Genomic DNA, 144,179 nt, shown 5'->3' with positions numbered 1-144,179 from the left:
CACCAAACCTTGGATCGGTCTGGCAGAAGCTCTGGGGACTCTGATGCGAGCCTGGGCAGGGTCTCCCAAAGGGACCATTCAGGTGGTAGCGCAGGGCTTATCCCTGAAGAATGCCAGGAACTGCCTGAGCCTCGCAGTCATTGCTGGCCTCCTCAAAGATGTTTCTAATCATGTGAACTTGGTGAACACCAAGCTGCTGGTGAAGGAGGCTGGCCTCAATGTAACCACCTCCCATAACCCCACTGTTCCAGGAGAGCAAGGATGCGGGGAAGGCCTCCTGAGCATGGCCCTGACAGGTGCCCTCTACCAGGCTGTGGGCTTTGTCCAGGGCACCATACCTGTGCTGCAGGCACTCAACAGAGCTGCCTTCAGACCAGAAGTGCCTCCCCACAGGGTTCTGCCCCTGCTCCTGTTCCAGGCTCAGCCCTCAAACCCTGTCATGCTGCCTACAATGACTGGGCTCCTGACAGAGGCATGCATGCAGCTGCTGTCCTACCAGACCTCGGCGGTGTCCAATAGGGAGACCTGGAACACCAAGGGCATCTCCTCCCTGCTTCCCAGCCTGGACGCCTGGAAGCAGCATGTGATGGAGGCCTTTCAGTTTCATTTCTGACCTTGGGGTTCACCAGGACCAGCCTTGGGGGCTTTGTGATCAACATTGAGAGGTCACATTCCCGGGGCTGACACCACTTATGTGGTCTGACCTCTGTAATAACCACTTAATAAACAGCCTAACCCCCGACCCTCAAAAAAAAATAACCAAATCTGGGTCAACTGTGAGAAGCCAATGGCTGCCTGGGAGGAGGAGCTTTTCATGCTGACTGGCATAGAAACTGACCAATCAGAACCAAATATGGGTCAATTTTGAGGAGCCAATGGTTGCCTAGGAGGCAGAGCTTTTGACGCTGACTGGCATAGAAACTGACCAATCAGAACCAAATCTGGGTCAACTGTGAAGAGCCAATGGCTGCCTAGGAGGCAGAGCTTTTGATGCTGACTGGCATAGAAACTGACCAATCAGAACCAAATTGGCTGGCAGAGAAACTGACCAATCAGAACCAAATTGGCTGGGCAGTTGGGGGTGAGATCAGGCCTGCAGGAGAGGACCATTGGGGGCAAGATTAGGTCAGCAGGGGAGGGCCATTGGGGTGAGATCAGGCCAGCAGGCAAGGGCCCTTGAAGGTGAGATCAGGTTGGCAGGGGAGGGAAGTTAGGGGCAACCAGGCTGGCTGGGGAGGGAAGTTAGGGGTGATCAGACTAGCAGGGGAGGGCAGTTGGGGGTGAGATCAGGCCGGCAGGGGAGGGCAGTTAGGGGTGATCAGGCAGGCAGGCAGAGGGGTTAGGGGCAATCAGGCAGGCAGGCAGAGGAAGTTAGGGGTGGTCAGGCAGGCAGGCAGATGAGCAGTTAGTAGCCAGGGGTCCCAGATTGCAAGAGGGATGTCCGACTACTGGTTTAGGCTCAATTCTATAGGAATCAGGCCTAAACTAGCAGTTGGACATCCCCCAAGGGGTCCCTGATTGGAGAAGGTGCAGGCTGGGCTGAGGGAACCCCCTCTGTGCACAAATTTTGTGCACTAGGCCACTAGTTTATAATAAAAGCTCTCAGCAAAGTGAGAATAGAGTTATCACACCTCAATGTAATAAAATCCATATATGATAAACCCACCACTAACATCATCCTCAATATGCAAAACTACAAGTATTCCCCTTAATACCAGGAAGAAGGCAGGAATATCCACTTTCTCCACTCTTATTTAACACTAGAGGCCCAATGCATGAAGATTCGTGCAAGAATGGGCCTTCTTTCCCCTGGCTGCCGGCACCACCTTTGCTCCAGCCCAGAGCCACGTTTCTGCCTTCCCACGCTGCCCAGAGGCCCTGAGCAGCTAGGACGGTGTGGAACGCCTGTGTCATCACCATAACAATGATGCAAGCATTCCACCCCCAGCCGTTCAGTGCCTGCATATGCAAATTAACCCTCCATCTTTGTTGGGTTAATTTGCATGCTCACTCTTGATTGGCTGGTGGGAGTTGCGAAGGTATGGTCAATTTGCATCTTTCTCTTTTATTAGTGTAGTCTAGAGGCACGGTGCATGAAAATTCAAGCACTGGAGGGGGAGTCCCTCAGCCCAGCCTGCCCCTCTCACAGTCTGGGAGCCCTCAGGGTCGGGAGGTGACCCAGCGACCAGGGGAAGGCAATGTCCCACCACACCTCTGCTACTGCTGTGCAGCCACCCTCCGAGGCTTGCCTGTGCCTTGGGCTGTCCCTGGGCAGCTGGGGGGCTGAGGGGACTGGAGGCCTTCAGAAGTAGGCTCGCGGAGCAGCTGGATCCACCTGGGGGTGGGCCCAGCCGTGCCGCATGCCTGCCACCCCAGCAGGACTGAGGGTATTGGGTGCTGCCATCTTGTGGCTGTGGGCACCGCCATATTTGAGGGTGTGGCAGTCAATTAGCATATTCCCTCCTTATTGGCTGTGGGTGCTGCCATCTTTGAGGGTGGGGCAGTCAATTAGCATATTCCCTCCTTATTGGCTGTGAGCACTGCCAATATTTGTGATGGCTTGAGGGTCAATTAGCATATTTTCTCTTTATTAGATAAGATAGTACTAGAAATACTAGCCACAGAAATCACACAAGTAAAAGAAATATAAAATGTTTCCAAATTTGAAAGTAAGAAGTAAAACTGTCACTATTTGCAGATGACATGATACTGTATATAGAGAACACAAAAGATAACAGCAAGAAATTATTAGAAGTGATAAATGAATTCAGTAAAGTAGCAGGATATTAAATAAATATCCTGAAATCTCTTGCATTTTTATACACCATAATGAAGTACCAGAAAAGGAAACTGAAAAAGAAAATCCCATTCACAATTGCTGCGAAAAGAATAAATTACATAGGAATAAATTTAACTGAGGATGTAAAAGACCTGTACTTGGACCAGGGGTCCTCAAACGTTTTAAACAGGGGGCCAGTTCACTGTCCCTCAGACCATTGGAGGGCTGGACTATAGTTTAAAAAAAACTATGGGAGCTCCAGTGGGGCAATCGGTTAGTGCGCGGTACTTATAAAAAAAACTATGAACAAATTCTTATGCACACTGCACATATCTTATTTTGAACTAAAAAAAAAATGGCAAAAACATCTGCATGTGGCCCGCAGGCAGTAGTTTGAGGAGGCCTGACTTGGACAATTATAAGACAGCGAAGAAAGACATTGAGGAAGATACAAATAAGTTGAAGCATATACCAGTTCATGGATAGGAAGAATTAACACTTTTGAAATGTCCATACTACCCCAAGAAATCTATAAATTCAACACAATTTCTGTCATGATACCAATGGATTATTTCACAGAACTAGAAAAAATGTTTCATAAATAGATGGGGGTCGAATAGGCAGATGTGTCATGCACATTGTCTCGGGGCCAGACTGGAAAGACAACTAAATCAGAGATCATCCACCCAGAATTAACAAATTAGACACAGCTCATGAGATAATTTGCAAGAATAAAGGGTAGAGGAGGCCTAGAGATAGGTAGGAAAGGGAATGAGGGCTTCAGTTAGACAGTTGGTCAGCGGTCCAAGAGGGTAAGAAGGAAGGTGCTTAGCACCGATGCTGTGGCCCTTGGCGAAAGGAGTAACACCCAACTATGAAAAGGAAAGGCCACAGGGCTGCTGGTGGCCGTAGAATCTGGGCCTAAGACCACAGCCTGGAAAGGCTATGCCACAAAAGGCAACCAGAAAGATGATCCAAGCAGCACAGTGGTGGGAGGAGAGAAACCCACAAGTTTCATTGTTGTTTTGGTTTTGGTTTATCTTTGCCTTTAATCTCTAAACCCAGAACACAGGACTTTTCAATTGCAAACCCTCACCCTTCTGCACAGGGAGAAAGGCACAGACTTGAGGTGCCTAAGGAGAGGCTATGGAGGGAAGCAGGGCAGGGAGACATCTGCAGGACTCCAGCATTGGGACATTCATAACCTTCGAAACCTACGTAGCCATTTCTCCCCAGAAGAGCCAGCCCCTCTGAGTAGCCTCAAGACAGGTAATACAGCCTGCCATACCCTGCCTGCAGTTTGATCATTACAAAGGAAACAAAGGTTCTGAATAGCCTCAAAGAACCCTCAGTAACCTGATTGGAAGAGGGTCAGCCAGACCTGTGATTCTTGGAACCAGATTGATAAAAACTTTAGGTTGCCAGCCAAACCCATTGGCCTCCATACAAGGATCTCTGACCAACCAAGGCCAGAATAATATTTTGGACCACTCATGGAGGAGTAGCTCTGAGTCAGGAAAAGAAGCACCCACCTTATTCCCTGAAAGTAAAACAACACTAACCCCACCTAATTCCTGTCAGAAACAGATGCTTAAGTGATTAAGACTGACAGCTGGCAGACAACCAAAGAGGGTAGATAGGCCCCACCTGCTTCCAGCCAAGGCCTGTGGAGACTGACATAAGTAGAGGTCCTGTGGATCACCTGCAGCATCAAGCAAGGTGCTAAAACCCAAAAGACAGTGCCTGACAGTGGTTATCAGCTAAGTACCTAACATGAAGCCCAGAATTATCAGACAGAACAGAAGAGTGGGTTCCTAAACTAGGGGACATGAAAACTTGGGCGTAAGTGGACGACACTTCATTTTTTTATTTTTTAAAAATTTTATTTTATCTTATTATATTTTATTTTTCCTTTTTTACACCTTTATCTTCCTCACTTTTCTTCTTTTTCCTCCTGTTTTTCTGCTCCTTTACCCATTTTAGTTTTTCTCTTCCCCACTTTTTAAAATGGATCTTCTTTATCTACTTTATTTATATGGTATTATTCCAGTCTCTGTTGGTTTATTCATCTGTCTAATTTCCTATTCCTACTCAATTTCCTCCTCTATTTTCTTTTAATATTTCCTTTTCTCTCTTCTCTTGCTATTTTCCTCTCCTATTTTTAACATTAATTTTACTTCCTTAATTTAGACCTATTTTTTCTCTCATATATTCTCCTCTAAAATATTTTTAAATTTTTCTTCTTGTCTTCTCATTTCTTTTCTCCCTTCTTTATTCTAAACTGTGGTCCTTCCCCTATTCATCCAATTCCTTAACCTTCTTTTCTCTATTTAAGCTATGCTTCCACAGAGTCTGCCTTCTCCCCATTATTTTCTGTTTGTTTTTTGTCTGTTTTTTTTGTTTTTTGTTTGTTTGTTTGTTTTGTTTGGTTTGGTTGGTTGTGTTTTCCCCCCCATAATCTTTGGTTTTTCCTTTCTTCTTTTTTTTTTCTCTTCTCGCCTTCATTCTTGTTCTCTTTTCTCTTGCCTGATCCTCTTTTCCCTGCTGGTCACATTTATTGGGATTATAGGTGTTGTCTGTCCATTCATGTTCTGTTCTTTCTGTGTCTTGTCTTGTCGTGGTCTATTGTGTGCTGTTCAGTCAACACCTCCACAATGGTTGGCATGATGTGGTAGGGAGTTAGCCACATAATCAGACATACTAAGAGGAAAATCCATCCATGAATGGGACAACAAAATTTAAGATGCAACTACATCAGCAGAACTCAAATGTCTTAAGTAGGAGGACTACCTAGAACACCCATCCCAGGAGACCTGAGAGACTGCATCACTGGATACCACAAAACTTCTACAACATAAGACCAATTTAAAAAATCTGGGTGGCATAGCAGTTTGATCTATTACATAGAAATAATTACAAAGTAAAAGCAAAAATGAGGAGACAAAGAAACAACCCCAAATGAAAGAAAAGGACAAATCACCAGATAAGGAACTAAATGAAATGGAGGCAAGCAATTTGTCAGAGAAAGAATTCAGCATAATGGTTATATGATTTTCAAACATCTGGATGAGAAATTCACCAACATGTGTAAGAATCAAGAGGAAATTAAGAATGACATAGCTGCAATAAAGAATACAATGGAAGATTTCAACAATAGACTAGAAGACACTGAGTACCAAATCAAGCAAGTTAGAAGACAAGGTAAAAACAAAACAAACAAACAAAAATAAAACACACAAACAAACAAAAAGAACACCCAAGCAGAGTAGCAACTGGAAAAAAAATTAAAAATCAGGAGGAGAGGGTAAGGGAGCTCTGGGACAACAAAAAAAGAAATAACATCCACATAATTGGCTGCCAGAAGGAGAGGAGGCTGAGCAAGGAATAGAAAATCTGTTTGAAGAAATAACGACATAAAACTTCCATGACTTTGGAAAGAAAAGAGTCACACAAGTCCAAGAAGCACACAGAGTCTCAAATAAAATTAACCCAAAAAGACTGACACCAAGACACATCATAATTGAATTGGCAAATGTCAATAACAAAGTAAGAACCTTAAAGGCTGCCAAGAAGAGACAGGAAGTTACTTACAAAGGATCTCCCATTAGAATATCAAATGATTTCTCAACAGAAACACACCAGGCCAGAAAGGAATGGAATGAAGTATACAAAGTGATACAAAGCAAGGAACAGATTCCAAGAATACTTTATCCAGCATGGTTATCACTCAAACTTGCAGATGAAATTAGGAGCTTCACAAACCAATAAAGGCTAAGGGAGTTTATTACCACCAAGCCAGCAAAACAAAGAAATGCTAAATGGACTGTTGTAAAAGCAAGAAATAGAAAGGGAAGAAGGAACAAAGGCATAAAGAATAAAAATGGCAACAAACAAGTCTCTATCAATAATAACCTTAAATATAAATGGAATACATACTTCAATCAAAATACATAAGGTAACTGAATTGATAAGAAAACATGACCCATATATCTGCTGTATAAAAGAGACCCACCTTAGAACAAAGGACTCACACAGAAAGTGAAGGGATGGAAAAATATTTTCAGGAAAATGGAAAAAATAGACTTATATCCAACAAAATAGACCTCAAAGTGAAGGCCATAACAAGAGATAAGGAGGGCCACTTCATAATACTAAAGGTTTTGATACAACAAGAGAATATAACTCTGCTAAACATATATGTACCCAATACAGAATCACCAAATACATTTAAAAAAATGTCAGGAAGATATCAAGGGAGAGATCAACAGCAATACAATTATAGTAGGGGACTTTACTTCCCAATTGACATAATTGGATAAATCTTTTAGAAAAAAATCAGCAAAGAAACAGTTAATTCTAAATCACTATTATATCAGAGGGAACTAATTCTCACCTTCAGAACATTTCATCTCAAGGCCACAGAATATACATTCTCCTCACTTGCATATGGGACATTTACAAAGATACACAATATATTAGGACACAAACTAAGACTAAAAATGCAAGAATATTGAAATCATACCAAGCAACTTCTGATATCACAATGGCATAAACGTAGACATAAATTACAATAAAAACAATAAAAAAGCAAACACATGGAGGCTAAATACAATGCTATTAAACAATGAATGCGTTATCAATGAGATTAAAGAATAAATTAAAAACACCCTGGAAAAATATGACAATGAAAACACAACAATTCAAAATTTATGGAACAGAGTCAAAGCAGTCCTCAGAGGGAAGTTCATGGCACTACAGGCCTACATCAAAAAACAACAAAAATTGTTAATAAGTTACCTAACCCTACAACTTAAAAAAGTGGAAAGAGGGCAACAAGAATAGCACAGAGTAAGTAGAAGGAAGCAAATAATAAAGATCAGAGTGAAAATAAATGATAGAGAGACCAAAAAAACAAACAAACAAAAAAGATAAATGATCAATAGATCCAAGAGCTGGTTCTTTGAAATCATAAAAAATTGATGAACCTCTAGCAAGGCTCACCAAGAAACAAAGAGAGAGGACCCAAATAAACAAAACCAGAAGTGAAAGAGGTGAAGTAACAACTGACCCCACATAAATACAAAGGATTGTAAGAAAATACTACAAAAAACTTTAGTCCAACAAACCAGACAACCTAGACCAAATGGACATATACCTAGAAAAATATAGTTTTCCAAAACTCAATCAGAAAGAATAAAAAAAACCTGAATAGGCCAATAACTAGCAATGAAATTGAAGCAGTAATAAAAAACGTCCAGCAAACAAAAGCCCTGGTCTTGACAACTTTGTGGGGGAGTTTTACCAAACATTCAAAGAAGAATTAACACCTACCCTCCTCAGACTATTCCAAAAATGTAAGAGAAAGGAACACTTTCAAGCTCTTTCTATGAAGCCAGCATTACCCTAATTCAAAACCAGATAAAGACACTACAAAGAAAGAGAATTGCAAGCCAATATCCCTGATGAACATAGATGCTAAAATTCTCAACAAAATAATAGCAAATTCCATCCAGCAATACATTATAAAGATCATCCACCATAACCAAGTTGGATGTATTTCCAGGATGAAGGCTGGTACAATATACACAAATCAATAAACATGATACATCACATAAACAAATGGAAAGATTAAAAAATACATTATCACATAAATTGATGCAGAAAAAGATTTTGACAAAACCCAACACTTTTTTTTCTTTATAAAAACTCTCAGCAAAGTGGTACTAGAGGGGCCATACCTCAATATAATAAAAGTCTTATATGACAAACCTATAGCCAACATTATACTCAATGGGCAAATACTAAAACTTTTTTCTTTAAGAATAGGAACAAAATAAAGATGCCCACTTTCACCACTACAGTTCGACATAGTATTGGAAGGGCTATCCATAATGATCAGACAAGAAGAAGAAATAAAAGACATCCAAATTGGAAAAGAAGTAGTAAAAATGTCATTATTTGCAGATTACATGATATTGTACATCGACAATCCTAAAGATTTCACCTAAAACCTACTAGATTTATTTATTTGAAAAAATCTACTAAAGTTAATGAATGAATTCAGCAATGTATCAGGATACAAAATGAATACACAGAAATCCATGGAATTTTTATACATGGATAATGAAGTCACAGAAAGAGAAACTAAAAAAAAAAAAAAACACCAAAAAACAAACAAACAAAAAAAACAATCCCACTTACAATTGCAACAAAAAATTAAGATACCTAGGAATAATCTTAACGAAGGAAGTAAAAGACCTGTACTCAGAAAACTACAGGACGTTGAAAAAAGAGATAGTGGAAGATATAAATAAGTGGAAGAATATACCATGTTCATGAATTGGTAGAATTAACATCATTTAAATGTTCATATTGCCCAAGGAAATCTATAGATTCAATACAATCCCCATTAAAATAACAATAGCATGTTTCATAGATGTAGAACATACTCTCTAAAAATTTATATGGAATAAAAAGACCCCACATAGTCACAGCAATCCTGAGAAAGAAGAACAAAGTTGGTGGGATCACAATACCAGATATCAGATACCACTGTTTTCAAAACTGCCTGGTACTGGCACCAGAATCGACATATAGATGAATGTAATAGAAGAGAGAACCCAGAAATCACCCCAAGCCATTATGCTCAATTATTATTTGACAAAGGAGGCAAGAGCATACAATGGAGTCAAGACAGTCTCTTCAATAAATGGTGTTGAAAGTATTGAACAGATATATGTGTAAAAATGAAACTAGACCACCAACTTACAGCATACACAAAAATAAACTCAAAATGGATAAAAGACTTAAACCTAAGATTGGAAACCATAAAAATCTTAGAAGAATCCATAGGCAGCAAAATATCAGGCATATGTCATAGCAATATATTTACAGATATATCTCCTAGGACTACGGAAACTAAGGAGGAAATAAACAAATGGAACTACATAAAAATAAAAAGCTTTTGCATAGCAAAAGAAAACATCAACAAAACAAGAGACCCCACTGCATGGTAGAACATATTTGCCAATGCTACATCGGATAAGGGTTTAAGCTCCAAGATTTATAGAGAACTCAGACAACTTAACAAAAGGAAGTTAAACATTCCAATCAGAAAATGGGCAAAGGACCTAAATAGAAACTTTTTGAAATTGGATATACAGAAGGCCAATAGGCATATGAAAATGCTCAAAGTCACTAACCATCCAAGAGATGCAAATAAAAATGACAATGAGGTACCACCTCACACCTGTCAGAATAGCTATCATCAACAAATCAACAAACAACAAATGCTGGTGAGGATGTGGAGAAAAGGGAACCCTCATACATTGCTTGTGGTACTGCAAACTGGTGCAGCCAATGTGGAAAACAGTATGGAGTTTCCTCAAAAAACTAAAAATGGAACTCTCATTTGACCCAGTAATTCCACTCATAGGAATATATCACAAGAAATCAAAAATACCAATCAGAATGAATATATGCACCCCTATCTTCATAGCAGCACAATTTACAATACCTAAGATTTGGAAATGGCCTAAGTGCCCATCAGCAAATGAGTGGATAAAAAATATGTGGCATAATTACACAATGGCATCCTACAAAAGAAAGAACTCTTATTATTTGCAACAGCATGGATGGACCTGAAGAGCATTATGCTAAGTGAACTAAGCCAGTCAGAGAAAGATCAGTATCACACGACCTCACTCATTTGTGGAATATAATGAACAACATAAACTGATGAACTAAAATAGATCCAGAGACATAGAAGCATGGAACAGACCTTCAAACTTCAGAGGTTAAGCAAGAGAGGGTATGGAGATGGTGCCGGGGTTGGGGGTTGGGGTTTGGGGGTAAGAGATAAACCAAAAGACTTGCATGCATGCATATAAGCATAACCAATAGACACAGACAATAAGGGGGGGTGAATCCCTGTGCTGGGGGGTAGGGCCAGGTTGTGAGAGGTCAATGTGAGGAGTAGGAGACACATGTAATACTTTTAACAATAAAGATTTTTAAAAAAAATTATTTTCTTAGAATCACAAAGTATTTAGGCAGTGGATTATTTTTTGTCTTCCATAGAACTGCAAGTTGCAACTTTACTAATATACATATATGTACATACTTGTTTCCTCTATAAATAAACTCAGTCTTTACATTGAAAAAAGTTTCATAATATGTATGGATTTACAAATGACCCTGAATAATAACAGCGATCTTGAGAAAGAATAACATAGTTGGTGGAATCACCCTACCTGATATCAAATTATACTACAATGCCATAGTAATAAAAACAGCATGGTACTTACATAAAAACAGACATATAGATCAATTCAACAGAATAGAGAGCCAAGAAATAAATCCACACATTTATAGCCTATTAGTATTTGACAATGGTGACAAAAACATGCAAGAGACTATTGATAGTCTATTTAATAAATGGTGTTGGAAAAATTGCACAGATACATACAAAAATGAAACTAGACTGCCTTCTTAAACCTCACACAAGAATAAACTCACCATGGCATTCCATTGTGTACCTGCCGAATCCAAAATTTCCACTGTAGCTATCATACATATGAGCCCCATCAAAGCAGTGCCCCACTCCTGAATACCTAGTTGAGCCCTTCCAAAGTTGTAATCCTCCCCCAGTACCAGGGAGGTGGCTTCAGGCAGCACCAGAATCCCATCTAAATAGCACCCAACCCACCAGTACATGACAGGTGATTTTAGGAGGACCGAAGATACTAAAAAACAGCATCTTACCTCCCAACACCTGGAAGGTGCCACCAGAGATCTTGCAAAGTTGTGCCCAACTTCATAGAAATAGACCACACACACCAATTTGCCCACAACAGTAGAGGAAAAGCCTTGCAGCTGCCTATGGTAGGCTCAGTCACTGAAAAAGCCTCTGGTAGTGAGTGACTTGCATGCAATAGTTTCTCAATGAGTTACCAGGTATGTGTGAGTGGTGTTCACCAGATTAAAACAGATTCAAATTAATGCCAGAGCTGAGTATGAGGCCACTCAGCTAAAGTCTTGGAGTACACCAAGGCCAGCCACCAATGTCTTTGGACCTGTATACTTTTATTGGTGGGGTGGGAGTCTCAGGAAGTCATCAGGTTGAGGCAATCAGTGTTTATCAGTTTAAAACAGACCAAGATTTGACCTTGTGAAGAGAGTGCTCTGTATAGGAATGTAGGCACCACTCAGTTGCATGAGAAAAAATGGCCTCTCCCTCTATAGCTTCACAAATCAGTGTTTTTCTGTGTGATTCTGGGACTGTTCAAGCCTTCTAAAATCTCCTTGGGAGCTCCTCAATAAGGTCTGCACATTGGACCTGGGCAGAAGCCCTCCTAAGACCTCTCCACCAGGAGTGATCTATGACAAGCAGAACTTCCAGAAATCAGCAGGAAGGGAATCAGTGTTTCTCATCAGGTTGATGCCACAGGGAGGTGGAGACAGGTCCAATCCCAGAGTGGTGGTGCTGCTCCAGCACATGGAGAAAAATGGTCCTCCCCTTCTGCCTCACAACTCAATCTCTTCTCCTGTGATTCTGTCTCTTTTCAAACCTGCCTGAACCTCCTCAGGAGCTCCTCTGCACTGTGGGTCCAGGCTTGAGCCCACCAAAGCCAGGAGCAATCCCAGCAGGTCAGGAACTCTAGGAGTTGGCAGGGAGGAGCTATTGCCACTTGCTAGGCTGATGTTTTGTGAAGGGGGATGTTAATTTCAGGAAAGATGGCATCCATGGGTGGCATGGGAGAAGAAACAGGCACTGGGATGCTTGCTGCTGTCACTACAGTACTCTCCCCACAGCCACACTATTCAATTTCTCGCTTTAAGATTCTGGTGCACTCCAACACCTCTCCCTTTGCTAGAGCCCAGGGTGAGTTCCTGTGAATGAGATTCTGTGCACTGGTCCTACAAGAGAGGTGTTTACCTTCTCACCAGGAAAGGGAGAATTTCTACTGATTTTCACAGCCTGATATTATGTGTGCTCCTCTTCCCATATCTAGTGCTTTAGGCTATAGAGTCTGTCATGGGCTAAGACCCCTAACTTCTTTCAGGAGAACCTCTTCAACCATGATATCCTTCTGAATTTTCACACAACACACATGGGTGCGGGGCTAAACTCTTTCACATCTCTGCCTTTCCTACTCTTCTCCATGAAGGTTCCTCTGCAAATCTTTAGTTATATAACTTCTGTTCAACTAGTCTTCAGGTAGTCATTCAGATTGATTGCTTCATATGTTAGCTGTACTCGGATATAATACTGGGAGAAAGTGATTGCAATTTCCACCTACTCTGCTGCCATCTTGCTATTTTTCCCTGTCAATAATTTTTTTTTTTTTTTTTTTGGCCAGAGATCCCTAGTGTTTTATTTATTTATTTATTTCCCCTTTTTTCATTTTTTTAATTGAGGTATCATATGTGTACATATCTTACCATTGCTCCCCCAACCCCACTCCTACACATGCCCTAACACCCCAGTGTTTTACGTCCATTGATTATGCTTATATGCATGCATACAAGTCCTTCGGTTGATCTCTTATCTCACCTACTTCTCCCTAATCTTCCCGCTGTAATTTGACAGTCTGTTTGGTGCTTTACTGCCTCTGTATCTATCTTTTTGTTCATCAGTTTATAATGTTCTTTATTATCCATAAATGAGTGAGATCATGTGGTATTTTTCTTTCATTGACTGGCTTATTTCACTTAGCATAATGTTATCCAGTTCCATCCAGGTTGCTGCAAATGGTAAGAATTACTTCTTTTTAATGACATCATAGTATTCCATTGTGTAGATGTACCATAGTTTTCTGATCCAATCATCTGCTGATGGGCACCTAGGCTGTTTCCAAATCTTACCTATTGTAAATTGTTCTGCTATGAACATAGGGGTGCATATATCCTTTCTGATTGGTATTTCCAGTTTCTTAGGATATATTCTTAGGAGTGGGATTACTGGGTCAAATAGGAGTTCCATTTTTAGTTTTTTGAGGAAATTCCATACTTTTCAACACAGTGGCTGCAGCAGTCTGCATTCCCACCAGCAGTGCATGAGGGTTTCTTTTTCTCCGCATCCTCGCCAACACTTGTCGTTTGTTGATTTGTTCATGATAGCCATTCTGACAGGTGTGAGATGGTACCCCATTGTCATTTTGATTTGCATCTCTCGGATAATTAGTGATTTTGAGCATGTTTTCATATGTCTCTTGGCCTTCCTTCTGTCTTCTTTTAAAAATACTCTATTTAGGTCCGTAGCCGTTTTTTTATTGGATCATTTCTCTTCCTTTTATTAAGTTGTATAAGCTGCCTGTAGATGTTGGAGATTAAACCTTTATCAGTGATAACATTTGCAAATATGATCTCCCATACAGTGGGCTTTCTTGTTGTTTTGTTGATGGTTTCTTTTGCTGTGAAAATTTTTTTTATTTTGATGTACTCCCATTTGTTTATTTTCTCTTTAGCTTCCATTGCCCTAGGAGCAGTATCAGTGAAGAAGTTCTTTCGGCATATGTCTGAGATTATGCTGCCTGTGGATTCCTCTAGTATTTTTATGGTTTCCTGTCTTATGTTTAAGTCCTTTATCCATTTTGAGTTCATTTTTGTGTATGGTGTAAGTTGGTGATGTAGTTTCATTTTTTTGCATGTATCTGTCTAATTTTCCCAATACCATTTATTGAAGAGACTGTCTTGACTCCATTGTATGTTCATGCGTACTTTGTCAAATATTAATTGATCATAGTGGTTTGGGTCAATATCTGGATTCTCTATTCTATTCCATTGGTTTATATGTCTGTTCTTGTGCCAGTACCAGGCTGTTTTGAGAACAGTGGCTTTGTAATACACCTTGAAATCTGGTATTGCGATCCCTCCTACTTTATTCTTCTTTCTCAGGATTGCTGTGGCTATTCAGGGTCTTTTTTTATTCCAGACGAATTTTTGGAGAGTTCTTTCTAGGTCTGTGAAATATACAGTTGGTATTTTAACAAGGAGGGCATTGAATCTATAGATTGCTTTGGGTAGTATGGACATTTTAATGCTGTTGATTCTACCAATCCATGAACCTGGTATTTTCTTCCATTTGTTTATGCCTTCCTCTATCTCTTTTTTCAGTGTCCTGTAGTTTTCCAGGTATAGGTCTTTTACCTCCTTGGTTAAGTTTATTCCTAGGTATCTTAATTTTTTTGGTGTGATGGTAAATGGGATTGCTTTTTTAGTCTCTCTTTCTGTAAGTTGACTATTGGTGTATAGAAATGCCATAGATTTCATGGCGTTAGTTTTGTATCCTGATACCTTGCCAAGTTCATTTATTAAGTTTGTTAGTTTTTTTTTATGGAATCTTTTGGGTTTTTTATGTACAATATCATGTCATCTGCAAATAAGGACAGCTTTACTTCTTCTTTTCTAATTTGGATGTCTTTTATTTCTTCTTCTTGTCTAATTGCAATGGCTAATACTCCCAGTACTATGTCAAACAGGAGTGGTGAGAGTGGGCATCCCTGTCTTGTTCCTGTTCTTAGGGGAAATGGTTTTAGTTTTTGCCCATTGAGTATGATGTTAGCTGTAGTTTTATCATATATAGATTTTATTATTTTGAGGTATGATCCTTCTATTCCCACCTTATTGAGAGTTTTTATCAAGAAAGGGTGTTGGATTTTGTCAAATGCTCTTTGTGCATCAATTGCTATGACTATGTGATTTTTATCTCTCAATTTGTTTATGTGATGTATAATGTTTATTGATTTGTGGATATTGTACCATCCTTGCATTCCTGGGATAAATCCTACTTGGTCGTGCTGTATGATCTTTCTGATGTACTGCTGGATCTGATTTGCTAGAATTTTGTTGAGGATTTTGGCATCTATGTTCATGAGGGATATTGGCCGGTAATTCTCTTTCATTGTGTTGTCTTTATCTGGTTTTGGTATTAGGGTGATGCTGGTTTCATAGAATAGGCTTGGAAGTGTTCCTTCCTCTTGATTATTTTTTTAATAGTCTGAGTAGGATAGGTTTTAGTTCTTCCTTGAGTGTTTGGTAAAACTCACGTTTGAAGCTGTTTGGCCCTGAGCTTTGGTTTGCTGGAAGCTTTTTGATGACTGCTTCAATTTCTTCCATAGTTATTGGCCTATTGACCTGTTTAGATTCTTCCTGAATGAGTTTTGCAAGGTTATATTTTTCTAGGAATATGTCTATTTCCTCCAGGTTGTCCAGTTTGTTGGAATAAAGTTTTTCGTAGTATTTTTTAACAATCTTTTGTATTTCTGTGAGGTCTGTTGTGATTTCTACTCTTTCCTTTCTCATTTTGTTTATTTGGGTCCTCTCTTTGCTTCTTGGTGAGCCTGGCTAGAGGTTCATCAATCTTGTTTATCCTTTCAAAGAACCAGCTCTTGGTTTTGTTGTTCTCTTGTATTGTTTCTTTGGTCTCTATGTCATTTATCTCTGCTCTGATCTTTATTATTTCCTTCCTTCTGCTTACACTGGGCTTTTCTTGTTGCTCTCTTTCAAACTCTTTGAGTTGTAGGGTTAGGTAATTTATTACCATTACTTCTTGTTTTTTGCAGTAGGCTTGTAGAGCTATGAACTTCCCTCTCAAGACTGCTTTTGCTGTGTCCCATAGATTTTGGATTGTTGTGTTTTCATTGTCATTTGTTGCCATGATGTTTTTTATTTCTTCCTTGATCTCTCTGGGAACCCAGTCATTGTTTAATAGCATGCTGTTTAGTCTGCATGTGTTATATTTTTTTGGATTGTTTTTATTGTAGTTGATTTCCAGTTTTATATCCCTGTGATCTGAGAAGATACTTGGTATGATTTCTATCTTCCTGAATTTGAAGAGACTTTGCCTATGTCCCAGCATACAGTCTGTCTTTGAAAATGACCCATGTGCACTTGAGAAGAATGTATATTCTGTGGCTTTGGGGTGAAATGTTCTGAAGATGTCAATTAATTCCATCTGGTCTAATGAGTCATTTAAGATTGATGTTTCTTTGCTGATTTTTTGTTTAGAGGATTTTTCCAATGGTGATAGTGGGGTATTAAATGCTCCTACTATGAGTGTATTGCTATCAATCTCTTCCTTGATATCCTCCAGGAGTTTTTTTATGTATTTGTGTGCTCCTGTATTGGGTGTGTATGTGTTTGCCAGAGTTATTTCTTCATGATGAGTTGCTCCCTTTAGTAGTATGGAATGGCCTTCCATATCTCTTGTTATGTCCGTCACTTTGAGTTCTAATTTGTCAGATATAAGTATTGCTACCCCAGCTTTTTTTCATTTCTATTCACCTGGAAAATCTTTTTCCATCCCTTCACCCTCAGTCTGTGTGCATCTTTTTTTCTGAGGTCGGTTTCTTGTAGACAGCAGATATATGGGTCTTGTTTTTTTTATCCAATCTGTTACCCTGTGTCTTTTGATTGGGGCATTTAATTCATTTACATTTATAGTTATTATTGATAGGTATTTATTTGTTGCCATTCTTATTCTTTACCCCTGTGTTCCTTCTTTGCTTCCTGTATTTTTTATTACAACAGACCCTTTAGCATGTTTTGCATTGCTGGTTTGGTGGTGATAAATTCCCTTAGTCCTTTTTTGTCTGTGAAGCTCCTGATTTCACCTTTAATTTTGATTGATAGCCTTGTTGGGTACAGTATTCTTGGATTCAGACCCCTCCTTTGCATGACTTTTTATATTTCATCCATTCCCTTCTGGCCTGATTAGTTTCTGATGAGAAATCAGTTGCTAGTCTGATGGGGGTTCCTTTGTAGGAAACTTTCTATCTCTCTCTGGCTGCTTTTAAGATTCTTACTTTGTCATTGGTGTTTGCCAATTTAATTATAATGTGCCTTGGTGTTGGTCTTTTGGGCTTCATTTTGCTTGCAACTCTGTGAGCTTCTTAGATTTGTGGTTTTTTTCTTCCCTATATCAGGGAAATTTTCTGTCGTTATTTCTTCAAACAGGTTTTCTATTCCTTGTTCAGTTTCCTCTCCTTCTGGATCCCCTATTATGCGGATGTTGTTTTGTTTTGTGTTGTCCCAAAGTTCCCTTAAGCTCCTCCTGCTTTTTAATTTTTTTTTCTAGAAACTGTTCTAATTGGGTATTTTTTCCCACCTTGTTTTCTAGTTCACTGATGCAGTCCTCTGCTTCCTCTAGTCTACTCTTGCTGCTTTCTATTGAGTTCTTTACATCAGCGATGTCATTTTTCATTTCTTCTTGGTTCTTCTTCATTTCCTCTTGGTTCTTACTCATATTGTCGAATTTGTCTTCCATTATTTTCATCCACCTTATGACCATTTCTCTGAATTCTTTCTCTGACATGTTGCTAGCCTCTATTTCGTTTACGTCCTTTTCTGGTGATGCCTGATTTTCTTTCATATGTGGGCTGTTTCTTTGTCTCCCCATGGTCTCTCTTCTCCAGATGTCTGGTTATGTAGTTCTCTCTCTCCTTATCCCAGGTAAAATCTGACTTTTCCGTGGTGGAGTGTAGACCTCCTCTGAAACTGCGTGTTTGCGCCAATTGGAGACCAGTGTTATGGGGCTTTTAGCTGTTTGGTGGTTCCTGCAGTTGTAGCTTTTCAAGCTTTCGATAAGATCCACTTTCCCCTTCAAGATGGTGTGGTCTCTGCATCCAAGCCGGTCGCTCTGAGAGAGAACCCAGCTGCAGTGAGGGCTGCCTGGTCAGGGGAACCCCGTGCAACAGTCCCCCACCTTTTCCTGGAGTTTAGCTGTCCCTTAACTTGCCAACAAATACTCCCCATGCGACCCTCAGCTGTTCTTTCTTACTCCTCTGGGACAAGGCTTAGGACCTGTCTATTCCGCTGCCATTTTTTCAAAGGTTTCCCCTAGTCGTCAATAATTATTTTAAATGTAAATGGACTAAATGTGTCAATTAAAAGGCATAGGGTTGTCTCTATAATGTTTTTTTTTTTTTGCTTAATCCCTTCACCTTTTTCACCCAGCCTTGCAACCTCACTCTCTGCTGACAGCTGTTAGTCTGTTCTCTATCTAGAGTCTGTTCCTAATTTTTGTTAGTTTATTTTGTTCATTAGATTCCACATATGGTGATTATCAAAGGGAAAGGTGGTTGGGGGAGGTAAAAGAGGGTATAGGAGGGATATATGGTGATGGAAGGAGACTTGACTTGGGTTGGGGATCACATAATACAATAAACAGATCATGTGTATTATAAAAATTTATTAACCAATGTTATCCACTAAATTCAATAAAAACACATAAGGTGCCCAAATGGATTAAAAGTAGAAGACCCATACATATACTCCCTACAAGAGAATCACTTCAGATCTAAAGACACACACAGACTGAAAGTGAAATGATGGAAAAACATATTCAATGCAAAAAGAAAAAAAATGATACTTGGGGTAACAATACTTTTGTCAAAAAATAGACTTTAAACAAGACTGTGACAAGAGAAAAAAGAGAACATTATATAATAACAAAGGGCTCAGTTCATCAAGAGAATATAAGATCTCTTATAAACATCTATGCACTCAACATAGAAGCACTTAAATACATAAATCAATACTAAAAGACACAAAGGAAGAGATTGACAGTTATACAATAATTGTAGGGGACTTGAACTCCACATTTACCTCAATGAACAGAAAAACAAAAGTAAATATTGGCCTTAAGCAACATATTAGATAAGATAGACATAGATATACAGAAAACATTCCATAGAAAAGACCGCAGAAAACACATTATTTTCAAGTGTGCATGGAACATCCTGCAGGGTAAATCACATGATAGGTCACAAAACAAGTCACAATAAATATAAGAAGATTGAAATAATATTAAACAATTTTTCCAACCAAAACAAAATGAAATTAGAATCAATCAAAAAGAAGAAAATTGAAAAAAAAAAACACAAACATGTGGAGGCTAAACAACATTCTACTTAACAACCTATGAGCCAATAAAGAAATCAAATAGGACATTTAAAAAACCCTTGAGACAAGTGAAAGTAGAAACACAACATTATAAAATCTATGAAATGTTTCATAAGTAGATCTAAGAGGGAAGTTTATAGTGATAAAAGTGATCTCAAGAAACAAGAGAGAATTCAAATAAGCATTCTAAACTCATGCCTAAGGTTACTAGAAAAATAAAATTCCAAATCTAGAAGAAAGAAGGGGAGGATTAAAAATGGTGATGGAGTTAATAGAAGCCACAATGATACTCTCTCAGGAACAAACTGGAAATACAACTAAAATACAGAAATACCACCCTGAAATATCAACTGAAGACTAGCTGGAAAGAACCCTGATAACCAAGGATGGAAAGTGGAGACCACATAGATACTGGTAGGAAGGGTGGAGGACTGAAAGGGCTGGCCATGCTCCATCAGACAACAGCTTAAGGTCTTAATGGGGGGTGATTTCCACTGAGAATTCTGGGGTCTAAACCCCAAGCTGGGTTCCCAACCCTAGACATCCAGAACTGAGAAAGGTCCCAACATAACATCTGGTTATGAAAAGCAGCAGGGTTGCCGTTTGGCAGCCAGAGATAGCTAGAAATGCAGGCACTCTCTTAAAGGGCCAACACACAAAATTGCGTGTGCAGCCACTCACCCTGGGCTCTGGCAGATGTAAGGCAGAGTGGATTGGAGCTGTGTGAGGAGTGTCTAAGGTTGGGGACTCTGATAATAGAGCTTGGAGGGAAGCCACCCTGGTTTCCTGTGCAGAGTCATTTCCTCATGCTGTGGAGGACACCTGTCTCCTATGGACCTTTGCTATAAAGGTGGTTTTGGCCTGAAGGAAAGATAGTCACTACATTCTATTGAAATAACACTTGCACTACCCTGTGGTCAATAGTCTGAGGCCAATCAAGGCTAACAACAATCCAGTGGCTGATCTCTGGAGGATTTGAGTGTTTGCCTCATCTCCTTCTGGGCCTGGAACTATGAAAAGCAGATCCTGGAGCACATCTCGGTGCTTTGCAAAGGAATCTAACCCCAGCAGAGGCACTACAAGCTGTGGATTGCTGATAGCCCCAAACAGCATACTCAGGGCCCATCAGAAACAGCATCTGATATTGAGCTGCACTAGAGATTGGTAGTCAAAGCAGATCTACCTAATATATAGACACAAACCCAGACAGGCAGCCCAAGTGGGGAGACAAAAAAAAACAAAACAAAAAAACAAACAAACAAACAAAAAAGCCACCCCAAATGAAAGAGCAAGAGTATTCTCCAGAAAAAGAAATAAATGAAATGGAGATAAAAATTTATCTGATGTAGAGTTCAAAATAATGATGGTAAAAATGCTCAACAGCATAAGTAAAGATATAGTAAATGTGAAAAAAGAAGAGTCAGAAATATGGAATGACATACCACTAATAAGAAAACATTGGAAGGAATACACAGCAGATTAGGGCAAGCTAAGGATCAGGTAAGTGAATTAGAAGACTGGGTAGAAAAAATACCCAATCAAATAACCAAAAAAACAAAAAAACAAACAAACAAAAAAAAAAAACAGGAGGAAAGCTTAAGGGAGCTGTGGGACAACATGAAACATAAAATATCCACACAATAGGTGTGACAGAAGGGGAAGAAAGCCAACAAGGGATAGAGAACATGTTTGAAGAAATAATGGCAGAATACTTCCCTAACCTGGTGAAAGATAAAGTCACACAGGTTCAGGAGGCACAGAGAGTCCCAAGCAAGAACCCAAACAGGCCCATGGCTAGACACATCATAATTAAAATGACAAAAATTAAAGACAAAGAAAGAATCTTAAAGGCAGCAAGAGGAAAGCAATTTGTTACCTACAATGGAGCTCCCATAAGGCTGATTTCTCACCAGAAACTCTACAGGCCAGAAGAACTGGCATGAAGTATGCAAGATAATGAATAGCAATGAACTGATACCAATATTACCATATCCATCAAGGATATAATTCAAAATAGCTAGTGAAATTATTTCCCAGGAATAAATGCTACAGGAATTTATCACCACCAAATAAGCACTGCAAGAAATGCTAAAGTGACTGCTATAAAGGAAATAAATAAAGAGAAACATGCACATACAGAATTAAAATGGCAATAAGTAAGTACCTATCAATAATATCCTTAAATGTAAATGGATTAAAAGCTCCAATCAAAAAACATAGGGTCGCTGAATGGATAAAAAAAACATGACTTGATTATATGCTGTCTAGAAGAGACCCAGACTCACACAGGATGAAGGGATGGAAAAAAAATAGCTGGGGTAGCAATACTCATATCTGACAAAATATTCCTTAAAAGGAAGTTAATCACAAGAGACAACAAAAGTAACTACATAATACTAATGGGATAGATCCAACAAGAGTATATACCCAGGTAATCATACATGCACACAATATAGGAACACCTAAATATATAAAAAATAATTTCTACAGGACTTTAAGGGAGAGATTGATAACAATACATTCATAGTAGGGAACTTAAAAACCCTGTTAAAGTCACTAGATAGATCTTTAAGACAAAAAAATAAAATAACAAGGAAACAGTGACTCTAAATGACACACTGGATCAGATGGATTTAATTGACATTTATAGAACATGTCACCCCAAAGCTGCAGAATATACATTCTGCTCAAATGTACATGGGTCATTCTCAAAGATAGACCACATGCTAGGACACAAAACAAATCTCTACAAGTTCAAGAAGTTTGAAATCATATCGAGCATCTTCTCAGCTCACAAAGGAATGAAATTAGAAATCAACTACAGTAAAAAGACTCAAAAACATACAAACACATGAAGACTAAACAGTAAGTTTTTAAACAATGAATGGTTTGCCAATGAGATCAAGAAATAACTAAAACTTCCTGGAAATGAAGTAAAATGAATACACAACAACCCCAAATCTCTGGGTCACAGCAAAAGCAGTACAGAAAGGGAAGTTCACAACACTACATGTCTACCTCAAAAAGCAAGAAAAATTAATAATAAACTATTTAACCCAACAACTTTAAAAATTAGAATGAGAACAACAAGAAAAACCCAGAGCAAGTAGAAGGTAGGAAATAATAAAGATTAGAGCAGAACTAAATGACATAGAGTCTAAAAAAATACAAAAGATCAAGGAAACCAAGAGCTGGTTCTTAGAAAAGATAAACAAGATTGATGAATCATTAGCCAGACTCATCAAGAAACAAAGAGAGGACCCAAATAAATAAAATCAGAAATGAAAGCAGAGAACTAACCACAGAAATAAAAAGGATTGTAAGAAAATACTATGCCAACAAGCTGGACAACCTGTATGAAATGGACAAATTCTTAGAAAAATACAATCTCTCAAAAGTGGATCAAGAAGAGTCAGAAAACCTGAATAGTCCAATAATAAATCATGAAATAGAAGCAGTAATAAAAGGAACTCCCAGCAAACAAAAGCACTGGTCCACATGGCATCACAGGGGAGTTTTACCAAACATTCAAAAAAGAACTAACAGCTGTAGTCCTCAAACTATTCCAAAAAATCCAAGAGGAAGGAACACTTCCAAGCTCTTTTATGAGGTCAGCATTATCTTAATTCCAAAACCGATAAAGACACCACAAAGACAGAGAATTACAGGCCAATATCCCTGATGAACATAGATGCTAAAATCCTCAACAAAATATTAGCAAATTAGATCAAGCAATATATTATAAAGAACATACACCATGACCAAGTGGGATTTATTCCAAGTATGCAAGGCTGGTACAATATTTGCAAATCAATAAACATGATATATCAGATAAATTGAAAGACAAAAATCACATGATCCCATCAATAGATGCAGAAAAAGCATTAAACAAAATGCAACACCCATTTTTGATAAAACCTCTCAGCAAAGTAGGAACAGAGTGATCATTTCCTAGCATAATAGAGGCCATATATGACAAATGTACAGTGAACATCATGCTCCACGGACAAAAACTGAAACCATTTCTCCTAAGAACAATATTAAGACAGAGATGTCTGCATTCACCACTCTTATTCAATGTAGTACTGGAAGTCCTAGCCACAACAATCAGACAAGAAGAAGAAATGAAAGGCATCCAAAATGGAAAGGAGGAAGTAAAATTGTCATTATTTGCAGATGACATGATATTGTGCATAGAAAATCCTAAAGACTCCATAAAAACAAACCTATCTGATTTAATAAATGAATTTAGCAATGTAGCAGTATATAAAATTAATACCCAGAAATTGATGGCATTTTTAAACTCCAATGATGAATTCTCAGAAAAAGAAACTAAACACATAAATTCCACTTACCACTGCAACAAGAACAAAGATCAGATACTTATGAATAAAGTTAACCAAGGTGATAAAAGACTTGTACTCAGATAACTACAGGACATTGAAAATAGAGATTGAGGAAGCTAAAAAAAGTGGAAGAATATTCCATGTTCATGGATTGGTAGAATGAAAATCATTAAAATGACCACACTATCTGAAGCAATCTACCCATTTAATGCAATCCCTATTAAAATTCAAATGGTATTTTTCACAGATCTAGAACAAATACTCCAAAATTTATATGGAACCAAAAAGACCCTGAATAGCCATAGCAATCTTGAAGAAGAACAAAGTTTGAGGGATCATAATACCAGATATCAAGTTAGACTATAAAGCCATTGTAATCAAAATAGCCCAGTACTGCCACTAGAACAGGAATATATTTCAATGGAATAGAACAGAGACTCTAGAAATCGAACCAAACCATTATGCTCAATTAATATTTGACAAAGAAGGCAAGAGCATACAATGGAGTCAAGAAAGTTTCTTTAATAAATGGTGCTGGGAAAACTGGGCATACACATGTAAAAAATGAAACTAGATCTCCAACTTACACCATACACAAGAATAAACTCAAAATAAGTAAAAGACTTAAATGTAAGTTGTAAAACCATAAAAATCCTAGAAGAAACCATAGGCAGCAAAATCTCAGACATCTCTTCTAGCAATATATTTACAGATACATCTTCTAGGGCAAAGGAAACTAAGGAGAAAATAAATAAGTGGGACTATATAAAAACAAAAAGGTTCTGCACAGTAATAATATAATATACTAGAGGCCTGGTGCACAGATCTGTGCATGGGTGGGGTCCCTCAGCCTGGCCTGCACCCTCTCACAATGTGGGACCTCTGGGGGGATGTCAGACTGCCAGCTGAGGGATGTAGCAGTGATGAAGCAGCAGGCAGCCAGGAAAGAGCCCGAGCCAGGGCTGGGCACCAGGCCGCTGCTCATCCCAGCCCCACTGCACCTGCCATTTCCACCGCTTCTGGCTGAGCAGCACTCTCGCTGTAGGAGCGCACTGACCACCAGTGAGCAGCTCCTACATTGAGCACCTGCCCCCTTGTGATCAGAGCACGTCATAGCGACTGGTCGACTGGTCTTTCCAGTCCTAATGGTCACTTAGGCATTTATATTTATATTTATATTTATATTTATATTTATATTTATATTTATATTTATATTTATATTTATTTTATTTTATTTACTTTATTTATATTTATATTTATTTATATATTTACATTTACATTTACATTTACATTTACATTTATATTTATATTTATATTTATATTTATATTTATATTTATATTTATATTTATATTTATATTTATATTTATATTTATATTTACATTTATACTAGAGGCCCGGTGCATGAAATTCGTGCACGGGGTGTGTGTCCCTCAGCCCAGCCTGCACCCTCTCCAATCTGGGACCCCTCAAGGGATGTCTGACTGCCCGTTTAGGCCTGATCCAACCTGGATCAGGCCTAAACGGGCAGTCAGACATCCCTCTCACAATCCAGGACTGCTGGCTCCCAACTGATCGCCTGCCTGCCTTCCTGATTGCCCCTAACCACTTCTGCTTGCCAGCCTGATCACCCCCAAACCACTCCCCTGACAGCCTGATTGATGCCTAACTGCTCCCCTACCAGCCTGTTTGACCCTGACTGCCGCCCCTGCAGGCATGGTCACCCCTAACTGCCCTCCCCTGCAGGCCTGGTCACCCCTAACTGCCCTCCCCTCCAGACCTGGTCACCCCTAACTGCCCTCCCTTGCAGGCCTGGGTCCCCCCCAACTGCCCTTCCCTGCAGGCCCGGTTGCCCCCAACTTCCCTCCTCTGCCAGTCTGGTCACCCCTAACTGCCCTCCCCTGCAGGCTTGATTGCCCCCAACTGCCCTCCCCTGCTGGCCTGATCACCCACAACTGCCCTCCCTTGCAGACCTGGTCTTTCCCAACTGCCCTCCCCTGCTGACCATCTTGTGGCAGCCATCTTGTGTCCACATGAGGTCAGTCATCTTTGACCACATGGGGGCAGCCATCTTGTGTGTTGGAGTGATGGTCAATTTGCATATTATTCTTTTATTAGATAGGAAGATTATATAGGATAGAGGCCTGGTGCACAGGTGGGGGCTGGCTGTTTTGACCTGAAGGGTTTCCCAGATCAGGGTGGGGGTTACCTTGGGACATGGGGTGGCCTGGGTGAGGGGCCTGTGGTGGTTTGCAGGTCAGCTACATCCCCTGCGACCCAAGCAGAGGCCCTGGTATCTGGGATTTATTTATCTTCTATAATTGAAACTTTGTAGCCTTAAGCAGAGGTCAAGGCAGACCAGGGTGTGCGGAAAGCTTGGCTTCCTCCATTGCCAGGGAAACCCAAGCCTCCTGCTCTCTCCATGGCCACAGCTATCTTGGTTGGGTTAATTTGCATACTAGTTCTTGATTGGCTTGTGGGCGTGGCTTGTGGGTGTGGTGGATGTAAGGTCAATTTGCATATTACTCTTTTATTAGATAGGATTTATATTTATATTTATTTATATATTTATATTTACACTTATATTTATATTTATATTTATATTTATATTTATATTTATATTTATATTTATATTTATATTTATATTTATATTTATATAGATATATATGAGAAACTCATACAACCTAACAAAAGGAATACAAAAAAGCTAATTCAAAAATGGTCAAAGGGCCCAAATAGACACTTCTTCAAAGTAGACATTTAGATGGCCAAGAGACACGAAAAAATGCTCAAAGTCACTGATCATCAGAGAAATGCAAATAAAACGACAATGAGGAATCACCTCACATCTGTCAGTATGGCTAACATAAACAAATCAACAAATGACAAGTGCTGGTGAGGATGTGGAGAAAAGGGAACCCTGGGAATACAGACTGCTGCAACCATTATAGAAAACAGTATGCAGTTACCTCAAAAAATTAAATATGGAACTTCCATTTTACCCACTGATCCCACTTCTAGGACTATATCTCAAGAAACCTAAAACACCAATCAGAAAAAATGTATATACCCCTATGTTCATAACAGCACAATTTACAAAAGCTAAGATTTGGAAACAACCCACGTTCCCATCAGTAGAATAGTGGATAAAAAAGCTGTGGTACATTTACACAATGGAATAGTATACAGCAGTACAAAAGGAGGATCTCCTACCCTTTGAGACAGTATGGAGGGGCCTGCAGAGTATTATGCTAAGTGAAATAAATCAATCAGAGAAAGACAAGCTATCACATGATCTCACTCATATGTGTAATCTAATAAACAAAATAAACTGATGAATAAAATAGATCCAAGGACATGGAAGCATAGAACAGACTGGGGAATCTCAGAGGGAGGAGGGAGACAGTGGGTTGGTGGGAAGAGATCAACCAAAGAATTGAACGCATATACTAATATGCATAACGTATGGACACAGACAAAAGGGTGGTAAAAGCCTGGGGTTGGGGGTGATGGCAAGCTAGAAGAGGTTAATGGAGGAAATAAGGGTACATATGTAATACTTTCAATAATAATGATTGAGTTAATAAATACAAATATGAAGTGAATAAAAAAGAAGAAACAAGGTGATGATAAATATAAGAATGAAAATAAATAATATAAAGGCTAGAGAACGATTGTAAAGATAAATAAAACTAAGAGATAGTTTTTGAAAAGATTAAACAAAATTAAAAATCTTTAGCCTGACTCATCAGAAAATAGAGAGGGCCAAAAGAAATAAAAAGAATAGGAAGAAGTTACACTCAACACAACAAAAATACAAAGGATCATAAAAGACTACTATAAATAATTACTCACCAATTAATTGGACAAACCATAAGAAATGGATAATTTCCCATAAACATGCAATCTTCCAAGACTGAATCAGGAAGAAATAAAACAATCAGAACAGTCTAATTACAAGTAACAAAATCTAATCAGTAGTTTTTAAACTTTCAACAAATACAAGTCCAAGAGAGATGGCTTCACAGTTGAACTCAATATAAAATTTTTGAAAATTAATGCCTATACTACTAAACCTATTCAAAAAAATTGAATAGGAATAAGTGCTTCTAAACTCATTCTTACATGATCAATGGCCAGCATTACTCTGAAACAAAAATCAGACAAAGACACTACACAAAATAAAAAAAAATTACAGTCCAATATCCTGATGAACAAAAGTGAAAAAAAAATTTAACAAAATATTAGCAAACTGAATTCATCAATACATTGAAAGGATCATACACTGTATTAAAATGGGATTTATTCCAGAAATGCAATAATTGTTTAATATCACCAAATCAATCAACATGATAAACCACATAAATACATAAAAAGATAATTACCATATAATCATCTCAGTAGATGCAGAAAAACATCTGACAGAATTCAGCATTTATTTATGATAAAATATCTCATCAAAGTGGGTATAAAGGGAACAAACCTTCAAATAATTAGGGCCATATATGAGAAACTCACTATTATACTCAATGAGAAAAGCTGAAAGCTTTTCCTTAAAGATCAAGAAGAAGATAAGGATGCCCAAACTCACAATTTTATTTAACATATTATTAGAAGTTGTTTTGCATCTCTCCGATGATTAGTGACTTTGAACATGTTTTCATATGTCTCTTGGCCTTCCTTCTGTCTTCCTTCGAAAAGTATCTATTTAGGTCTGTTGCTCATTTTTTTACTGGGTTGTTTATCTTCCTTTTGTTAAGCTTTATGAGTTCCCTGTAAATGTTGGAGATAAAACCCTTATCGGTGATACCATTGGCAAATATGTTCTCCCATGCAGTGGGCTTTCTTGTTGTTTTGTTGATGATTTATTTTGCTATGCAAAAGCTTTTTATTTTGATGTAGTCCTATTTGTTTGTTTTCTGTTTAGTTTCCATTGCCCTAGGAGCAGTATCGGTGAAGAAATTGCTTCGGCATATGTATGAGATTTTGCTGCCTGTGGATTCCTCTAGTATTTTTATGGTTTCCCATCTTATGTTTCAGTCCTTTATCCATTTTAAGTTTATTTTTGTGTATGGTATAAGTTGATGGTCTAGTTTCATTTTTTTTACATGTATTTGTCCAATTTTCCCCAACAACAATTATTGAAGAGACTGTCTTGACCCCATTGTATGTTCATGCCTCTTTTGTCGAATATTAATGGAGCATAGTGGTTTGGGTCGATTTTTGGGTTTGCTATTCTATTCTATTGATCTATATGTCTGTTCTTGTGCCAATACCAGGCTGTTTTGAGAATAGTGGCTTTGTAATACAGCTTGAAATCTGGTATTGAGATCCCACCACCTACTTTTTTCTTTCTCAGGATTGCTGCAGCTATTCGGGGTCTTTTTTTTTTTAATTCCAGATGAATTTTTGAAGAGTTCTTTCTAGGTCTGTGAAATATGCCATTGGTATTTTAATGGGGAGTGCATTGAATCTATAGATTGCTTTGGGTAGTATGGACATTTTGATGATGTTGATTCTACCAATCTATGTACACGGTATGTTCTTCCATCTGTTTATGTCTTCCTCTATCTCTTTTTTCAATGTCCTGTAGTTTTCCGTGTATAGGTCTTTTACCTCCTTGGTTAAGCTTATTCCTAGGTATCTTAATTTTTTTGGTACAATGGTAAATGGTATTGCTTTTTTAGTCTCTCTTTTTGTAAGTTCATTATTGGTGTATAGAAATGCCATAGATTTGTTGGCATTAATTTTGTATCCTGCTACATTGCCGCATTCATTTATGAAGTCTAATAATTTTTTGATGGATTCTTTAGCGTTTTCTATGTACAGTATCATGGAGAGAATGCGGAGAAAAAGGAACCCTCATACACTGCTGGTGGGAATGCAGACTGGTGCAGCCTCTGTGGAGAACAGTATGGAGTTTACTCAAAAAACTAAAAATAGAACAACCATTTGACTCAGTGATCCCATTTCTAGGAATATATCTCAAGAAAACAGAAACACTAATCAGAAAGGATATATGCACCCCTGTGTTCATAACAGCACAATTTAGCATAGCTAAGATTTGGAAACAGCCTAATTATCCATCAGCAGATGAATGGATTAAAAAACTGTGGTACATCTACACAATGGAATACTATGCTGCAGTAAAAAAAGGAGTTCCAACCATTTGCAGCAGTATGGATGGAACTGGAGAGCATTATGCTAAGTGAAATAAGCCAGGTAGTGAAAGAAAAATACAACGTGACCTCACTCATTTATGGATAATAAAGAACATTATAAGCTGATGAACAAAAAGATAGATACAGAGGCAGAGAAGCATCGAACAGACTATCAAATTACAGTAGGAAGGTTGGGAGTGTTGGGGGGTGTTAAGACATCAACCAAAGGACTTGTATGCATGCATATAAGCATAAACAATATACACAAGATACTGGGTGGGTGGGTTAAGGTCATGTGCTGGGGGGTAGGAGAAGCTGAAGGAAAGTCAATGGGGAAAAAAGGAGATATATGTACTACTATTTGTAATACTTTAAACAATAAAATAAAATTTAAAGAAAAGAAGTTGTAGGCACAGTAATCAGAGAAGAAAAAAAGTAAAGGCATCCGATTTAATAGGAGGAAGTAAAAGTATCATTATTCACAGAAGGCATGATATTATATATAGAAAAACCTTAGGGTTCCATAAAAAGCTATTAGAATAAAAAATAGTAAAGGAGCAGGATATATTATTGTTATAAAGAAATTATTTGCATTTTTATATACTAATAACAAGAGGAATCAAAAAAACTGTTTATTTATAATTTATGATTCCATCAAAAAGACTAAAGTACCTAGCAATAAATTTAACCAGGGAGGTGAAATACCTGTACTCTGAAAACTATAAGATGTTCACAAAATAATTTAGAGGTGACACAAATAAATAGAAGATTATATTGTATCCTTGGATTGGAAGCATTCATATTGTTAACAATGTTCATATAATCCAAAATCAATCTACCAATTCAATGCAGTCACTATCAAAACACCAATGGGAGATTAAAGATGGCGACCGACAGGAAGGTAGGGAGAGAGAGAGTGTGAGTGAGGAACCCATAGAGAAGAGTGTAGACGTGTGTGGTGTGTGTGTGTATAAGCTAGGGTCAGTTAGATTCTGCACGTCTTCCAAGGGGCTGCCTAACCGGGCAGTCCTAGACAGCGGAGCCCCCGCACAAAGCGGACACATCTCTGCGGCTGTTGCGGACGCGGAGACCACGCCATCTTGAGAAACAGAGCTGCCTGAGACTCGGATCCTGGCTTCTGACACAAACCAGGACCCTGCAGCCACTGGGGACAGAGAACTGCTATCACAGCTTCAGACCAACAAACAACAAGAATCCAGACGTCCCGGCAGAATTCCGTGAGTCAAAGAGCCTACCCCCTCCCCGCAGGCACGCAGACAGCGCCATTTTAACTGATAGATCCGCCTCTCGCCCAAGCCGCAGAGCTTTGCGCAGGGACTCGCTCCCCCTCAGGGAATTTGGCGCGCGCGCGCGCGAGCGCACAGGAGAGAATCAGCTCCCTGTTGGGGAAATCTGTCAGTGCGCACAGAGGGCACCCCTTCGGAGAATTTGGGGGAATTTGGCTTGCGGGTCACAGCTCTCCCTTCAGGGAATCTTAGTGCTTGCACAGAGGGGCTTTCCCTTTGGGGAATTTGGCGCGCAGGACAGACTCCGCCCCCCTTCCGGGACTCCGGTAGAGTGCACAGAGCCAGCTCACCTCCAGGAAATCAAGAGTGTGCGCCCTAGCCGGTTTGGCTCAGTAGAGAGAGCACACACAGGTCGCAGCTCCACTTCAGGGAATTTGGCACGCCGGACACAGCTGCCTGGGATCCCTGACTCACAGCGCATTCACACTAAGAGCCAGCGACCCCAATTGTTGGTGCATGCACACATAGGGACCCTGAGTCTCAACGAGAAACCGCACAAGGCAACAGAGACTCTGACACTCTAGTCTTGGTGCAGACACAGGGAAACTCTGACTCCTGGCACATGCTAAGGATCTCATTTTCAGCACATACCAACAGTGTGGTGCAGACAGGGCCCCTGAATCTAAGTGTGCACACGAGACCACACGGAATACTGGGGACACTGACCCTGGGCAAGTCTGGTTCCCACCAACCAAAGGCAGCCATACGTCCTAGTGTCAGAGCACTTCAGTGAAACTCGGGTGGAGTGAAGTCCCCACAGCACACGGCCCAGGTCCACGCAAACGGAAGCTTGAGCTTTTTGGTGATAGCCAGAATGGGGAAACGAAATAACTCACAGAGGAAAGAAAATGTGGAGTCGCCAAGAAAGGAAATCAGTGAAACTGAAGCTTGCAACATGACCGAAAAGGAGTTTAGAGTAATGGTCGTGGAATTTATACATCGGATGGATGAGAAAATCAACAACTTATGCAAGAATCAGGAAGAAATGAAAAGTGATATAGCTACAATCAAAAACACCATGGAAAGTTTCAACAGTAGACTACAAGAAGCAGAGGACCGAATTAGTGAGTTAGAAGATCAGGTACAGAAACAAGCTCAATCTCAACAGCAATTGGAGAAAAAATTTAAAAAGCAGGAGGAAAGCCTAAGGGAGCTTCGGGACAACATGAAACGAAGTAACATGCGTATAATAGGGCTGCCAGAAGGACAAGAAGAGCAGCAGGGATTAGAACATCTATTTGAAGAAATAATGACAGAAAACTTCCCGGATATGGGAAAGATAAAAGTTACGCAAGTACAGAGAGTCCCAAGCAGGATCAACCCCAAAAGACCCACACCAAGACATGTCATAATTTCAATGGCAAATATAAATGATAAAGAGAGAATCTTAAAGGCGGCAAGAGAGAGACAGAGAGTTACCTACAAAGGAACACCCATCAGATTGTCAAATGATTACTCAACAGAAACACAACAAGCTAGAAGTGAATGGACAGAGGTATACAAAGTGTTGCAAAGCAAAGGACTGAATCCAAGAATACTATATCCAGCAAGACTATCAATCAAAATTGAAGGGGAAATCAGGAGCTTTGCAGATAAAAAAAGGCTTAAGGAGTTTATCACCACCAAACCAGCAATGCAAGAATTGCTAAAGGGAATACTGTAAAAAGAAGAAATAAACAGGTAAGAAGGAATATAGACACAAAAATAGATATGACCACAAACAAATACCTTTCAGTAATATCTTTAAATGTAAATGGACTAAATGCTCCAATCAAAAGATATCAAGTAGCTGAATGGATAAAAAAACACGACCCATATATATGCTGTCTACAAGAGACCCACCTCAGAACAACATATTTCCTCTTTATTAGATAAGATTAAGACAGTGATGGGCAACCTTTTGAGCTTGGTGTGTCAAACTTCGCCAAAAAACTGAGCATAACTCGGATAGTGTGTCACTTCGAGGAAAGAACAAACTCCAAGACTCTAGTCGCAAATGTTTCATCCTCGGCATGCAGCCGCGTGTCATCAGAAATGGCTACGCATGTCAGTGCTGACACGCGTGCCATAGGTTCGCCATCACTGGATTAAGAGATCCCTGTCTTCTAGATTCAATTCTCGCTGATCAGAAGAGTGCTATCAGTCTGATTGACAATGTTTTGAAGTTAATAAACCTTTTTTCATTAATTGTTTAAAAAAAAAAAAAAAAAAAAAAAAAAAACACCAATGAATATTTTCAGAGATATAGAAGAAATAATCCTAAAATTTGTATGAAACCACAAAAGACTTCAAACAGCCAAAGAAATCTTGAGAAAAAAAGGAAAAAGCTGCACATATCATATTCCCTGGTTTCAAACGTACTACAAAGCTATAGTAATCCACCAGTGGATTGGCACACATACACACAAAAAGATATATAGATCAATGGAACAGAATAGAGAGCCCATAAATAAACCCATACTTACATGATCAATTAATCTAGGAACAAGGGAGTGTGATTATACAATAGGAAAAAGTCTCTTCATTAATTGTTGTTGGGAAAACTGAACAGGTTCATGAAAAAACAAAAACTGGACCACTTTCTTACACCATAAACAAAAGTTAATTCAAAATGGATTAAAGACTTCAATTAAGACCAGAAACCATAAAACTCCTAAAAGAAAACATAGGCAGTAAACTCATTTACAGTGGTCTTTGAAAGTTTTTTACATGTCTTCACAGCCAAAAACAAAAAAAGCAAAAATAAACAAATAAAAGTATATAAAATTAAAAGCTTTTGCACAGTGAAGAACTCATCAACAAAATGAAAATAAAACTTGCTGAATAGAAGATATTTGCAAATGATACATCACATAAGGAGTTAATATCCAAAATACATAAATAATTCATACAACTCAACCTCCAAAAAAACCAACAATAATCCAATAAAAAATGGCAGATAACCTAAATAGATACTCATCAAAGAAAACAGTTGACCAACAGATTCATGAGCAGATAGTACTAAAGATTATGAATCATCAGGAAAAGATAAATCAAAACTACAATGAGATTGTACAATACTCACACCTGTAAGTATGGCTATTATTAAAAAGACAATTAACAAGTGTCAGTGAGGACATGGAGAAAAGAGAAAACTGGTGTACTGCTGGGATTTCAAATTGGTACAGGCACTATGGCAAAAATTATGGAGGTTTCTCAAAAAATTAAAAATGGTACACCATGTAACCTAGCAATTCCATGTCTGTGTATCTTTCCCCAAAAAAAATCCAAAAACCCCACTAATTTTTAAAAACAATATGTAATTCTATATTTATTGAAGCTTTATTAGCAACAGGCCAATATGTGGAAGCAACCTAAATGTCCATCCATTAAGAAAATGTAGTTAGGAGGGATCTAAGATGACAGGAGAGTAGGTAGAAGTTACACTTGTAACCCCCCACACCATTCTTTTAGCATTGTTTCTGTAAATGCTTACTCTGACTAATATGTAGATTGTAGATAAACAGCTTATTTGCATAAAAATCCTAGGAACCAACTTCAGAAAATATAGACTCTGACCTTCAGTCATTCTTGTTACAGATTTGCTGAACTTCAAACATAGAACCAGTATGAAGCAGAACCAGGATGGTGCACACCAGACCATCACTTGACTAGTTTTGAGATCCTTATCAGAATGGACTCTGCTGGCTTGCACGAAAATAATTTTTCAACCACCTTCCCTTGATTTCTTTGTTCTGCTTTTCCTCCACCTCCTTATAAAAAACCTCTGCCCTCACTGAGATGTTGATATGAGCTTTGAACAAGAGTCGCCCGTCTTCTTGAGATGCTGAGACTCAAATAAACCACTTTCCTTTTTTTCAACAGCTCCTGTCTCATGAGTTTGGCTTTTGTGGCGGCAGGCAGTCAAACTTAGTTTTAGTTATACATTCACTTCCTCCCAGAACAAAATTCTAATTACAACCAAAATATAAAACAATCAATCTGAATGACAAACTGAAGACCAGCTGAAAAGAAGTCTTATAACCAAGGATTTATAGAAGCCACTTTAAGACTGGTGGGAAAATCAGAGATGCAGAAAGGGCAGGTCCCACATGAACATGAAGCATCTGAAAATCTGGAGGAATATCTCAGCTGCAAAAGTCTTCATTGAGGGGTGTGGAATCTCAACTCCACATCTGGCTCCCCAGCTCAGAGCAGCAGAGCTGTGAAAAGGAACCCACATAAAATCCGTCTGTGAAAATCAGTAGGGATTCTGCCATCCTGGGAGATATTGGAGTCTGCTAGAAAACCAGGTGCCCACTTGAAAGGCCAGCACACAAAATCTCATTTGTAGCCACCCACTCTGGACTTTAGCAGAGAGGAGGGGTTTAGAGCTAAGTATAGTTGTTCAAGGACAGTTATGGATGTGTAGCTCTAAAGAGAAAGCTGAAAAGACCAACAGGGTCCCTATGTTGAGTCTCGCTCCCTCATCACTCACAGATGCCATTTTGTTAGGTTAAGTGTTCACCTTCATACCACATTAGCCTGGGGCAATGCAATAGCCCTATCCTCCTGTCTGTCACCCCGCTCATCCAAGCTCACACCCTATGAAGTAGTCAGGTGCCTGGGGGGGGGGGGGGATCAGAGATAGAGTTGTGTGGCTCTAGGTTGAGAGTCTTTTCCCCTCTTTCCCATGAGTCTGACTGGCCCTGGCCCTATAGGAGATTCACTAGCACCACTGAACCATGCTCAATTCCAGTGACTAATTTGAGCTATCAAGGAGGTGCTAACAGAATCCAGGACAAACTGAGTTGTTTGGGTCTAGGGCAGGGCAATTTTTCCCTAGCATGCCAAACAGGTGCAGAGCCTTTACTTCACACAGAGAAATGAGATCTATTTGAACTTGATAAACTCTGCTAGCCTCATCCTGATGACTCCTTAAGATCCCATGTCACCGCAAAAGTATGTGATCACCCACAAGGTGGCAGCTAGACTTGGTATATTCTGGGACATTTATTGAGTGACCTTATACACAACAATGGCACCAAGTTTTAACCTGTATCAATCTGATAAACACCATTCACCCCTATCTGATGACACACTGAGATTTTAAAGTAATGGTTATAAGTATGCTCAAGGAACTTAGTGAGAAATTCAACAGAATAAAAAATTAATGTGGAAACCATAAAACAAACCAGTCAGAAATGAAGCATACACTATAATAAATTAACAGTGGGTTAGATGAAGCAGAGGATCAGTGATTTGGCAGACAAGGTAGCAGAAAACACCAATCAGAACAACAAAAAGAAAAAAAGAATTTAGAAAATGAGGATTGTTTAATGGACCTTTGGGGCAACATGAAGCATATCAACAACTGCATCATAGGGGTAACAAGAGAAGAGAGAGCGAGAACAAGAAAACGAAAACCTAGTTGGCAAAACAATGATTGAAAATCTTAAAAACACTAAGAAAAAGATAGTTACCTAAAATAGAGCTCTCATAAGACTGTCAGCTTATTTATCAACAGAAATATTTCAGGCCAGAAAGGATTGCCACAAAATATTCAATGTGATTACAAGCAGTGTCCTACATACAAGATTATTGTACCCAGCAAAGCTATGCTTTAAAATTGAAGGCAAAATAAAGAGCTTCCCAGAGAAGAAAAATGCTAAAGAAATTTATTATCAACCAAACAAGTATTACAATAAAATTTAAAGGGACTTCTGTAAGAACATGGAGAGAGAGAGAGAGAGAGAGAGAGAGAGAGAGAGAGAGAGAGAGAGAGAAATTGGCATAAAAGAAAATGTCAATAAATACATATTTATCAATAATCACTTTAAATGAAAATGGCTTAAGTGCTACAATCAAAAGACATAGGGTACCTGAATGTATAAGAAAACAAGACCCATAGATAAGCTGTCTTTAAGAGAGCAACCTCAGAATGAAAGCAAACACAAACTGAAAATCAAGTGAATGAAAAAAAGATTTCATGTAAATGTAAATGAAAAAAAAAAAAAAGCTGGAGTAGCAATACTTACATCAGACAAAATAGGCTCTCAAACAAGGTTTATAATAAAAAAGTAGAACACTATATAGTGATAAAGGGATTAATTTAAGAAGAGTATACAACCCTTGTAAATATTTATTCATCTAACATAGGAGCACCTAAATATATAAAGCAAATATTGATGGACATAAAAGAAGAAATCAATAGCAATATGGTCATTGTAGGGTATTTTAACACCCCATTGATAGCTACTAAACAGAAAAGAAATAAACAGTGGACTTACATTAAACACTAGACCTGGTTAATTTAATTATTGTTTTCAAAGCATTCCAGTCAAAAGCAGCAGAATATACATTCCTTTCAAATGCAGGTGAAAATTTAATAGACCACAGGTTAGAACACAAAACAAGTCTCAATCAATTTAATAAGATTGAAATCATGTCAAGCATCTTCTCTGACTACAGCAGTATAAAACTAAAAATTCAATTATAGTTGAATTATAAACTAAAAAGCACATAAACACACAGAGGCTAAATAACATGTTACTAAACAATGAATGGATTAACAGTGAGATCACAGAAGAAATATTTTTAAAACTCCTGGGACAAATAAAATTGAAAACACAACAAAAAAATCTATGGCACACAGCAAAAGCAGTCCTACAAGGGAAATTCAATGCATTACCGGCTTACCTCAAGAAACAACAGATATCTATAATAATAAAAGCATAACATGTTAATTAGACCAGGAGTTCTTCTGGACAACCATCCAGATGAAGCCAGGGCTGCGAGGGAAGCCGTAGTCCCGGGTGCCAGAGGGAAGCTGGTGCCTGCAGTCGGGGGAAGGAAGGCCTACTCTTGCACGAATTTCGTGCATCAGACCTCTTGTCTCAAATAAACAATCTAACATTATATCTATGGTAACTAAAAATGAACAACAGACAAAGCCCAAAGTAAGTAGGTGGAAGGAAATAATAAAACTTAGAAATAAATGGCATAGAGACTAAAAAATATATACAAAAGACCAATGAAGCCAAAAGAAAAGATAAGCAACATTGTTAAACCTATAACCATTCTTATAAAAAGGGGAGAGAATGCAAATATATAAAGTCAGAAATGACAGTGATATAACAACTAACACCACAGAAATACAAAGAATTATAAGAAAACATTACGAATAACTATATCCCAGCAAACTGGACAATCTGAAAGAAATGGATAAATTCTTAGAAGCATACAGTTTTCCAAAACAGCATCAAGAAGAAACATAAAATCTCAATAGACAGATTAAAAGTAATTAAATTGAAGCATTATTCAATAAAGTTCCAACAAACAAAAGTCCTGGACCAGATGGCTTCACAGGGGAATTTTAACAAACAATCAAAGAAGAACTAAAACCTATCCTAAAATAATTCCAAGAAAAACAAGAGGAAGGAAGACTATCAAGTTCATTTTACAAAGCCAGCATTATCTTAATTTGAAAACCACATAAAGACACTACAAAGAAAAAATTATAGGCCAATATCTCTGATGAACATGTAAGCAAAAATTCTCAACAGAATATTAACAAACTGGATTTAGCAATACATTAACAAGATCATACCCCATGATCAAGCAGTATTTAATCCAGGTATGCAAGGTTGGTACAATAGTCACAAATCAATAAACATGATACAACACATAAACAAAATCAAGTATAAAAACCACATGCTAGCCCTGGCCGGTTTGGCTCAGTGGATAAAGCGTCAGCCTGCGGACTGAAGGGTCCCAGGTTCAATTTCAGTCAAGGGCACATGCCGAGGTTGCAGGCTCGATCCGCAGTGTGGGGCATGCAGGAGTTAGCTGATCAATGATTCTTTCTCATCATTGATGTTTCTATTTATCTCTCTCTCTCTCTCTCCCTTCCTCTCTGAAATCAATAAAAATGTATTTTAAAAAACCCTACATGCTCATATCAATAGATACAGAAAAAGCATTTGATAAAATCCAGCACCCATTTATGATTCTCAGCAAAGAGGGAATAGAAGGAATATATCTCAATGTAATAAAGGCCATGTATGAGAAACCCACAGACAACATCATACTCAATGGGCAAAAAAACACAAGCATTTCCCTTAAGATCAAGAACAAGAGAGATGTCTGTTTTCAGCACTCTTATTCAATACAGTAATGGAAGTCCTATCCACAGAAATCAAAAAAGAAGAAGGAATAAAAGACATCTAAATTGGAAAGGAAGTAAAGCTGTCATTATTTGCAGATATGATATTGTATATAGAGAACCCTAAAGATTACACCAAAAAACTACTAAAACTGGTCATTAAATTCATTAAAGTAGTGGGACACAAAGTTAATATTTCAGGATGAATTGTATTTTTTTTTATAAACAAATAGTTAACTATCAGAAAGAGACTCTTAGAAAACCATCCTGTTTATAATTGCATCAGAAAAATAAAGTAAGTAGGGATAAATTTAACCAAGGCAGTAAAAGACCTATACTTAGAAAATGATCAGAAACTTAAGAAATTGAAGGAGACACATAAATTGAAGAATATATTTGAAAGGTTTGCAACGCAGGAAACAAGACACAGAGTCCAGGCGATGGAAAGGGAGGGAGGTTTTAATCTTGCGATCCCGGGCGAAACTCACCTGTCAGAGAGTGGGCCAGGGAAGTTTGCACCAAAACGGGGCTTAGGTACTTCCTTTATACAGCTGTTTAGTGAGGGGAGGGTGGAGGGCATGAGAGGTGTGGAATTCCTGCCTCCTGCAAGGGTCTGGGAAGACTGGCAAGGGTCTGGAAGGCGCCAGTTATCTTTGTCACCATCTACCTTGTGTGGATGCTTGCATGGCTGTGGACTTCCCCCCTGCCTCGACCTAACAATATTATGCTCATGGATAGGAAGAATTAAAATCATTAAAATCCATACCACCCAAAGCAATCTACAGATCCAATGCATTTATTTTTTAAATTGAATTTATTGGGGTCATACTGGTTCACAAAACCATACGTATTTCAACTGTACATCTCAACAAAATATTATCTGGAAACTGCATCATGGCACCCAAGCAAAGTCTATATCCATCACCATTTTCCCCTCATTTGCACACCTCCACCTACTCCTACCCCTCCTTCTCTCTGGCTATCACCACACTGTTGTCTGTGTCTATTTGTTATGTGTATATGGTTGTTGGTTAACCCCTTCACTTTCTTTTATCTAGTTCCCCAGGAACCCTCCATCTGACAGCTATCAATCTGTTCCATGTATCCATGCCTCTGGTTCTATTTTGTCTGTCAGTTTACTTTGTTCATTAGATTCCACATATAAATGAGATCATATAGTATTTATCTTTCTCTGGCTAGCTTATTTCCCTTTGCATAATAATCTCCAGGTCCATCCATGCTGTTGCAAACAAGAAGATTTCTTTGTTTTTTAAGGCTGCATAGTATTCCATTGTGTAAATGCACCACAGATTTTTCTATCCAGTCATTTAAATGATGGGCATTTAGACTGTTTCCAGATCTTCACTATTATAAACTGCGCTGCTATGAACATAGGGTGCATATATCCTTTCTGATTGGTGTTTCAGGATTCTTAGGATATAGTCCCAGAAGTGGGATCACTGGGTCAAATGGCAGTTTCTTTTTTAAATTTTTGGGGAAACTCCATACTGTTTTCCACAGTAACTGCACCAGTCTGCATTCCCACCAACAGTGCACGAGGGTTCTCAAAGCAATTTGTATCAAATTACCAGTGACATATTTCACAGAACTAGAATAAATAATTCTTATATGGGACTACAAAAGACCACAAATAGCCACAACAATCTTGAGAAAGAAGAATAAAGTTGGAGGAATCATGCTACCTAATATCAAGGCCAGAGTAATCAAAACAGCATGATAAGCCTACTGCATGGAAGAACATATTTGCCAATGTTATATCCAATAAGGATTTAATCTCCAAAATTTATAGGGAACTCATACAACTTAACAAAAGGAAGTTTAACAATCCTATTAAAAAGTGGCCAAAGGACCTAAATAGACACTTTTTGAAAGAGGACATACAGAAGGCCAAGAGACATATGAAAATATGCTCAAAGTCACTAATCATCCAAGAGATGCAAATCAAAATGACAATGAGGTACCATCTCACATCTGTCAGAATCAACAAATGACAAATCAACAAACGACAAGTGCTGGTGAGGATGAGAAAAAGGAAACCTTGTGCACTGCTGGTGGGAATGCAGACTGGTGTAGCCACTGTGGATAAAAGTATGGAGTTACCTCAACAAAACAAAAATGGAACTTCCATTTGACCCAGTAATCCCACTTCTAGGAATATATCCCAAGAAACCAGAAACACTAATCAGAAAGGTTATATGCACCCCTGTGTTCATAGAAGCACAATTTAAAATAGCTAAGATTTGGAAATAGCCTAAGTGCCCAGCAGATGAGTGGATTAAAAAAAACTGTGGTATATCTACATAATGGAATGCTATGCTGCTCTAAAAAAGAAAGAACTCTTACCATTTGCAACAGCATGGATGGACCCAGAGACCATTATGCTAAGCAAAATAAGCCAGTTGGAGAAAGATAAATATCACATGATCTCACTTATCTGTGGAATATAATGAACAACATAAACTGATGAAGAAAAGTAGATCCAGAGACAGAGAAACATCAAACAGACAATCCAACCTCAGAGGGAAGACAGGGGAGGTGGGGGTAAGAGATCAACCAAAGAACCTGTGTGCATGCTATAAGCATAACCCATGGACACAGACAGTAAGGGGGTGAGGGCATGTGTTGGGGGATGGGAACAGCCAGGGAGAGGTCAATGGGGGAAAAACAAGACATGTGTAGTACTTTAAACGATAAAGAATTTAAATAAAAAATAAAAAGGAAATAGCATGATACTGGCATAAAAACAGACATATAGATGAATAGAACCGAATAAAGAGCCCAGAAATAAACCCATGCCTATATGACCAATTAATATTTGACAAAAAGGCAAGAATGTACAATGGGGTTAAAACGTTCTAGTCATTAAATGGTGCTGGGAATATTTGACAGATCCATGCAAAAAATGAAAGTACACCACCTTCTTACACCATATACAAGAATAAACTCAAAATGGATTAAAAACTTAAATGTAAGATTCAAAGCCATAAAACTCCTAGAAGAAAACATAGGCAGTAAAATCTTGGACATTTGTCTTCATAATATGTTTTCTGATATATATCCTCAAGCAAGAGAATCAACAGAAAAAAAAATAAACAAATGGGACTACATCAAACTAAAATGCTTTTGCACTGAAAAGAAAACCATCAACAAACCAAAAACAATCCATTGAATGGAAGAACATATTCACTAATATGTTCTGATAAGGGGTTTAGATCCAAAATTTATGAAGAACTCATACAACTCAACATGAAAAAATCCAAAATATCCAATTAAAATATGGGCAAAGAACCTAAATAGACACTTCTCCAAAGAGAATATCCAGGTGGCTAATAGAGAGATGAAAATATTGTCAACACAATAATCATACATAAGATAAATGCAGATTTCATCTCAATGAGATTTCACCTCACACCTGACAGAATGACTATCATTGATAAATTGACAAACAACAAGTGTTGGTGAGGATGTGGAGAAAAGGAAACCCTCATGCAATGTTGGTGTGAATGTTTATTGGTGCAACTACTATGGGAAACTGTTTGGAGGTTCCTCCCAAAATAAAAAAAATGTAACTGCTTTATGACCTAGTGATTCCACTTCTTGGTATATATCCAAAAAACCCAAAACACTAATTTGAAAGATTATATGCACCCTTATGTTTTTGCAGCATTATTTACAATAAATAAATATGGAAGCAACACAAGTGCTCAACAATAGATGAGCAAATATATATATATATATATATATATATATATATATATATATGTATATATATATATATATATTAACTGCTTTGGTACAGAAACATCAACCAGACTGTCAAGCTTTACTAAGGCTTAGAGGGAAGATAGGGGAGGGTGGGGGTAAGGGGGAGAGATCAATGAAAGGACTTGTATGCATGCATATAAGCCTAACCAATGGACACAGACAACAGAGGGGCATGAGTGGGGGGATGGGGGGTAATGGGGGGATAAGTACACATATGTAATGCCTTAATCAATAAAGAAATTAAAAAAAAACATATATACAATGGAATATTTCTCATCCATAAATATGAATAAAATCTTGACTATGGATGTCAGAGGGACAACAGTGATCACAGGTTAGCTGCTGGAAGAAATGGGATTCTCATTTTAGACCATTATCAAAAAAGCTTAGATTAACACTTTTTTTTTTATCTGTTTCTTGTATAGTTGATGTTCTTTAAAATTGTTAATGTATGACAGTGCTTATGCTTCCATTTGTTTTCTGTTTGTTTTGTGTTTTTTTTTTAAACAGAAAATAAAAGGAGTATAAACTCCTTTTCTTATTTTGAAGTTTCTACTGGTATATGCAGTAATTAGACAAAAAGAAAATTCAGTGTAACATTTTCTTGCCTACTTGACAACATTGCTTTAATGCTGTTGTTTCTATGCCTTTGGCACTACACAACTTTCTACTTATGTGTTAATGCTACCTGTTTCCTAGTGCCAATAATTCAATTTAATGTACATACTTGAAAATCCATGCACTTGTGTTCTTTTTGTTAATGGCGCTTGAAGTAAAACAGTCCATCTTCTGTAAGTCCATCTGTGTTTTTCCTTAGGCATTCTATCTTTGCTCGAATTGTTGAAGGATGGTGGTTTGTCTCATGGTTTTTGTATTTGAATCTAATGCACATTCTTACATGATAGAGGTAATGAATTATTGTGTAGCCACAGTTTTCTGGATAAGTTGATATTTTAGGAATTGTATTTTAGATTTAAATAAAATTTGTTTCTAAATTTCAAAGCCAAAAGAAAAATAGAATTAAATCTTACCATTTGTAACAGCATAAATTAACCTAGAGGTATTGTGCTATGTAAAGTCAGCCAGATAAAGACAAATACCATATAATTTCACTAATATGTGGAGTCTGAAGAACAATGTAAATGTACAAAAAAATAGAAACAGACTTATAGATACAGAGACTAATGGTTGTCAGAGAAGAGTTTGATGGACTGGGTGAAAAAAGGTGAAGAGACTAAAAAGTACAGATTGGTAGCTACAAAATAGTCATGGGGATGTAAAATACAACATAGGGAATGTAGTCAATAATATTGTAATAACTGTGTATGGTGCCAGGTGTGTACTGGAAATATCAGGGGAAATACTTTGTAAAGTATATGCTTCTCTAACCACTATGATATATACCTGAAACTAATACAAAATAATGTTGAATGTAAACTGTAATTGAAAAAAATAAATTTAAAATATCCTATCTAATAATAGACCAATATGCAAATTGACCACACCTTTGCTACGCCCAAGCCACGCCCACAAGCCAAGCCACGTCCACCAATCAGGACGGATATGCAAATTACCCCAACAAAGATGGCGGCTAATTTGCATATCAAGACAGCTTAGAAAGAAGCCAAGAGCTGCAGAAGGGAGCAAAGCTGTGGAGAAGCAAGCAAGCAAGGGGGAGGAGAAGGGAGGAGCAGAGGCGGGGCCGGGGGAGAAGGGAGGAGCGGAGGCGGGGCCAGGGGAGAAGGAAGGAGAGTGGGCTGGCAGAGAAGGGAGAAAAGCAGGGGGGCTGGCGGAGAAGGGAGAAAAGCAGGGGGGCTGGCGGAGAACGCGGGGCGGGGGACAAGGGAGGAGAGCAGGCAGGGCGGGGTAGAGTGCAGCAGGAAACCCTATTGCAGGACTTTTCCTTCAACGGGAAGGCTAGTATCTATATAAAAGGCTAATATGCTAAGTGTTCATCCAACCAGTCGCTATGACATGCCTTCACCACGAGGGGGCAGACACTCAATACAGGAGCTGCTGTGATGCACACTGACCATTTATAGGCCTGGCGCCCACAAACCAACACTCAGCTTCTCCCAAGTGGGACACAGGCCCCACCACCACCCCAGAGTGACAGCACACCAAATCTCAGCCAATGCTCCTGAGACCCCATGGTGCAAAATGTGGCCCAAAGCCCAGCCCAGCCCAGCCCAGAAATGGTGGCTGTGGGCACCTGGTAATGACATCACGTAGCAACACCTGGCTTCCTCTCCCTAGCAGCTAGCCTCCATGGAGTTTCTTCAGCCCAGAACATGAATTTCTTTATAGCCAGGTGGAAACGTTTTACACTAACCAAATGTCTGTGAAGCATTTTCCCATGCCTCATCTCATTTGATCCTCACAGAAGTTCTGGAGTAGGTAGATAAGAGACTTGGTGGAATCCTATTTTCTTTTCATTAGCCAGAAAACAGAGATTCAGAAAGCTTAAAAACTTGACTTGACTGAAAAGAAGTAAGAAATGGTGGACCTTGAAAATGACTTCAGTTTTTCTCACTGCACAGAATATAGTCAAACACTGCCACAGTTAAATATTTTACACTTAGTTTTCCCTGTGTGAGCTACAATAATAATCTGCTTCGTGTTGATATTTACTGCAGTGTTGCTGACAATTATCTAAAAGAGAAGTTGGGGTGCTTTACTGGGCTGGAAAAAGTTTAGCTAAATCAAAAAGCAGTTCTAATCAAGCAAGTTTATTCTATATATATAAAAGGGTAAGCTGACTCACACATGCGTGATACATATAAAGCTCTCACTGGCACCAATTGTACACGTGTGTTTCCATCTGTCATTGTCGATTGTGAATTTGGTTGACACTTCTATTATAGAGAAAGGGTGCATAGAGATATTAAAATATTTTTCTAATTAATTTCCTTTCAATATGCATGGATTCGTGCACCAGGCCACTAGTATGCTTATAATTATATATATTGGAATATTAGTCATAAAATGAATGAATTCTAGCCATTTGCAACAACATGGATGGACCTAGAGGGTATTATGCTAAGTGATGTAAGTCAGACAGAGAAGCACCAATACCATATGCTTTCACTTATATGTGTAATCTAAAAAATCAAACAAATGAACAAAAAATCAGATATGGAGTCATAGATATTGAAAACAATCTGATGGTTTCCAAAAGGAAGGAAGTGAATGATGGGTGAAAAAGATGAAAGGGAATAAAGATACAAATTTTCAGTCGTAAAATAAGTAATTCATGGGGTTGTAATATATAGCATAGAGAGTATAGTCAGTAATAGAATAAATTTATATGGAGTGAGATGTATACTAGACTTAAAATGGTCATCACTTTGTTAGGTATATAAATGTTGAATACCTCATTTTATACCTGAAACTAATATAATATTGTATGTTACCTATACTGTAATTTAAGAAATGAAGTTTTACCACTCCATAGGAACTTAAAACACTCAGAAGATGAAGGAAAATTGAAAAAATATGTTGCTTTTTGAACCCACTAACCGAGCTCTTTTGCACGCCTACCATCTACCATGTTTGAGATTTGGGGAGAGCCACCATGACTGCCAGAGGCTGGGTAAAAGAAGCAATATTTTGGTAATGCTTGTGTTTAGTAATGCTTGAGGGTATTATGATTATGTTTCTTGGGATTCCTTAGGCCCTTTATTAATGAACCTGGGTAAGCCAAGCAGCAGTGTGCAAGGTATGGAGAAGATATAGGGTCATCAGAGAAATACAGGATGTCAAAAATATATACACAATTTAACAGCTGATAGCTCACTTTTGAAAATTAAATGTATTTTAATAAACACTGTATTTATAATTATTTAAAGTGTGTGTACACATTTATGGGACACCCTATATTTGGCAACTTTGGGGATATGTGTTTCCACTGGTAAGATATGCCCTAAAAGACAAGAACTGTAGAAGAGTCACCTGAGGCCACCCTCTCTCGGGTCCTAAGAAGCTCTAGCCTTGACTTCAAAGAATTTTGCGTTCTACATTATGCTCAGCTACAACTCCCTGTGTGACCTTGGTCAGACAATGTTACTTCCCTGAGCCTCTCAGTTTCCTGAAACCTCTTCAAGCTCAAACATGTAATTCATGGAAGTGTAATAGTAGTAGTAATCCTCCTGCTCATAGTAATAATGGTTTAAGGAGAGAAATGAATAGGCTGGGTAAATTTTGACCTCCCTAGGGATATAAAATACTTTCCCGATTAAATGTATGTCTCATAAAAGAGTTTACAGTTAGCAGGACCTGTGTTAGTCAGCCTATTGATGGGTCTTCATGGACAAGAATTTAGAATACAGGGAGTAAGTGGTAATAGGTTTCTTACAAATTGCAGCAAACAGTAGTGTGGTGCTGAGATGATTGCCACATTTTAGGAGGCTGCAGAAAGAGGCTGGAGAGGTTTCTGGTTGTGACCAGGATGATGAGGGTACTCTGAATTATGACATAAAGAAAAACAAAAGGGAATAATTAGCTGGGATAAGACCCCTAAGAAGATATGGGTCCCTGAATTTAGCTGTCTGAAGGGCTCTTGTGAGGAAGAGGAGTGACTTAAAATCTAAGTCAACTGGTATAGAAGGGTTTTGTAGGTAGATTTAACAGAGCGTCAGATTGCAAGAGAAAGAACCTGCTAAGTTTTAGAGGCAGAGGATGCCTCAAGAAGTGTGAGTTTCTATTTATAGTTTTTGAGAAGAGACCCAATTAACATTTGACAGGAATAATGTAAAGAAGATGAGATATCAGGTAAGGAATTGGATCTTATTATCAGAGTACCTTTTAAATTCTGAGAGCCAATCATTCATATTAGTGGTCAAGTTAGTAGAAAGGGAATTTTATTCACGAGGTCTGAAATTCCAAGTAATGAAATGCCTATATACAAGCATATATAAGGTTGGTCTAGTCCACTGGCCACTTGACAAATATATGATTGCCATTTTGAAAACTTCAGTACTTTTGTTATTGTTTCCAAAAACAATAACAAATTTTATGTCTCTTTTAGTCTGTACACTCTTCTGTTTCTTCAAGTGTAAATTGTATATTTGAATCACAGTATCACAACGTTGTTGAGATTCAAATGTGATAACGAATAAAGTTATGTTCACATGTCTGAGTACAATTTGGTCTCTGATATAGTTTAGAGAAGGAAAGTTTCCCCAAGGTAGGAAGAGGTAGATGGTTTGCTATTTGATTCCCTCCAGGGCTTCTAACTGGTGATTGCTAACTTTACAATTACCTCAAGAATCATCTACTTTTCCCACTAGAGAGCCATGTAAAGAAAAATGGAGAGAAATAGTTGAAGGAAATGAGTAGTTGAAGGTAGGAGAGTGCAGCATAAAACAGCAGAAGCTATATAAGAAATTGGGAGAGGGTCTGGGTATAGCAGAACCAGGAATCTATACTAATAAAAGGGTAATATGCAAATTGGCCATGACACCCTCACAGTAACGACCAAACAGCAGGCTGTGTGGGGCGACCAGGCCGACAGGAGGGTTAGTGAGGAACGACCAAACGACTGAACAGCAGGATGCATGGGGTGACCAGGCCGGCAGGGGGGCAGTGAGGGGTGACCAGGCTGGTGGGGGGGCAATTGGGGGCAACCAGACTGGCATGGGGGGCAGTTTGGGGTGACCAGGCTGGCAGGGGGGGCAGTGAGGGGAGACCAGGCTAGCATAGGAGGGCAGTGAGGAGCACCCAGGCTGGCAGGACAGAAGTTGGGGGTGACCAGGCCAGCGGGGGGGGGGGGAGCACTTAGTGGTGACCAAGCTGGTAGGGGGGGCAGTGAAGGGCAACCAGGCCAGCGGGGGAGAAGTTGGGAGCAACCAAGTTGACAGGGGGGGCAGTTGGGGGTGACCAGGCTGGCAGGGGGGGGCAGTAAGGGGAGATCAGGCCGGCGGGGGGGCAGTTGGGGGCAACCAGGATGGTGGGGGGGCAGTAAGGGGAGATCAGGCCAGTGAGGGGGCAGTTTCGGGCAACTAGGACAGTGGGGGGGCCAGAGGGGCAGTTAGGGACAATCAGGCTGGTGGGCGGGGGGGAAGTTAGGGGTGATCAGGTAGGCAGGCAAGTGAGTAGTTAGGAGCCAGCGATGTGAGAGGGATTTCTCCGAGGGGTCCCAGATTGGAGAGGATGCAGGCTGGGCTGAGGGGACCCCTTCCTCCCCCTGCTGTGCATGAAGTTTGTGCATCGGGCCTCTAGTAGAACATATAAAAGCCAAGGTGAATCAAATAGTCAGTGTTTTATGCAGATGCTCCAGTATTTTCTAAATGAAAATTTTTAGAAATGTGTTATTCCTTTGTACAAGACTGATTAGGTGGAGCCACTGCAGGATAGAGATCATTGTCCAAAGCCTGGGGGCTCTGAAAGAGTACAAAAGCCTCTACTTTCTTTGGCACAGGTATGATGGGTGGGGAGCTTCATCACTGCAAATGGGTTGGCTAAATGGGTTGGAAAGGGAATTAGGTCTCTGGAATGAACTCTGGGGCTGGCAAGAACAGCTGATATTCTTCCCTATACTCCCAGCTGTTTCTAGGAAACAAGCATTGTTTACCTTTTGAAGAGGAGAAGAAAAAATGACATTTATTACACTGGGGAGGAAAAAAAAAGGTGTCTCTGTCTGATCTTCTCTGGGCTTGGGCTTGTTTGTTTATCAGCTGCTAGGAATCAACTGTTTTCTAAAGCCAAGTCCCAGGTCACAGGCCCTATGTAGTGAGATGATGTATCATTAAAGAACAATGGATATCAACATCACTGTACCTAGTAACATCGCAGTACTCTTGATTAAAGCCCTTCTCAATTGTTCCTCTTTCCTTTTTTTTTCCTTGCCTTCTGTCTGCTTCATTCTATTCTCTTTTCATTTTCACCTCCCTTTATTTTCTTTGTCTTTTACTTCTTAACTTCTATTTTTTAGTGTTCCTCATTATCCCTGTTCTACATTCTTTTTATCTTCTCCTCCCTATCTATGGGTTTCCTTTGCTTCTTATCATCATCAACTGACTCCGACTCTATGCAGATGTGCACCAGAAGACTTTTCCATCCCCAACTCAGAAAAATAAGATGGATGCAAAGCCCTTATTAGCTCATTTCTTTGTTCTCCCAGCCAGGGAAAGATTGCTCCCCAAATAGATTCTACTTTACCTTACTTCAATTCAATGTGAAATGACTCAAACTGAGGAATTTTCATACCTTCCCTTGGGAATGATCATTCCATGGTTTAATACTACATGCTTTCAACTTTTCCTTCTCCTTGGTCTAATATTTCCTTTGCTTTACTTTAGCCATTATTCCTGGTTACATTATCTGGTTCTGCATTAAATATTTATTCTCCTTTTTAAATGTTTATTGCTTTTTAGGGCTTAAATGTATCTATCACACTTCCACTGGGTAATGCTTTTGAACCCTAGAAAGTTCTATTCTATGGCAACTACTCCATGAAGTATTTATTATCATCACAATTTTAAAAATATGTATATTGTGACGTGAATGGATTAACACAATTATGTCTGCTTGATTCCAAAACCGATCATGGTCTGTTTACACTAAAACAAGGTCCAGCATACCTTATTAAAAAAGACTCACAAAATACTTCTAGTCACTTGATCAACCCTCAGGTTTAGCCCAAAATTCACCTGAAAACTTGATTTTGAAATACATGAAAGGCAACATGGTATATTAGAACTTCTAGGCTTTAGTCCTACACACACACACACACACACACACACACACACACACACACACACACAGTAAACCCATATACACTGTGTGTTCCAGGCATTAATCTAAGTACTTTGTGTATACTAACTCATTTTTGTTACCTGCATTTCACAGATTGAGAAACTGAAGCAAGTGAAGTAAAGTAATACGCAGTCACCCAGCTATTACGGTAAGTAGCAGAATTAGGTCGAAACCCAGGTAGCTTGACTCTAGACTCTAAAGTCTAGCAGGGTCCTCAAACTTTTTAAACAGGGGGCCAGTTCACTGTCCCTCAGACCATTGGAGGGCCAGACTATAGTTTAAAAAAAACTATAAACAAATTCCTATGCACACCGCACATATCTTATTTTGAAGTAAAAAAACAAAACGGCAAAAACACCCGCACGTGGCCCGCGGGCCGTAGTTTGAGGATGCCTGGTCTAGAGCCTATGGTCTCTACTACAACATTATCTCTTGCCAAACACCTTGGTTAACCTTATCCCATTGGTCCTGTTTCTTCTCAGGTGTTTATTTTCCCATATAAAAAATAAGTAGGTTAGACTGATGCAAAGATCTACAAAGTGTATTTTTCAGAATTATGGGGTTCCACAGAGGCAGAGGAAATAAAGTAGAAGGCAGAAAAGGAGAGACCAACCAACAGTGCTCTAGGCCGACCAGCATTAAAATCAGACCAGATCTGCTTTCTACTGTTTTACGTATTGGAGTTCCCCCCACCATAAAAATGTTTAAAAATACATTTAAATGATGAAGCAAATGGGTAGCAGAATATTTTAGAGAACGGCAATCCTCTTTCTTTTTATTTTAGTGTTTGCCTATATTTAGCCCTTGTATTTAGTCTCTCACTAGAGGCCATTTATTTTTATGAACTGTATGTTTGATCCAGGACACTGCAAGCTACATTATTTGCTTTGTGCTCTTTTCACTGCAATTACCTCTCTCTTATCAAGAAATCAGCTCTATTTTTCTAGATGATTTTCAGTCTCAGCACCTTTCACACACCCAGTTATCACCCAATAATTGTGAATTTCTTTGAATTCCTAAGGACATAGCACACTTATTTTTAGTGAGGTGAGCTAAAAGTTTTATTAGGTCAGGAACTTAATTTTTTTTAATACTCTGCTGTGTTGAAACCCAGGCTTGAACATAGGGTACTAATTAAAATAATATGGGGGAAGAGGTAAAAGTCCTACATGAGCTGTTTTGTCTTGAATATATCTAAAGTCCGATACTTTACTTATCCTTCTCTCTGGTTGATAAATTAAAAGATCCTCATGGGTTGAAAGACTGAATTCAGTTCCATGTGGGACATTCCTGTGACATTGAGACCATATATCTTATTAGCACTTTCATGAATTATAAACCTTTCTTGGAAGAATTTTCATTAGATCCAGTTACATTACAATGCTCATGGAAACTTTGAAGGAAAAAAGATAAATCGATTTTGAAAATTGGTGGCCATAATTTCATCTCAACAACAAAATAAGTAAACATAGTCAATTTATGATCTATTGTATTTCACTGAAAGGCATAATAATATGTTCCATATCAGATGAATCCTTTGAAAGTTACAACATAAAAAATAGATTAATTTATCTGAATTACTATAGTTTGACTGGTCTGATCCTTTTTGTGCGTGTGCTTTATTTTTCCCTTTTTGTTGAACTTATTGGGATGACACTGGTTAACAAAATTATACAGGTATGAGGTGCACAATTGTACAACACATCATCTGTACACTGTATTGTGTGCCCCTACCCCAAGTCAAGTCTCCATCCATCACCATTTACCCCCTCCCTATATCTTCCTCCACCTCTCCCCGCCCACTTTATAATTATTATTATTAGCACCTGACCTCATCCCAATGTAAAAACTAGTATTTAAGCAAAATCTGTTAGTGGTTTTGCCTTGAAACACCACCAAACATGCCAAGTTAGTAAATAATATCAACAATGGATTTAGGTTAACTAATTTTATATATTTATTACTTAACCAATAATAAAGCTGACAAATATATTTTGTTGCATATAGTTCCCATTTTTTTATTTCAAATACACATTGACTTCTTTTTCTTATTGTTAACACCATTACAGATGTCCCCCATTTCCCCCCTCTGCCCCCTCCACCCAGACCCCACTGCAGCCTTCACCATATTGTTGTCTGTGTCCATGAGCAATGCATATTGGTATTTTAAACTTTTCACACACACCCCCACACACACACCCCACCCCTCTGAGATCTGTACATCTGTTGCATGTACCCATGCCTCTGGTCCTATTTATTTTGTCAGTTTATTTTGTTTAATAGAGTCTATATATAAGTGATCACAGGGTATTTGATTTTCTCTGACTGGCTTATTTCACTAAGCATAATACTCTCTGGGTACATCCATGCTGTCACAAAGGTAAGAGGTAATTCTTTTTCACAGGAAAAGAATTCCATTGTGTAGATGTACCACAGTTTTTTAATACACTCATAATACACTCATCTGCTGATGAGTGTATTACCCATCATCTGCTGATGGGTACTTAGGCTGTTTCCAAATCTTAGCTATAGTAAATTGTGCTGCTATGAACATGGGGTTACATATATCCTTTCTGATTGGTGTTTCTAGTTTTTTGGGATATATTCCTAGAAGTTGGATCACTGGTTCAAATGGGAGTTCCATTTTTAGTTTCCTTGCCAGCACTTGTCCTTTGTTGATTTGTTGATGATAGCCATTCTGACAGGGTGAGATGGTACCTCGTTGTCACTTTGATTTGCATCTCTTAGATAATTAGTGACTTTGAGCATTTTTTCATATGTCTCTTGGCTTTCTCTACTTTCGAAAAGTGTCTATTTAGGTCATTTGCCTATCTCAGGCCTGCTTTTGCCATGTACCATAAATTTTGTATTTTTTTCCTCCTTTGCTTTTGTTTCCAGGTAATTGTTTATTTCTTCCTTGCTCTCATTAGTAACACCTTCGTTGTTTAATAACTGCTACTTAACCTCCATGTATTTGAATGTTTTCGAGTTCTTTTATTGGGGTCAATTTCTAGTTTCATGCCATTCTGATCCAAGAAGATGCTTAATATGATTTCAATCTTCTTTACTTTGTTAAGATTTATTTTGTATCCTAACATATGGTCTATATTTGAGAATGTTTCAAGTGCCTTTGAGAAGAATGTATGTTCTGCTGCTTTGGGGTGAAATAGTTCATAAATATCAATTAAATTCATCTGATTATGTGTGTCATTTAGGGTCTCTGCTTTCTTGTTGATATTTTGCATGGAAGATCTATCCAGTGCTGTCAGTAAGCTGTTTAAGTCCCCTACTATGACTGTATTGCTGTCTTTGTTTTTTTAAAAGTTCACCAAGAGAAAAAAAAGTTCACTCTTTCTGTGTCTTCTGTCTTTATCCATGCCCCTGTCTATAAAATTTTATATCAGCTATAGTTCAACTGTTTTTTTTTAATTTCTTTATTGATTAAGGTGTCACATATTTGTCCTCATCCCCCCATTCCCATCACACACCCCCCCACACACATGCCCCCTCCCCCCTGTTGTCCCCAACCGCTGGTTAGGCGCATATGCTCCACTACGCCCACCAGCCAATCAGGAGGGAATATGCAAATTAGAAGGACAAAGATGGTGGCTGCCAAGCTGCTCCAGGCACTGAGTGGTGGGGCAGGACGCCTACTATGAGAGGGAGGGCAGGGGGTGAAGGGATCTACAGGAGCGGCACTCTGGCCACAGAGAAGACGAAGACTGCAGACTCTGGAGTCTGCAGTGAAGACGAAGATGGCATACTCCAGCTGGAGTGTGCAACGAAGAAGGCAGACTCTGGCTGGAATCTGCAGCGAAGCAACGAAGATGAAGATGGCAAACTCTGGCCTGAGTCTGCAACAAAGATGGCATACTCCAGCTGGAGTCTGCAGCGAAGACAAAGGCAGCGACTCCGGCCTGAGCGAAGGCCTGGGTCCCGGATGCAAGAGGAAAACTGGTGCTAGAAGCCAAGGAAATAAAGGCCTATTGCACTAATCTCTTCGTGCAACAGGCCTCTAGTGTTTTATATAATTAATCACAAAAAAAGCATACTCTCCAGTTAAAGTTCAGCCTTCAAGGAAGAGAGAAATCGAGAGAAAGGAAACTTTTACCAAGTACTATATAGGCCCCAAATTTTGGTTGTGAAGTTTTAGTATATAATAATTGAGAGGCATCTACACTTTATTTTTCCCCTTTTAATGCTTATGAGATCCATGAGTTTTCACATGTATTGGCGGACTAAATTGAGTTTAGTTTGCCTAACATTTATCACTATTAAAATAAAGCTAGTTACACTAACACACAATACATAAAAATGCCCAGAATCTTGGCCCAATATGATCCTACTCCTGAAAATGATCTCTTCTGTTCACTCTGACTAGGCTGTGTACAGAAGCGGGCAAGTGGCTAGTGTGCCAGGAAAATGGGAACTGTACTGCACTGAAGGCTATGAAGGGGAAGAAAGCACCTTCAGCTGACTATTAATCCCAGAAATGGGCTAAATACCTGAGCAATTAGAGCTCTAGATCTATCATCTGGGCTACTTAGTCAGAATCAGACTTTACTTATTGTGTTATTTAGGCTTTTCAAAAGTTGAATGGTAGTTTTTTATGAGCCCTAGGCTCAAAGAATTTGATAATCCTTTTGTTATACCTGTAATGCTCAACGTTGCACTATTTGTACTTACACAAAAATATGTCCAAACATTTTGTCCATATAAACTGAAATATTAGAGCTTATCAAACATTCTAGGCCTACATTTTGCTGATTGCCTGTACCTATTTCTTATCAGCATCCCTTAGAAAAATCCACACATACATTCCCACTTCTCCATAAAATTAAAACAAAAATAATCAGTCATTAAGGGAGCATACAGTTGATTTGCCCAATGGATTTAGTTTTGGTTGCCTTCCATATGGATAGTTAGCAAGCAAACATAGCTGACACATTATAGCCTAATGGAAATAAGGGGTTTGGAGAAATCATTGAAGTACTCTGAATCACATTTGCCTGGGTGACCCTTGGGAAACTCATGTAACTTATTTAAGCTTTATTTACCTTAACTGTAAAATGGGGGAATAAAACTGACTTCATAGGGATGCTGTGAGATTACATATAACTTGTAAAATTTTCCTAGTGCAATGTCAGTGCTCAAAAATTTGTGGTTGCTCTACAACATGGATGATCCTTGAGAACAATACACTAAGTGAAATAAACCACTCAGTAAAAGATCATAACTGTATGATTCCATTTGTATGAGGTATCTGAAATAGTAAAATTCATAGAAACAGAACATAACATTGTGGTTTCCAAGGACTGGGAAGGGAGCAATTGGTAGTTGTTTCTCAATGGGTATAGAGTTTCAGTGTTGCAAGATTAAAAATTTCTAGAGTTCTGTTGCACAACATGTAAATATAGTTAATACAAATAAAATGCATATTTAAAAATGGTTAATATAGTAAATTTTTTGTTACATGTTTTACCACAATTAAAAATAAATAAATAACTTTAAAAATAATTAATGGTTGTTACAATTATATTATGATAATTATAATTTTTGACTAAAATTAATATATTGTTTCTAAGTCTCTTTTCCTATGCATAGACATGGCCTACATATATAACCCAGACCATGAGGAATATCCAATAATTTGGTCAAAAGCCATAATGGGATGAAAATGCAATTACTATGCAAATTAAATGTTGAACCACTCATTAGTCACCTGCATTAGTTTGTGGGAGTCATGGAAAATTAGGATAATTAGTAGGGTACTGTTTCAAGCCAACAGTCAGTAATTTTGGAAGATTTAATTTTTTAAAAAAATATGTTTTTATTGATTTTAGAAAGAGGAAGGGGAGAGGGAAAGAGAGATAGAAACATCAATGAAGAGAGAGAATCATCAATGGGTTGCTTTCTGCACACCCTCTAATGGGGATCAAGCCCACAACCCAGGCATGTGCCCTGACCAGGAATTGAACAGTGATCTCCTTGTTCATGGGCCAAGACCCACCCACTGAGCCACACTGGCCGAGCTAGAAGATTTAATTTTTAACTTGTGGGAAGAGTGAGAGCAAGGTTGGATAGGTGAAGATAGGATCTAAAGCCATGTTGCCCAATAGAACATTCTCTGATGATGCAAAATGTGACGATTTTGTGTCCACTTGACTGGGCTAAAATATTATTTCTGTGTGTGACTGTAAAGGTATTTCTAGAAGAGATTAACATTTGAATCATTAAATTGAGTAAAGAAGATCTTCTCCCATAAATGTTGGCAGGCCTGATCCAATTTGTTGAGATGCTGAATAGAACAAAAAGACAAAAGAAGGGCAAAATTTTTATATATTTTTTAAATTGATAAATAATTGGCATAAGATTTGATATATGAATATATGGCAAAATTATCACCACAATAATTTTAGTTAACATCCATCACCACACATAGTTACCATTATTTTTCTTGTAATGAGAATTTTTAAGGTCTATTAACAACTTTTCAAAATTACAATCCTTCATTATTAACTATAACCACTATGCTGTACATTACAACCTCAGGACTTATTTTATGGAAGGTTTATACTTTCCCACCACCTTCATTCATGCCCCCCTCTAACATCTGCAAATCATCAATCTGTTTTTATATCTATGCCTTTTTTGTTGATTTTTTAAGATTCCACATATGAGTGAGATTATACAGTACTTGTCTTTCTCTGTCTATTTCACTTAGCATAATGCTCTTAAGGTCCATCCATGATGTCAAAAATTACAAGTATTTTTCCTGTGGCTGAATAATAGTCCTTGTGCCATGTGTGCGTGTGTGTGTGTGTGTGTGTGTGTATGTGTGTGTGTGTGTGTGTTTATCACATTCTTAAAAATCTATTAATCCACTAATCCATTTATGGACACTTAGGTAGTTTCCATGTCTTCGCTATTTTAAATAATGCTGCAATAAACATAAGATATCTTTTTGAATGAATGTTTTGATTTCTTTCAGATAAATAACCAGGAGTGGAATAATTGGATATATGGTAGTTGTATTTTTGAGGAGCCTTCATACTGATGTTCATAGTGGCTAGACCAATTTGCACTCCTGTGAACAGTGCACCAGGGTACCCATTTCTCTACATCAAGCATGTCAAACTAGCAGCCCATGGGCCACATGGGGCCCACAACAAATATTTTTGTGGTCCAGCCAATATAACAGTATGTAAGAAACATTTTAACAAAAATTTTGTAACTTAATTTTTACAGTATCCTGTTGTACATAATTATTAATAATGAACTACGATGTTCAATAATGACAGATTACTATAATCATATTGCATTCATTTCCCTTATGCACCTATGTGCAGGCGCACCATTTCTCTCCACTAATACTAGCAGCGAATATTTTAGTAGCCGATTGCCATATCATTAATCTTGTATTGACTTGTTTGGTGTGCACAACAGGAAATATTTTGCTTTTGGAGAACAAGAAAAATAAGTTTATTTGCATTACGCTTATTAATTTGTGCAGTTATTCAGTGTCTGGTAAGTTAATGTTCAAAAAATATTAATTTTTATTAAAATGTTTTATTATTTTATGTTAACAATTACTCATTTATCTCAGCCATTTGTATTCAGCATGTCTCTATCGAAATAAACCTACATTTCTATGAAAATTGAAACTTTTGTTTTTTTTGCAGTCCACATAAACTTAAACCTTGTTTATTTGGCCCATGCTAGCCTTTGAGTTTGACATGCTTGCTCTATATTCTCAATACTTGTTATTGTTCTTTTGATAAAACCCATTCTAACAGGTATGAGGTGATATTCCATTGTGGTTTTAATTTGTATTTCCCCAATGATTAGTGATGTTGAACATCTTTTCATGTGTCTGTTGGCTATTTGCATGTCTTCTTTGGAAAAATACCTATTTATGTTTTTAATTTTTAATTTTATTTTTAATCTTTATTGTTGAGAGTATTAAAGATGTCACCTTCTTTTCCCTCACCATTGCCCCTTCCACCTGGTTCCCGCCCTGTCCCAGGCTTTCACCACCTTATTGTCTGTTTCCATAGGTAATGCATCTATGCATATAAGATCTCTGGTTAATCTCTCCCCACTCCCCTTTCTCCTTTCCCTCTGAGATTCCATGTCAGTCTGTTTCATGTATATGCCTCTGGTTCTATTTTATTCATCAATTTATTTTGTTCATTAGATTCCTTGTTCATTTATTTTGCTTTTTTTAGATTCAATTGTTGATAAACATATTTATTGCCATTTTATTGTCCATAGTTTTATTCCTTCTCCTTCTCCTTCTCCTTCTCCTCCTCCTTCTTCTCCTCCTCCTCTTTCTCCTCTTCCTCCTCCTCCTCCTCCTCCTCCTCCTCCTCCTCCTCCTCCTCCTTCTCCTCCTCCTCCTCCTCCTTCTCCTTCTCCTTCTCCTTCTCCTTCTCCTTCTCCTTCTCCTTCTCCTTCTCCTTCTCCTTCTCCTTCTCCTTCTCCTTCCTTCTCCTCCTCCTCCTCCTCCACCTCCTCTTCTTCTTTCTTCTTCTTCCTCCTCCTCTTCCTCTTCTTAAAGCATACTCTTCAACATTTCATGTAATACTGGGTTAGTGGTGATGAACTCCTTTAGCTTTTCTTTTCTTTTTTCTTTCTTTCTTTCTTTCTTTTTTTTTTTTTTTTTTTTTTTTTTTTGGTCTGTGAAGTTCTTTATCTGACCTTCAATTTTCAATTATAGCTTTGCTGGGCAGAGTAATCTTGGTTGTGGGTCCTTGCTATTCATCACTTTGAATATTTTTTAAAAAATTTTTATTGTTGAAAGTATTATATATTGTCTCCCTTTTCCCCCATTGGCCTCTTCCAGTCTACCCCTGTCCCTCCACCCCAGGCCCGCACCACCTTATTGTCTGTGTACATGGGTCATGCATATATGCATACAAGTTCTTTGGTTGATCTATTTCCACCCTCTGACCCACCTTCCCCCGCCTTCCCTCTGAGGTTCAACAGTCTGTTCCATGTTTCTATGTCTCTGGATCTATTGTGTTCATCAGTTTATTTTGTTCTTGCCACTCCCTTATGGCCTGCATAATTTTTGTTGAGAAATCATCTGAGAGTTGTATGGGTGCTCCCTTGTAGGTAACTAACTTTTTCTCTTGCTGCTTTTAAGATTCTCTCTTTGTCTTTAACCCTTAACATTTTAATTATGATGTGTCTATTTAGATCATAAGCAGACTGTTGTTATTTTTACTATTGAGTTGTATGAGTTCTTTATATATTTTTATATTTGCTCCTTATCAGATATATAACATGGAAATATTTTCTCTTATTCCATAGGTTTGCCTTTTTCATTTTGTTTATGGTTTTCTTTGATGAGCAGAAACCATTTCATTAGAAATAGCCCCAGTTCTTTATATTTGCTTTTGTTGCATGTGCTTTTGGTGTGAAATCCAAAAAACCATCACCAAGGCAAATGTGAAGGATATTACCACCTATGTTTCTTCTAGGAGTTTTATGGTTTCAGGTCATCTGTTAAAGTCTTTAATAATTTTTAAGTATATTTTTCTTTATGGTGTAAGATAGTGGTCTAATTTCATTTTGTACATGTGACAGTCCAGTTTTCCCAATATTATTTATTGAAGAAACTATCGTTTTCCCTATTGTTTATTCTTGATTCCTTTGTCATATATTAATTGGCCAAATATGCATGGGTTGTTGTTTTTTAATCTACCATCATATCTGATCCATTAATCTCTTTCAGTTTTATATCAATACCATGCCGTTTTGTAATATAGTTTGAAATCAGGAGACATAATGCTTCCACCTTTGCTCTTCTTTCTTAAGATTGCTTTAGCTATTGTAGTCTTTTTGGATTTGTACAAATTTTAGAATTGTTTGTTCTATTTTTGTGAATATTGCCATTGAAATTTTGGTAGGTAGTGCATTGAATGTGTAGATTGCTTTTGGTAGTGTGGATATTTTGGCAATATTAATTCTTCCAATCCATGAGCATGAACTATCTTTCTTTTTCCTTTTTATATTATTTTCAACTAGAGGCCTGGTGCACAAAATTCATGCACTGGTGGGGGGTCCCTCAACCTGGTCTGCACCCTATCACAGTCTGGGAGTCCTCAGGGGATGTCCAACTGATGGTTTAGGCCTGCTCCCCCCCACAGGGAGTGGGCCAAAGCCGTCAGTCAGACATCCTTAGCATTGCCACGGAGACAGGAGAGGCTCCCACTACTGCCGCTGTGCTTGCCAGCTGTGAGCCCAGCTTCTGGCTGAACAGTGCTCCCCCTGTGGGAGCACACTGACCACAAGGGGGAAGCTCCTGTGTTGAGTGTCTGCCCCCCTGGTGGTCAGTGCGTGTCATAGTGACCAGTCCTTCTGCTGTCACACTGAAACCGGCTCTCCAACAACCCTCAAGGAGTTCTGTATTGTGAGAGGGTGCAGGCCAGGACCAGAGACCCCACTGGTGCACAATCAGGGCTGGGGAGGGATGTAGGAGATTGGCCAGCTGGGGAGGGACCGTGGGAGGGCTGTAGGGTGTGTCCAGCCCATCTCGCCCAGTCCTAATAGACCGGACCCCAGCAGCAAGCTAACCTACTGGTCAGAGTGTCTGCCCCTTGGTGGTTAGTGCATGTCATAGTAAGCAGTTGAGTGGCCTTAGCATATCATTAGCATATTATGCTTTGATTGGTTGAATGGCTGACCATACGACTGGACACTTAGCATATTAGGCTTTTATTATATAAGATGATGTAAATATATCATAACAGAGGCTGCATGGTAAGCCTAAGATGTCCCCTCTGTTAAAAAAATCAGGGACCATATTGTCACGCACTAATTCAGTGAACATCTCCAGAGCTTTCTCTAGCCCTGAGCAGTCTTTCTTTGGGTTCCCAGATGACAGAATTTCTACTAATAACCCCCGATGGCCCCTCCAATGAGACACTGCTGACAGATACCGCACTGGCTTATCTGACTCTCAGATTTGTGTTTTTTGTTGTTGTTCATTTGTACATTTCTTAGAGTGGAATCTGTGTCTGACATGCTAGACTTGGACTGTTGCACATTGACAAAAAGATCTGAGTCTCTAGGCCCCCAAGCAAGATTGCCTCTGCAAGGCCTCCTGGAAGATCTGACAACTGCCCATGGGGATCATGGAGAATGGACCCGTCGTCTCCTTGGACAAACATTTGGCAGGAGTCACACGTTTCCCAACATTTAGGATCCCAGCAACACTGTGACAGGGTCCAGGGTGACTGATGTCCATGGTGGGCAGACCCCAGTGGTCCCAGTGTCCTTCCTTGTGTGAACGTTTCCTCTCGAGTGTGGGAGAGGCCATGGCTGCTCCTAACAGCCCAGCCAGGGAGCCGGGATGTGGCTCTTGTGGCTCCTTGGGGCCTGTCCTGCTCGGTAGTGGCATGGGGGGAGGGACCGTGGGAGGGCTGTAGGGTGTGTCCAGCCCATCTCGCCCAGTTTCAATAGACCGGACCCCAGCAGCAAGCTAACCTACTGGAGAACCTGTGGCAAGGAGCCGAGGTGGCCTCTAGGACCTCAGGGGGTCTTTGTCCACAGCCAGCACACAGCTGGACCTCTAGTCAGACAGTCCCCAGGACGGGTTCTGCCAGCTGAAAGGGCAGAGCAGGACAGCACAAAATGTACTGTACCCTCCACCCTGTGTAACTATGTATATAACTCCTTTTTCTTAGAAAACCGCGAGAATGTAACAATTGCATGAACCTGCCAATAGGAATGTAGAGAGGTGGACTCAGTCCACCTTAAGCAAGCTGCCCAGTGTGCCTTTGTGTAACTGGACCCCTCACCCTACCCCTGACCAATCATAAACACTCTCCCTGCCCACTGCTTGAGACCCCCTTAAAGCCTATGGATTGGCGAGAGAAGCTCTCTTGGTCCCCGGTGAGCGCTGGAGATGAGAGCTCGTGCTAGCACGAATAAAGGTTCTCTTGCAGTTACAGCGGGTCTTGGCTCCTTCCTGGGGGGTTTTTGGGGATTCTGAACACTGGGCATTACATTTGGGGGCTCGTCCGGGATCCCCAAGCCCTCCGAGGGACCCCCAAACCCGGAGAACCTGACTGGCCACGGTAGGTGTCTGTCTTTTGTCCCTTGTGTGAGCTCAAATCTGAATTTCTGGCAGTGCCCGAAGCGGTCTAGGCAGACGTGCTGGAGGACCATGGGCTAGAGGCATCGGGAGACGTCTCGATCCTCTTTCAGGAGGGATGTGTATGCCCCTCAGTTTCTGGGACGAGGTGGGTCGCTCCCACCGGTCGGCGTGAGGCCGTCGTCCACGCTTCTGGTTCTGCTCCAACGGACTCGCGTTGGAAGGCTTTTCTTAAGGATCCTCTGTTTGTGTGTGTTGATTTGTTTCTGTTTTGTTTTGTGGACTCTCTTGACGGACATTATGGGACAGACTCAGTCCACTCCAAGTGAGTGGAAAGGGGAGCTTAATCTCCCCACCCCCCCCAAGGCCATAGAGCTTCCTCAGGCAAAATCAGGTGTCTGTTTAAACTCTGGTAAATATCTAGTAGGAGTCAAAAACTCGGACTGTTTGGTATATAAATATAAATGTGAAAATATTTGTTATCTCTTTCTGCTGTTTAATTTATTTAAAGATAGGGCGGACCTGCAGCTGCTGAGACACCTTTTTCTCAGTCCTTTGTTCTCCGTCAGAGAGGGAATAAGCCCACTTAGATGATAAAAATTCCTCTGTTTGTATAAATGAAGGTTTCAGTTTGCTCTGATTTGTGAATTTACTGTATTAAATTGAATTTTAAAGTTCTAAGGTTGATTTAAAAGTATCCATTTATAACATTTCAAAGAACAAAGGAACTTTTATTTACAGCTTCCTTATCTCTTTTGGTGCTCGGAGACTCCCAGCTAACAACTTCACAGGGCGGAAAGATTTACAGGCCTGTGACATCATAGTCCAACGTGGAACTAAGGCTGAAGTTACTATTAACTCTTTATAGACCCCGTTAACCGTTTGTTTAACTTACTGTTTTCAGTTATTAGGATCCTCAGAGAGGACATAACCTGGACTTTCCCTTCCTCTCTCATCCTGATTCTAATAGCATCTGTAACTGGATTAAAAATCTTTTCTTTCAGGAGGCCATCCAGGCTTTAAGCTCACAAGAAATCTTCTCCTGCGAGAGGAGAGAGGGACCCCCCGGAAGGGGCTGGAGGCTCTCCCTCCTGCGAGAGGAGAGAGGGACCCCCCGGAAGGGGCTGGAGGCTCTCCCTCTCAACAGGTGTTTGTTTTGTGTTTTGTCATGTTGGTATCAGGACTGTTTGTTTTGTCTTTTTGTCTTATATTTTCTGTCATAATTGGGCCCTCTATGTATATATTATTTATTGAATTTTGATTTGTCAAGGTTTTGTCAGTTTGTTATCAGTTTGTTAAAATCCTCTTAGAGGACATTGAGTGGTTCTTCCCTTCTAGTTTAACCTTTGACTGTGTGATTGAATTACGGAACTTTTATCAAGGTTTTGCCTCTCCTGAAACAACGCTCCATGTGTAACCTGTCCCTCCCCGAGCCGGACTGCAGGATGATTTTTCCTTCAACACACTGGTCCCGCCCACTGGCCTATGGCAGAAGCCAGAAAAAGCGACGATAGGAAAGGGAGGCCCCCATCAGGGGACTTAGAGGCAGTGTTCCTGTTATCTGCTTAGATCCCAAGAATATAAGAATACTTATTTACTGAAATGATATAAGGACAGATGTTTGTTTGATATTTTGTTGTCTGCCTGGTTATAATTATTTGTTCATATATAGAAGAAAAAAACAACAACACATTTAATTTGTTTAAGGCTGAGTGCTCTGACAGGTAGCAATCCCCCCGAGTGGCCACTGGGATTCTTTTTTCCCAGGGGTGTTTTCTCTCTGTCAGAGGGGGAATCGGCCTGCCTAACAACATTTCTGTCTATATTTATTAATTTGAAGATATAAAGTTATAACAATTGTAATCCAAAGAGATTTAAAGCAGGGACCACATTCTAAAATTAACTATAAGAAGGAAGCTGGAGCTGGCAAAGTCACCAAGTCTGCCCAGCAAGCTCAAAACCTAAATGAATCTTATTTCTGACACCCGCCACCACCCAGTCTTAATCAGTGGTGGAGGACCGGTCTCAGAAGTGTTTGTCTCAATTGGCCATTAAGTTTGATATGATTATTGTACATTGTAAAACCTTTAAAAGAAAAGGAAAATATTTTATAGGCCACTTGGTCCTTGTGTGTGTGTGGCAACTCTTAAGTTATAATTTTGAAATCAGTAATTTTTAATAGAAACACACTCAAGCAGAGTGGCTTTTCAGAAAGGTCAGGGAGTCTGATTACAGTGTAGGGGTCACCGGTTCCCCCACACCACCTTCGTTAGCAGGAGGCAAGCACTTTTCCCAGTGGGAACAGAGAGTGGGCTGCCAGATGAAAACGCCTCGGTGGGACCCGCGCCGCGCTCCCTGCCTCCGCCCACCCGGTGTCCCTCCCCTCCAGGGATTGTTTTAAGTGACTAGAGGCAGCAACAAGGAGGGAAATTCCCTTGTGACCCCCTCCGCCCCAATGAGACCCAAGAACCCTCGGCAACTCCTGGGACACTTTTCACCGTGTTCTGTTAGGGGGCTTAAAGGCGGCAGCTAGAAATTCCCCATTCCAGGCTTATCAGAATCTGAGATGCTTATCTATAGGAAAAATATAACAGTTTGAAATTCAAGCGGCTGAGCCTGCTCCCTACTCCCTCTGCCTTTTCTAAATATTTTAAAGTAATAAAAGATTTGAGGCATGATTATACATTTTTGAAAGACATAAAAAAAGTTTAGAGACTAACTTAAAATTATAAAATTTATAAAAGTTTATAATTAGTAAGAAGAAGAACAGAGAAATATTAGAAAGAAGAAAAAGCCAGCAGCAAATAGAAAGGAATTAGTATGCCTATTGTAAGAAGCAGAGGCACAGGAAGAGAAAATGTCCTGGCAGGTTAGCTAGAGAAGCAGAAAGGGGAGACTCAGACTCCAAGGGTCTTTAACTTAGAAGAAAAGGACTGACAGGACCGGGGTTCCTTTCTATTAAGCCTCCAGGGTAACCTTACAAGTGGGGGGCAAACCTGTTAGTTTCCTGGTGGACACTGAAACAGCCTATTCAGTCTTGACAGGGCCTATGGGACCCGTAACCTCTAAGAAGACAGCAGTCCAGGAAGCCACCGGACAAATTGCCTGTTTTCCTTAGACATCAAAAAGGACTATGGACCTCGGAAAGAACACGGTAACTCATTCATTTCTGGTCATGCCAGAATGCCCATACCCCCTATGTAGATGTGACCTCCTACAGAAACTATTTGGACTGCCATCATATCCATTGCGGGGGATGAAGCGGGAATTATTAGGGGCAGTTGGATACTACAACCTATGGATACCGGGGCTCATAGGGATTGCTAAACCTCTAGACTCAAGTACTGGGGGAACGCAGCCACTGAACTAGACCGAAGTAGAACAATGGGCCTTTGAGGAGCTAAAGAAAGCTCTCATCTCAGCACCTGCCCTAGCCTTGCCAGACCTCACGAAGCCCTTCTACCTCCACGTGAGTGAGGTAAGAGGCATTGCCAAAGGGGTTCTCACTCAGACTCTAGGTCCCTGGAAGAGACCTGTAGCCTGTCTGTCTAAGAGACTAGACCCCGTGGCAGCAGGGTGGCCAGCGTGCCTCCGGGCAGTAGCCACCACAGCATCGCTGGTAAAGAAGGCAGATAAGCAAACTCTGGGCCAGGAACTAGCCCTAATAATACCCCATGGTGTGGAGGCCCTCCTTCGAGGTACCCTGGAGAGATAGATGTCAAACACCAGGATCACCCAGTGCCAAGCTCTTCTCCTGGACCAGCCCTGCATCCGGTTCCATAAGACACTGGCCATCAACCCTGCCAGCCTGCTTCCAGAGCTTCCAGATAATGAGCCAGAGGAACCCATTCATGACTGCACAGAGGTAACAGACGCAGTACAAACGGCTCGTCCAGACCTGAAAGATGCCCCACTATCATCACCAGACAAGGTACTGTTCACGGTTGGGAGCAGTTATGTTCAGGATGGCATCCGATGTGCAGGGGCAGCAGTAGTCACCCTGAACCGCACCATTTGGGCACAGTCCCTAAATAGGGGAACCATAGCACAAAAGGTCGAGCTTTTGGCCTTAATCCAGGCCCTCCAATAGGAACACAGTGCCATCCACCAGAAAAGAGGGTTACCAACTGCAGTAAAAAAGGAAATTAAAAATAAGGAAAACATTTTAGCCACATTAAAGGTCATCTGGCTCTCAAGGGCAGTTGCAATAGTGCACTGCAAAGGACATCAGAAAGGGAAGACAATTGAAGCCAGAGGAAATAGAGCCGCAGACCAAACTGCCAAGGAAGCCGCCCAAAAACCAGTGGGGCCTTTACAAGTTTTAGTAACCCTGCCGTACCTGGACCTATGCAGACCCCCTCCTACACCAAACAAGAGGAGGAATTGGCAGAACAGAAGCAAGCCATTAAAGAACCGGATGGTTGGTGTACCCTACCAGATAACAGACTGTTGGTCTCAGAGGCTATAGGTTGGACATTAGTTACCCAGTTATACCAGGCTACCCACTTGGCGTCACCAAGACTTCTGAAGTTCTACAAGGCAGGTACTCTTAGATAAAATAATTAAAAGCATAGTCACTAGAAGTAATGACTGTGCACAGGTAAATGCTAAGCAAGGTAAGAGGGTCCCCCTGAGAATTCGGGCCCCACGGAAATTCCCCAGGAGAGCATGGGAGGTGGATTTCACAGAGATTAAGCCACTAGCGTCAGGGTATAAGTATCTGCTAGCTCTCATAGACACCTTCTCGGGTTGGGTTGAAGCATACCCCACTAGGACAGAAACTGCCTCTATAATTGTCAAGAGATTACTCCAGGAGATTATACCTAGATTCAGGCTGCCAGTAGTCATAGGATCAGATAACAGCCCCGCCTTTTGTAGCCAAGATATCTCAAAATATAGCTCAAGCCTTAGGACAGCCATGCGCGAGACTCAAAAAAAGAATTTAACTGAATTTACCCTAGAAACCGGTGAAAACTGGACCAACCTCCTACCCTTCACCCTCTTATGGGCCAGGTGTACCCCCTACCGGTAGGGGTTTCCCCCTTTTAGAGATCATATATGATAGACCTCCCCCTGCCGCTTCCTTTCCAGGGACAGGAAGAAACTGAAAGCTGGAATTCATAACCATTCCCTTACTCAAGTCCTTACAGGCTGTGCAGTATACCCAGAAAGCCACCCATAAGCTTGTTCCTGTACAACCCTTCCAGCCCAAGGACTCGGTATAGGTAAAGAAGTTCACTGCCCAAGGACTCACCCCAACCTGGAAGGGATGCTACACTATTATCCTGAGCACGCCCACGGCTGTTGAAGTAGACGGCGTCCACCACTCCCAGCTCCTGCACCAGGAAACGGCCTAGATCCTGGCAGCCAGCGGCCTCACCCGTGAGATCCCTAGCCTGGGCTCCACGCAGGCCAGGAGGAAACTCAACACCTGCAGGAGAAGAACTGGAATTCACTGTGGACAGTACTGTTGGGGACTGTAGTACTAAAGGCCTTAACCAGAAGTAAAAGACAAAGTAAAAATACAAACCGTCTCAAGATTGAGCCGGGTGTCCCAAGACAAGGGGGGAATGAAAGGGCAGAGCAGGACAGCACAAAATGTACTGTACCCTCCACCCTGTGTAACTATGTATATAACTCCTTTTTCTTAGAAAACCGCGAGAATGTAACAATTGCATGAACCTGCCAATAGGAATGTAGAGAGGTGGACTCAGTCCACCTTAAGCAAGCTGCCCAGTGTGCCTTTGTGTAACTGGACCCCTCACCCTACCCCTGACCAATCATAAACACTCTCCCTGCCCACTGCTTGAGACCCCCTTAAAGCCTATGGATTGGCGAGAGAAGCTCTCTTGGTCCCCGGTGAGCGCTGGAGATGAGAGCTCGTGCTAGCACGAATAAAGGTTCTCTTGCAGTTACAGCGGGTCTTGGCTCCTTCCTGGGGGGTTTTTGGGGATTCTGAACACTGGGCATTACACCAGCGTCCCCATCAGCATGGGCCAGAAGGCTTCCCACTTGCTGTAGCCTTGCATAGCATGTGAGAGCTGGAGCAGAGGGCCCGCTAAGCTGCCCCACTCTGACCAGAGGACCTGTGAGACCAGGCCTGCTGTTGGCTGAGTCCACGGGGGTTTTACTGCCCCCGCTGCCCTCTGCCACCACTTCCCCTCTCGTGGAGCACCATTGTCTGCTTGCCTAGCTCCCGTGTTCCTGAACTGATCAGTGTCTCCCCGCCCCCAGCCCCGTGTATTCCTGAATGCACCTTGCTTTATGAAGTGCTGGCCTCACCCTCCCGCCACTTACTCTCCCCTTGCTTGCTCATTGGCCACAGAGCCTCTGACGCCATCCCCCTGGGGGCCAGTTTCCATCCTCCTATAATGAAAGACCACACACATGGGCTGACAGCAGCGCAAGCTGATGGACTTGCAGTTCTGTGGGTGGGGACACAGTGGCAGCACTGGGTATGCCAGGCGCGTCTCTGCCCAGTGGCTCGGGAGATCCACTGGCTCAGTGTCCAGCCTCTTCCTTCAGCAATAACAGCGGAGCCCCTCATACTTCCTCAAGTCCTCCTTCTGCCTCCCTCAGCCCTGTGCAAGGACTCCTGCGATCACAGAGGCCCAGGGATTCAGGGTACTCTCACGCCTCAGTCAGCTGAGGCGCCATCACAATTCCACCCTGCAACACCTGATGATGGGATGCAAATTTCATGGCCTTCACACATTGTGAGAGCTGTAAGTTCAAACAATGGTCTGAGACCTCACTGAAGCCTGGGGTTCACCCTCCAGGGGACGTACACCCTCAGGAGACCCCCGCACAGAATGCTTACATCTAAGGGCTCCACTCCCTGTGGGCTTCCTGGCACTAGGCACGCCCTGAAGATATAATTTAAAGGGGGACATTTAATGGTTCACAAACCACATCATAAAAATAACGGCTGGGTCCGCCTTTTTGTGAAAACGTCTCCCAGTTTGGCCTTCACGGTTCACACCCTCTTATTCTCCTCTCACAAACTGAAGGGGTTGGAGGTGCCGCTGTGATGATGAGCTGAGCAATGAGAGCACTAGAGCCCCTCAGAGCCGGTGCCAGGCCAGCAGGATGGGGGCAGCCACTGCGTAACAGCCCCCAGCAGCAGTCATTTCAGGGGCTCCACTGGGTGACTCCCCGGTGTGCATCAATGGTCTCAACTGTAGTCCCAAATTTCCCAATAAGTCTCCAAACAAAATTAATTTTAATGGCTTTAATTAGCCTTAATGGACTATTCCTATTAGTATCTGCTCCTTTTTGTGAGGTTGTTGAGGAAATACGTAGAGAGGAATAAACCAACAGGCCAATGAGGGAAACGATTGGTCCAAAATCTTTTGAAATTAATTTACTGTGTGTTATCTACTCACATCTCCTTCCGTGTGCAGTGCGCACACTTCATCTGGAGTGGAGTGGACAACCTGGAGGAAGCACAGGGAGAGCAGTAACCACTGGCTATATGCTTTCTTCCTGTGGAGTGTCTAGGGAGGGGAAGCAGCTGCAGTGCCTGAGGCCGAGTTCCAGGAGGCCAGCAGTGCTATCAGGATCATGCCGGCGGTGCTGGTTCATTGGTGCCTGTCCTGTCCTCTGGAGATTGAACCTACAGGAGTACTAAGGAAGCCAGTCCCCAGTTCCGCCCCACCTCTGCCACCAATTTATTGGAGTCTGAGGGCCAGGAAGAGGGACCAAGAGGCCTGCCTTCAAGCTGCTCCTCAGTCCCTATGCCATTCACTCTGGTTCCCTGTTAGCCATCCCCTGATCAATGGGAGCCTGCGGGCCGGGAGAGGGACCAAGTGGTCTACCTCCCCCCCCCCCAACCAGTTGCTGCTGCCACAGATTCATTGGAGCCTGAGGGGCCCCAGTTCCCCCCGTTAGCCATCCCCTGGATCAATGGAGCCTGAGGGCCGGGGGATGGACCGGTTGTCTAGGTCATTATGGACCCTGGGTTTTTATATATTAGGATTACTATTTACATTCAATGCTATTTTGTATTAATGTCAGATGTACATAAAGTAGTGGTTATACAAGCAAGAAAGTGTACATAAAGCAGCATGCAAGTCATTTTCTTCACGGTCCTACTTAAGTGCCTGCCTTAAGAGCACAAGCTAATTGGTTACTGGAAATGTTGGGGGGAACACTTTGTAAAGTATATGAAATATCTTTCTTTTAAATTGTGTCTTCATCAGTTTGATTCATCAATGTCTTATAGTTCTCATTTTTAATGACTTTGGTTAAATTTCTTTTTAGGTATTTTATTATTCTGATGCAATTGTAAGTGGAAATGTTTTCTTGATTTCTCTTTCTGATAGTATATTATTAGTATTTAGAAATACAACTGTTTTTTGTATATTGATTATGTATTCTGCTATTCTTGGTATATGGTAGTTCCATTCTAGTTTAACCTTAGATATTTTAATTCCTCCTTTGATTTCTTCTTTGATTCATTTGTGTCAGTAAGTTAGTGTTTAATCTCCACATATTGGTAAATTTTCAATTTTAGTCTTGTAATTAATTTCTGGTTTCATACCATTGTGATTGGAAAAGATGCTTGATATAAATCTGATCTATCCTGAAGAATGTTCCATGTGTGCTTGAGAAAAATGTGTATTTTGTTGCTTTTGGATGATATGTTCTGTATATATCCACTAAGTTATTCTGAATGACATGTTGTTTAAGGCCAATGTTTTCTTATTGATTTTCTGAGTGGATGATATACCTATTGAGGAAACTGGGAAATAAATTTCTCCTAAATTATTTCGTGCTATTTCTTCCTTTAGGTTTGTTAATATTTGCTTTATATATTTAGGTGCTCCTTTGTTGGGTGCATAAATATTTGCAAATGTTATATACTCTTGTTGGATTGACCCCTTTATCATTATATAAGGATTTATCTGTCTCTAAGTAAAGGCTTATCTTAAAGTATTTTGCCTAATATAAGTATAGCTAACCCAGTTTTCTTTTGGTACTTGTTGCCTAAAATATCATATTTCATTTCTGATTTTATTTATTTGGTCCTCTCTCTTTGTTTCTTGATAAGTCTGGCTAAAAGTTCCTCTAGTTTATCTTTTCAAAGAACTAGCCTTTGGTTTCATTGATCTTTTGTATTGTTTTTCAGTCTTATGTCATTTATTTCCACTTTGATCTTTATTATTTCCTTCATTCTACTTAATCTGTTTTTTAACAATAATTTAATCGCATATTTAATTAACATAATTACATAAGACACTTAAAATGTTAATAAGTATATAGGCATTTAAAATATAACAAATATGTATCAGAATAGCATTCCAACTTTTGTCATTAAATTCATTTAAGTTTGACATGCTAATTCAATAAATATTAGTATGTGAACATGAAATAAATTTCATTTAAATGAAGTTTTGTTTTCGCCTGATTTAACTTATACATTTTCTAATGCACTATGAATGACGAGCCCTTTTTAAAAAAATATATTTTATTGATTTTTTACAGAGAGGAAGAGAGAGGGATAGAGAGTTAGAAACATCAATGAGAGAGAGACATCGATCAGCTGCCTCCTGCACAACCCCCACTGGGGATGTGCCTGCAACCAAGGCACATGCCCTTGACCGGAATCGAAACTGGGACCTTTCAGTCCGCAGGCCGACACTCTATCCACTGAGCCAAACTGGTTTCGGCAATAACGAGCCCTTTTAACAGCTGAACACAAACATCAAATTTTATTGATATAACTAGAGGCCCAGTGCATGAATTCATTTTATTGTATGCAATATTCATCTAAAAAATATTTAACTAACTCAAATTCAAATCATAAAGCAGAGAGGCAAAGAAGATGAGAATGAGCAGTTTCTGATCACCTGCATAGGGCCCAATGTTTAAATCTATTTTGTGCAAAGCAGAAATGTCAAATTATTTAAATTAATTGTAATGGCATTTAGCTATGTGATGAGTAAAAAATGTAGAGTTTAGAAATCATGTTTATATTATTTTATTTTATAAAAATACAATTACTAAAACACTATTTTGTAAAAATTATATGTAATAATTTCATTATTGCTATGTAGTTTTAACCAAATTTTTAAAACAAGAGACTTTTTTACTTAAATGTCCAGTTTTATACATAATCACTGATTAAAATAATTATTTTCCTACTTGTTTGCATGCTAAATTTTTCTGTTTTGGAAAGTAATAAACTATCACAATAAAATACTCAAAAAGTAACAGAAAAATCTTTTTTTTGAGAGTATAATTTATATCTTTTTTTTTTCTTTTGGACCATCTATTTTTATTTTCTTTATTGATTAAGGTATTACATATGTGACCTTATCTCCCCATTGTCCCTCCCCCTACCTCCCCACTCATGCTCTCACCCCCTTAGTGTCTGTGTCCATTGGTTAGGCTTATATGAATGCATACAAGTTCTTTGGTTGATCTCTCCTCCTTACCCCCAACCTCCCCAGCCATTTCTCTGAAGTCTGATCGATGCTTCACTGTCTCTGGATCTGTTTCTGTTCATCAGTTTTACTCTGGGTTTTTCTTGTTGTTATCTTTCTAATTATTTTAGTTGTAGTGGAGGCAAAAAGGGAGAAAATGAGAGACATCTGTAATACTGTCAATAATTTAAAAAATCGTTTTCCCATCCCTTTACTTGCAATATGTGTGTATCCTTACATCTGAAGTGAGTCTTTTGTAGGCAGCATATATATGGGGCTTGTAATTTTATCCATCCAGCTATTCCATGTCTTTTGTTTTAAGAATTTAGGCTATTTATGTTTAAAGTAATTATGGATAGGTACAGCATTATTGCCATTTTTCATTGGTTTTAGCTGTTTTATAATTCTTTGTATCTTTTTTCTCTTACTCTCTTTGTGATTTTATGAATTTCTGTGGTGGTATGCTTATATTCCTTTCTCTTTATTTTTTGTGTCTCAATTATAGGTTTTTGCTTTGTGGTTACCACAAAGCTTACATTAATCAACTTATATTTAATAGAGTCTATTTTAAGTTGATAAGAACTTAAATACAAATGCCTTCTAAAGCTCATTATAAACCCCAACACAGACACAGCAATCCATAATTGGGAAAGAAATCACAATTCTTATAATCTCCTTGTGCATCGACATGTTTGCCCTTCTAGTCTTCAGCTAAAATTATTGTCAAATTGATGTTTCTAATTTTTTGGTGATATTCATGCAAAAAACCATCTATATGTGAACCCATCCATCAAATATTTTGGGAAATAGCCAAAACCGGTTTGGCTCAGTGGATAGAGCGTCGGTCTGTGGACTGAAAGGTCCAGGTTCGATTCCGGTCAAGGGCATGTACATTGGTTGCGGGCACATCCCCGGTAAGGGGTGATGTTTCTCTCTCATCGATGTTTCTAGCTCTCTGTCCCTCTCCCTTCCTCTCTGTAAAATATCAATAAAATATATTTAAAAAAATAAAATAAATATTTTGGGAAATAAATTAATAAATAACTGTGTAACATATGGTTTATGCAGAAATTATGGGCTTCTGTCTCTGTGCATGCAAATTTAAAATAACTACCAATGAGCTCTAGCCAGTTTGGCTCAGTGGATAGAGTGTTGGCCTGTGGACTGAAGGGTCCAGGGTTCAATTCTGGTCATGAGCACATGCCCTGGTTGAGGGCTTGATCCCCAGTAGGGGATGTGATCAATGTTTCTTCCTTAACATTGATGTTTATATCTCTCTCTCCATTTCCCTTCCTCTCTGAAGTCAATAAAAATATATTTTTAAAAATAAAATAACTACCAATGAAAGGCTGTTTTGTCATGGTGAGTTGCATTTTACTCCCTTCCCCTTCTATCCATTTTCCTCTTTCTTCCTATGTTACCAATAGGCTCACCTCCAGCAATATTTGTGTTTGTGCTCTGGAAGGATGAAAAAACATACTTTAATTACTGGTAATCCTTTAGAAGGAAGTGTGCTTGAATGAGAACTACATTCCAGTGTTGGAAATCACCCCAAATTGCCATAAATGGAACTTGCATCAATGTTTTTCTGATTTACCTTTTCGCAGAAGCAAAAAATACCTTCTTGGAATGCACAGGCAAACACAATTTTCTTAGAAATGAAATAAGGAAGGAAGCCTCTCTTCTTCATAAAACATATTGGTAGAGCTGTTGCTGTTTAGTAAATTTCCTTATAATGAATTGTAAAAACGCAAGATGTAAAGTGTGTGTGTGGTTGAGTCCCAAACTCTAATGACAAATGGAGTTGTTCTTACATATTGGGAGTGTTTGAATTTTATCTTCTTTTCTCTGACCAGCACATTTGTCTCAATTTCAAATATAGAATAAGTCAGCCCTTCATGGATTGAAAGCAAAAACAGCATTCTGCTTTAGGAAAATCCCTTCACAGTAGTTAACTTCTCTTTATGTCTCCCTTCTGCAATATTTAAAAGTTATTATAATTCTGATGAAGTTAACTTGATGGCAAAATGTTGCCAGATTCCTTTGAACTCTGGGCATACAGCCTTGGATGGGTTGAAATGATCCGCAGGTAGTATCTTGAGGTAACCAAAGTATATACTAGTAAGTGAGACATCCAGGCAGGTCTCCAAGGATAGGCATCACTTCCTCCATTTGCACTATTGTTGCAGTTGACTTCAAGGTAAAAGGGCTGAGTACATTGTTTAATCATGACTTGGGAACTACTTCTGAGGAAGTTTTAGTAAATTGATTTCAAAATCACCTTTTCTTTCTGCTCACTCTATGGGACTATAGTAGGTGTGATGTGTTGGATGGGGGAATAAAAATGAAGGACATTGTCATATCAGTTATTGTTCTGAATTTCTATCTCAGGGTGTAGCCACCTTTTTTATTAGTTCTTCCTTCAAGAAACAGGGAGGAAAAGGAATTTAAGTAATAATAGAAACAAAATAAAGACATCACTAAGTTTATAAAAGAGCTTCTATAGACACCAAGGTGGTTGGAAGTGAAGAATATCTCAAATACGTATTAGAGGATATTCCTGTAAATGTAATATCTAATTTGAAGTCCAGCAGGCACATTTTAGGAATTTGAGCAAATTCAGGAAAATGCTATCTGAATTATGGGTCCATACTAAACATAGGAAGAATAGGTGTCTACCTAGATAGACTGATTTGAGGACCATAGTTCCACACTTGCCTTTAAATATCTCTATCCACTTTAATCTCCACCCTCATCTCCTGCCAGGTACAAATCCTTTTTATTTAAATTATTATTCTAGGTAAGACAACAAGAAGCCTGATACCAGGTGAACATGTAGCATGTATCTGCATAAAATAGACTTCTAGCCCTTTTTTATAAGTCAATTTCTTGTATGAGCTTTTTGCCCAGTTTATCACCCTGAAAGTCTGTCTTCTGGACTAGAGGGTAGAAAATGAGAAGCAAGACAGAAGATAGCATGTGTAGGTTGTAAGTCCTGAATTCCAAATAGCAGGATCACAAGATCTGGGGAGAATATCCATGCATAATGAGGCATCTGATCTAGCAACATGGCCAAAGGCGTAAGAACTACCAAAACCACTATAACATCAAAAGCCAAGAGAGCCCAAAAGATAAAGTTGTCAACTTAACTACCTTTGATAGTGATATTATAAGTCAGCTACCTTTGTAAAGCTCAAGGTAGAGTCATGCTCAGCCTAAAGTTTTAGGTACTACTCCCTTCTTTAGCATTAACTCCTTTTCTTTGTCACTCTGTGTGCACACCAAGCACCCAGAGATCTCATGCAACAGCTGAGAGACTAAATATGCAACAATGACCAAACCATTTATAAAATGGAACTCTGACCCCCAAACCTGAAGCAACCTTCCTAAGAAATCAACCCATTATCTACAGCAACCAGCCCAGGAAGCCAGCTATTAATGAGTCATACTTGTAGGAAGTCAACATGTTTTCTCCAATAATTCATTCAGGAACCCAAATGAAAACCCCTGCAACAAATGGCCCACAATGACCAAGACTTGATTAATAACTGGCAGCTTCCCTAGATTTTGTCCCCATTTTCAACTTAGGATGAGCAAGAGAAAGTCAAATATGTACCTCTTACCAATCACATAGGATGCTCTACTTTCAAATAGCCCACCTACACTTCCCCACGACAACAGTCTCCTATAAGGGCATGCTTGAACCCATTCTTTTTTCACTATAACATTTTCTTTCCATTCATCTTCCTGATTTTGAGTCTCTGTCAAAACCTAGGGGATGGTGGGTGGCTCCCTTTTCAATATATAGAATAATGTAATCTGCAAATAGTGACAGGTTTAGTTCATTACTTCTAATTCTAATGTTTTTATTTATTTTTCTCTTCTAATTGTTCTGGTTAAAATTTTTAGTGGTTTGAGTGAGAACCTTTGTTTTGTTCCTCATTTTAAAGGGGAAGGTTTTAATATTTCCTCATTTAGTATAATGTTATCTGTAGGCCTATTGTATATGACCTATATAATCCTGGGATATTTCTCTTCTATAACTATTTTGTCAAGAATTTTTATCACAAACAGATGGTAAATTTTGTAAAATGATTTTTCTGCATGTATTGATATCCTATATAATAAAAGGCTAATATAAAATTGACCAAATGACATAACGACTGGTTGCTATGATACACACTGGCCACTAGGGGGCAGACGTTCAATGCAGGAGCTGTCCCCTGGTGATCAGTGCGCTCCCACAGTGGGAGTGCTGCTTAGCCAGAAGCCGGGCTCAAGGCTGATGAGTGCAGAGGTGGTGGCAGGAGCCTCTTTCATATCTGCTGCAGTGCTAAAAATGTCTAACTCACAGCGTAGGTGGGGTGTGGGCCTAAGCCATCAGTGGGACATCCTCCAAAGGCTCACAGACTATGAGAGGGTGTAGAATGGGCTGAGGGACCCCCTCAAGTGCATGAATTTTGTGCACTGGACCTCTAGTAATCATATAATTGTTTTCATTCTATTAATGTTATATATTGCATGCATTGTTTTGCATATTTTGCATCATCCTTGTATCACAGCAATAAATCCTACTTAATTATAGTGAATGACCTCTTAATGTGTTCCAAGATTTGGTTTGCTAGCATTTATTTTACATTCTTTCTCTTCTTTCAATGACAATTAGCATTCAATATTATTTATATTAGTCACAGATATATAGTACAGTTGTTACACATTTATGTAACTTAAGAAGTAATACCCTCTGAGTTCTCAGATGGATCTAGGAAGAGTTGGTGAAGTTAGACTGTTCAGCAATGACTTCCAAGCTCTTTACATGTCAGAACTGAAACCCCAATCAAAAGTAGACTTTTTGAGACAGACAAAATGGCAGTGGAATAGATGAACATGTCCTGAGCCTTAACCTGGAGCAGATAGAATGAGCAACTAAATCGAATAACATCAACCCTGAAGTGGTGAAGTAGACACAGCTGCCCAGGACACTGTGTCCACATGAGTAGCAGCCCTGCAAGTATCCTGCCCCCATCCAAGGAGAAGCAGCCATGTGCAGCCTGCCCCTGTGTAAGGAGCAGCAGCCTTGTGAACAGTCTGATGCATGACTCAACACCTAGATCCTTTGGTGAGAGCAAAAATGGGCAGGCAAAGAAACCCCCAAAGGAGAGAAAAAGAGGAATCACCAAAAAAGCCACTAAGTGAAACAGAGGCATGCAATATGTCAGAAAAAGAATTCAGAATAAGGGTCATACAGTTCATAAACTGGAAGGATGAAAAAAATCACCAACTTATGTAAGAAACAAGAATAAATAGTGATATAGCTGCAATAAAAAACACCATGGAAAGTTTCAACAGTAGACTAGGACAAACAGAGGAACAATTTAGTGAATTAGAAGACAGGGAAGAAAAACACACCCAAACTGCACTGCAATTGGAGAAAAAATAAATAAAAGACAGGAGGAGAGCCTAAGGAAGCTATGGGACAACATGAAATGAAGCAACATACGAATAATAGGGGAGCCAGAATGACAGGAAGAGGAACAAGGATTAGAAAACCTATTTGGAGGAGAAACCAAGATGGCGGCATAGGTAAACACCTAAACTGCTGCCTCACACGACAATTTCAAAACTACAACTAAAAGACAAAACAGACATCATCCAGAACCACAGGAAGGTTGGCTGAGTGGAAATTCTACAACTAGAAGGAAAGAGAAAAGCACACTGAGACTCACCAGAGCTGCGGAAGGCAGAGGTACGGAGGCATGCACATGGAGAGGGAGGTGCGTGCGTGGAGAGGGCTGGCAACTGAATACGCAGCTGGCTTTCTCAATCAGGAGGGAGACAAAAGCTCCTGACTGCTCTGAACTCCAGTCCCAGGCGAGACTCTGGGGACACAGACTCATACGGGGAAAAGCTGGACTTTCTGGCAATGGGCGAAACTCAAGGGTGGCTTTCTCTCAGAGGTACTTGCAGTGATTACCGAGGGACACTGAGACCCAGGGGCCTCTTAGCGCAGGGCTGATGGGAAGCCATTGCTGTGTGCTCCGCCCTGAGATCCAGCCCCACAAAGCCATTGTTGTTTACTCCACCCTGAGACTATGCCCCATCCAAGTTGAGTGCAGAGGCTTTTGCATATGAATAGCCTGGTACTTTGAATTCTAATCTTACCTAACAAATTGCAGCTGAGTCAGTGAGACCCAGAACATCCAAAAGAAGACCCAAGGCCCCACAGCAGCTTGCATTGCTTCACAGGTGGGCCTCATCTGGGCACCTCCAAAACCCAAACAAAGAAGAGGAATCTGAAGATCTCTCCATATCTCCTGCTGGGTGGCCTCAGGCAGAGGCTAAATTAGCACCTCCTTGGAGATCCAAGAGCCAGTGTACCCAGGGGTCAGAGTGGGACCATCCAGATTACAACTCCTCAGATCCATAAGGGACACACTCTTGTCTCATAAGGGTGTCTCTAGCACAGAATTTCTCCCATCATAGATACAGCTGATCCTCAAAGCCAATTGGCCTGGAGGTCAATTATTCCCAGTGATACCAACAACAATCAAGGCTAACTACAACAAGACTGTGCACACAACCCACAAAGGGGTGCACCAAGATTGTCCACCTCAAGTAACTGGGAAGTTTGAGCCACTGGGCCCTATAGGACACCTAGCACACAAAGCCACTCTATCAACACAGGGAAGAAGTCAAAATGTGGAGACAAAGAAACAGATCACAAATGAAAGAAATGGAGGAAAACAAATGACTGGATATAGAGTTCAAAACCATGGTTGTAAGGTTTTTCAAGAATTTTCTAGAAAAGGCCAATAAATTTAGCAAGACTCTCAAGGATATGAAAAAGAACAAACTAGAAATTAAGCATACACTGACTGAAATAGAAAATGATATACAAAGATCCAACAGCAGACTAGAGGATCCCAAGAATCAAGTCAATGGTTTGAAATATGAAGAAGCAAAAAACACCCAAAGAGAAAAGTAAAAATAATCCAAAAATATGAAGATAGTGTAAGGAGCCTCTGGGACACCTTCAAGCGTACCATCATCCAAATTATGGGGGTGCCAGAATAAGAGGGAGAACAAGATACTGAAAACCTATTTGAAGAAATAATGACAGAAAACTTCCCCCACCTGGTGAAAGAAATAGACTTACAAGTCCAGGAAGTGCAGAGAACCCAAAACAAAAGGAATCCAAAGAGGAACACACCAAGACACATCATAATTAAAATGCCAAGAGCAAAAGACAAAGAGAGAATATTAAAAGCAGCAAGAGAAAAACAGTTAGTTACCTACAAGGGAGCACCCATACAATTGTCAGCTGTTTTCTCAACAGAAACTATGCAGGCCAGACTGGAGTGGCAAGAAATATTCAAAGTGATGAATAACAAGAACCTACAACCAAGATTATTCTAACCAGCAAAGCTATCATTCAGAAAATGAAGGTCAGATAAAGAGCTTCCCAGATAAGAAAAAGCTAAAGGAGTTCATCACCAACAAACCAGTATTATATGAAATGCTGAAAGGTATTCTTTAAGAAGAGGAAGAAGAAGAAAAAAGTAAAGATAAAAATTATGAACAACAAATACATATCTATCAACAAGTGAATATAAAAATCCAGTGAATAAAAAATTTGATGAACAGAATAAACTGGTGAATACAATAGAATCAGCGGCATAGAAAGGGAGTGCACTGACAATTCTCAAGGGGAAAGGGGTGTGGGGGGTGTGGGAAGAGACTGGACAAAAATCATACAACTATGGATGAGGACAGTGGGGGGGGGGCGTAAGGGCAGAGGGTGGGTTGGAAACTGGGTGGAGGGGAGCTATGGGGGGAAAAAGAGGAACAATTGTAATAATCTGAACAATAAAAATTTATTTTACAAAAAAGAAAACCTATTTGAAGAAATAATGTCAGAAAACTTCCCTGAAGTGGGAGGAAAAAAGTTATACAAGCACAGAGTCCCAAATAAGATGAACCCAAAAAGACCCACACCAAGACACATAGTAATTATGATGGCAAATGTTCAGGACAAAGAGAGAATCTTAAAGGCTGCAAGAGAGAGACAGAAAGTTACATACAAGGGATCTCCCATTAGATTATCAAATGATTTCTCAACAGAAACACATCAAGCCAGAAAAAAATTGAAGGAAATTTACAAAGTGATGCAAAGCAAGGGACTGAATCCAAGAATACTCTATCCAGCAAGGCTATCATTCAAAATTGAAGTGGAAATAAGGAGCTTCACAGAACAACAACAACAAAAAAAAGGCTAAGGGAGTTTATCACCACCATGTCAGCAATGTAAGAAATGTTATAGGGACTGGTGTAAAAATAAGAAATAAAAAGAGAAGAAGGAACACAGGCACAAAAAAAATAAAAATGGCTACAAACAAGTACCTATCAATAATAACTTTAAAAGTAAATGGATTAAATGCTCTCATCAAAAGACATGGAGTGGTTGAATGTATAAAAAAATCTGACCCATATGTTTGCTGTCTACAAGAGAATCACCTCATAACAAAGGGAATAACATAGACTGAAAATGAAGGGATGGAAAAATATCTTTCAGACAAATGGAAATGAAAACAACAATGGGGTAGCAATACTTATATCTGACAAAATAGACCTCAAAGTGAAGGCCATAACAAGAGATAAGGAAGGCCACTTCATAATACTAAAGGGATCGATACAAGAGGATATAACCCTGATAAACATATATGCACCCAATGCAGGAGCACCCAAATATATTATAAAAAAAAAAAAAAAACTCCTCGAAGATATCAAGGGAGAGAGATCGACAACAATACAATCACAGTAGAGGATTTTAATACACCACTGACATCACTGGATAAATCTCTAGACAAAAAAAAATCATTAAAGAAATAGCAATCATAAATGACTCACTAGATCAGATGGACTTGATTGACATCTTCATAACATTTCACCCCAAAGCCTCAGAATATACATTCTTCTCAAGTACACATGGGACATTTTCAAAGATAAACCAAATATTGGGTTACAGGCAAAGTCTCTTCAAATTCAAGAAGATTGAAATCATATCAAGCATCTTCTCAGACCACAATAGCATAATATTAGAAATAAACTAAAATAAAAACAATCAGAAGATAGTGTATGAATGAGAGAATGAAAGGAGAGTTTGTGGACGCATGGGGTGTGTCTATTTGTGAGTGAGGGACAGCTATATTCCAAGGGACTGTTGGTGACTGCCAGACCGGGCTCCCCTGACTGGGAAGCCTCCACTGCTGCTGAAATCTCTCCCAAAGCTACCAGCTCTGCTGCAGAGACTGTGCCATCTTGATGGGGAGAGTGGCTGTGATTGGAAGCCTAGCCTTACCTTCAATCAGGAAGAAGATACCTCCCGGGACCCTACAACCACAACACCCAGGGACCAGCTGCAAACCCACAAACACCGGGTCTCAAGCTGCAGGAATATGCAGAGTCAGAGGAGCTCTGCACCTTCTCAAGGAAAGGTCAGATTTCGCCCAAAGAAAGGTGAGGTCTGAGATCCAGGCTGAAGGGAGAAATGCATACAGCAGGATCTAGAGGTTCAGAGGAAGTCTGGGCCCCACAAAATCCACAGATGTTGGGGACAGTGTAGTCTGCGAATGTGGAAAGGGGTCTAACAGGGTTGCTGACAGAAGGGAACTCTAGAAATCAACCCATAGCTGGGCTGGGCACATAAAAGCAGCCTGAAGCTTTACCAGTAAACCAGCTATGCTGTGCCAGGGACGTGAACAGAGTCGCACACAGTGCCCGAGATAAAAAGTCGCGAGTTCCCGAATTTCTCTGACTCTTTTTTCTCTTTAAATCCTAGCTTTTGATTACTAAGCCCTGTTAATAGGACCACCCAATTAAAAACACTCTCAGATTTTGCATGGGAAAGTTGTTTTTGTGGAAACTGGGGATAAACAATAAGAAAACCAGCTTTGGGGCTGTCCATACCTCCAAACCAGTATTAAGTGCAGCAGGGAAAACATATTATAAATACTGGGTAGAGAGGACTTATAGCCCCATATGTCAATACAGAAACACTGCCACCTAGGGGTTGAATCACAAATTGACTCTTGTGTAAATACAACCACAGGCAGGCTGAGAAACAAAGAAACACTGCCTGCTTGAAAACAAGATTGTGAATTATGAGACAGAGGAGCAGTGGAATGCAGGGAACTTCAATACTGTCCTGACTATCTAACAGGAAACAGGCATGCCAAACAGAACAATACAGGAAGTGAATGACCTTCACTACTGCACATTTTTATTTTTATCTTTTACTTAAGAAACTAATTTTTTCCTCACTTGAATTTACCTTTTTAATTATTATATTTTTAATCAGTATTATAACTACTATTATTTTACCTTATTTAAAGTTTCATTTTATTTTCTCTTTATTTTATTTCTTTTTTGGGGGATTAGTGTCCTACATTCTATTTTCATTTTTCCTTTAGCATCATTTTACTCTATCTCAACTTTACCTTTACACCAACACTCTCTTCCTCACATTTCCCCTGTTGTCTTGTTTCTCTTACCCTATTCCTGCTTTAGATTTTCCATATTCCTTCTTTTTACCCCCTGTTAAAAATTCATCCTACTTATATATCTAATTCCTGATCCCCTGCTCCAAGTTCATACACACTTCTCTCTTCTCTTTCTTCACTATCCATTTTTTCTTTCTTCCCTTTTTTTTAAATTTATGGTTTTGTTTTATTTTGTTTTGTGTTGCCCTTCTTTCTCTGTCCTATTGTTGTTGTTAGTTTGATTGTTGAAGAGACAGGTTTTTTGTTTGTTTATTTGTTTGTGTGATTGTTTCTCTCTCTCTCTTTTTTCTTTTTTTGCTTCTGCTTTTCATCTCCTCGCTTGTTATTAGTTGTTGTTTGTAGTTTGCATTCATATCTGGATGTTATTTGTTTGCATTGTTTGGGATTATTTCCTATTCTATTGGAGATTTCTCCCCATATAAATAGTTCTCCCCCTGCTTTTTTATTCTCTTTATTTTATCTTTTACTTTTTTCCTTTTCTCAATATCATTTTTGCGCTATTTTTTCTTTTTTTTATCCCCTAATTCTCTTATCTCTGGTGGTCACCTTTATTTGGGATTGTTACTATCATGAATACATTTGTGTTCAGTGCATTGTGTGTTGTGCCTTGTTGTGTTGTATTTTGTGCCTTTAAGTCAATGCAGGAGAGAGAGAGAGCTATATAACCAGACATCCGGAGAGAGGAGATCATGGGGAGACAAAGAAACAGCCTTCATATGAAAGAAAAGGAGGCATGACCAGAAAAGGAAGTAAACAACATGGAGGCAAGCAACCTGTCAGAGAAAGAATTCAGAGAAATAGTCATAAGGTGGCTGAAAAGGATGGAAGAAAAATTCAACAATACGTTTAAGAACCAAGGGAAAATGAAGAAGAACCAAAAAGAAATGAAAAATAACATCACTGCAATAAAGAACTCAATAGAATGCATCAACAGTAGACTAGAAGAAGCGGAGGACCGCATCAGTGAGCTAGAAGACAAGGTAGGAAAAAATACCCAAGCAGAGCAGCATATAGAAAAAAAACCTTAAAAAACAAAAGGAAAGCCTAAGGGAACTTTGGGACACCATGAAATGAAACAACCTCCACATCATAGGAGTGCCAGAAGGAGAGGAAACTGAACAAGGAATAGAAAACCTGTTTGAAGAAATAATGACAGAAAACTTCCCTGATATAGGGAACAAAAAAATTCACAAAATTCCAAGAAGCTCACAGAGTCCCAAACAAAATGAACCCCAAAGGACCGATGCCAAGGCACATTATAATTAGATTGGCAAACACCAACAACAAAGTAAGACTCTTAAAAGCAGCTACAGAGAGACAGAAAGTTACCCACAAAGGATACTCCATCAGACTAGCGACTGATTTCTCAACAGAAACACATCAGGCCAGAAGGGAATGGAATTAAATATAAAAATCCATGCAAAGGAAGGGTCTGAATCCAAGAATACTGTACCCAGCAAGGCTATCAATCAAACTTGAGGATAAAATCAGGAGCTTCACAGACAAAAAAAGGACTAAGGGAGTTTAACACCACCAAACCAGCAATGCAAGAAATGTGAAAGGGTCTGCTGTAAAAAGAAGAAATAGGAAGCAAAGAAGGAACACTGGGATAAAGAATAAAAATGACAGCAAACAAGTACCGATCAATTATAATTTTAAATGTAAATGGATTAAATGCCCCAATAAAAAGATGTAGGGTAGCTGAGTGGATAAGAAAACATGACCCATATATCTTCTGTCTACAGGAAACCCACCTCAGAAAAATGGCATCACACAGAATGATGGTGAAGGAATGGAAAAAGGTATTGCAGGCAAATGGAAAAAAAAAAAAAGCTAGGGTAGCAATTCTTATATCTGACAAATTAGATCTCAAATTGAAGGACATCAAAAGAGATCAGGAAGGCCACTTCATAATTCTAAAGGGAGCAATCCAATAAGAAGGCATAACTCTGGTAAACATATACACACTCAATACAGGAGCACCCAAAATACGTAAAAAAAAAATTCTGGAGGATATGAAGGGAGAGATTGACAGCAATACAGTCATAGTAGGGGACTTTAATACCCCACTATCACCACTGGTCAAATCCTCTAAACAAAAAAATCAGCAAAGAAATATCAATCCTAAATGACACACTAGATCAGATGGAATTAATTTATATCTTCAAAACATTTCACCCCAAAGCCACAGAATATACATTCATCTCAAGTGCACATGGGTCATTTTCAAAGATAGACCACATATTGCGACACAGGCAAAGTCATTTCAAATTCAAGAAGATAGAAATCCTATCAAGCATCTTCTCAGATCACCAGGGCATAAAACTAGAGATCAACTACAATAAAAACAACCAAAACAAAAATCAAAAACCTGGAGGCTAAATAGCATGCTATTAAACAATGACTGGGTTACCAGAGAGAACAAAGAAGAAATTAAAAACAGCCTGTAAATGAATGACAATGAAAACAAACAATCCAAAATCTATGGGACACAGTGAAAGGAGTTCTGAGAAGGAAGTTTATAGCTCTAGGATAAACAAAATTGATGAATCTCTAGCCAGGCTTAACAAGAAGCAAAGAGAGAGGACCCAGATAAACAAAATCAGAAATGAAAAAGGCAAAATAACAACAGACCCCATAGAAATACAAAGGATTGTTAAAACATACTATGAACAACTCTATTCCACAAACTAGAAAACCTGCAGGAAATGGATTTATTCCTAAAAAAAAAAAATACAACCTTCCAAAACTCAATCAGGAAGAATCTAAAAATCTCAATAGGCTGATAACTATGAAAGAAATTGAAGCAGTCATCAAAAAGCTTCCAGCAAACAAAAGACTGGGGCCAGATGGCTTCACAGGAGAGTTTTATCAAACATTCAAGGAAGAACTAAAACCTATCCTCCTCAGAATATTCCAAAAAAATCAAGAGGAAGGAACACTTCCAAGCTCATTCTATGAAGCCAGCATTACACTAATACCAAAACCAGAAAAAGACAACACAATGAAATATAATTATAAGCCAATATCCCTCATGAACATAGATGCCAAAGTCCTCAACAAAATTCTAGATAATAAGATCCAGCATTACATCAGAAACATCATACACCATGACCAAGTAGGATTTATCCTGGGGATGCAAGGATGGCACAATATCCACAAATCAGTAAACATGATACATCACATAAACATATTGAGAGATAAAAATTACATAGTCATATCAATTGATGCAAAAAAAGCATTTGACAAAATCCAACACCGTTTCTTGATAAAAACCCTCAGCAAAATGGGAATACTGGGATCATACCTCAACATAATAAAAGCCTTATATGACAAATGTACATTAAACATTATACTCAATGAGCAAAAACTAAAACCATTTCACATAAGAACAGGAATGAGAGAGGGATACCCACTTTCACTACTCCTGTTCAACACAGTTCTGGAAGTTCTAGCCATAGAAATTTGACTAGAAGAAGAAATAAAAGTTATCCAAATTGGAAAAGAAGATGTAAAACTGTCATTATTCACAGATGACATGATACTCTAAATAGAAAACCCTAAAGACTCCTTAAAAAATTATTAGACTTAATAAATGAATTTGGTAATATAGCAGGATACAAAATTCACACCAAGTAATCTATGGCATTTCTCTTTTTTTCAATTTTTTTATTGATTAAGGTATTACATGTGTCCATATCTCCCTATTGCCCCCCATCCCACTCCCATACATGCCCCTACACCCCCCCACCAGTGTATTGCATCCATTGGATATGCTTATATGCATGCAACGAAGCCCTTCCGTTGATCTCTTACCTCCCCAACCAGTCCCCATAATTCCCGCTGTAATTTGAGAGTCTGTTCCATGATTCTCTGCCTCTGTATCTATCTTTTTGTTCATTAGGTTATAATGTTCTTTATTATCCATAAATGAGTGAGATCATGTGGTATTTTTCTTTCACTGCCTGGCTTATTTCACTTAGCATAATGCTCTCCAGTTCCATCCATGTTGCTGAAAATGGTAAGAATTCCTTCTTTTTTACCGCAGGGTAGTATTCCATTGTGTAGATGTACCACAGTTTTTTAATCCACTCATCTGGTGATGGGCACAGAGGTTATTTCCAAATCTCAGGTATGGTAAATTGTGCTGCTATGAACATGGGGGTGCTTATATCCTTTCTGATTGGTGTTTCTGGTTTCTTGGGATATATTCCTAGAAGTGGGGTCACTGGATCAAATGGGAATTCCATTTTTAGTTTTTTTAGGAAAGCCCATACTGTTCTCCACAGTGGTTGCACCAGTCTGCATTCCCACCAGCAGTGAAGGAGGGTTCCTTTTTCACCGCATCATTGCCAGCACTTGTCATTTATTGATTTGTTGATGATAGCCATTCTGACAGGTGTGAGATGGTACCTCATTGTCATTTAGATTTGCATCTCTCAGATGATTAGTGACTTTGAGCATGTTTTCATATGTCTCTTGGCCTTCTTTATGTCCTCTTTCAAAAAGTATCTATTTAGGTCCGTTGCCCATTTTTTGATTGGGTTGTTTATTTTCCTTTTGTTAAGTTGTTTGATTTCCTGGTAAATGTTGGAGATTAAACCCTTATCGGTAATAACATTGGCAAATATGTTCTCCCATGCAATGGGCTTTGTAGTTGTTTTGTTGATGATTTCTTTTGCTGTGAAGAAGCTTTTTATTTTGATGTAGTCCCATTTGTTTATTTTCTCTTTAGTTTCCATTGCCCTAGGAGCTGTATCGGTGAAGAAATTGCTTTGGCATATGTCTGAGATTTTACTGCCTGTGAATTCCTCTAGTATTTTTATGGTTTCCCGTCTTACATTTAAGTTCTTTATCCATTTTGAGTTTGTTTTGTGTATGGTGTAAGTTGGTGGTCTAGTTTCATTTATTTGCATGTATCTGTCCATAGATGCTAAAATCTGCAACAAAATTCTAGCAAACCGGATCCAGCATTACGTTAGAAAGATCATACACCATGACCAAGTGGGATTTATTTTAGGAATGCAAGGCTGGTACAATATCTGAAAATCAATAAATGTGATACATCATAAACAAAGTGAGAGACAAAAATCACATAATAATATCAATTTATTCAGAAAAGTCATTTGAAAAATCCAGCACCCTTTTCTGATAAAAATGCCCAGCAAAGTGGAAAGAGAAGGATCATACCTCAACATAATAAAAGTCTTATATATGACAAACCTACAGCCAACATCATACTCAATGGGCAAAAACTAAAACCATTCCCACTAAAAACAGGAACAAGACAGGGATACCCGCTTTTACCACTCCTATTCAACATAGTACTGCAAGAGCTAGCCACAGCAATCAGACAATAAGAGGAAATAAAGGCCATCCAAATTGAAAAAAAAAGAAGTAAAACAGTCATTATTCACAGATGACATGATACTGTACATAGAAAACCCTAAAGACTACATCAAAAAATTATTAGACTTAATAAATGAACTTGGCAATGTAGCAGGATACAAAATTAATATCAATAAATCTATGGCATTAATATACACCAACAGTGAACCTGCAGAAAGAGAGACTAAGAAAACAATCCCATTTACCATCGCACCAAAAAAATTCAGATACCTAGGAATAAGCTTAACTAAGGAGGTAAAAGACCTCTACTCAGAAAACTAAAGGACATTGAAAAAAGAGACAGAGGAAGACATAAATAGATGGAAGAGCATTCCGTGTTCATGGATTGGTAGAATCAACATCATTAAAATGTCCATACTACCCAAATCAATCTATAGATTCAATGCACTCTCTATTTAAATACCACTAGTACATTTCACAGAATTAGAATGAACTCTCTAAAAATTCATCTGGAATAAAAAAAGACCTCAAATAGCTGCAGCAATCCTGAGAAAGAAGAGCAATGTAGGAGGGATCTCAATACCAGATATCAAGCTGTATTATAATGCCACTGTTCTCAAAACTTCCTGGTACTGACACAAGAACAGGCATATAGACCAATGGAATAGAATAAAGAACCCAGAAATTGACCCAAAACACTATGCTCAATTAATATTTGACAAAGGAGGCAGGAGAATACAATGGAGTCAAGACAGTCTCTTCAATAAATGGTGTTGGGGAAATCTATGGCATTTCTATACACCAATAGTGAACTTACAGAAAGAGAGACTAAAAAAAATCCCATGTACCATCGCACCAAAAAAAAAAAAAATTAAGATACCTATGAATAAAGTGAACTAAGGAGATAAAAGACCTGTATTCAGAAAACTGTAAGACACTGAAAAAAGAGAATGAGGAAGACATAAACAGGTGGAAGAACATACTGTGTTCATGGATTGGTAGAATCAACATCAAAATGTTCATACTACCCAAAGAAATCTATAGAGTCAATGCACTCCCCATTAAAATACTACTGGTATATTCACAGACTTAGTATGAACTCTCCAAAAATTCATCTGCAATAAAAAAGACCCTGAATAGATTCAGCAGTCGGGAGAAAGAAGAACAAAGTAGGAGGGATCTCAATACCAGATATCAAGCTGTATTACAAAGCCACTGTCCTCAAAACTGCCTGGTACTGGCACAAGAACAGACATATAGACCAATGGAATAGAATAAAGAACCCAGAAATAGACCCAAACCACTATGCACCATTAATATTTGACAAAGGAGGCAAGAACATACAATGGAGTCAATACAGTCTCTTCAATAAATGGTGTTGGGAAAATTGGACAGATACATGCAAACAAATGAAACTAGACCACCAACTTACACCATACACAAAAAATAAACTCAAAATGGATAAAGGACTTAAACATAAGACAGGAAACCATAAAAATAATAGAGGAATCCACAGGCAGCAAAAGCTCAGACATATGCCGAAAGAACTTCTTCACTGATACTGCCCCTAGGGCAATGGAAGCTAAAGAGAAAATAAACAAATGGGACTACATAAAAATAAAAAGCTTTTGTTTAGCAAAAGAAACAATCAAAAAAACAACAAGAAAACCCACTGCATGGGAGAATATATTTGCCAATGTTATTACCGATAAGGGTTTAGTCACCAACATTTACAGTGGACTCATACAACTTAAGAAAAGGAAGATAAACAACCAAATCAAAAAATGGGCAACGGACCTAATAGATACTTTTTGAAAGAAGACATAAGGATGGCCAAGAGACATATGAAAACATGCTCAAGGTCACTAATTATCCAAGAGATGCAAATCAAAATGACAATGAGGTACCATCTCACACCTGTCAGAATGGCTATCATCCATCAACTAATCAACAAACAACAAGTGCTGGTGAGGATGTGGAGAAAAAGGAATCCCTGTTCACTGCTGGTGGGAATGCAGACTGGTGCAGGCACTGTGGAGAACAGTATGGAGTTTCCTTAAAAAACTAAACATGGAAGTCCCATTTGACTCAGTGGTCCCACTTCTAGGAATATATCCCAAGAAACTAGAAACACCAATCAGAAAGGATATATGCACCCCTATGTTCATAGCAGCACAATTTACCATAGCTAAGATTTAGAAATAGCCTCTGTGCCCATCACCAGATGAGTGGATTAAAAAACTGTGGTATATCTACACAATGGAATACTACACTGCGGTAAAAAAGAAGGCATTCTTACCATTTGCAACAGCATGGATGGAACTGGAGAACATTATGCTAAGCAAAATAAGCCAGTCAGAGGAAGATAAATATCACATGATCTCACTCATTTGTGGAATATAATGAACAACATAAACTGATGCACAAAAACAGATCGAGAAGCATCGATCAGTCAAACCTCAGAGGGAAGGTAGGGGAGGGAGTGGGTAAGGGGGCGAGATCAACCAAAGGACTTGTATGCATGTATATAAGCATAAGCAATGGACACAGACACCAGGGGGGTGAGGGCATAAGTGGGGGAGTTGGGAGGGTAATGGGGGGATAAGGACACATATGTAATACCTCAGTAAAGAAAAAAAAATAGAAAAAGAAGTAATACCCCCCAATAAATCTAGTACCCACCTAGAACTATACTTAGTTATTCTACATATTAAAATCTTAATATGCTAATTGTCTGGTTGTCCAGTTGGCCATTCAACCAATCAAAGTGTAATATGCTAAGGCCGCTCAACTGCTTGCCGACCATCAGGGGGCAGACACTCCAACTGGTAGATTAGCTTGTTGTTGGGGTCCGGCCAATCGGGACTGTGTGAGATGGGCCGGACATGCCCTGGAGCCCTCCCATTGTCCCTCACCACCTGGCAACCCCCTGCATCCTCCCCCAGCCCTGACCGCGGACCAGTGTGGTCCCTTGGCCTGGCCTGTACCCTCTCGCAATCCGGGACGCCTGAGGGGATGTTGGAGAGCTGGTTTCAGCCTGACCAGCCACTATGATGCACATTGACTACCAGGGGGCAGATGCACAATCCAGGAGCTGCCCCCTGGTGGTCAGTGTGCTCCCACAGGGGGAGCACCGCTTAGCCAGAAGCCAGGCTCAGGGCTGGCGAGCACAGAGGCTGTGGCCTCTCTGCCTCCAAGGCAGTGCTAAGGATGTCCGACTGCCAGCTTAGGCCCACTTCCCCTGAGGGATCCAAGACTGCGACAGGGTGCAGGCCAGGCTGAGGGACACCCCTCCACACACGAGTGCACAAATTTCATGCACCGGGCCTCTAGTTAAAATATCATTGACTATACTCCCTATACTGTACTTTATATCCTTGTGATTATTTCCAACCACCAATTGTACTTATTCCTTCATATGTTTTATCTAGTCCTTCAATACCCTCCCACCTAGCAGCCATCAATTTATGCTCTGTGTATATGACTCTCTTTCTTTTTTGTTTGTTTATATTGTTCTTTAGATTCCAACTACAAGTGAAATCATATGGCTTTTGTATTTCTCTGACTGGCATATTCAACTTAGCATATTATCCTCTAGGTCCATCCATGTTTTCTCAAGTGGTAAGATTTTATTATTTTTTTTATGACCAGGTAATCTTCCATTTTATGTATGTACCACTTCTTTTTCATCCACTTGTGTGTTGATGGGCACTTAAGTTGCTCCATATCTTAGCCATCACTAATAATATTGCAATGAACATAGGGATGCATATATGTTTTCAAGTAGTGTTTTGGATTTATTTGGATAAATACCCCGAAGTGGGATTCCTGGGTCATAAGGCAGTTCCATTTTTTTGAGGGATCTCCATACTGTTTTCCACAGTAGCTGCACCAGTCTGCATTCCCACCAACAGTGTATGAGGGTTCCATTTTCTCTACATCCTTTCCAGCACTTGTCTGTTGATTTATTGCTATAGCCTTTCTGGCAGGCATGAGGTGACATCTTATTGTAATTTTATTTTATTTATTCTTTTTAAGTAGAGATTTTATTTTATTTTAATTTTTAAAACTTTAGCTTTATTATTGAAAGTTGACTTCCTCCTCCCTGCTTCTGCCCCCTCCCCAGGCCTTTACTGCACTATTATCTGTGTCCATGGGTTATGCATATATGCATATAAGTTCTTTGGTTAACCTCTTCCTGCCCCCCACCCTTCTGAGATTCCTCAGTCTGTTTCATGCTCCCATGTCTCTGGATCTATTTTGTAATTCTCTAATAGTCAGTGACATTGAGCATCTTTTCATATGTCAGTGGTCCATGGAGAATTGTCAATTCAAGTTCTCTTCCCATTTTTTATTAGTTTAGTTTTTTTCTTATGTTCAGTTGCATGTGTTCCTAATAAATTTTGTATATTAACCTCTCTTTGGATGTGTCATTGGTAAATATCTTCCCCCTTTTAGTAGGTTGTCTTTTTGTTAGGTTATGGTTTCCTTTGCTGTGCAAAACTTTTTACTATGACGTTATCTCATGTGTTTGTTTTGTTCCTGGCCCAAATAAATATATCTGAAAAAAATATCACTAAAAGCAATATCAGAGTTTACTATAATTTTTTCTATAAGTTTTATAATTTTAGTTTGTTCATTTAAGCCTTTAATACATTTTGAAATTTTTGTATGTGGTATAAAGAAGATGGTGTAGTTTCATTTTTACATGTATTTATCCAGTTTTTAACACTATTTATTGAATAGACTATCTTTACCCCAATGTATATTATTGCCTCCTTTGTTATAGATTGATTAACTATATAGAAGTAAGTTTATTTCTGAGGTCTCTATTTTTCCCCATTGATCTATATGTCTGTTTTTATGCTAGCACCATGCTGTTTTAACTACTAAGGCCTTATATCATAGTTTGATATTAGGTAGTGTGATACCTCAAACTTTATTCTGAAGAGTCATTTGGCTCTTCAGTATTTGTTGTGGTTCCATAGAAATTTAAGAATTATTTCTGTAGTTCTGTGAAAAATGCCATTGGTAATTTCATAGGCATTGCGTTGTACCTATAGGTTGCTTTGGGTAGTATGGCCATTTTAACAATGTTAATTTTTTCCTGTCCATAAGCATGGAATAGCCTTCTATTTATTTGTATCTTTATCAATTTTTTCAAATTTTTATAATTTTTCAAGTACAGATCTTTTACTTTCTTTGTTAAATATGTTTCATCCAGTTGTAAATGGGATTGATCTCTTCATTTCTCTTTGTAATAGTTTATTATTAGTATATAAAAATAGAACCAACTTCTAGATATTAATTTAGTACCCTTCTATTTTACTGAATTCATTTATCAGTTCTAGTAAATTTTTCATGAAATCTTTAGAGTTCTCTATGTATAGTTTCATGTCATCTCCAAGTAATTAACAGTTTTACTTCTTCCTTTTCAATTTGCCTGTCTGATTTTTGTGGATAAGACTTCCTATACTATGTTGAATAAAAGTGGGAAAAATAAACACCCTTGTCTTTGTTGACACTGTTATAAATATACCCCATTCCACCTTTTACCCACCTCCACCAAGCCCCTGCTCCCCTGCCTCTGGCCATCACTACATTGCTACAGCATGGATGGACCGGGACACCCTTGTCTTGTTCCTCATCTTAAGAAAACACATTTAGCATTTCCCCTTGAATATGATGTTAGCTGTGTGTTTGTTATATATACCCTTTATTATTTTGAAGTAGGTAACCTCTTTTCACACTTTTCTAAGATATTTTTTATCAATGCTTGCTAGAATTTGTCAAATGCTTTTCTGCATCCACTGATATAATTTTATCATTTGTTTTTATGTAGTGTACCACTTTAATTGATTTGCAGATATTGAACCAACCTTGCATCCCACAAATGAATTATACTTGATCATGGTGTATTGAGTTTTTACTAAAGTGATACTAAATTAGGTTAGCCTTGTTTTGTTGAGGATGTTCTATCTTTATTCATTGGCGATATTAGTCTATAATTGTATTTAATGTAGTGTCTTTAAACCTCACAAAGTGAGTTTGGGAGTCTTACTTTTCTTGAATTGTTTTGAAATAATTTAGAAGTAATGTGCTAATTCTTATTTGAATATATATGAAGTCATCCAGTCCAGGAATGTGTTTGTTGGGAAGTTTTTATTACATTTTTTGCTTCATAAGTAGAAATTGGTCTGCTCAGATTATTGTTTCTTTTTTATACAGCCTTGAAATATTGTATGTTTTTAGGAATTTATTCATTTCTTCCAGAATTTCCAGTTTGTTGGCATAGAATTGTTTGTATTAATTTTTGTAATCTTTTGTCTTACTGTGGTGTCAATTGTCACTTCTCTTTCATTTCCGATTTTTTTTTTTTTAAATTTAGGTCCTCTTTCTCATTTTCTTGCGAAGTCTAATTAAAAGTTTATAAAGTTTAAAAAAAAAGTTTATAAAGTTTGTCTATTATTTCAAAGAACAAGATATTGGTTTTATTAATCTTTTGTGTTGATATTTTAAACTCTATTTTGCTTATGTATGCTGTAATCTTTATTATTTCCTTCTTTCCACTCCATTTGGGCTTTCTTTGTTGTGAATATATTCTTACAAATTGGTGTTTCGGGATGCTTAGGATATATTGAATATTCCCAATAGTGAGATGGATGGATCAAAAGCAAGTTCCATTTTTATTTTTTTTTGAGGAAACTGTACTCTTTTCCACAGTGGCTACAACATTCTGCATTGCCATCTACAGTGCACTAGGGTCCCTTATCTCCACATCCTCCCTAGCACTTGTTGTTTGTTTGATTTATTGATGGTGGCCATTTTGGCAGGTGTGTGGTGATATTTCATTGTGGTTTTAATTTACATCTCTCTAATGATTAGTGACATTGATCATTTTCTTGTATGTCACTTGGCCATTGGTATGTCCTCTTTGGAGAAAAGTCTACTCAGGTTGTTTGCCAATTTTTAAATTAGATTGTCTTACTGGTTTTGAGTTATATAAGTTCTTTATATATTTTGGAAATTAACTTCTTAACAGATGTATCATTGGTGAATATGTTTTTCCTATTTGTTTATTATTTCCTTTGTTTCCCTTGAACTAGGAGACATATCAGCCAAAATGTTGCTATGAGAGACATTGGAGATTTTACTGCCTATGTTTTGTTCTAGAATGTTTATGGTTTCATGACTTATAGCTGAATCTTTTATCCATTTTGAGTTTATTCTTATGGATGGTATAAGTGGTGTTCTAGTTTCATATTTTTGCATGTATCTGTCCAACTTTCCTGACACCATTTATTGACGAGACTGTCTTGACTCCATTGTATGTTCTTTCCTTCTTTATGAAATATTAATTGACCATAAAGGCAAGGGTTGGTTTCTGGCCTCTATGTTCAGTCCCTTTGACTTATATGCCTGTATGAGGCTATTTTGATTACAATAGCCTTAAAGTACTGTTTGAAATCAGCATTGTGATAGCTCCAACTTTGTTCTTCTTAGGATTACTGAAGCTCTTCAGGGTCATATTTGTTTCATGTAAATTTTTAAAAACTTTTTCGAGATCTGTGAAATATTCCATTGGTATATTAATAGTAATTGTTTTGAATCTGTAGATTCTTGGGAAACTATGGACATTTTAATGATATTAATTCTTCTAATACATGAAGACTGTATATGCTTCCACTTATTTGTATCTGCTGTTAATGTTTCCTTTAATGTCCTATAGTTTTCTGAGTACAGGTCTTTTACCTCTTTGGTTAAATTTATTCCTAGGTATGTAATTTTTTGTTTTGCAACAGTAAGTAGGAATGTTTTCTTTGTTACTCTTTATTTTTTTGAGTCTTTATTGTTGAAGCATTACATATGTCCCCTTCTTACTCCCATTGGCCCCTTATGTCCTGCTCCATCCCAAACCCCAGGCCTCCACCACTCTATTGTCTGTGTCCATGGTTATGCATATATGCATACAAGTTATATGGATGATCACTTCCCAAACACCGTCCCACCCATGCCTTTTCTATGAGATTTGACAGTCTGTCCTATGCTTCTATGTCTCTGGAACTATTTTATTCAACAGTTTATTTTGTTCATTTGATTCCATATATGAGTGAGATCATGTGATACTTGTCTTTCTCTGACTGGCTTATTTAACTTAACATAATACTCTCCAGGTTCCTCCATGTTGTCCCAAGGGTAAGAGATCCTTTTTGTTATAGCTGCATAGTATTCCACTATATATCCCTGTAGTTTTCCATTGTGAAAATGTACCACAGCTTTTTATCCACTCATCTACTGATGGGCACTTGGGCTATTTCCAGATCCTAGCTCTTGAAAATTGTGCTGCTATAAACATAGGGATGCATATTCTTTCTGAATGCTGTTTTGGTTTCTTACGACATATTCCTAGAAGTGGATCACTGGGCCAAATGATAGTTCCAATTTTAATTTTTTGAGGGGACTCCATACTGTTTTCTATAATGGCTGTGCCAATCTGCATTCCTGCCAGCAGTGTACTAAGGTTCCCTTTTCTCCACATCCTCACCAGTGCTTTTCATTTGTTGATTTGTTGATGATATCTATTCTAACAGGTGTGATGTGACACCTCATTGTCCTTTTAATTTGCATCTCTCTGATGATCATGACTTTGAGCATATTTTATATCTCTTGGAGAAATGTCTATTTAAGACTTTTGCCTATTTTTAATTGGATTGTTTGTATTCCTTTTGTTAAGTTTTATGCATTCCTTCTATACTGTATTTTGGATATTAACCTTTCATCAGATGTATCATTGCCAAATATGTTCTCCCATACAGTGGGCTCCATTTTCATTTTGTTGATGGTTTCTTTTGCTGTGCACAAGCCTTTTGTTTTGATGTAGTCCCAATGTTTATTTTCTCCTTAGTTTTCTTTGCTTAGGGGATGTATCCAAAAACATATTGCTTTGAGAGATGTCTGAGATTTTGTTGCCTATGGTTTCTTCTAAGATTTTTATGGTTTCACGACTTATATTTAAGCGAAGTGGCCTGGGTTCATTTCTGGGGTCTCTGTTCAGTTCCATTGATATATAAAAATATGCCTGTTCTGGGCCATAACCAGGCTGTTTTGATTATAGTGGCTTTGTGGCATAGCTTAATATCTGGTATTGTGCTCCCTCCAACATTGTTCTCTATCAAGATTATTGTAGCTATTCGGGGTCTTTTTGGTTCCATATAAATTTTTGTGATGTTTCTTCTAAATCTGTGAAATCTGCTGTTGGCAAATTCAATAAAATAATAGGGATTTTATTGAATCTGCAGATTGCTTTGGGTAGTATGGTCACTTTAACGATGTTAATTCTGCCAATCCATGATCACAGTATATTCTTCCACTTGTTTATATCTTCCTCTATCTCTTAATTCAATGACCTGTAGTTTTCTGAATACAAGTCTTTACCTCCTTGGTTAAGTTTACTCCTAAGTATCTTCATTTGTTGTTACTATGGTAAATGGAATTATTTGTTTATTTTCTTTTTCTGAGAAATCATTCCTGGTGTATGAAAATGTTATGGATTTGTGGGTGTTAATGTGAATCCTGCTACATAGCTCAATTACTTTATAAAATTGAGTAGTATTTTTGGTGGAACTTTTGGGTTTTCTATGTATATTATTATGCCCTTTGGAATAATGAAAGTTTCTCTCCCTCTTTTCCAATTTTTATGTATTTCGTGTTTTCTTCTTGTCTAATTCCTGTGGTTCGGACTTGCAGTACTATGTTGACTAAGAGTGGTGAAAATGGACATCCTTGTCTTGTTCCTGTTCTTAGGGAAAATGGTTTTACTTTTTACCCATTGAGTATGGTTTTGGCTGTAAGGGGCCTTCTTATATTATGTTGAGGTATGATCCCTCTATTCCCACTTTAATGAGAGTTTTTATCTAAAATGAGTGTTGGATTTTGTAGAATGCTTTTTCTGAGTCTATTGATTTGATCATGTGATTTTTGTCTTCCAATTTGGTTATGTGATGTACCATGTTAATTGATTTGCGAATAGTGTACCAGCCTTGCATCCCTAAACTAAATCCCACTTGGTCATTTTGTATTATTTCTTTAATATATTACTGGTTCTGATATGCTAATATTTTCTTGAGGATTTTAGCATCTATGTTCATCAGGGATATTGGCCTGTAATTCTGTTCCTTTATAGTGTCTTTATCTGGTTTTGGATTTAGGATAATGCTGACCTAAAAATAAAAAGGTTGAAGTCTTTCTTCCTCTTGCAGTTTTTGTAATACTTTTAGGAGGATAGGTGTTAGTTCTTTGAATATTTGGTAAAACTCGCCTGTGACGCCATCTGGACAAGGGTTTTCCTTTGCTGGGAGTTTTTATTATTATTGCATCCATTTCTTCAATTAATATTGGCCTGTTCAGTTTTCTTGAGTTTTTCTAATTCAGTTTTGGAAGATTGTATGCTGCAAGGAACTTGTCCATTTCGTCTACATTGTCTAGCCTAATGGCGTATAGTTGCTTATAGTGTTTTCTTAGAAACCTTTTTATTTCTGTGATGTCAGCTGGTACTTCAACAGTTTCTGATTTGAATTATTTGTATCCTCTCTCTTTGCTTATTGATGAGTCTGGCTAAAGGTTCATCAATCTTCTTTATCTTTTCAAAGAACCAGCTCTTGGTTTCATTGATCTTTTGTATTGTTTTTTAGTCTCTATGTCATTTAGTTCTGCTCTACTCTTTATTATTTCCTTTTTTCTACTTACTCTGGGCATTCTTTGTTTTTCTCTTTCTAAGTCTTTAGGTTGTAGGATTAAATAGTTTATTATTAGTTTTCATTGTTTTCTGTAGTAGGCTGGCCTTATAAAGTAGGTGTCCTATGGGGCCCAATTGCACAGACTCCCTGATAACCTGAGTCAGATGCTCCAGGTGTGTCCCTTATGTGGAATTTGTGTGCCCTTCTGTTGAATTTGTGATTTGATTGCTATTTGCTCATCTATTGGTGGGGATTATTGTCACCTTACTGACTATCAAGAGTGGCCACAAACACTGTTGGGACTTACTCCACAGAGTGGGATTCATGCCAGCATGGCCCTGGTGCCTGCCAGACCACTCTTTGGGCATGCTGTTTGTGGAGCTAATTGGGCAGATCACTGGATTTGTTGTTTCTCTGGCCTTGTGGGAGGGACTCCAGTACAGCCCAAGGTCAACTGCTGCCTGTGCCCAGCTCAGGGCCACCTGGTAAGAGCTACAAAATGATCCACAGCTGTCAGGTGCCTCTGCAGTGCCCAGAGTTGTGTGTGAGAGCCACACTGTGACCAAAGATTTCGTGCCAAATGTGCCAGGCCTTGGGCCACTCAGCAAAATGCATAAGGCATACTAAGGCCAGCTGCCAGCTGCCTGGGGCTTGAGACCTTGGAGAGTTTTTAATGAAGCTTGTAATGTGGGCCAAGACTGCCCATGAGGCACAGCCACTGAAAGAGCCAAGGCAGTGTGTGGAGCAGCACTTCAGGGAGTCTCCAGGGTGGAGCAAGAGGCATTCATCAGGTTTGTGCAGATTCAGATTTGGTGCCCACCTGCCCCTGCCAGCTCTGTGAGTGTGGGGCTCAACAAAGGGACAATGCCATTCCTCACTCTGAAGCCACACAATTCAGTTTCTCCCTGGTGCCATTCCAGCTATGTGGGGAAGCATGAGACTTGGTTGGAAGGTCTGTAAGGAGGATTCTCCAAAAGGTCAGGGGCCTCTGAGGGAACCTTGCTGAAGGCAGCAGCCCCTACCTTGACTTTTCCAAATAAGTCCGATCCCCCAGGGTGTTTTGCTAGAATCTCTGTGTTTAGTCTTTAAAGACCTGATCTTGTAGAAGTATACACTTTCTCAAAGATACTTACCCTGCTGATTGTATCTAGAGGTTAATTTTAGTTCAAGCTGTTGTGACAATAATAGTAAAAGCCTAAGAAGGCAGGCAAACAGGACTGCTTTTTATTTCTAAAGTAAAACAGTCCCTTATCCCTCTCTTTCACAGAAACATGTGTCAGAGCAATCTGTTCATCCGTCACTCATGGTCTGCCAGTTAGCCCCAGCACAGCTATTGTTTCCTCTGGAGCTTATGGTAAGTGCTCGCGAGCGAGTGAGTCTGTGTGCAAGTCTTTTAAGAGGAAACACGGGTTTCCACCAGTCCTCCATTTCACCTGGAAATAATACCCACTGAGTTAGTTGTGGTGGGTGGGGTCTCAGAATATCACCAGGGTGGGGCGAGTGATGTTTATCCATTTAATGCAGCTTCACATTTGGCACCTGCCTGCCCATAAAGGTCCTGTGTGTTGCGGGGGAAGAGGAGGAGTCTCTTCCTGAAGCTGCACAATTCAGTTTCTTCCTATTTGTCTGTCTCCTTTTGAGCTGCTGTACCTTTACTGGAGCTCAAGGTGAGTGCCTCTGAGCTAGGGAATATATTCATAGGCTGTTAAGGGGATGTGTGGGTTTCTAGTAGCTCTCTGTCTCAGCAGAACCAGATGGATTCCCACTGATCTTCATAGCCCACTGTTGTGGGGAATATTCTTCCAAGCTCTGGATCCCTGGGTCAGGAGCCTAGTGTGGGGCAAGGTCCTCTCACTACTTAGCAGGGACCTTTGCAGCCAACATATCCCTTCAGATTCTCAACCACCACATATGTGTGTGATATCAGCCAGCTTTACATATTTACATATTTACATATTTACCCCACCTACCAGTCTCCACTTACCCTTAGTTATAAAAGTTCCATTCAGCTAGTCTTCTGGTGATTCTACAGGTTGTCTGTTCTTATTTGCAAGTATGTCATTGAGAATTTTTGCATCTATATTCATCACAGATATTGGACTATAGTTTCATTTTTTTCTTGTAGTGTCTTTTTCTGGCTTTGGTATTAGAGTAATGGTGGCTTTGTAAAATAAGTTTGGAAAGATTCCTCTTCAAATTTTTTGAAAACTTTGAGACAAATTGGTGGTAATTCTACTTTGGTAAAATTAACCAGCGAAGGCATCTAATCCTGGGATTTTCTTCATTGGAAGATTTTTTTTTATTGAGGTAATATTGGTTTATAACATTATATAAGTTTTACATGTGCAACATTATAATTTGACATCAATAATGCTGCAAATGGTCACCACCAAATCCCAGGTTTTATCTGTTACCATAAAATTAACCCTCTTTACTCATTTCAATTTCCCTCCATTTCCCTTACCCTCTGATGACCACCAATCTGTTGTCTGCCTCTACATGTTTGGTTTTTATTTATTTTTGTTCTTTTTATTTGTTCATTGGTTTTGGTTTTGGTTTGTTTTATTTCTATGTGTTAGTGAAATCATATGGCATTTGTCTTTTTACATAGAACTTATTTTATTTAACATAATATCCTCAAGATCCAACCATGTTGTCACAAATGGCAACATTTTGTCTTTTTTAAGGCTTAGTAGTATTTCATTCTGTAGATATTCCAAATCTATATCCACTCATATGTTTATGATATTTAGTTTGCTTCCATGTCTTGACTAATTAAAATAATGCTGAAATGAACATAGATGTGCATATATCATTTGGAATTAATGTTTTCTTTTTTTTATAAAAAAAAACAGAAGTTGAATAGCTGGAAAGCATGGTAATTCTATTGGTAATATGCTGAGGATCTCCATATTGTTTTCCATAGTGCATGTACTAATTTACATTCCCACCTACAGTGTACAAGTGTTGTCTTTTCTCCATATTTTCTCCAATACCTGTTATATCTTTCCTTTTCATGGTAGCCATTTTAAACAGGTGCAAGATGATATTTTATTGTGGTTTTGATTTGCATTTTCCTAATACTAGTAATTGGTAATATTGAACATATTCTCATATGCCTGTTGGATATCTGTATATCATTTGGAAAAATGTCTATTTAGATTCTCTGCCCATTTCTTGACCAGGTTGTCTGTTTTATGTTGGTGTTATTTTGTACTACAGATGTATAAGATCTTTATATGTTTTAAATATTAAACCCATATTGAATGTATAATTTGAAAATATCTTTTCCCATTTGGTAGGTTGTCTTTTCAATTTTTTTAATGTTTCTTTTCTATGCAGAAGCTTTTTAGTTTGATGTAGCCCAATTTGTTTATTAGTTCCCCATATATCTGTGGGATTATTATTGGGCTCCTAATTCTATTTTATTGCTCCGTGTATCTGTTTTACTGCTAATTCCATACTGTTGTGGTTACTATATAATATAGTTTGAAAAACCAAAAAGTGTGATACCTTTATCTTTGTTCTTTTTTCTCAGGACTGCTTTAACTATTTAGGGACTTTTGAAGTTCCATACAAATTTTAGGCTATTTTGTTCTATTTTTGTCAAAACGCCTTTGGGGGTTTGATAAAGATTGTACTAAATCTGTACATTATCATGGATAGTATGGACATTGTAACAATGTTAATCCTTCTAATCCATGAACAGAAATACCTTTCCATTTCTTTGTGTCTTCTTAAATTTATTTTAACAATATCTTACAGTATCACTGTACATGTTTTTTACTTCCTTGGTTAAATGTATTCCTAAGTATTTTACTCTTTTATGTAATTTTAAGTAGAATTGTTTTATAAATTTCTCTTTCAAATCTTTCATTTCCAGTGTATCTAAATACAACAGATTTTTCTATATTAATATTGTACCCTGCAACATTATTATATTTATTATTTGTAATATATTTTAGTGGTTTCTTCAAGATTTTATATATACAAAATCATGTCATCTGCAAATAGTGACATTTTAACTTCTTTCTTTCCAATTTGAATACTTTGGTTTTTACCCTATCACCATTTATCCCACATATGCCTTCCTCCACCACCACCCCCCCACCCCCACACACACACGCACACAATCACCATACTGTGGTCCATGTCCATGAGTTATTTCTCTCTTTTTTTCTTTCTTTTTTTTTTTTTGCTCAATTTTTCCAGACCCCTTCCCAGAGCTGTCAGATTGTTCTCTATCTATGAGTATGAATCTATTTTGCTTGTTAGTTCAGTTTATTCATTAGATTCCACAAATGAGTGAAATCATATGGTGCCTATCATTCTTTGACTACTTTATTCCACTTAGCATAATGTTCTCTAGGTCCATCCATGCTGTGGCAAAGGGTAAAATTTTCTTCTTTTTTATGACTGAGTAGTATTCCTTTGTATAAAGGTACCATAGCTGTTTTATCCACCCACCTAGTGATGGACACTTGGGCTGCTTCCAAATCTTGGCTATTATAAATAATGCTGCAATGAACATGGGGTGGGTGCATATATTTTTTTTCAAATTAGTGTTTTGGATTTCTTCAGATAAATTCCCAAAATTGGAATAACTGAATCATAAGGCAGTTCCACTTTTAATTTATTTTCTTTTGGTTAATCCTCACCTAAGGATATTTTCCCATTGATTTTTAGGAAAAATGGAAAGGAGGGGAGAGACACAGAGAGAGAAACATCAATGAAAGAGAGACACATTGATTGGTTGCCTCCCGCATGCGCCCGGCCAGGGTTGGGAATTGAGCCTGCAACCAAGCTACGTTCCCTTGATAGGAATCAAACCCAGCACCTTTCAGACCCATGGGCGATGCTCTATCCACTGAGCCAGACTGGCTAGGGTCATTTTTAATTTTTTGAAGTATCTCCATACTGCTTTCCACAGTGGCTGCACCAATCTTCATTCCCACAATTAGTGTACTAGGTTTCCCCTTTCTCTACATCCTCACCAACACTTGTTGTTTGTTGATTTATTGATGATATCCATTCTGACAGGTGTGAGGTGATACTTCATTGTCATTTTAATTTGCATCTCTCTGATAATTAGTTACGGTGAGCATCTTTTCATATGTCTATTGGCCATCTGTATGCCCTCTTGGGAGAAGTGTGTATTCAGGTCCTTAGTCTTATATTTTAATTGGATTGTTTGTCTTTCTGGTGTTGAGTTGTATCAATCTTACTTCTCTCTCCTTTTCCACCTGAGGAATTTCTAGATTTCTAACTTCCATATCTCTAATTCAGTGGCACAGTATCTCTGATCACCTGTGCTGGGTACTCTAGGAATGTCCCTTGTGTGTATTATGTGGTAAAACCTGTTGTAATTGATTCTTGGTTGCAATTGTCCCATTCCTTCATGGGATTGACCTTCAAGTTGGCTGACTAGAAGGCTCAACTATCAACACAGTGTGCAAGTTGCTGTGCAGATGCTGTTCATATGAAGCAGAGTTCTCCTCAGCAGATTTTGGTGCCTGCCAAGATCTCCCTGTCAATATACTGCTTGTGAAGCTTATTGGATCCTGCTGTGTGGATGTCTGAAGCTGGCCACTGGGTGTACTGGATCTGGGCCTCTTCAGAGAGACTCAGGTGTAGGCCTATGAAAGATGCTGCATGTGCAACCTGTATGGAACTATAAGCCGCTCACAGCTTGTGGCTCCCTCTGCTTGGCCTGGGTGCATGTGGAAAGAACCAAGTTGCACATCAAGTTTGGCTTTTTTCCCAATTTGAATGTGTGTGTGCGTGTGTTTTAATTTCTTCATCTTACTTAATAGCTCGGGCTAGAACCTCTAATACTATTTTGAATAATAACACCAACAGTTCCTTATTTAGAAGACAATCTTTCACTTTATTTTTCATCATTGAGGATAATCCTAGCTGTGTGTTTGCATATATGGTCTTTATTATGTTGAAGTGACTTCTTTTTATACCGTTTTATTGACAGTATCATAAATGGGTGCTGTATCTTGTCAAATGCTTCTTCTGCATCTATTGAAATAATATTATCTTTGTCCTTCATTTTTTTAATGTGGTGTATCACATTGTTTGATATGTGTATGTTGAACCATTCTTGCATCATTTGAATCCCACTACATAGTAGTGTATGATCCTATTAATGTATTTGGTTTGCTAAAAATTTGTTGATGATTTTTGCATCTATGTTCATTAGATATATTAGCCTGTAATTTTTTTCCTTGTCTAATTTTGTTATCAGGGTAATTTTGACCTCATAAAATTAGTTATTAAGCATTCCTTGCTCTTTAATTTTTCGAAGAGTTTGAGAAGTATAGGTGTTACATATTCCTTGCATGTTCTGTAAAATTAACTAGTGAAACCATCTGGCCCTATACTTTTTATTGTTTATATAATTTTTTATTAAATTTATTTGGGTGATATTGGTTAGTAAGTTTATATAGGTTTCAAGTATACATTTCTATGATATATGATCTGTATATTGCATTCAGTGCCCTCCAACCAAAGTCAAATCATCTTCTGTCACCATATATTTGGCCCCCTTTATCCTTTACTACTCCAACCCACTTCCAACTGGTAACCATACTGTTGGATATGTCTATGAGTTTCACTTTTATATCCCACATGTGAGTGAAATCATATGGTTCTTAGCTTTTTCTGACTGACTTATTTCACTTAGCCTAAAATTCTCAAGGTCCATCTATGGATTTTTTTCAGAGGGTTTTGTTTACTGTTTCAATTTCCTCATTAGTGATAGGTCAACTTTTATTTTTTTCCCTTCAAAATATAGTTTCAGAAGGATGTATAACTTTGAGAATGCATCCGCTTCTTCTAGATTGTCAAATATAGTGGCATATAGTATTTCATAATATTCCTTTATACTTTGTATTTCTGTGGTAGAGTTCATAACTTCCTTTCTGATTTTGTCTTATTTAATTTATTCTTAGTATAGCTAAAGGTTTTTCTATTTTGATCATCTTTTATTTATTTTTTAAAATATGATATTTTCTTTTTTGTAAAGCCTTCACCACACTATTGTCTGTGTCCATGGGTTAGGCATAAACACATATGAGTTGATTAGTTGATCTGTTCACCCACCCCCCACCCTCCCCTGCCTTCTTCCCTCTGAGGTTTGATAGTAAGTTCAATGTTTTTATGTATCTGGGTCTATTTTTGTTCATCAGTTTATGTTGTTCATTAGATTCCACATATCAGTGAGATCATGTGATACTTATATTTCTCTGACTGGATTATTTTGTTTAGCCTACTGCTCTCCAGGTCCATCCATGCTGCTGTAAATGGTAAGAGTTCTTTATTTTTTATAGCTGCACTAGTGGCCTGCTGCACAAAATTCGTCCACAGTAAAAGGGAATTAATTAGAAAAAATATTTTAATATTACTATTTGCCTTTCTCTATAATGGAAGTGTCAGAGATGAAAGGAAACTAATAAAATGTATATGAAAATAATATATAAATGTATTAATAAATAAACAATAACACAATGATATAACAACAAAGAAATGACATAAAAATAAAAATGTGAAATGAAGACAACAAAAACAGGATATAAAAACAACATTGATGCAAACAATGACTGATAAAGTGATTAAACTTATTCTAATATTTCCCTGTATACCACATTAAGAGTGAAAACACTTTCAAAGTGCTTGACTAATTTCCCTTGTCGTGAAGTATTTACAACTTTAACTTTAACATCACACGCTCTTTGAACTTGGGAGAAAGCAACATATAACTGACCATGTGCAAAAACGGGTTCAGGTAGGAATATGCCTACCCTGTCTAGAGTTTGTCCTTGTGATTTATTAATAGTCATTGCAAATGCTGGCATCACTGGAAACTGTCGTCAAATTAATTTAAATTGGAGGCCAGTGTCAGATGGTAACAAATCAATTATTGGATTCAGAACAACTTCTCCCTCTGTAGATCCTGTTAATACTTCAGCTTCAATAAAGTTAAGTCATAATCTTTTGATAATAAATCTAGTACCATTACAAAGACCCCATTTACTATTAAGATTTCTCAATAGCATGATGATTGCACCCACTTTCAATTTTTATTTATGACACGGCATTCCCGGAGGAGTAATACTATTAAGAAATTCAATGGGAAAATTTTCCTTTTCAGTATCATCTGTTGAGTCAATGAAATCATCACTCAAATATGTGTGAAAATCTCCATCGAGTATATCCAAAATTTCTTCATTTAATTTTTGAACATGCTCATTTTTGGACAAAAAATTGCACATTTAGATATATTTTTTAATATTATCTATAGATATACTATTTCCAAAGTTAGCTTCAATAATAGATCCATTACAAATCATTTCACAGGGGATTTCAATAATATCCATTCCTAAATGAAAACTGCTATCAAATTTGCCATCTCCAAGTTTTACTAACCATTCACTATAAGCAGAATCCTCTGATCTCATATTTGTTTTAAGAGACAACTTTCTGAAACATCCCCAAACATTACAGTACTTTAAACTGGCTTGTACTATGGCTGATCACATAGCATGCAGTACAATACTGAGACATTGTCGAAAATCCCCTCCAAAAAGGAGAACTTTCCCACCAAATGCAACATTCAAATTCATAATTTCTCTTAGTAATCTGTCTATGGTGTTTATAGCATGACTGGATGCAATGGTGCATTCATCAATAATGAGAAGTTGGGCCTTTTTAATGTTTTAGCAACTTCACTCTTTATATCGAGTCTAGAAATAGAAGTTTCATTTAATTGAATTGGTAATTTGTATTGGAAATGAAAGCTTCTTTCACCGAGAAGTAAATTTGCAGCAATTCCAGTAGACACTGTGGGTAAAACAGTACCACCACGACCTCTAATATAATGTATTAAAACTTTATAAAGATTTTTTTCCACTACCCCCTGGACCATCCAAGAAAAAGCATTTGGGGTGTACAGTTTGATCTTCGATGGATGAAGTTGTAGTCTGAAAGGCTGCCAACTGTTCATCATTCAGAGAATTTATCAAAACCTCTGCCTGTTGTCGCTCATACAGTTCATCACATGTATTTGTATTTGTTAATAAAGGATAGTTCAGAAGTTTGAAATGGGAACATTTCATTCCATACGATGTGAATACATCTTGAATTTTGTTAAAGGCATGCATTTCACAGTTTACACAGGCACCTTCTCTTCAGTGTAATTTCCAACAGAAATCTTCAATAAAATGAGATTTATTCTCATCCCAGAATTTGTGTGCATCAGAAGGACATCCAAACACATATATGTATGCAAAAAGTTGCTGCAGTTGTTTGGGCATATTAAGGATAATTGCACTGTCAATCTTATCTTTCCGTGTTTAGCAACTTCATGAAATGTATCATAAATTACACCTCCTACAGTTTGCAGATCATCAAAACTTATCGCACCTTTTACTTGCAGAAGCAAAAGTCTAAGGTAATATCGTTCTGGTTCTCTAAAGCTCACAGTGAACAGTCTACCTAATACTTTATTCCCACGCTTTCGGCGTTTTTTCCACAAGGAATTATTAAACACATAATGCTGTGGAATCTCCCAATAATAATAATTATGTGCATCAGAATCTTCTCTATTCAATGAGAACCAAGCCATCAAAGTTGAGTTATGCCTTTTAGCCCTATCAAAAACTTCAGCAAAATCATCAGTATGAAAACACAAATGTTGTTCATTTGGCAAATGAATAGCTAATCTTGTGATTGCATGAGATTAGTCATGCATTCGCATTGCAAAAAGTCTCCAAACAGCTTTAGGATCTCTCACATACCTGGAGTCAATGAAGTCCTGTACTTCGTCATGATTGATAATATATTTTTCAGAAATTTGAATGTTTGCACAATTGTGTCCTTTATAAATGTATTTAAATAAATATTTGACACTTTTAATTGATACACAGACTTCAACATTTATATGACAGTTATGTTTAAGGCACAAATACGGGTTATAAGGGACAATCCAAGGTTATCTACAACTTTATTTCCAATAGACATGGTGCTACCAGATCTTCATTTGTATTTGGGATATCCATCAATATTTCCAATGGTCACATTTTGAAATTCTTTTGGATATCCTTTGAACATTTTCCATTTTCCATACATGGACTATTTGAATTTTGTATTCCACATGCTCCATGTACCATATTTGATTTTACAATTTGAAAAAGTCGAGGACACTGGTATTCACCGGAATTTCTGCCTTAACTATACGATCAATGTCATCTTCTGTTCATAATTTGGATTCATTATCTAATATCAATAATATGTAAGCATGAGGCAGTCCGCATTTCTGAAATTCAATGACATGAATTTTAGCTATTACTTTGCCATGCAAATGGAATTTACATATATCATGTAAAAGAGCATTCAGCTTAATATTAAAAACTCTGGCAACCAAGTCAGGTCTGTTTTCAATTTTTTGCCAGTGTTGTAAATTGTTTGTAATATCTGCCCATTTGGGATTGCATGTCATGGTTATGAATAAATCGGGCTTGCCATACTTGGTTACAATTGCCATAGCATCCTGATATCGCTGCTGCATATTTCTGGGACCACCCTCAAAAGATGACGGAAGTATTATCATTTTACCAATCGGCACATTGTCATTTTCAGATCTAGATGCGAGGTAATCCATCAAACCACTGTATTTTTCAACTCTCAATTTAGATTGGTTTGCTTTAATGAAATTTATTCGATTGGCTTCCATTTTTGCATATGAATCGACAATATACTGTTGAGTTAATTTTCCTGCATTTAGAATAGTATTGAACGTTTCCCAGATAGAGAGATGAAATCCATAATACTGCATTTGTGTGACTCGTGTCCTTACATTTTGTATAGTATTATTATCAATTACACTGTTGTCTCTGAGTCTTAATGCAATATCCATTCCTCAGCCGTTTTCACCATGTGGAAAAAGAGTAGGATATGTCATTGCATCTAATGTAGGAAACAGGATACTTATTTGTTTCATTTTAGTGGCATTCAGATTATTGGGATCAGGTTTACATTAATGAGCAAGTCCCTTTCAAAAGGAGGTTCTCCATCTTTGTTTCTGAATATGATGGCAACCTTGGTTACACGGGGAAAATTATATTTACCCGGATCACTGTTACTATCATATTTAACTGCCACTGTTACTTCCATGGCAGCAATTCCTTTCGCTGCTACTTCAGATTGGGCTTCCTTTTCTACCTCATGTAGCATCTTGTACGATTTTGTTTATTTGTTTATTTCATTCTGAGTATTTTATCCAAATACTCGCTAGCACTTGTCATTTGTTGCTTTGTTGATGATAGTGATTCTGAATGGTGTGAAGTGGTACCCCATTGTTCATTTGATTTGCATCTCCCAGATGATTAGTGACTTTGAGTATTTTATCACATGCCTTTTAGCAATCGGTATGTCCACTTTGAGAAAGTGTCTACTTAGGCCCTTTGCACATTTTTTTAATTGCGTATCTTCTTTTTGTTTAGTTGTATGAGTTTCCTAGAAATTTTGGAGGTTAATCACTTATCGTGTGTATAATTTGCAAACATGTTCTCCCATGAAGTGGGCTCTCTTGTTATTTTGTTGATAGTTTCTTTTGCTGTGCAGAAGTTGTTGTTTTTTTATTTATTTTGATGTAGTCCCATTTGTTTATTTGCTCCTTAGTTTCCATTGTCCTAGGAGACTTATCAGTAAACATATTCCTATGAGAAATGTCTGAGATTTTGGTGCCAAAGGTATCTTCTAGGATTTTTATTGTTTCATGTCTCACATTTAAGTCTTTTGTCCATTTTGAGTTTATTTTTGTGTAAGGTGTAAGTTGGTAGTCTAGTTTCATTTTTTGGCATGTATCCGTCCAATTTTTCCAACACCATTTATTGAAGAGACTGTCTTGACTCCATTGTATGCTCTTCCCTAATTTGTCAAATATTAATTGAGCATAGTAGCTTGGGTCGATTTCTGGGTTCTCTATTCTGTTCCATTGGTTTATATAACTGTTCTTGTGCCAATACCAGGCTTTTTTTTTTTTTTGTACAGTGGTTATATAGTATAACTTGATATCTGGTATTGGGATCCTTCCACCTTTATTATTCTTTCTCAAGATTGCTTCTGTTATTCAGGTGTGTGTGTTTTTTAATTCCATATTCATTTTTTGAATATTTGTTCTAGATCTGTTAAATATGCTAATTAATTTTATAGGGATTTCACTGAATCCATAGATTGCTTTAGGTGGTATGGGCATTTTAATTATATCAATTCAACCAATCTATGAACATGGCATATTCTTTCATTTGTGTATATCTTCCTCTACCTCTTTATTCAATGTCCTGTTCTTTTCCAAGTTCAGGTCTTTTCCTTTCTTGGTCAAGTTTATTCCTAAGTCTCTTAATTTTTTGTTGCAATGATAAATTGGATTTTTTTTTTTTTTAGTTTCTCTCTGAGAGTTTATTATGCTGTATAAAAATGCCATGGATTTCTGGATGTTAATTTTATATCACGCTACATTGCCGAATTTAGTTATTAAATCTAGTAGTTTTTAAGGAGTCTTTATGGTTTTCTATGTAGAATATGTCATCTGTGAATAATGACAGTTTTATTTCCTCCTTTCCAATTTGGATGCCTTTTATTTCTTCTTCTTATCTGATCGCTATGGCTAGAACTTCCAGTACTATGTCGAACAGGAGCAATGAAAGTAGGCATTCCTATCTTTTTCTGTTCTTAGGCGAAATGGTTTTAGTTTATGCCCATTGAGTATGATGTTGGCTGTAGGTTTATCATATAAGGCTTTTATTATGTTGAGGTCTGATCCCTCTATTCCCACTTTGCTGAGAGTTTCATTCAAAAATGGGTATTGGATTTTGTTGAATGCCTTTTCTGCATCAATTGATAAGATCATATGGTTTTTATCTTTCAGTTTGTTTATGTGCTTTGTCACATTTATTGACTTGCGAATATTGTACCAGCCTTGCATCCACAGAATAAATCCCACTTGGTCATGCTGTATGATCTTTCTAATGTATTGCTTGATCCAATTTGTTAGAATTTTGTTGAGGGTTTTAGCATCCATGTTCACCAGGGATATTGGCCTGTAATTCTCTTTCTTTGTTGTGTCTTTGTCAAGTTTTTGGATTAGGGTAATACTGGCCTCATAGAAAGAGCTTGGAAGTGTTCCTTCCTCTTGAACTTTTTGAAATAGTTTGAGGAGAATAGATGTTAGTTCTTCTTTGAGTGTTTGGTAAAACTCCCCTGTGAAGCCATATGGACAAAGGCTTTTGCTTGCTCCCTTTTTTAAAAAAAAAATATTTTTTTATTGATTTCAGAGAGGAAGGGAGAGAGAGAAAGAGATGGAAACATCAATAATGAGAGCAAATCATTGAGAAGCTACCTCCTGCATGTCCCCTACTGGGGATTGAGGCCACAACCCTGGCATGTGCCCTTGACTGGAATTGAATCCAGGACCCTTCATTACATAGGCTGATGCTCTAACCACTGAGGCAATCCAGCTAGGGCATTCTTCATTTCCTCTTGATTCTTACTCATGTTCGTTAAGTTCTCATTCAGCTCCTCATAATTCTCATCGATTTCCTTATAATTCTCAGTCTGATATTAATAATAATTGCTCTGAATTCTTTCTCTGACAAATTACTTGCCTCCCTTTCATTTACTTCCTTTCCTGGTGATTCCTCTTCTTTTTCCCCCATTGGGAATTCTTTGTCTCCTCGTTTTTGCTGTCCCTTTTTATTTGTTTCTATATCTTTGATCAAACTGCTAAGCCACCCAGATATTTTTTCGGGGGTGGTCCTATGTAGTAGTTGTTTTGTGTGATCCAGTGGTGCAGTGTCTCAGATCTCCTGAGTTGGTGTTCTAGGAAAGCCCTTTGCTTGAGTTATTTGGGCTCTCCTGATGTATTGTGTCTTGAATGTTACTGTCCCTTTTGTGTATGGAGTGTCCTCATAGATTTTCTCACTATGTGACTTATCCCCAATCTCATCTTGCAAGCTGTCGTGCATGTGCTTGGTGTCCTGGCTCCCATGATAAGGGTTGCCTAAGGTCTCATGGGCATTGGACTCACTGTGTATTCCTGGAGCCTACTGCCAGGGTGGCATGCTACTCTGGGATTCAATGCAGAGTCCCAGAGCTTACAGGAGGGGTGGCATGACACACCGTGGGTCCCTGGAACCTGCAGCCAGAGCACAAGTCTGGCTGGGGTGGCATGCACTCTGTGGATCACTGTGGGGGTCCCATTGCCCGCTGCAGGGGTGGTCACAACTTTGTCTCAGGTGGCATGCACTTTGCGAATAACTGTGGGGTTTCCAGAGTCGGTGGCTGAGGATAGCAGGTGTCCTGATGTCTGTAGCTTAGCTGGCATGACTATGGCTGGGTTGTGTTCACTCTACAGTTCACTGTGCAGTCTGAGGTGGTGACCAAGGGCAGTCTGTGTGGTGGTGAGGCTGCACTACTAGCCATGGCTGCTCTCCCCTTCAAGATGGCATGGTTTCCCTGGCAGAGCCATGCAGTCCAGGAAGTGCCTGCGGTGGTAGCAGGGGATCCTCATCCAGGAGAGCCTGATCCACTAGCCACTGAGACTCCTGCAAATCTGTCACACACACACACACACACACACACACACACACACACCACATGTCTGCACATTCCCCTTTCATGCCCTTACTCATTTACATTCTGTCCCTCACTCCTGTCCTGTTGGCTGCCATGTTTTATTCTTGGTCATCTTTTTAAAAACAGCAGCTTTTAGATTCATTGTTTTTATTGCTTTAGTCCTTGTATTTATCTTTGCTCTGATTTTTATTACTTCATCCTGCTGACTTGAGACTTTGTTCATTTTTTCCTACTTGTTTAAAGTGGAAGGTTAAATTGTTTATTTGAGATTTAGCTTGTGTCTTGGAGCTAGGCCTAATTACCATAAACTTTTCTCTTAGTACCACTTTGGCTGCACACCAAAGATTTGGTATAAAGTGTTTTTTTGTTTTGTTTTGTTTTTTTTCCTTTCCATCCCTCTGCTGCCTCCCTTTTGGGAACCATTAGCTTATTTTCTATATCTTTGGGTCTGTTTTTTGTTTGGTTTGGTTTGGGTTTTTTTAGATTCCGATGTTAGATTATATGGTATTTGATTTTTCTAGTTGACTTATTTCAGTTAGCGTAATACCCATTAGGTTCATCTATGCTGTCCCAAGTGTCAATATTGTATTATTTTTTATTGTATAACTAGAGGCCCGGTGCACAGATTCATGCACTGGTGGGATCCCTCAGCCTCGTCTGTAGGGATCGAGCTGAAACTGGCTCTCAGACATTCCCCAAAGGATCCCGGAATGTGAGGGTGCAGGTCAGGCTGAGGGACCCCACCAGTGCATGATTGGGGCCAGGGAGGGACTGCAGGAGGGCTCCAGGGCATGTCTGGCCCATCTCGCACCATCTTGATCTGCCAGACCCCAGCAGTAAGCTAACCTACCGGTTGGAGCATCTGCCTCCTGGTGGTCAGTGCCCATCATAGCGACTGGTCAAACGGTCAAACAGCCAGAGGGACACTTAGCATATTAGGCTTATATATATATATATATATATATATATATATATATATATATATATAATATTTCACTACATATATAATATATATTTATTATATATTTCATAATAAAATTATTTTATTATATAAAGGCTCACCAGTCTTCTTTTTCCATTCATCTATATATGGAAATCTAGGTTGATTCTATGTAATGGCTATTACTAGTAATGGTGCAGTAAACACAGGGGTGAATATATCTTTTAAAATTAGTGTTTTGTTGTTGTTTTTTTTGAATTTTTGGATACATATTTTCCTGTATATAAGACGACTTTTTAATCCAGGAAAATCTTTTCAAAAGTCGGGGGTCTCATACGCCGGAAAATGCAGTAACCCACCCATCATTTGGCAATAACTCACTTTAATTCTAAATTGTAAATACCGTATTTTCTGGCGTATAAGACCCCCGACTTTTGAGAAGATTTTCCTGGGTTAAAAAGTTGTCTTATACTTCAGAAAATACGGTAAATATCCAGAAGTGGAATCTTTGGATCATTTGTCATCTTTATTTTTAAGGTTTTTTTTATAAATTGTTTTATTGTTTTTTATAGTGGCTGCAATAATTTATAATTCCACCAACAGACTACGAGGGTTCCTGTTTATCACTAACCTTACAAGCACTTATTTGTTGATAGTAGCCATTCTCACATCTGTAAGATGATATCTCATGTGGTTTTAATTTACAATTTCCTGATAATTAATGATATTGAAGACCTTTTTATAGTTTTCCCTTTTTAATCAAATTTATTGGGGTGATATTGGCTCACAAAACCATATAGGTTTCAATTATACAACTCAGTAATACATCACCTGCACACCACATTGTGCACCCATTGCCCCAAGTGAAGTCTCTTTCCATCCCCGTTTTCCCTCCCTTTGCCCACCTACACCTACCCCTAACCCCTTTTCCTCTGGCTATTACTACACTAGTATCTGTGGTTTGGGTTTTTTCCCTCTTTTTTTTGTTTGTTTTTTCTTTATTGATTAAGACATTACATATTTATCCTTATCCCCCCATTGCTCCCCCACCCCACTCCATTCATGCCCTCAACCCCTGGTGTCTGTGTCCATTGGTTATGCTTATATGCATGCATACAACTCCTTTGGTTGATATCTCCCGCATACCCCCACCCTCCCCTACCTTCCCTCTGAGGTTTGAGCATCTGATCAATGCTTCTCTGTCTCTGGACCTGTTTTTGTTCATCAAATTTTTCTCTCTAAATCTCTTCATCTTGAGCATCATTTCACATTTGTTGACCATTTGTAGGTCCTCTTGGGAGAAAAGTCTATTCAGATCCCCTGTCCATCTTTTAATTGAATTGTTTGGTTGTTTGTTTGGTTTCTAGTGTTAAATTTTGTGAGTTCTTTATATTTTTTTAATGGTAACCCCATTTCAGATCTATTATTTGCAAATATCTTCTTTCATTCAGTAGGTTGTCTTTTCATTTTGTTGATGACTTCTATTGTTGTGCAAAAAGATATCGTATTTTCTTTTGTCTCCATGTGTGTGTTTTTTTCCATTTGTTCTTTGATTTATTCATTGAACCAATATTTGTTCAGTAGCGTTGTTTAATTTTTACGTATTTGTTATCTTCCCAGTTTGTTTCTAGTAGTTGATATCTAGTTTCCTATTATTATGCTCAGAAAAGACACTTGATATAATTTCAATCTTAAATTTATTGAGACCTTTTTGTGTTTTAGCATATGGTCTCTCTCTGGGAATGTTCCATGTGCACTTGAGAAGAATGTGTATTCCATTGCTTTTGGATGGAATGTTTTGTATATATTTATTAAGTCTCTCTCATCTAATGTGTAATTTAAGGCAGTTGTTTCTTTGTTGACTTTGTGTTGTACAGTCTATCTGTTGGTACAAGTCGGGTGCTAAAGTCTCCTACTAATATTGTGCTGCTGTCCTGCTGGAGGCTAATTCCAGCAGGTCATATTTCTGCAAGAAGTTCATCAGAAGGATGATGGATCTTGGGGCTTCAACAGGGCTGAAAATCTGCATATGTTATTACCTGCTGCTGGAACAGCTGTAGGCATTTTCCTTAACCTGATAATGTTTTGCTGTTTACCTATTGCTGGCAGAATAGCTGAAGGAATTTCCCCTAACCTGATAATCTTTTCCTGTTTATCAAACTTTACCTGTTTGCATTCCTAAAGTGCCAATGTGTTTCCCAGCAAATAAAAAGCAGTGGGTCCGGACATTTGGAGAGCCCACTTCACTAGAAAGTGGAGCCTCCCCTGGCTCCCCTATGCCTCCCAAATTTGTATATCATGTCTAGTCTCTTTATTCAATTTATGTGCAGCTCTTCTCCAGATTCCTGAACCCTTGTAGCTGCAGAAAGACCCCAGCATTTATGGCACCCAAACAGGGACATCTGTAGAAGAAGATTTTGCCTGAGCGAAAATGAAAGAAATGCACCTGGGAGAGGTGAAGGATCACTGGTAAAGGTGGGTCACCGAAAATTCGGTGGGGAGATTCACTGCATGTAAAGCTTGCACCAAGCCTTGAAGGTCACGAGTCAAGGTGAGCAAGAACATCTTTTGTTTCAAGCTAGGCCATAATGGGGAAGAATTTGATCAAAAGGCAAAATTATAAAGAAATTAAAATGTCAAAAGGTACTTTTTAAAATCAGGCTCAAGGAAAAAGAGTGCCATTGTCATATTTAACTATGTGGGTTCTTGTTCAAATTGCAAAATACCTAATTTGTATTGGGGATTAAAAGTCTGTAATGAGAACAAAAGCCTCACTAGATCCTCTGTTTCTGCTGTTGAGAGGTTCAAAGGCAGCTAGAGAGGGTGGAGCTATTAACATTCTCACAGGGAGACTCTCTAATACTTTGTTTAAAAATTATCATAGGATGCCTTGGGACAGGCATATTTTACTTAAAATAACTTTTAAGGGTAGTCAATGCTATAGAGAGAAATTTCCAGGAAAAGAGCTGTGATTTGTTGGGTTTTGTCTATATGTTACAGGTGATTATCTATTGTGGTTTTTATCTGTCATTTTTATTTAGTTTAATGTGTTTATTGTTATCTCATTAAGCATGCATTTAATTTGGTAAGAGAAGGAAACTTGGGTGGCCAGGTCAGTTGCTAAATTTACCCAAATCAAGCAGGATGTGGGGATGGGGAGACACGTGGTGATCCTGTAAAGTGGATGCCCAATCCAGAGAGTACTATTAGAAAAATCTCATTTCAACCATGTTTTTTTCTCTGTCCATCATTTAAAAATTTAGCAAAATTTAGGAATGCATCTGGGATTTCTGTACTCGTAAAGAGAGAAAGCTAGCTTAAAACAAAAGAGTGCTTCATCCGATTTTGGACAGGTTTTACACTAAGTCAATCTTTTTGCTATAGAATAAACCCCAAGACTGTTTTTCTCAAAAGAAGAAATACGGTTAAATTGACCCAAAGGAAAAAAAATACAGGCTTGTTCTAAGCAACAAGATTGGCATTTCCATAATAGCAGGCAGTTATTGAATAATAATGGACTGTCTTCCAAAGTTAACATTAAGATTAAAGCCACTAGAAGTCAGTAAGTTAGCTCTGTTACAGAATTTGACAGAGTAACTGCCTTAGATAATAAAAATTGGCTTTGGAAGCTCAAAATTGTTGAAACATAAATGGATAGATATAGCTATAATAAAGAATTTGTAATAATGCTTTTCAATAATAACCTTATTTAATAAAAGCATAATATGCAAATTAACCATCACTCCGCTACTCCCACAAGCCATGCCCACCAGCCAAACAGGAGTGAGTATGCAAATTAACCCAACCAAGATGGCTGCAGCCTCGGAGCCAGCAGGAAGTTTGGGTTTCCCTGGTAATGGGGCACACCCTGGCTGGCCTAGTCCTCCACTCAAGGCTACAAAGTTTCAATTATAGAAGATAAATAAATCCCAACAAAAATGGTGCCAGCCATGGAGCTGGAGAGATCAGGAGGCTTGAGTTGCCCCTGGCGATGGAGGAAGCCAAGATTTCCGCACACCCTGGCCGGCCTAGGCCTCCACTCAAAGCTACAAAGTTTCAATTATAGAAGATAAATAAATCCCAACAGAAATGGCGGCAGCCATGTGCTGGAGAGAGCAGGAGGCTAGGGTTGCCCTTGGCGATAGATGAAGCCAAGCTTTCCACACACCCTGGCCGGCCCAGGCCTCCACTTAAGGCTACAAAGTTTCAATTATAGAAGATAAATAAATCCCAACAGAAAAGGCTGCCACCACGGAGCAAGCAGGAGGCTTGGCTTTGCTCCAGGCTACAAAGTTTCACCTGTAGAAGATAAATAAATCCCAGATACAAGGGCTTTCACTTGGGTCACCGGGGGGCATGGCCAGCCTGCAAACCACCAGAGACCCCTCACCCAGGCTGCCCCATGCACCAAGGGAACCCCCACCCTGATCCAGGAAACCCTTCAGAGCAAACCAGCTGGCCCCCATCCATGCACCAGACCTCTATCCTATCTAATAAAAGAGTAATATGCAAATTGACCAACACACAAGATGGCTGCCTCCATATGGTCAAAAATCCTGCCCCCATGTGGACACAAGATGGCCACCACAAGATGGCCAGCAGGGGAGGGCAGTTAGGAGGGACCAGGCCTGCAAGGGAGGGCAGTTGTGGGTGATCAGGCCAGCAGGGGAGGGCAATTGGGAGGGACCAGACCTGCAAGGGAGGGCAGTTGAGGGTGACCAAGTCTGCAGGGGAGGGCAGTTGGGGGTGGACGCAGGCCTGCAGGGGAGAGCAGTTGGGGGGAACTGGCCTGCAAGGGAGGGCAGTTAGGGGGGACCAGGCCTGCAGGGGAGGGCAGTTATGGGTAAACAGGCTGGCAGGGGAGCAGTTAGGCATCAATGAGGCTGTCAGGGGAGTGGTTAGGGGGTGATCAGGCTGGCAGGCAGAAGTGGTTAGGGGCAATCAGGAAGGCAGGCAGGTGAGCAGTTGGGAGCCAACAGTCCTGGATTGTGAGAGGGATGTCCGACTGCCCTCAAGGGGTCCCAGATTGGAGAGGGTGCAGGCTGGGCTGAGGGACACCCCCCCCCTGGCGTGCACGAATTTCAGGCACTAGGCCTCTACTGTATTAATAATGAAGGTACAGTAGCCCGGGGGAAATTGGGTTCACACTTTGTTGAAGGAGGAGACTAGTCTCCCACCGGCAGCAACTTCTAAAGAACGAATGTGGCTATTTTACATTTAAATTGACCAGGCTTGAAAATGAGAAAACATGGTGGCGGGAAGGGGGTGAGCAGTCTGCGCGGCCCCGCACCTGCAGGAGGAAATAGAGGGAGCAGCTGAAATGAGAGGAATTCAGCCCAAATTGGTGAAGGAGAAGCGGCTGGTGAGACAGTTTGCAGCTGGGAAGGGCAGAGATCTCCTGGAAAAAGGTAAAACAAGGTTCTGGGCAATAGAATCTGCCAGATCTCTAAACCAAGAAGGTCAGGGGAAAACTACACGGTGCCAAGCCACGTCCCTGAGGACAGGCAAAGTGTCTGACCATGAGAAAAAGGGTCCACGGGACTGCGGGAGGTAGTAGATTTTAGACTTTGGAGTCTGATTTGGGATCTGAGCTCAGAGGCAGCCCTGAAGAGCTAACTGCCTGACCGCGCAGTGCTGGCAAGAGAGGAGATTGCAAAGATGCGGTCCCGCTTCGCGCCGGGGCCTGCGTCTTTCTCCACTGAACCTAGTTCGTAGGACCTTTTGGATACAAACACTTACCCGTGGCTGAGGTGCAGGAGAAGGGGAGGAGTGGTGGGACCTGGGGAGAGTGGGCAGAGGTGGAAGCGTGTCTGGGGCTGAGTCACATCGGATCCCTGGTCGCCATTTTCTCCTAAGAGATAACTCCTCCCTCCAGTCTCCAGGCAACCAATATAGCCACACCCGGATATCACTCTGATTAACACTATAGGATTTGAATACTCCCTGAGGCCATAGGTACCACCCAAAAGAAAAACCTTTAGCATCTATTACGCAGTTACACTACCAGAGCTCTTCAGAGTGCTTCTGTGTGCCTCGCTGGCAAACTTACCGCGGGTGCACCTATGAGCTGCTGCTGGGAGTAACCGCCTATCCACCACAGGTACAGCATTAAAAGCTAAGTCTGCCCACCCCACAACTACAGAACTCTGGGCAACACAGTCACGCCTTTCCAGAGTGCAGGCCCCCGGAGCCACATCACCCCGACAGACGGTTCCTTGGAGCCACTGTGAGTCCCCACTGGGCAAGCATAATTTCAATTTAGGATGCAAGACAGAAAAATTGGAATACTACCCTCTATGACTGCTGACCTCTAGACACTGCAGTTGTGCCTCTCAAACTCGCAGGCCTACATCAAGAGAACCCAAATAGTTCAAGTAGGGAACTACACTAGATTACCAAGACCAGGAAAACTGACAGATTATACCAGTAGCACCATCACCAAAAGATCCTGGGTAACACAGCAATTGGAACTACAATTAAAACATTACAGGAAAACATGGGAAGACAGAAAGGAAATTCTCAAATGAAGGAACAAGAAGAATCACCAGAAAGGGAGTTAAGTGAACTTGAGGCTAACAGCTTAACAGAGAAAGAATTCAGAGTGTTCGTTATAAGGATGTTTAAACGGATGGATGACAAATACACACAACTCAATGAGAACTATAAGGAGCTGAATGAAAATGTCACCAACATGAAAAGAAACCAAGAGGAGATGAAGAACGACATAGCTGCAATAAAGAACACAATGGAAGGCTTAAAGAGTAGAGTAGAAGAGGCTGAGGACCGCATCAGCGAATTAGAAGACAAGGTAGGAAAAAACAAACAAACTCAGCAGCAACTGGAAAGAAGACTTAAAAATCAAGAGGAGAGCCTAAGGGAGCTTTGGGACGACAAAAAAGGAAACAACCTTCGAATAATAGGGATAAAAGAAGGAGAGGAAGAGAAGCAAGGACTAGAAAACCTGTTGGAAGAAATAATGACAGAAAATTTCCCTAATATTGGCAAGAAAAAAACTATCCAAGACCAAGAAGCAAACAGAGTCCCAAACACATTGAACCCCAAAAGACCGACATAAAGACACATCATAATTAAATTGATGAACACCAACGACAAAGCAAGAATCTTAAAGGCTGCCAGAGAGAAACAGAAAGTTACCTACAAGGGATCTCCTATCAGAATATCAACTGATTTCTCAACAGAAACACACCAGGCCAGAAAGGAATGGAATGAAATATACAAAGTAATGCAAAACAAGGGACTGAATCCAAGAATACTATACCCAGGAGGCTATCGTTCAAAATTGAAGGTGGAATCAGAAGCTTCACAGACAAAAATGGGCTAAGAGAGTTCATCACTACCAAGCCAGCAATGAAAGAAATGCTAAAGGGGCTTCTATTAAAAAAAGATAGAAAAAGGCAAGAGGAAACATAAACACTAAGGAAAAATATGTCAACAAACAGGTACTTATCAATAAACGTAAATGGATTAAATGCACCAATCAAACAACATAGGGTAGCTGAATGGATAAGAAAACATGACCCATATATTTGCTGTCTACAAGAGACCCACCTTAGAGCAAAAGATTCACACAGACTGAGAGTGAAGGGATGGAAAAACATTTTTCAGGCAAATGGAAATGAGAAAAAGCTGGGGTTGCGATACTTATATCAGATAAAATAGACCTCAAAGTAAAGGCTTTAATAAGAGATAAGGAAGGCCACTACATAATACTAAAGGGAGCAATCCAGCAAGAAGATATAATTCTGGTAAACGTATATGCAACCAAAGCAGGAACGCCCAAATACATAAAAAATCTGCTGGAAGATATCAAGGGAGAGATCGACATCAATACAATCATAGTAGGGGACTTTAATACACCACTGACATCAATGGATAAATCCTCTGGACAAAAAATCAGCAAAGAAACAGCAATTCTAAATGACACACTAGATCAGATGGACCTAATTGACATCTTCAGAGTATTTCACGCCAAAGTCATGGAATATACGTTCTTCTCAAGTGCACATGGGACATTCTCAAAAATAGACCACATTTTGGGTAACAAGCAAAGTCTCTACAAATTCAAAAAGATTGAAATCATATCAAGCATTTTCTCAGACCACAATGGCATAATATTAGAAATAAACTACAATAAAAACATTCCAAAAAATTCAAACACTTGGAAACTGAATAGCATGCTACTAAACAATGATTGGGTTATCAATGAGATCAAAGAAGAAATTAAAAACATCCTGGAGACTAATGACAATAAAAACACAACATTGCAAATACTATGGGACAAAATGAAAGCAGTCCTGAGAGGGAAGTGTATAACTCTACAGGCCTATCTCAAAAAACAAGAAAAAAATGGTAATAGATTATCTAACTCAACAACTCAAAAAATTAGAAAGGGAGCAACAAGAAAAGCCCAAAGTGAGCAGAATAAATAAAATAATAAAGATCAGAGCAGAAATGAATGACATACAGACCAAAAAAAAAAAAAAAAACAATACACAAGATCAACAAAACCAAGAGCTGGTTCTTTGAAAGGATAAACAAGAATGATGAACCTCTAGCCAGGCTCACCAAGAAGCAAAGAGAGAGGACCCAAATAAACAAAATCAGAAATGAAAGAGGTGAAATAACAATAGACCCCACAGAAATACAAACGATTGTCAAAAAATACTATGAACAACTCTACTCCGATAAACTAGACAACCTGGAGGAAATGGACACATTCCTAGAAAAACACAACCTTCCAAAACGTACTAAGGAAGAAACTAAAAATCTCAATAGCCTGATAACTATGGAAGAAATTGAAGCAGTTATCAAGAAGCTTCCAGCAAACAAAAGCCCGGGGCCAGACGGATTCACAGGGGAGTTTTATAAAGCATTCAAGGAAGAGCTAAAACCTATCCTCCTCAGACTATTCCAGAAAATTCAAGATGAAGGAACACTTCCAAGCTCCTTCTATGAAGCTAGCATCACCCTAACACTAAAACCAGATAAAGATAACACAATGAAAGAGAATTACAGGCTAATATCCCTCATGAACATAGATGCCAAAATCCTCAACAAAGTTCTAGCAAATAGATTCCAGCAATACATCAGAAAGATCATACACCATGACCAAGTAGGATTTATCCCTGGGATGCAAGGATGTTACAATATTCGCAAATCAATAAACGTGATACATCACATAAACAAATTGAGCGATAAAAACCACATAGTCATATCAATTGATGCAGAAAAAGCATGTGACAAAATCCAACACCCTTTCTTGATAAAAACTCTCACCAAGGTGGGAATAGAAGAATCATACCTCAACATAATAAAAGCCATATATGACAAACCTACAGCCAACATCATACTCAATGGGCAAAAACTAAAACCATTTCCCCTAAAAACAGGAAAAAGACAGGGATGCCCACTCTCACCACTCCTGTTCAACATAGTGTTGGAAATACTAGCCATTGCAATCAGACAAGAAGAAGAAATAAAAGGCATCCAAATTGGAAAAGAAGAAGTAAAACTGTCCTTATACGCAGATGACATGATACTGTACATAAAAAACCCTAAAGACTCCATAAAATAATTATTAGACTTAATAAATGAATTCGGCAGAGTAGCAGGATACAAAATTAACGCCAAGAAATCTGTGGCATTTCTTTATACCAATAGTGAACTTACAGAGAGAGAGACTAAAAAGGCAATCCCATTTACCATCACACCAAAAAAATTAAGATACCTAGGAATAAACTTAACTAAGGAGGTAAAAGACCTATACGTGGAAAACTACACAACACTGGAAAAAGAGATAGAGGAAGAAGTAAACAGATGGAAGAACATACCATGTTCATGGATTGGTAGAATCAACATCATCAAAATGTCCATACTACCCAAAGCAATCTATATTTTCAATGCACTTCCCATTAAAATACCAACGGCATACTTCACAGACCTAGAACGAACTTTCCAAAAATTCATCTGGAATAAAAAAAGATCCTGAACAGCCACAGCAATCCTGAGAAAGAAGAAAAAAGTAGGTGGGATCTCCATACCAGATTTCAAGCTGTATTACAAAACCACTGTCCTCAAAACATCCTGGTATTGGCACAAGAACAGACATATAGATCAATGGAATAGAATAGAGAACCCAGAAATCAATTCAAATCACTATGCTCAATTAATATTTGACAAAGTAGGCATGAACATACAATGGAGTCAAGACAGTCTCTTCAACAAATGGTGTTGGGAAAATTGGACAGATACATGCAAAAAAATGAAACTAGATCACCAACTTTCACCATACACAAAAATAAACTCAAAATGGATCAAGGACTTAAACATAAGACAGGAAACCATAAAAATACTAGAGGAATCTACAGGCAGAAAAATCTCTGACATATGCCAAAAGAACTTCTTCGCTGATACTGCTCCTAGGGCAATGGAAGCTAAAGAGAAAATAAACAAATGGGACTACATCAAAATAAAAAGCTTTTGCACATCAAAGGAAACCATCAATAAAACAACAAGAAAGCCCACTACATGGGAGAACATATTTGCCAATGATGTCAACGATAAGGGTTTAATCTCCAACATTTACAGGGAACTCATGCAGCTTAACAAAAAGAAGATAAACAACCCAATTAAAAAATGGGCAACTGATCTAAATAGACACTTTTCAAAAGAAGACAGAAGGAAGGCCAAGAGACATATGAAAACCTGCTCTAAATCACTAATCATCAGAGAGATGCAAATCAAAACAACAATGCAGTACCATCTCACACCTGTCAGAATGGCCATTATCAACAAGTCAACAAATGACAACTGCTGGCAAGGATGTGGAGAAAAAGGAACCCTCGTGCACTGCTGGTGGGAATGCAGACTGGTGCAGCCACTGTGGACAACAGTATGGAGTTTCCTTAAAAAACTAAAATTAGAACTCCCATTTGACCCAGTGATCCCACTTCTAAAAATATATCCCACGAAACTGGAAACATCAATCAGAAAGGATATATGCACCCCTATGTTCATAGCAGCACAATTCACCATAGCTAAGATTTGGAAACAGCCTAAGTGCCCATCAGCAGATGAGTGGATTAAAGAACTGTGGTACATCTACACAATGGAATACTACGCTGAGGTAAAAAAGAAGGAGCTCTTACCATTTGCAACAATATGGATGGAGATGGAGAACATTATGCTTAGTGAAATAAGCCAGGCAGAGAAAGATAAATGTCACATGATCTCACTTATTTGTGGAATATAATGAACAACATAAACTGATGGGGGGAAAAATAGATCCAGAAACAGAGAAACATCAATCAGAACATCAAACCTCAGGGAAGAAATTGTGAGGTAACCAGAAACCCAACAATGCCTGAGAACGGTTTTCTAGCCACTCTAGCAATCATCAGATGTACGGTAATTTTACCTGGGACAAGAAGGTAAGTATTTTGGTCTTATGCTCCTGACCCTTAATGGGTAAGACCCCTTAAGTGGGCTGATCCCCTGACTAATGTAGTTACCAATAATACCAAACACCCTGGACATCCAGGAGGTCCATGGGTGGGGCAAGAAAGTATAAATACAGAGGGGTCTCCACCCAGCTTCCCTTTTGTATGACACGAAATCAAAACAATGCCCCTTTGTGTATACAGTTAAAGAAAGTTTTCTGGCTTGTGTGGACACCAAAGTAAGGGTGTCACTACTATCATGTGCCCCCAGTAGAGGTGCCAAAAATGTAACTAAGACCTTGTCTATATAAAAAGAAATGGACAGCCAGTTTGAAATGGAATTGCCATGGACTAGATCAAAGAATATCCTTATATGATATTATTCTAAACTATCATTAAAATTTTTCCCAGATTTGGATCACCCCCAGTACTTATAATAGTGCCTTGCACCCTTGGGGATAAAAAAAAAATCATCTGTTTAGTGCTTGGAGACAAACTTAACACATCTCTTGATATTTTAGAATTACAACAGCATAATGTACAATCATCCCAAGCAAAATTACAAACTAATTCTTTGAATGTCTGGCAGCAATTTAAAAAGAACATGTAAGGATTTAATCCTTTTCATTGTGTAGAGGGCCTCTTGGGAAGGCACCTGAGCATTCTATATTGGTCCCTCTTACCCTTTAGGCCAAGAGAGACTCTTTTCTCACAATTCAATTGCTCACAGCTGTTGCATGAGCTCTCTGTTCATGTGGAGGTTGAAGTCTCGTGATGTCTGGTGCCATGGATCTGTCTCTCACCCAGTGGGGGGAACTGAGCCCTCCTTGGAGAAGAAACCTGGGTTCCACAAGATATGTGATCAGTGCTGGGGCCCCGCCAGCAGGCGAGGGGATCCCAAGGCAGGTGCTGGGCATGGAGGCCACGGGGCATAGGCTACCAAGGAGACAAAACTGAACCTCACATCACCCTGCTTCGCCCCGGAGGATGGCTGGTTAGCCAGAGACGGGTAAGATTCCTCAAGGAAGGAACAACCTAAGACAGACACAGTCGCAGAGGGGCCATCAGGAGAGAATTTGGGGATCAACAGAGGTGGGGCACAGACCCTCACCTCCCCAACATTGCAGGGGCCTAAACCCTAGCCCCTTCTGAGGGAGGTCTCCTGCCCCCATGGCTGCTTCGTGCTTCCCATGCCCAGCCCAGATGAGGACTCAGGTGACTTACAGAGACTGGGTCGACAGTAGATGCCCTCTCACTCCAACAAGAATTGTTTGAGTTGTCTTGTACCCATGGTGTGGGGAAGGGGGTTTATAATATCTAAATCCAGCCTACCATCAGGAATGCTCCGGACCTACTCAAGAAGTCATATAATCCTTTCCACTAATATTTACAGGGTAAAATAAGATTGTTGTCAGAGTAATCAATTTGACAGTAAAATAGTAGTCAAGTTTTCAGGCAAATTTAAATTGGCTAGTTGAAACAAGCGAATATTCTAGAAAAATTAATTGTACTGGACAAAAAGGTGTTCCTAAAGTGTTAAATAAAATTTTTATTGGTAGTTCATCTCATGATAAAAATGCGTACCATGTAATGAACCTAAAACAGTAATAGTATAGTGCTAAAAATTAAAATTTAAAAGCCATCAAGACTACATTATAAAATTTTCAAAAGCATCCCAATATTTAAATCAAAAAGGGGGGGGGTAGTAGAAGAATATCATGTAAGGAAAAATATCCTGTAAGTAATTACATCTAGAAAATTAATGCTTTAGAAAATTAATTGTAAGGCTAAAAGCAAGACACCCATGAAAAACACACAAGGTGTCAAAACAAGCCAGAGGAAAATCATTTGGGCAAAAAGTGAAATAGGATCCCAAGTCAAATTTCTAGGAAATGTTCCTTTATTAACTTTTGGTCGAGAATATGTTTGTATATTTTCAGAAAACAACTCTGAGACCATGTGGATTCCAGAAACAGAGAGGAATCAACAGGACTACTCCAGCCATCAAGACAGAAGAGAAGCAGTCCAGAGATGGAAGACACTGACTTCGCCTTGCCATACTAGCAGTTAACAGCTGTGCATCACTATAGGTTGTCCAGGACCAAACCAGTGAGGGTCAGACCAGCATTGACACTATTTGTCCACCATGCAGAACTGAAATGTTATGGCTGACATGTACACATAAGGAACTGTTGGACATTGAAATTGGGTCTCAAAAGAACTGTTGGCCCAGAAAGAAACTCACTACAGATTGATTCATTTGCCTGTCAGCATAACCATTATTGCTTGTCTCATTTTCAGTTCTTATAAGTGTATTTCTAATAGCACATGATCTCACTCATCTAGGGGAAATAATGAAAAACATAGACTGATGGACAAGAACAGAAACAGGGAGGCATGGATCAGACTGTCCGGCCTCAGAGGGAGGGTAGGAGAATGTGGGGGTAAAGAGGAGAGATCAACCAAAGGACTAGTGTGCAAGCATATGAGCCTAACCAGTGGTTAAGGACAACAGGGGGGTGGGGGCATGTGTGGGGATGGGTATGGGATGGGAATGGGGGATGAGGACAAATATGTGATACCTTAATCAATAAAGAAATTTAAAAAAATAATAATAACATTAAATGTAAATGGATTAAAAGCACCAATCAAAAGTGCTGTTGAATGGATAAGAAAACATGACCCATATATTTGCTGTTTTCAAGAGACCCACCTCAGAACAAAGGATTCAGACAGACTGAGAGTGAAGGGATGGAAAAACATTTTACAGGCAAATGGAAAGGAGAAAAAAGCTGGGGTTGTGATACCTATATCTGATAAAATAGACCTCAAAGTAAAGGCCATAAGAAGAGATAATGAAGGCCACTACATAATACTAAAAGGAGCAATTCAACAAGAAGATATACCTCTAGTAAACATATATGCACCCAATACAGGGGCAGCCAAATACATAAAACAACTTCTGGAAGATATCAAGGGAGAGATTGATAGCAATACAATCATAGTAGGGGACTTTAAAACCCAGTGAAACCACTGGATAAATCCTCTAAACAAAAAAATCAGCAAAGAAACAACAATCCTAAATGACTCACTAGATCAGATGGATTTAATTGACATCTTCAGAACATTTTATCCCAAAGCTACAGAATATACATTCTTCTCCAGTTCACCTGGAACATTTTCAAAGATAGACCACATATTAGGACACCAGCAAAGTCTCTTCAAACTCAAGAAGATAGAAATCATAAGAAGCATCTTCTCAGACCATAATGGCATAAAACTAGAAATCAACTACAATAAAAACAATGAAAAATATCAAACACTTGGAGGCTAAATAGTATGCTATGAAACAATGATTGCGTTATCAAAGAGATCAAAGAAGAAATTAAAAGCATCCTGGAAACAAATGACAATGAAAACACAACAATCCAAAATCTAAGGGACACAATGAAAGCAGTCCTAAGACAGAAGTTCATAGCTCTACAGGCTTACCTCTAAAATTAAGAAAAAATGGTAATAAATTATCTAATCTTGCAACGTAAATAACTAGAAAGAGAACAACAAGAAAAGCCCAGAGTAACCAGAAGGAAGGAGATAATAAAGATCAGAGCAGAAATAAGTGACATAGAGACCATAAAAACAATACATAAGATCAATGAAACCAAGAGCTGGTTCTTTGAAAGGATAAACAAGATTGATGAACCTCTAGCCAGGCTCACCAAGAAACAAAGAGAGCGGGCCCCAATGAACAAAATCAGAAATGAAAGAGGTTGATGTAACAACTGACCCCACAGATATACAAAGGATTGTAAAAAAAAAAATACTATGAACAATTATACTCCAACAAACTGGACAAACCTCGATGAAATAGACACATTCCTAGAAAAATACAAGCTTCTAAAACTAAACCAGGAAGATTCAATAAACCAGAATAGGCTGATAACTACTGATGAAATTGAAACAGTAATAAAAAAGCTTCCAGCAAACAAAAGCCCAGGACAAGATGGCTTCACAGGGGAGTTTTACTGAACATTCAAGGAAGAAGTAAAACCAATCCTTCTCAGACTATTCCAAAAAATTCAAGAGGATGGCACACTTCCAAACTCTTTCTATGAAGCCATCATTGCCCTAATCCCAAAACCAGATAAAGACACCACAATGAATGGGAATTACAGGCCAATATCCCTGATGAACATAGATGCTAAAATCCGCAACAAAATTCTAGTAAGCCGGATCCAGCATTACCGTATTTTCCCGCGTATAAGATGACTTTTTAACCCAGGAAAATCTTCTATACTCCCAGTCGTCTTATACGACGGAAAATACAGTACATTAGAAAAATCATACACCATGACCAAGTGGGATTTATTCCAGGAATGCAAGGCTGGTACAATATCTGAAAATCAATAAATGTGACACATCACATAAACAAAGTGAGAGACAAAAATCACATAATCATATCAATTGATGCAGAAAAGGCATTTGAAAAATCCAACATCCTTTTCTGATAAAAATGCTCAGCAAAGTGGGTATAGAGGGATCATACCTCAACATAATAAAAGCCTTATATGACAAACCTACAGCCAACATCATACTCAATGGGCAAAAACTAAAACCATTCCCACTAAGAACAGGAACAAGACAGGGATGCCCGTTTTCACCACTCCTGTTCTACATAGTACTGGAAGGGCTAGCTACAGCAATCAGACAAGAAGAAGAAATAAAGGACATCCAAATTGGAAGGGAAGAAGTAAAATTGTCATTATTTCCAGATGGAATGATACTGTACACAGAAAACCCTAAAGACTCCATCAAAAATTATTAGACTTAATAAATGAATTTGGCAAAGTAGCAGGATACAAAATTAATGCCAAGAAATCTATGACATTTCTATACACCAACAGTGAACCTACAGAAAGAGAGACTAAGAAAACAATCCCTTTTACCATTGCACCAAAAAAATTAAGATACCTAGGAATAAACTTAAGAAGGTAAAAGACGTCTCTTAAAAAAACTACAGGACATTGAAAAAAGAGATAGGGGAAGACATAAATAGATGGAAGAGCATAACGTGTTCATGGATTGGTAGAATCAACATCTTTAAAATGTCCACACTACCCAAAGCAGTCTTTCGATTAAATTCACTCCCCATTAAAATACCAATGGCATATTTCACAGACCTAGAACTAACTCTCCAAAAATTCATCTGGAATAAAAAAAGACCCTGAATAGCCACAGCAATCCTGAGAAAGAAGAGCAACGTAGGAGGGATCTCAATACCAGATATCAAGCTATATTACAAAGCCACTGTTCTCAAAACTGCCTGGTACTGGGTAGAGAACAGATATATAGACTGTGGAGAACAGCATGAAGTTTCCTCAAAAAACTAAAAATGGAACTCCCTTTTGACCCAGTGATCCCACTTCTAGGAATATATCCCAAGAAATTAGAAATACCAATCAGAAAGGATATATGCACCTATATATTCATTGTGGCATAATTCACCATAGCTATGATTTGGAAACAGCCTAAGTGCCCATCAGCAGATGACTGGATTAGAAAATGATGTACATCTACATAATGGAATACTACGCTGCTTTAAAAAATAAGGAGATGGAACTGGAGAACATTATGCTAAATGAAATAAGCCAGTCAGTGAAAGAAAAGTACCACATGATCTCACTAATTTCTGGATAATAAAGAACATTATATAACCTGATGAACAAAAAGATAAATTCAGAGGCAGAGAAGCATCGAACGGACTGTCAAATTACAGCAGGAAGGCTGGGGAGGGGGTGGGAGGTAAGAGATCAACCAAAGGACTTGTGTGCATGCATATAAGCATAACCAATGGATGCAAGACACTGGGGGGTTAGGGTATGTATGGGAATGGGGTGAGGGGCAATGGGGAGATATGGACACATGTAATTCCTTAATTAATAAAATTTTTTGAAAAAAAAAGCTGAAAAGAAATGATAAGTGCTGGCAAGGATGTGGAGAACAGGAAACCCTAGTACAGTGCTAGTGGGAATGCAGACTGTTACAGCCATTATGGAAAACAGTATGGAGTTACCTCAAAAAATTTAATATGGAACTACCATTTGACCTAGTGATCCACTTCTAGGAATATATACTTAGAAAGCCAAAACACCAATCAGAAAGAATATATGCACCCATATATTATAGCAGTAAAATTTACAATAGCTAAGATCTGGAAACAGTCCAAGTGCCCATCAGTATTTGAGTGGATAAAAAATATTTGGGGACAAGGGAGATAGATCAACCAAGGGACTTGTGTGCTTGCATATGAGCCTAACCAATGATCACGGACAACAGGGGGAGGGGGGCTTGCGTGTGGGGGGGATTGGGAGGAGAACGGGGGGAGGGGGTTGATGACAAATATGTGATACCTTAATTATTAAAGTAATTTAAAAAAAAGAAAGAAAGAAAGAAAATAAAAAAAATTAAAATCATTAAAAAATATATTTGGTATATTTACATCATGGAATACTATGTAGCAGTAAAAAAGAAGGATCTCTTACTCTTTGAGACAGCATGGTGGGACCTGGAGAGTATTATGCTAATCTAAATAAGCCAGTTAGAGAAAGATAAGAATGATATGATCTCACTCATATATGTAATCCAGTGTACAAAATAAACCAAGGAACAGAATGCATGCAGAAACATAGAAGCATGGAATAGACTGTCAAATCTCAGAGGGAAGATGGATGTGGACTGGTGTGTGAGAAGAGATCAACCATAGAACTTGTATGCAAATATGCATAACCCATGGACACAGACAATAGAGGGGGTGGATTAGAATGGGTCAATGGGGAAAAAGAGGGGACACATGTAATACTTTCCACAATAAGGATTTTAAAAATCAAATTGAAGAAGATACAAAAAAAGGATGCATATGCTATGTTTATGGATAGTAACAACATAATTGAAAATCTATACTTCTCAAAACATTCTGTAGATTCAACATAATTTCTATGAAAATACCAATGGTGTATTTCACAGAATTAAAACAAATAAGTCTAAAAATGTACATGGAACAAGAAAATACTCCAAATATCCACAACGATTTTGAGAAAGAAGAACAAAGTTAGAGGTATCACACTACCTGGTTTCAAACTATACTACAAAGCCAAAGTAATCAAAACATGATGGCAGGCAGAGAACAAACCATCTTGAAGGGGAGAGCAGCTGTGATTGGAAGCCCAGCCTTACCTGCACCCAGGGAGACCTTGGAACGAACACCAAGACTCCAGCCTCCATGGCCAGTGTGCCTAAATAGTTTGTCCAAGGGGAGACAAGGTGGCAGTGTAATACGTGGATGGGTCCTGTGCCTTCTCACAGATAAGAGAGAAGGAAGAGCTGAATTGAATAACACTCACCTGGAACAGGAGAATTAAACACAGCTAGTGAGGCAATCCATGGACGGAAAGGTAATAGATAGCCTGGAGAGAGTCAACGCAGGAGAGAGAGGGCTACATAACCAGATACCTTGAGAGGACCAAACGTGGGGAGACAAAGAAACAACCCCCATATGTAAGAAAAGGAGGAATCACCAGAAAAGGAGGTAAATGAAAAGGAGGCAAGCAATTTGTCAGAAAAAATTCAGAGCAATAGTCATAAGAACACTGAAAAGGATGGAAGACAAATTTAACAATATGTGTAAGAACCAAGAGGAAATGAAGAACCAAGAAAAAATGAAGAATGAAATCACTGCAAAAAATAACCCAATACAAAGCATCAAGTGTAGACTAGAAGAAGTGGAGGACTGCATCAATGAGCTAGAAGACAAGATAGGAAAAAATACCCAAGCAGAGCAACAACTGGAAAAAAAAATTAAAAAACAGGAGGAGAGCCTAAGGAAACTTTGGGAAAACACAAAAGAAAACAACATCTGCATAATACGTGTCCCAGAAGGAGAGGAAACTGAGCAAGGATTAGAAAACCTGTTTGAAGAAATAATGCCAGAAAACTTCTCTGATATTGGGAAGAAAAAACTCACATAAGTCCAAGAAGCTCACAGAGTCCCAAACAAGATGAACCCAAAAAGGCCGACACCAAGACACATTATAATTAAATTGGCAAAAACCAATAACACAGCAAGAATCTTAAAGGCTATCAGTGAGAGACAGAAAGTTAGTTACAGGGATCTATCAAACTATGGACTGATTTCTCAACAAAAACACATCAGGCTAGAAGGGAATGGAATCAAATATACAAAGTCATGCAAGCAAGGGTCTGAATCCAAAAATACTGTACCCAGCAAGACTATCAATCAAAGCTGAGGGTGAAATAGCGAACTTTACAGACACACACAAAAAAAAGACTAAGGGAGTTTATTACCACCCAAACAGCAATGCAAGAAATGCTAAAGGGTCTGCTGTAAAAAGAAGAAATAGGAAGGGAAGAAGGAACAGAGGCATAAAGAATAAAAATGGCGACAAACAAGTACCTATCAATAAAAATTTTAAATGTAAATTGATTAAATGCCCCAATCAAAAGACATAGGGTAGCTGTGGATAAGAGAAAATGACCCATATATCTACTGTCTACAGGAGACCCACCTCAGAACAAAGGACTCACACAGACTGAGAGTGAAGGGATGAAAAAGGTTTTTCAGGCAAATGGAAATGAAAGAAGAAGAAGAAGAAGAAGAAGAAGAAGAAGAAGAAGAAGAAGAAGAAGAAGAAGAAGAAGAAGAAGAAGAAGCAGAAGCAGCTGGGGTAGCAATACTTATATCTGACAAATTAGATCGCAAAGTGAAGGCGATAAAAAGAGATGAGGCAGGCCACTTCATAATACTAAAGGGAGCAATTCAACAAGAAGATGTAAGTCTGGTAAACATATATGGACCCAATGCTGGAGAACCCAAATATATAAAAAAATTAATGGAAGATATCAAGGGAGAGATGGACAGTAATATAATCATAGTAGGGGACTTTAATAACCCAATAACATGACAGGATAAATCCTCTAATCAAAAAAAAAAAAATCAGCAAAGAAACTTCCATCTTAAATGTCTCACTAGATCAGATTAAATTAATTAACATCTTCAGAACATTCCACCCCAAAGCCACAGAATATACATTCTTCTCAAGTGCACATGGGTCATTTTCAAAGATAGAGCACATATTGGGACACAGGCAAAGTCTCTTCAAATTCAAGAGATAGAAATCATATCAAGCATGTTCTCAGATCACAATGACATAAAAGTAGAAATCAACTACAGTAAGAACAATAGAAAAAAATCAAATATGTCAAGGCTAAATAGCATGCTATTAAACAATGATTGGGTTACCAAAGAGATCAATGGAGAAATAAATAATATCATGGCAGCAAATGAAAATGAAAACACAACAATCCAAAATCTATGGTGTTAGGTCGAGGCATGGGGGAAAGATCACAGCCATGCAAGCACCCGCAAGGTAGATGGTGACGAAGATAACTGGCAGATAACTGGCCCCTTCCCAGAACCTTGCTAGCCTTCCCAAACCCCTGCCCGAGGCAGGAATTCCACATCTCTCATGCTCTCCACCCTCCCCTCACCAAACGGCTGTATAAAGGAAGTACCTAAGCCCCTGTTTTGGCGCGAACTCCCCTGGCCCACTCTTGGACCAGTGAGTTTCGCCCGGGAGCGCAAGATTAAAACCTCCCCCCTTTTCCATGGCCTGGACTCTGTGTCTTGTTTCCTGCGTCGCAAACCTTTCATCTGGTGCCGAAACCCGGGTGGGGATTGAGTGTGTATCCCATTTGGGGTACCCCTCCCCACTTGTCTCCCTCCTCCCTCAGGCTTCTTTCCAGCTCGGCAGCGTCAGTTGGTGAGTCCCAGTCCCTATTGATTCCTAGGGTCCTCCGTCGGCGTCTCTGTCCATAAACCGCGGTCCGCGTCAGAGATTGCTTTCCGGGCGTAGCCCTCCGGACCTTTCCAGGAAAGGTTCTGACCCTGGGGGGTAGTGAAGACGTTCCTACTCCACCTCGGTCTCCGGCCTTTTGGCCTCACTCTGATCCCAGGGGGTCGGCGAGAGACGTCTCCCACCATCCCTCGGATTCCGTCCGTAGCCTTGGCTCAAGGATTGGGACGCTGATCCTTGGGCCTCGCTACTGACCCTAGGCTTCAAAATGGGCAACCAGAAATCCAAAACTGACTCGCAGGCGCCGCTGGGTGCCTGCTCACCAATCTGGCTAAGCTGGGCCTGTCCCAGGATCTGCGTCCTAAACGCCTCATTTGCTTCTGTACCGTGGCAAGGCCTCAGTATGAATTGGACAACAGGTCACAGTGGCCTGAACATGGGACTTTTGATTTTAACATCCTGACCGACCTTAACAACTTCTGCCAAAGAGCTGGGAAGGGGCTGGAGGTTCCATGTGTCCAGGCCTTTTTCAATCTGCGCTCCTGTCCCTCCCTCTGCTCCTCTGTTCTCTCTGACTCTGTCCTCTGCTCCTTCTTATCTCTGACTCTTTGGATCCAGCTGCTCTCTCACTTCCACCCCTCTTCCTCCCGCCGAATGCTTTCGGCCCCCTCCTCTTCCTCCTCCTTCGCCACGGCTCCTTTCTTCCCCGTGGCAGGTGCTTTCTCGGCAGCACCTCACCTCCCACCCGCGGCTTCCGAGGCCGTGGGCAACACCACCGCGACCGCGCCGCTCCCTCCCGCGGCCGCGCTGCGCTTTCTTCCCCGCGGCTGCAACCATCGCCGCCACACAGCGCGAGAGCCGCCTGCCTGCCATCCCGCAAGCCGCTCCAAACAGCTGGCTCCCGCGCTCCGGGGTGGGGGAGCGGAGGCGGCAAGGGAGCAGGCGTGGGGAGGGCGGGCAGTGCCGCTGACTCAGGCACAGGACGTCCCGGACAGCGACCGGGCTCGGACCCCCGAGCCCCCGGGTCCGCGGCCCCGCCTCCTCCTCCTCCTCCTCCCCTCCGACTCGCCGGCCTCCCTGCAACAGGGCTCCTTCCGCCCTGCCTCCTTCTGCCCTGCCGTCCGCTCCCTCCCTTCCCCCATCCTCACTCCCCGACCTCCCCAGGCCGTTCCTCATCAGGAACCAGGCTGGGTGTACCCACTAGATACCCCGGAAGGGCGCCAACATCGCGACCAGATGCCTAATAGCCGGCCTACAGGCCGTCTCCCACAAGGTAGTTAACTTTGACAAGCTGAGGGAAGTTACTCAGGGACCAGCTGAGAACCCCGCAGTCTTCCTTAACAGGCTGACTGAGGCTCTGACCTTATATACTCGGCTAGACCCTGGGTCCCCGGCCAGAGCAACAGTTCTAGCCACTCACTTCATTTCCTAGTCAGCCCCAGATATCCGAAAAAAAAAAAAAAAAGGCAGGTGGCCCTCAGACCCCTGTCCGGGATCTGGTGAATATGGCATTTAAGGTTTTCAATGCCCGTGAGGAGCAGGCAGAGTACGCCCGCCTTCAACAGGAGATGAGTCTGCAAACCCAAACCTTGCTACCTTTGGGGCCGGCCGGCAGCCACGTTTGGTCCAAAAGGGACTGTGCGTGGTGGGGGTGCAACGAGAGAATGCTTCCAGTGCAGAAACAAAGGCCACAGTGCCCCCAACCCTGGGCTCCAGCCCAGCCCTGCCCGGCGTGCGGTCAAAGCGGCCACTGGAAAAGTGACGGGCCCTCTGCGTCTCAACGTAGAGGGGCCGTCCTTCCAGGTCATGACCCGCCGCTGGCCACACTGGAACTGGCTGAAGGCTGAAGATGGCAGGACTCGACGACCCATCACCCTCGCCGGGCCCCCAGGTAAACGCTCAAGGTAGTGGGTAAGCAGATCTCCTTCCTGATCATACGGGGGCTACGTCTCTGTTCTTGCCCTCCTTTTCCGGGCCATTGCCCCTTCCACGATCTCGGTCATGGGTATTGATGGCAAACATGCTCTGGCCTCAGCGCCTTCTCACCCCGCTCCTCCCTCCCTAGAGAACAACTTTCTTGCTGACACAGGCTTATCAGAAACTCAGTTCTGAATTCAAGCAGTTAGAGGCCTGTTCCAAGAAGTTTTAAAGTTAACTGTTGACAAGGATTTTAAAAGGACCCACTCACCTGGACAGTCCTGCCCCAGGGGCTCAGAGACAGCCCTCATCTGTTTGGCCAGGCCTAACAGAGCCCTCCGACAATGCTCATTAGAACCCAGCACTTTCCTCCAGTATGGAGATGATCTCCTTCTCTGCAGCCCCTCCCTGGACATGTCTCAGAGGCAGACAGCTGGCCTCTGCTGGTAGGATTCTTCCAGCCTTCACCCCGCAGCCTACCTGTCCAGACAGCTTGATCCCACAATTCAGGAATGGCAGCCCTGCCTCCGGGCTCTGGCTGCAGCTGCTGCTCTCACCACGGAGGCCCAGAAGATTTGCCTCCAGCAACCCCTACAGGTCTTCTCCAAGATCTTCTGTCACACCGGTCCTTATCTCTCCTTGTCCCCTCTCCCATGCAGGAACTCCATCTCCTGCTCCTGGAGAGTCCTGACATCTCCCTAACTCAGTCCCCAGCCCTGAACCCAGCAACACTCCTTCCTGCTGCCTCCACCCAACCTGCAGCTACCCCTGAGGGAGGCAGCAGGAACTGAGGGCACACTTTTTGAGTCCAGGTCCCATTCTCTATGTCCAGCCTCACAGATTGAGAGGCATCTCAGGTTTCTTTTTCCATTGACCTGACCACCTGTACTCCCCGACATACACTGCAACTGCAGGTCCAAAAAGACCTCGTTAACCTAACTTTTAAGCTCTTTAATAATAGAGACAAGGAGACCCAAATCCAAAATCAAACGAGATCAGGCCAAGGCGGAGGCCCATTAGGAGGCCTTCCAGCTCCTAGCCACCACTCTCACGAACCCCAAACGGAGTGCCGGTCCTCCAACCGCGGGTAAGTCAGGGCTAAGCCTCCTCTGGGCCCTCCTTCAAATGCAGCAAGGAAGGACACTGAGCCAAGTCCTGCTCAAACCCGAGACCCCCGCCTGGGCCCTGCCCAAGGTGCGGAAGCAAAGGCCACTGGAAATCAGACTGTAGTCTGGCTCCTCTGGGTCTGGCCTCAGCCAGTCCAGCATGGCCGCCCTCTGGATCTGGTTTGGAGCTCCCAGACCTCCTGGGACTGGCCACCAAAGAAGCTGCCCAGGCCCCGACAGGGCCCCACAGACTTCCATCAGTAGGACAGAGCCTCGGGTAACGACTGTGGTGGCAGGTAAGCCGATCTCCTTTTTAATTGACACTGGGGCCACTTATTCTGCCCTCTCTGAATTTGCTGGGACCCTTGTCCCCTCCTCAATCTCTATTATGGGGGTTGACAGATTAGTCTCACAGCCATTAGCCACCTCACATCTACACTGCATCTTACTAAATTCCCCCATTCACTCTTTTCTCATTCTACCTTGGTGCCCAGCCAGGACTACCATGCATCCCCTCATAAAACCCAGTTGTCCCAAACCACAGTCACCTATCTCAGTTTCACTCTCTTACCCCAAAAGGCCAAGCCATTCCTTGGACTGTAAATGCCTTATCTCCTTATCTCCTCTATGATCATTATCTGTAGGAAGAATGTGCCGGTTTGGGACTCAAGCGGCTAGAGGCCTGGCTAGCCTGGGAATGGGCTGCAGAGCCTGCTCCCTCCCTCACTGCCTTTTCTAGCATACAATACTGAAACATTGATTGCTAGACATGTTTAGAAATACTTAATAGAAGGTCTGAGGCATGGTTATGCATTTTTGAAGGACATAGAAGGAAGGTTTGAAGGCTAATTTGAAATTGTGAAGGTTTTTGTGAAGGTTGTGTATGTGATGAGATGGAGAAGAGAAAGAAAGATAAAAAGAAAGAAAGAAGTTACTCTGAGCAAGAAAGTGAGGGTTCAGTCTCCAAGCCTGGCAGGACAAGGTTGCTGGATACTTCTTAAGCTAAACCAGAATATTCAGTGTCTAACCTCTTATCCAACCATTCAGGTCTCCAAAAGCATCCTACAGGCCGAAAATTCCCTTAAAGGGAAGCTGCCTGATTCCCCCCGGGTAGAAGTCCTATCTTCTTGGCTCCAATTTATCCAACACACTCTATTATTCCTTAACGAGACCCATACCCTGCCCAATGTCTCGCACTGCTTTTTATGTGTCTCTCTCCAAAGACCTTTGCTGGCTGCCGTCCCACTCATGACTCCTCCAGGAACTCAAGGACATGGTGAATGTCAGCCTCCCCTGGCTGGCATTCCCCTCTAGAAACCCGAAACTCCAGAGCCCACCTTGCCCCCGTGGATATGCTACCAGACCAGCAACGCGGTAACTGTGGGACGGGTCACTTGGAACTGTACCCAAAACCACATGCAGCCAGTCCCACCAAGTCCAGCCCGGGTACCTTCTTTTGGTGCAACGGCACCTTAAGCAACTGCATCAACTCCTCTGACCCCGGGCCTTGCTTCGGGGTCACAGTAGTTCCCCAGCTAACCTTGTATGGAGAGTCGGAGCTTAACTGGTTGCTCCCTTCATCCCACCCCCGGGCCCACAGGGCCGCCTTCCTCCCTGTCATGTTGGGGGTAAGTATCGCTGCCTCATAGGCCTCGCTGGGGGGGGTCCTCGGGAACAGCATAATCTCTGCTCAGGATTACCTCCTTAGCCTCCCTGCAGCGGCAAGTAACATCGGTAGACGTGCAAGACACTCCTGGAACAACTCTCTTTAGAGCTACCTGGACCCTACCTCTGATAGGGCCCCCAATTCTCATCTATGTCTTTTTTTCCCTAGCTCCCTGCCTCCTCAAATTCATCCGCTCCCGGATCACAGAAATGTGACTGTAAACCAGCTCCTGCTCCATCCCTACACTCGGCTGCCCCTCAACCCGCCTCTGCCTGACCCTGGCCTTTAACATCCCCCACCCTCTTCGCCCCTGGTCAGCAGGAAGTAGCCAGGATGATTTCGGCGCCCCCTATCACCAAAAAGGCTGGGATGTTAGGTCGAGGCATGGGGGAAAGATCACAGCCATGCAAGCACCCGCAAGGTAGATGGTGACGAAGATAACTGGCAGATAACTGGCCCCTTCCCAGAACCTTGCTAGCCTTCCCAAACCCCTGCCCGAGGCAGGAATTCCACATCTCTCATGCTCTCCACCCTCCCCTCACCAAACGGCTGTATAAAGGAAGTACCTAAGCCCCTGTTTTGGCGCGAACTCCCCTGGCCCACTCTTGGACCAGTGAGTTTCGCCCGGGAGCGCAAGATTAAAACCTCCCCCCTTTTCCATGGCCTGGACTCTGTGTCTTGTTTCCTGCGTCGCAAACCTTTCATATGGGATACAGTGAAAAATAGTCTTGAGATGGAAGTACATAGCTCTACAAGCCTACCTCAAAAACAAGAAAAAATGGCAATAAATTACCTAACCCTACAACTCAAAGAGTTAGAAAGATAGCAACAAGAAAAGCCCAGCATAAGCAGAAGGAAGGAAATAATAAATATCAGAGCAAAAATAAATGACATAGAGACCAAAATAATTATTATAATAATAATACAAAAGATCAACAAAACCAAAGCCAAGAGCTGATTTTTTGAAAGGATAAATAAGAATGATGTACCTTTAGCCAGGCTCACCAAGAAGCAAAGAGAGTGGACCCAAATAAACAAAATCAGAACTGAAAGAGGTGAAGTAATAGCCAGTCCTATGGAAATACAAAGGATTATGAAAAAATACTATGAACAACTCTATTCCAACAAAATGGACAGACAACCTAGATGAAATGGACATATTCTTAGAAAAATAAAAACTCCCAAAACTCAATCAGGAAGAATAAAAAACATGAATAGGCTGATAACAACTGAAAAAAAAAAATGAAGCAGTGTTCAAAAATCTTCCAGCAAACAAAACCCTAGTCCAGACAGCTTTACAGGGGAGTTCTACCAAGCATTCAAAGAAGAACTAAAACCTATCCTCCTCAGACTATTCCAAAAAATTCAAGAGAGGGGCACACTTCCAAGCTCTTTCTATGAAGCCAGCATTACCCTAATTCTAAAACCAGATAAAGACACCACAAAAAAAGGAGAACTACAGGCCAACATCCTTGATGAACACAGATGCTCAAATCTTCAACAAACTTCTAGCAAATCAGATTCAGCATTACATTAGAAAGATCATACACCAGGACCAAGTGGAATTTTTTCTGGGGATGAAAGGTTGGTTTAATATCTGCAAATTAATAAATGTGATACATCACATAAATAAATTGAGAGATAAACCACATAATCATATCAATTGATGCAGAAAAAGCATTTGACAAAATCCAACATCCTTTCTTGATAAAAACCCTCAGCAAATTGGGAATAGAGAGATCATACCTCAACATAATAAAAGCCTTATATGATAAACCTACAGCCAACATAAAACCAATGGGCAAAAACTGAACTCATTTTCCCTAAGAGCGGGAACAAGACAGGAATGCCCACTTTCACCACTCCTTTTTGATATAGTACTGCAAGTCCTAGCCACAGCAATTAGACAAGAAGAAGAAATAAAAGGAATACAAATTGGAAAAAAAAATAAAACTGTCCTATTCACAGATGACATGATGCTATACATTGAAAACCCGAAAGACTCCATAAAAAAAACTGCTAGACCTGTTTATGTCTTCCTTTATCTCTTTTTTCAGTGTCCTGTAGTTTTCCACATATAGGTCTTTTAATTCCTTAGTTAAGTTTATTCCTAGATATCTTAATTTTTTTTGGTGAGATGGAAAATGGGATTGATTTTTTAGTCTCTCTTTCTGTAAGCAAAAGAAACCATCAACAAAACAACAAGAAAGCCCACTGCATGGGAGAAC

At 39.5% G+C, this 144,179-nt stretch overlaps 1 protein-coding gene across 1 annotated transcript in view; it reads left to right on the top strand.

Annotated features, from left to right (window-relative positions):
• LOC129150267 (D-3-phosphoglycerate dehydrogenase-like) overlaps nucleotides 1-613 on the top strand; it is a 7,526-nt gene extending 6,913 nt beyond the window's left edge. Inside the window, 1 exon segment of the mRNA XM_054721160.1 lies at nucleotides 1-613. This exon segment is cut by the window's left edge and continues 62 nt beyond it. Coding sequence (XP_054577135.1) covers nucleotides 1-613 — 613 coding nt within the window.
• Nucleotides 614-144,179: the final 143,566 nt, after the last annotated feature.

Source organism: Eptesicus fuscus, chromosome 1 (genome assembly GCF_027574615.1).
Source record: "Eptesicus fuscus isolate TK198812 chromosome 1, DD_ASM_mEF_20220401, whole genome shotgun sequence".
Taxonomy (NCBI): domain Eukaryota; kingdom Metazoa; phylum Chordata; class Mammalia; order Chiroptera; family Vespertilionidae; genus Eptesicus; species Eptesicus fuscus.
This window is presented reverse-complemented; position numbering and strand designations above follow the sequence as displayed.